The sequence below is a fragment of the Phoca vitulina genome, unplaced genomic scaffold (genome assembly GCF_004348235.1).
Source record: "Phoca vitulina isolate PV1807 unplaced genomic scaffold, GSC_HSeal_1.0 scaffold22, whole genome shotgun sequence".
NCBI lineage: Eukaryota > Metazoa > Chordata > Mammalia > Carnivora > Phocidae > Phoca > Phoca vitulina.
The window spans coordinates 11,409,726-11,551,539 of record NW_022589725.1 but is presented as its reverse complement, the minus strand read 5'-3'; the positions used below and the strand labels follow the sequence as shown (position 1 = coordinate 11,551,539).

The window sequence follows — 141,814 nt, the reverse complement described above, 5'->3', positions numbered from 1 at the left end:
AGAGAGAGACAGTGAGAGAGGGAACACAAGCAGGCAGAGTGGGAGAGGGAGAAGCAGGCTCCCCGCCGAGCAGAGAGCCCGATGCGGGGCTCGATCCCAGGACCCTGGGATCATGACCTGAGCCGAAGGCAGACGCTTAACGACTGAGCCACCCAGGCGCCCCTACAATAAAAAGTTTTTTTAAAAGAGATTATTTTATAGACACAGATGTGAAGAGATATCCACATTATGGTTTTTTAAACTTACAGAATTGTATGTATACTGTTTTATCTGCATGCCGTGATACTTACATATTTATATATGTTGGTATATGTGGGGAAAAATCTGGAAGAATCAAGTAATAATAAGCAAAATTACTGAACACTTTAGAGTATGTCAGGCAGCATCTTAAGTATAGACACCTCTAATTTCTTTTAAAAAACGGTATCTTTAGGGGCACCTGGGTGGCTGAGTTGGTTAAGCATCAGACTCTTCATTTCAGCTCATGTCATAATCTCAGGGTCGTGAGATGGAGCCCTGCATCAGGCTCCATGCTCAGCATGGCAACTGCTTGAGACTCTTTCTCTCCCTCTGTCCTCCCCCTGCTTGTGCTCTCTCTCTCTCTCTCTAAATAAGTAATCTTTAACAAAAATAAAAATAGGGGCATCTGTGTGGCTCAGTCGGTTGAGCATCTGCCTTTGGCTCCAGTCATGATCCTGGGGTCATAGGGGTCATAGGATTAAGCCCCACATCGGGCTCTCTGTTCATTGGTTCTGCTTCTCCCTCTCCCTCTGCCACTCCCCTTGCTTGTATTCTCTCTCTCTGTTAAATGGATAAAATCTAAAGAAAAAAAAAACCCCAAAAACAAAAATAAAAAATAAAATAAAAATGATATATTTAAAGCCACCAGCTGCAGGTCTTTGGAATTTAAGTGTTTGCTAACTCTGTAAATTCTTGTAATTCTTTGACATACCCTCCATTAGGAGGTCATGTCTATGTCCTTTTTGAGCCTGGTGGGCTTGTGGCTGTTTTAAGCGTACAGCAGAGGGGTGCCTGGGTGGCTCAGTCAGTTGGGCGTCTGACTCTTAATTTCAGCTCAGGTCTTGGTCTCAGGGTCGTGGGATCGAGCCCTGTGTCAGGTTCTGTGCTTGGCTTGGGGTCTGCTTGGGCTTCTGTCTCTCCCTCTGCCCCTTCCCCCACTCTCTGTCTCTCTCTAAATAGATAAATAAAATCTTTAAAAAAAAGAAAGTACAGCAGAAGTGATTCAATGTGATTTTAGAGTCTGGATCACAAAAGACCATGTAGCTGCTGCCTTATTCCCTAGAACCCTTGCTCTTGACACCCTGAGCCACTATGTGAGAAGTTGACTGCCCTGAGTCTGCCACGCTATAAGGAAGCCCAAGCCGCATAGAGGAGCCACATGTAGGTCTGGGTTCGACAGCCCCTAATGAGTTCAGCCTTTGAGTCATGCCAGCCTAGGTGCCAAACACATGAGGAGAGGGGTCTTCAGATCATTCCGGTTTCTGCCAGTTGAGTCACCTCCAGCAGTTAGTCTTCCTTGATAAAGCCTTAAACATTGGGTTCTCCCTCTCTCTGAGAGAAGTCATCCCCTCTGTGCCCTGTCTGGATTCCTGATCCTCAAAATCTGTGAACATATGTCACTAAGTGGGAAGCTTTGTTATATAGCAGTAGAAAACTGGAACATCCAGACTTTCCATCATGTGAGATCAACACATTTGGTTCTTAGGGTTTAAGTCATTATAAAGATTATTTTTTTCTTAGTTCCAGTTAATCACATCTAACTTATCCACACTTGTAGTCTTGTTTAAGTACGTGTATATATATTTTAAAGATTTTATTTATTTATTTATTTGACAGAGAGAGAGCAGGAGCGAGGGGCAGAGGGAGAGAGAGAAGCAGGCTCCCTGCTGAGCAAGGAGTCCAATGTGGGACTTGATCCCAGGACCCTGAGATCATGACCTGAGCTGAAGGCAGACGCTTAACCAACTCAGCCACCCAGGCGTCCCCTGTTTAAGTATATTTTTAAGTTAGCCTATTCTTGTTCTTTAAATATGTCTTCAAAAAGGAAAACCTTTTTTCCTACACGTATTAGAAATAATTGCCACTAAAATTTGAAATCATGCTCTTCCACATATCATCTCAAATCCTCTTGTGACCCACCAGGGATACAGCCCACTTTCTAGGAACCACTGCACTAAGCTTTTCTTCTGATCACAAGGGTTCCTTCTAACCTTACCGTTCAGAATTTTATGAAGTTCCCTTTCCCAGGTTGGTGCTTCAGGTTGCTCCCAGGGGTCCCTGCTCTCTGGAGGAGTTCGCAGACTTCATTCCTGTGCAGTGCACAGGACAGTTAACATTCATGGGAGGTGACCCATGTCAGGAGCTGGGAAGGGACTGAGACTTTCCCCTACTTACAAGCTGAGAAGCTATTCTGCTTCATGGGGGCTGGCAGAAGACAGGCTCCCGGGGCAGAGACAGGGACAAGGTGTAGCCGGAATGTCAGGCTTCTACTGATTCCCCATGTCTCCTAGGTCCCCAGGAGGTGATGCAGATGGGCCTGCACACAACAGTGAGTTATGTTTATAAGACAACAATGAGCTTGGAGGATTTACCGCTTTTACGGTGAGCGGTAACAGGCCTGCCTTTTATTGGAGGGGAAAACGTTACTTTATCCTTCAAGGTTGCTTGTCTTAAACACAACCCTGAAAATGACCTGGATAAAGGGTAATCAGGGCCTACATTCTTGACATATCCAGTAAGAGCATTCATGAGTGCTCAGGGCTCATGGTGGATTGCCTCTTCCAAAAAATCGCACCCATGGATATCGCAGTTACAAGCCCCATGACCCAGATCAGATAGGTTAGGAAGTGTTGTGAGGTCCCACTTCCTAAAGCTGAAACTCCACCATTCTTTCTCCAATTTCTGAAACCATAGCATAAGGTCAGCAGGTAGCGGGGGCAGGGGCAGGTCATTATATTATAGTGCTCACCTTGAGTCCTGATCAGTAATAATAAAATCAGTTATAATAAAAGGTAAAAGGTTCACTGACTTCAGGATTTTAACTTATGTTAGTAAGATAACCCAAATGTTACCTGGGTTCACCAGTTTGCATGTTCAAGGGAAATCACATTAATGTCTTGTATCAGTTAGCTCTTGTTATAGTAACGCCACAGAACAATCAGCCTCAAACACTCAGTGGCATATGACATTTGGTTTTTAGTTTTGGGTTTCCTGATCAGCTGAATGGCTCCCTTTCACTCAACAAGTTGGCTTGGGTGGCTCTACTCCCATGTGTCTCTCATCCTTCCCCTAAATCCAGGGGGCTAACCAGAACATATTTCCTTCCTTCTGAGTTGTAAGAGAGCATGCCCAACTACACAAGTATATTTTAAGCCTATTAGCCGAAGGAAGTTTAACGGCCAAGCACAAAGTCAGGAGGTGAGGAGGTAGAGGGCAAGGGAGGAGATGTTCTGACAACAATCTAATCTATCATCTGTCAAAAGCCCATGGTTCCTCTTGTTGTTTTTTACTCACACAGGACCTCAAGCCCCCTTTGCAAAGCCTTCCCCATATTTTCCCTTCAATCCCAAAGTATCAGCATACAATTAAGCCTCAGACAATAAACATCCACACAGTGGCTTCCTCCCCCACCTTCCTGAATGGGGCTTTAAAAACACTTACATTCACTTTTCTCAATTAACCAACATTTCTTCCCAATAATAAAAAAGAAATAAAACATTGGTGCCACGTTTATGCTTCTAAGTGCCCTCCTCTGCCCACCAGGCTGGGGCCTGCTCCTGAAGGAATTGACAGATAACCCCAGTGCTTTATGTTCAAGCTTTCACATGCACACAAGGCCTTCTGTTTGAGAGGAGATACATACACATTGTGCAGTTCTTCATAAAGAATGGATCTGTTCTAGTTTTTAAGGCTATTTAAAGTTATAAAAGGGAATACATTAATTTAGAAATGCTTCAGAAAAGAGAGAGAGAATAAGAGTCAGAACAATAGCTAATGTGTCTAGTTTTTCTGCTGCCTTATATAGTTAGAACATACCTAGGAGCTGGGCTTTACAAGGGGGTGAGTAAGTACCTGACTCAGAGTATTCTGTTATGGCGGTACCTTTTCCTTAAAGCTCTTTTCCCCCTTTATCCCTGGTGTGTGTGCGCATGTGTGTGATGGTGTGTGTGTGAAAAGAATTATGTATATTCCCCAGCAGGTATTTCCTATATGCTTAAAGACTAGCCATTGGCAGTCATCTCTATCTGGCCCCTCCTCTGTGTCCTAGCCCCTGACTGTGAACCTCTGTTGCCTGGGAGGCCACCTGAAGGCTCCTCATCTTTTCCATTGCTAGGGATGTCTGTATTAGTCAAAGAGTCTTTGTTGGAAGTGGTAGGAACCCAACTCTAACTAGTTTGAGCACAAAAGGGGATTTATTGGCTCACATGACCAAACCATGGACAGCACAGGGTAGAGCTGATCTAGTGATGAGCGGATTCAGATATCCAAATGCTGTCAGGCTCTTCTCTCCCTCACTTTTCTCCGCTGCTCTATGCTTGTTGGGGCCATTGTTGCTTATCACAGATGGGCTTTCTCCCCAGGGAGGGGAATGTGGCCTCTAGCAACTCTAGAATCGCAGCCTTTCAGCTTCAGCAGCTCATGGAGGATAAAGTCTCTCCCTTAGCTCTGGTGTAAGCAATTCCAGGAGATGTCTCTAACTGGCCTGTTTTTTGTTTGTTTGTTTGTTTTAAGATATATTTATTTATTTTAGAAAGAGAGAGAGAGCACACAGGGGGAGGGGCAGGGAGAGGGAGAGAGAACTTGGGGCCCGATCTCACAACCTGAGCCAAAACCAAGAGTCGGATGCTTAACTGTGCCACCCAGGTGAACCCCCCCTTTTGTTTTTTTTAAACATTTATTTATTTTGGGGGGGGCGGAGGGAGAGAGAATCTCAAGCAGACTCCGTGCTAAGCGTGGGGCCCAACACGGGTTTGGATCTCAAGACCCTGAGATCACAACCCCAGCGGAAACCCAGAGTCCGGTGCCTAAATGACTGTGCCACCCAGGTGCCCCCTAACTGGCATGCTTTGAGTCACATGCTCATGGCCTGGACTAACCACCAGGACTTCATTTCCAGAATAAAGGTGGGGAGCACTGCATGGCCACTGGGGAAACCATTGGGAACCGTGAAACCACTTTAGTTTGCATGAACTATAGTGCTCCTTATGAGAACTGTAAAGTTGGTAACAAGCCCTTTCCTTAATCTGTACCTTAGGAAGCCCATCTATACACTGGCAGGGGGTGAGGTGATCTGGAAGACTTCCCATATGGATGTCCTGTGACCCTGTTATAAAATAACACACTATTCTGGGAGGCAGTTCCAGCTCACACTTTCTTTGAGGGCCCTCTGTATTTGATCTCTGTGGGTCACTGGCTGGGGCAGGTTAAACACCACCAGGGTAGCTGTCCTGGGATGTGAAACTGGACTGGACAGTAATTGCCCACCTCTTTGGGGTAGTGGTGCTGGGAAATATGGTTGCCCACTGTCCCTGGGCCCCTGGGAGGGCTCATTCCTGGCCAGCTTCCCTGTAATCGTGACTGCTTGAAGCTTGGGGTCATTTCGACCTTAACATGAGGGTTGGAACTCACAGCCTTGAGTCCTAGAGCTGGCTCTGCCATGCCGCCAGTTAATTCCTTTCTGTCATCCCCTTGCCTCTTCAGGTTCTCTCCAGGTATATCTCTACTCACCCCGAAGCCTTCGTGAGTAATGTTGAATTTTCTTTTTTAAAATTTTTTTATTAACATATAATGTATTATTTGTTTCAGGGGTACAGGTCTGTGGTTCATTAGTCTTACACAAAAATATGGAATGCTTCACGAATTTGTGTGTCATCCTTGTGCAGCGGCCATGCTAATCTTCTCTGTATCGTTCCAATTTTAGTATATGTGCTGCCGAAGCGAGCACTAATGCTGAATTTTCTGAAGATTGGTCCTCTGTCAAAAGATTGGCATCTGGGGCACCTGGATGGCTCAGTCGTTAAGCGTCTGCCTTCGGCTCAGGTCAAGCCCCGCATCAGGCTCCCTGCTCAGCAGGAGTCTGCTTCTCCCTCTCCTGCTCCCCCTGCTTGTGTTCTTGCTCTCGCTGTCTCTCTCTCTGTCAAATAAATAAATAAAATCTTTAAAAAAAAAAAGATTGTCATCTGTACATTTATTTATTTTAGACCAAATGAAAATGTTTGAGGTATATATGTATCATATGTTATAATTAATCCACATTTGGACTAATATTTTTGATGCACTGATCAAATATCTGTCTTGACAGCATGAGATAAAGGGGCTTCTGCTATATTGGCTTATTATCTATCATCACCTAATATGACATTTAAAAGCAATTAAATGGATGGTGCCTTAAGGTTTGCTCATTGTAGACCTTGGGACAAGAATTTGAGACCAAGTAGTTAATTTGGGGAATGATCTCAAGAAACACTGTTGGTAGGGTGGGGAGCAAGACAGCGAAGGAAAGGCTGCCAATGAATTATGTGTGGTCATGTAATTTACCACTGTGGGCAACTGGAGCTAATCCCACTGGGGAACTCTGGGAGACAAGAACACCCTTCTGAGTTGTCCCACATGATGGGTGAGGATGCCGGTAGCCATCAACTTCTCATCTGTAATTGGTTGAAGGATATTGGGCATCATCACCAGTAATGCTGCGTTATCTGGTGCGTGGGCCAAGCATGCTCCTGTAACTGAGTCTTTTGGGTCATAGCTGTAGTAATCATCTTGGACTACGGAGGTGAATGCTGAGGAGATATGGGAGGGCTCTGGCTTTTGGCTGCGGATGGGTCTTCCTTCCTCTATGCCCTGGTATCCTGGGGTTTCCCACCCTCCCACTGAATCAGTGGGGAGGGGAGGATGGGCCACATATGGGTCCACATACTGTCTCCCGACCTCTTAGGTAACTGTCCCAGAGGATAGCACAAGGATCCATGTATGGACTGGCTGACACCCATATGCCACCTTGAGTTGAGGAAGGGGAGGCGTCAAAAGAAAGATGAGCCCTTAACTCAAAAGATACTAAATACTTACATGAGACTGTTTTCAACTGGCAGAGACTAAGGTACTGTTAATAACCAAGTTTCTATTTTTCTCTCTTAATAATAGGGGAGACACAAGAAAAAAATTAAGTCAGTTATAAAAAGCAACATATACTTTTTTTGTGTGTGTGCCTATGAGTTGTAGGGGGTAGATTTCAATCCTCCTACAAATATAATCTCCATGAAGGCAGGGCCTTTACCTGCTTTGGCCTTTGCCATACTTATAGTTTATGGCACTGTGGCTGGCACATAAAAATGCTAATTAAATATTTGTTGAATGAATAGATACTCTATATTTCCCTACCAGTGTCCCATTGCCTTCTGAGATCCAAGCCATTTAATTTCAATTAGTTTATGGCAGCTTTGCCCAGAGCTGGGCAGGACTGCTGGTATTTTCTCTCGGACAATTAAGCTCTTTAGTAGAGAGTCAGTGTGAGGGGCTGCTCTCTGTACCCCACGCAAGCATAGTTGGACTTACAGAGAAGAGTGAGGCTGTCAGAGCACCGGCTGGTAACTGAAGAGCTATGTGCGTCCCTTCAATTTAATGCCCTCTTAATTAATGTAAATAATGGCTGGGTTGTCACTTGCTGCCACTACATTTCTGTCTTCAAGGCTCATTATGATCAGGGATGAACAGCCTTCCTCCAGCCTCTATGTCCCCATAGTTATGGAGTAGAGCTCCATGGATCCCAGGCCCAGCCCTGCCCCTTTCTAGTTGGATGACCTTGGGTGAGTCGTGTTCCCTCTCTGAGCCTTGGGTTCTTCATCTGGATGGGGCAGCAACCTTGAGGATGGTTCAAGGCTTTTTTCTTTGCATAGCCTCTCATCATGATGCAAATATATGTGACTCTTCAACATTACAGGCCACACACCTCTTCACCCACAGGGATCCCCTTAATGATGTGGGTCTGGAGTCATCCAGACATGGGTCCAAATCCTGGATTCAAATTTACCACCTCCTCCTAGCTGTGTGGCTTGAGACAAGTCACAACTTGTATGAGCTACATTCTTTTTTTCTAATTAAAACACACACACACACACATGCATACACACACACCCCCCACACACACATCCCCAGATGCCAGGCACTGCCCTAAAACTGCTGAGTTCAAGTCCTGGATCTGCTACTTGCTAGCTGTATGACCTTGGGCAAGTCTCTTAACCTCTTTGCTCTCAGTTTCCTCATCTGTTAGGTGGGAATAATAATAACATTTTCCTCCAGGGATGCTGTAAGGAGTAAGTGAGTTAATACTTGTGAAGCACTTAGAACTGTGCCAGGAACATAGCAAATGCTGATAAATGTTTGCTGTTATTATGGCTACCCATTTCATTGAGACTTTATAACCCACTCTGGGAAGAGGTCTGACTTTCTCCCTTCTAAAGTGAGGGTAATAATACTCACAGCATAGAGGTGACTGGATGGCTCAGTTGCTTGAGCATCCGACTGTTGGTTTTGGCTCAGGTCATGATCTCAGGGTTGTGAGATTGAGCTCTGCATTGGGCTCTGCGCTCAGGGCGGAGTCTGCTTTAGAGTCTGTGTCCCTCCCACTCGCACTCTCTCTCTCTCAAAAAAATAAATAAAATCTTAAAAAATAATACAGCATAGGTGGTTATGATTATGAAAAGTAACATAGGCAAAATAACAAAGGTAGTGTTTATTGAGTACTACAATGAACCAGATATGCTGTGAGTCAGAAGTGCTTGGTGGCAAGAAGCAAAAATCAAAAGTAACAGTGGCATGAATATATCAGGCTTCATTTATCTCGCATAAGAAGTCTGGAGGAACCCAGGCTCTTTCTGTTTTTCTGCTTTATCATTCTTATCAAGTCAGTCTTTGTTCTCAAGATTTCAGGATACCTTCTTACCTCTGCATCACACTTGTGTTCTAGGCAGAACACAGGGTAAGGACGAAAGGCTGAAGAGTGCCAGTTGTCTGGCTCTAAAAAAAACCCCACAACTTTTCTGGAAGTACACTTTTCGTGATGAGCACTGACTAATGTATAGATCTGTTGAATCATTATATTGTGCACTTGAAACTAATATAACGCTGTATGTTAATTATCCTTGAATTAAAAAAATACTTATCAGATAAGTAACACCAAGCAACTTTCACTTACATATCACTAGCCAGAACTCTGTCACCTAGGTTGTATGGGCAACCCTACCTCCTAGGGACCCTAGGAAATCAAGGCAGCCTTCCTGGCAAGGGAGGCTGTAAACAATTTGGGGGTAGCCAGCTCACGATATATGCCACATATAATTTTTCTGTTTAATTCGCACCAAAGCCTTGAGAGACTGGAAACGTTAAGATTTCTGTTGTAAAAAAAGAGTAAACTGAGGCCAGGAGAGGCAAGGGATAAGCCCAAGGATACATAATTCACAAGTGGCAGAGTCAGGATTCAAACCCAGGTCTGTTTGGGTGTGAAGGTCTGGGCTCGTCACCATTTTTGACGCTGCCGAGCGTCTACTGTAATGCCTAGCACACAGTTAAGTACTGAGGAGATGTTATTTCCCTTCTACTCCTAGCCCTCTACTGAGGTTCTACCCATTTTAGGCTTTGAAGGCTAGGCCTTTGCACCTCTTTCCCTGCAGCAGAAGTATGGGCAGGCTGGACTCCATGGAAGAACATGGTGGCCACACCCAAGGCTTTCTTGCTCTTCAGGCTCTATGACGCAAGCAGGAGAGATGGAAATGTTATGTGTGTAGGGCAGAAGTAGGACAGGTAGGCATCTTTATTTGATGATAGTGTAAACTCTGGCAGGGCATTTTGGGTTGGTTTTTTTTTTAAGATTTTATTTATTTATTTGAGAGAGAGCGAGAGAGAGATGAGTAGGGGAGAGGGGCAAAGGGAGACTGAGAAGCACACTCTCTGCTGAGCAGGGAGCCTGCCGTGGGGCTTGATCCCAGGACCCTGGGATCATGACCTGAGCTGAAGGCAGACATTTAACTGACTGAGCCACCCAGGTGCCCCTGGCAGGGCATTTTGAAGTAAAGTGGTCAAAAGGTTTCAAAAGAACAGCCCAAAGACTAAATGAATATAATTTTTTTGTTGTTGTTCCACATATTTTTTTTTAATTCAAATGAATTCGTAATATTTTAACATTGGGAAACTTCACATTATAACCTGTATTTCCTATCTCTCCAAGGGGAAAAAAAATCAGGCAGTCTGCCACACCGGGCCCAGATTCCACATGGTAACACTGCTGGAGCTGGTATGTGTGCTCACCGACCACCACAGCCCCAGCCTGGCCTGCTTCCCTTGTCTGTGATTTGCCTGGTTCCTATGAGCTTCTGAGTTTTCCCCTTCACTGAAACATTGGAAAGACTGAAGCTTAGACAGGGAAGTGATTTGAGTTGTCTAAGCTCATACAGCCAAGCAATTGTCAACTTCAGACTGGGCCACTGTGACTCCCAGTCTTCTTCTATATGACACCTCCTTCTGCTGCTGTTGATACATTTATCCATTTGGATAGAAGTTATTGCAGTGGGAAATGCAGTGGAAGGAGCTGACTCAGAAGTGTATGAGTGGGGCAGCTCACTTTCTGCGTGGCTGGGGATATTATTTCCCTTTTTTGGGCCTCAGCTTTCCCATCTGTAAAATGAGGTTATTAACACTCCCACTCTCTTAGGTGTGGGAAGGTTTTGAGAATTTTGTGGAGCTAAGAAAGGTTATTGAACATTATTGCTGATTTGATTGTCTATTGCTATGTAAAAAAAGCACCCCAACTTAATAGTTAAAAACAACCATTTTATTTTTTCATGACTATGCAGTTTAGGTTTGGCTCAGGTAGGTGGTTTTTTCACTGATCTTGCTGGTGATCACTCTGGTGGTTGTAATCAGGGGGCAGATTGGTTAATGGCTAGGATTCTGACTCTCCTCATTTGGTCTCTCTAGTCATTCTTACATTGTTGTTCAGGGCGCAAAGGAACGAGCATTCCAAGAGGATAAGCCAGTGTGAAAGCATTTATTAAGTCTCTCCTTGCACCGTGCTTACTAATGTCCCATTGGCTAAAGTTTATCACATGGCCAAGCCCACTGTCAATATGGGAAAAGACTATATAAGAGTGACTATTGGGAAGTGTGGCTCATTGGGGACCATCAAAGTAATGGCCTAGCATAATTATTTCATGGTGTCTGACCAATGGCTAGAATAGGGAGAGTGCGCTTTTACCTGCAGCATGAAATTTGATGGTCCATGAATCTCCCCACTCAAAATTCTCCCTCCTGATAAATTGGCCTAGAATCTCTTTTTTATTCTTAATAAATCTTTTTTTAAAAAATACCTTCAAACCCAAAATCTTTATATAAGAGGATTGCCAGCTTTTTTACATTGTTTTAGAGCATGACTGGGTTTTTTGGTTTTGTTTTGTTTTTTTGGGTTTTTTAAATTTAAATTCAATTAATTAACATATAATGTATTATTTGTTTCAGGGGTACAGGTCTATGATTCATCAGTCTTATATAATACCTAGTGCTCATTACAACACATACCCTCCCCAATGTCCATCACCCATTTACCCCACCCCCTTATCCCTCTCTGTTCCAGCAACCCTGTTTGTTTCCTGAGATTAAGAGTCTCTTATGGTTTGTCTCCTTCTCTGGTTTCGTCTTGTTTCATTTTTTCCTCTCTTCCCCTATGATCCTCTGCCTTGTTTCTTAAATTCTACATATCAGTGAGATCATATGATACTTGTCTTTCTCTGATTGACTTATTTTGCTTAGCATAATACCCTCTAGTTCCAACCACATTGTTGCAAATGGCAAGATTTCATTTTTTTGATGGCTGAGTAATATTCCATTGTATATATATACCACATCTTCTTTATCCCTTCATCTGTCGATGGACATCTGGGCTCTTTCCATAGTTTGGCCACTGTGGACATTGCTGCTATAAACATTGGGGTGCAGGTGCCCCTTTGGATCACTACATTTGTATCTTTGGGGTACATACCCAGGAGTGCTATTGCTGGGTTGTAGAGTAGCTCTATTTTCTTTCTTTCTTTTTTTTTTTTTGGTGGGCAGCAAAGCAAGGTTTATTGAGCAATAGTAAAGTGATAGTACAAAGCTGCCGATGATGTGGGAGAGCGAGGTTCTTGTCTCATGGAGTCGAAGAATGAATCTCGCAAAGGAGAGTGAGTAAAGTGATAGAAGTTTATTAAGTAAGGATACTGAAAAAGCTCTCAGGAGTGAGAGGGGTCCCAATAGGGTTGCCTGGATAGCTCTATTTTCAACTTTTTGAGGAACCTCCATACTGTTTTCCAGAGTGGCTGCACCAGCTTGTGTTCCCACCAACAGTGTAGGAGGGTTCTCCTTTCTCCACATCCTCGCCAACATCTGTCATTTCCTGACTTGTTGATTGTAGCCATTCTGACTGGTGTGAGGTGGTATCTTATTGTGGTTTTGATTTGTATTTCCCTGATACCAAGTGATGTTGAGCACTTTTTCATGTGCCTGTTGGCCATTTGGATGACTTCTTTGGAGAAATGTCTGTTCATGTCTTCTGCCCATTTCTTGACTGGATTATTTGTTCTTTGGGTGTTGAGTTTGATAAATTCTTTATAGATTTTGGATACTAGCCCTTTATCTGATATGTCATTTGCAAATATCTTCTCCCATTTTGTCAGCTGTCTTTTGGTTTTGTCAACTGTTTCCTTTACCGTGCAAAAGCTTTTTATCTTGATGAAGTCCCAATAGCTCATTTTTGCCTTTGTTTCCCTTGCCTTTGGAGACGTGTCTAGCCAGAAGTTGCTGCAGCCGAGGTCACAGAGGTTGCTGCCTGTGTTCTTCTCTAGGATTTTGATGGATCCCTATCTCACATTTAGGTCTTTCATCCATTTTGAGTCTATTTTTGTGTGTGGTGTAAGGAAATGGTCCAGTTTCATTCTTCTGCATGTGACTGTCCAATTTTCCCAACACCATTTGTTGAAGAGACTGTCTTTTTTCCATTGGATATTCTTTCCTGCTTTGTCGAAGATTAGTTGACCATAGAGTTGAGGGTCCATTTCTGGGTTCTCTGTTCTGTTCCATTGATCTATGTATCTGTTTTTGTGCCAATACCATACTGCCTTGATGATTACAGCTTTGTAATAGAGCTTGAAGTCCGGAATTATGATGCCACCAGTTTTGGTTTTCTTTTTAACATTCCTTTGGCTATTCAGGGTCTTTTCTGGTTCCATACAAATTTTAGGATTATTTGTTCCAGTTCTGTGAAAAAAGTTGATGGTATTTTGATAGCGATTGCATTGAATGTGTAGGTTGCTCTAGGTAGCATAGACATTTTAACAATACTTGTTCTTCCAATCCATGAGCATGGAACATTTTTACATTTCTTTGTGTCTTTAATTTCTTTCATGAGTATTCTATAGTTTTCTGAGTACAGATCCTTTGCCTCTTTGGTTACGTTTATTCCTAGGTATCTTACGGTTTTGGGTACAATCGTAAATGAAATCGACTCCTTAATTTCTCTTTCTTCTGTCTCATTGTTGGTGTATAGAAATGCAACTGATTTCTGTGCATTGATTTTATATCCTGCCACTTTATTGAATTCCTGTACGAGTTCTAGCAATTTCTGGGTGGAGTCTTTTGGGTTTTCCACATAGAGTATCATGTCATCTGCAGAGTGAGAGTTTGACTTCTTCTTTGCCGATTTGGATGCCTTTTATTCCTTTTTGTTGTCTGATTGCTGAGGCTAGGACTTCTAGTACTATGTTGAACAGCAGTGGTAATAGTGGACATCCCTGCCATGTTCCTGACCTTAGGGGGAAAGCTCTCAGTTTTTCCCCACTGAGAATGACATTCGCTGCGGGTTTTTCTTTTTTTTTTTTAATATATATTTTTAAAGATTTTATTTATTTATTTGAGAGAGAGAGAGAGAGAGAGAGGGGACACAAGCAGGGGGAGTGGGAGAGGGAGAAGCAGGCCTCCCGCCTAGTAGAGAGCCCAATGCAGGGCTCAATCCCAGGACCCTGGGATCACGACCTGAGCCGAAGGCATATGCTTAACTGCTGAGCACCCGGGTGCCCCTTCGCTGTGGGTTTTTCATAGATGGCTTTTATGATATTGAGGTATGTACCCTCTATCCCTACACTGTGAAGAGTTTTAATCAAGAAAGGATGCTGTACTTTGTTAAATGCTTTTTCTGCATCTATTGAGAGGATCATATGGTTCTTGTCCTTTCTTTTATTTATGTAGTGTATCACACTGATTGATTTGTTGGATGTTCAACCAACCTTGCAGCCCAGGAATAAATCCCACTTGGTCATGGTGAATAATCCTTTTAATGTACTGTTGGATCCTATTGGCTAGTATTTTGGTGAGAATATTTGCATCCATGTTCATCAGGGATATTGGTAATTCTCCTTTTTGGTGAGGTCTTTGGTTTGGGGATCAAGGTAATGCTGGCTTCATAAAAAGAGTTTGGAAGTTTTCCTTCCATTTTGATTTTTTGAAACAGCTTCAGAAGAATAGATATTAATTCTTCTTTAAATGTTTGGTAGAATTCCTCTGGGAAGCCATCTGGCCCTGGGCTCTTGTTTGTTGGGAGATTTTTGATTATTGCTTCAATTTCCTTGCTGGTTATGGGTCTGTTCAAGTTTTCTATTTCTTCCTGGTTCAGTTTTGGTCATTTATACGTCTCTAGGAATGCATCCATTTCTTCCAGATTGTCTACTTTGTTGGCATATAGTTGCTCATAATATGTTCTTATAATTGTTTATATTTCTTTGGTGTTGGTTGTTATCTCTCCTCTTTCATTCATGATTTTATTTATTTGGGTCATTTCTCTTTTCTTTTTGATAAGTCTGGCCAGGGGTTAATTAATCTTATTAGTTCTTTCAAAGAACCAGCTCCTAGTTTCGTTGATCTGTTCTACTGTTCTTTTGGTTTCTATTTCATTGATTTCTGCTCTAATCTTTATTATAATCTCTCTTCTCCTTCTGGGTTTAGGCTTTATTTGCTGTTCTTTCTCCAGCTCCTTGAGGTGTAGGGTTAGGTTGTGTATTTGAGAACTTTCTTGTTTCTTGAGAAAGGCTTGTAGTGCTATATACTTCCCTCTTAGGACCGACATTGGCCTAGAATCTGATGTTACCTTTGCTTTGCAGCTTTGGCCTGGCAAGACTAGGCTTTCAGAAACCAAATTAGTTTTCAACCCATGGTACCAATTCAAATAATTGATATGGTTGCCATGTGTGGAGAAGGATTCCATAGTGAGCATGGGGACAGAATGTTCAGGCCAGGGTCAGGTGCCATCACCAGAGCCAGGGGAAGGGGTTAGCCCATTCTGAACTAATAATAGTAATATTAATGGGAGATGACATTTAGTGAGTGTTTACTGTGCGTCAAGTACTCTTCTAAATACTTTAAGTGAATTAACTCATATAATCCTCCCAAGAACTCTGTGAAGTAGATATTATTTTCTGTATTTCTTGTATGAGGCACAGAGACATTAAGGAACGTTCCCAGGTTTCACACAGCTAGTAAAGGGCAGAGCCAGGATTCAAATCCGGTCTGTCTGATTTTTTTTTTTTTAAAGATTTTTTATTTATTCATTTGAGACACAGAGATACAGAGAGAGAGAGCATGAGCAGGGGGAGAGGCAGAGGGAGAGGGAGAAGCAGGCTCCCCGCTGAGCAGAGAGCCTGATGTGGGGCTCAATCCCAGGACCCTGGGATCATGACCTGAGCCGAAGGCAGACGCTTAACCAACTGAACCACCCAGGCACCCCAAGATTTTATATAGTGAAGATCATACTTTAAAGATGCCAGCCTGTCTACTGTTTGATAAATTTGGAGACCTAGTAGTAAGGCAGAGAGGAGAGATAGGGCTCTAGGGCTGAGCCAGTGAGGAATGAGAGACAAACAACCTTCCATTAACCTATATGAGAGCTTCCCCATAACCTTGAGCCACCAGTAGCAGGGGTGGGGACCATATGCTCCAGCCCTGCTATCTGCTGTCATGGGGGGGCCTTCTGATTCTGCCACATGCACCTCCTACCTCCCAGCTAGGATGGCCCAAAGCTGGTGGTCTCACAACAGCATGGATGTGACCTGAGCTCAGCACTGCAGTGGGATGGAGCAGATGGGGTAGAGATGGCAGAACAAAGTTCAGGGGAAGGTGGACACTGTCACAGCTTGCCCACTTTCTCTCCTCCTCTTCCTTTCTAACAAAGGGAGTTCCTTTGTTCAGGAAAGATACGGATTTATGTTCTCCAAGAGAAGAGCCTCAGGAACAATTCTTTTTCCTTTGAAAAATCAGAGCTCTTTTTTTTTTTTTTTCCCAGAGCTCTTGTTTTTTTCATCCTCTTTATCATCAACAATCATTAGAAGAACTTACTATTTCTTGAGGACCTTCTATGTGTCAGGGACACTATACACATTATTGCTAGTCTTCCCAACTTTTAAGGTAAATATAATTTATACCCATTTTACAGAGAAGAAAAATGGGGGCTTAGAGAACCTGAGAAACTTGTCCAGTAAGAGGCAGTGTTGGGGTTGGAACCGAGGCCTGTTCATTTGATATCTGGCTCTATCTGGCTCTGATGTCATCAATTACTGAACACTAGGGAGGTTTGGGCTCCTGGCTAAGATTTGCCAATGGGTGCAGCCAAAATGAGATATCCCTTTTATTCTTTTCAGATGTCCCTATGGGCAAGGATTAAACACAGAGTTTAATCTGCCCTGGACTAGAAGTCAAGATGAGCAGTCTCCAGCCCTGGTTCTGCAACTCTTCTGATGGACAGCTTTCAGCGTTCATGACATGTGAGTTACCCTCTCTAGGTCTCATTTCTCTATCTGTAAAATGGGTGAGTTGGACTAAACACCTCCAAGGATCAGTTCAGTCCAATCCAATCTGACAGCACTTAGGGGGGGCTTCTTGTTTGACTGTGTTGCAAGGATACAAAGATTGACAAGACATGCCTCCATTCTCTAGGTAAGCTGGATGTGTGTTCTCTAATAGTTATAAAGGGCAACAAAGCTTGGAGAGTGGAACCTTTCATTTAAACTTAGCTAGTGGCAAGTGTGCATGGCCGGGGTGATGAGGTAAGCTTCACTGAGGAGAGAAATGCTCCTCCCCTTCTCTGACCATGTGGTTCTAATGGGGGCTGCCATCTTTTTATCCGTCTCACATCCCTATTGACAATGATTGGTTACAGAGTGGGCACCTTGCTCAAGCTGGGCCAGTCACAGTACCTGACCCCACCAGCAGTGGATAATTGGTCTCAGGATGAGCACCTACTCATGTTGGGCCAAAGTCCTTGCTTAAAATTCTGTCATTAAGACTGGAAGCAGAAAGCTTCAGGCTGTCTGGTGGAGCAGCTGAGAGTTGCAAGTGCTGAGAGCTATGGCAGCTGTGTCCAGCCTTGAGCAGAAAAGCTTACATGCAGAGAGAAGGAAAGACAAGGACTGGGGAGTTCTAGCAACATCTGTGTCCCTGGTCCTGGCACCTCTGCTCTCTGATCTCCCAGTACCCTCCAGATAAATTCCTTTTCTACTTCTGTAAGCCTGAGTTCATTCCCCACCCCCACTAGTTGGCCACCATCAACCCTGGCTATATCCTGGGGCTTTGGGTTAATGCTAGGGGGGCTACTTCTTACCCCAATCAGGGAATCACCAAAAGAGAGTTTATTCTCAACCTGGTGGACAGGAAGGAGGGAGCGCCATTCCTACTGGAAACTGCATTAGCACGGAAGGCAGGAATCGCTCCCTGTCACTGAAACTTAGGCAAATTTCTATGCCTTCCTGAGCCTTAGTTTCCATATTTGTAAAATGGGACCTGGAATATAATGATGATTCTCAAACTGTGTTCTGTAACACCCTGGAATTTTGTGGAGGGACTACAGCTTAAGGAGGGTGGTTTGTGGCTGGGGGGGTGGGAAGGCCTAGTAGGCCAGACTCTGGGTTTCCTTCCCGTACTCAGAGCCACCTCCCTCCCCCATCTGTTTTATTCACTGCCTTTCTGTGAAAGGTCTGGCTTAAAAGAGGGTTCTATAGCTTAATTGGTTTGAAACCCCCTGGATGAGATGTCTTCGAAGACCTTTCTAGTTTATCTAGTTCATGATTTCATGGGTTACAGGAAAAAAAATAACCTTCATACTGATGATAAAATTATTTTGAATGTTTGCTTGCCCTTGGTCAGGTACTGTGCTAAGTGGTTTACATACATTTATTTTTAAAAATCCTTACAGCAACCCTCTAATGTACGGAATTAATTATCCCCATTTTGCAGATAAGAACCTGGGACTTCCGGGGCACCGGGGTGGTTCAGTCGGTTTAGCGTCTGCCTTCGGCTCAGGTCATGATCCCGGGGTCCTGGGATTGAGCCCCACGTTGGGCTCCCTGCTCAGCAGGGAGTCTGCTTCTCCCTCTTCCTCTGCCACCCCCTAACCCCCTGCTTGTGCACGCATGCTCTCTGTCTCAAATAAATTAAGAAAAATCTCTCTTAAAAAAAAAAAAAGAACTTGGGACTTCAGAGGTGAAGCCATTTGCTCAAGAGCACACAGCTGGTAAGTAGTGAAGGGGGTTTGGACCAAAATTGATTAGCAGGCACAAACTAGCAGCTCACAGGCCAAACTCAGCCCTAAGGTGTGAGTCTTTTGGCCAGGACAGTACTCTTTTAATTTGAATTAGGTGCCAGCACTTAAAAATCAGATGATTTCATATAAAAATCTGGACTTGCAGGGTTTTTTAAAATTGTTTTTGTTTTTTTAACACCTGGCAACTGGCAATAATCCTGGGCATCTCTATCCCACATGACTTGTGTAGTAGTGGCCTCCTCTAGAAGGAGCATGAGCTCCCAGCTTACTACAGACCCCTTCACTCTTTATTATCTTACCCACTTTGCTCATTTATGGTCCCTGCCTGGCCCTGAGGCATCTGATTTTTCAACCCCTGTTCTAATGACAAGCCTGTGTCTTCCTCAATGACTTCTTATATCCCTCCATTTCCATTTGCTCCTTTTCCACATCCTGCTGATTCTCCCTTACCACCTTCTCCCTCATTTGTCCCTTCCTCCTTATTCACCTGCCTTCCTCATCTGCCTTCATTCCTTGCCTCCAATGAAGACACCTGTTGGGGCCTTCTACTCTCCTTTTTTTTTTTTTTTTTTAAAGATTTTATTTTATTTATTTGACAGAGAGAGAGACAGCTAGAGAGGGAACACAAGCAGGCGAAGTGGGAGAGGGAGAAGCAGGCTCCTGGCCGAGCAGGGAGCCCGATGCGGGGCTCGATCCCAGGATGCTGGGATCATGACCTGAGCCGAAGGCAGACGCTTAACAACTGAGCCACCCAGGCGCCCCCTACTCTCCTATCTTTCACATCCATCTTCCTCATCCTAGCGCAGGTAGCTCTACAAACCTCATGGTCAAATCTTTGAAGAGAGATTCACCCATTCAGGGTGGGCTCACAGGGCAGGATTAGTGGTGGGGAGAGGAAGAGGTTGAATGTATGCCTTGGGGCTCAGCTGGCCCTGGGTTCAAATCCTGATTCCTTTGCCTCCCATCTGTGGGGCACTGGCAGTGCCACATTGAAATGAAGACACAACAACTCAAAGTTGAATCAGATTACTTCTAAAGTTAGTTCTGACCTTGACACTTTATCATTTTAAAGCAACCTCTGCTCAAAACTTTTCAGTGATTCCCACTATCTACCAAGTTAAGTGTAGAAACCAGTTCCTCTAGATACTAGTTCTAGCCTATCTTTTATATCTCATCTTTCCCAACTCAGCTCATACCTTGTGCTAGTTCTTACATTCCTGCCTTTATACTTGCTATTCCGCCTATCTGGAATACCCTTCAGCATTCTGTAAACAAACTCCCCATAAAAATGTGAGGCATTATACCTCCACCTGTTGAACCCTACTCATCTGTTAGGAAATTTGTTTTCATTGCAAGTTACAAAAACCCCAACTAAAGCTACTCAAACCATAAAGACATATTGGTTCATGGAAAAGTCCAGAGGTGGGTCAAGCTTCAGGTATGGTTTTATCAGGTCTCTGGCTCATTTTTTCTATAATGTTTTCTTAGTCCTGCCCTCCTCCATGTGATGGCTTTATTTCTCTGGCTGGCTTTCCCTCGTGGTGGCTGTGATAGTCATTTTTATGTGTCAAGTTGACTGGGCTAAGGCATGCCCAGATAGGTGGTAAAACATTTCTGGGTGTTTCTGGAAGAGATTAGCATTTGAATTGGTACACTAAGATCACCCTCACCAATGCAGGTGGGTGTCATCCAATCTGTTGAAGACAGATTAGAATAAAAAGGCAAATTTGCTCTTTGCTTGAACTAACATCCGTCTTCTCTTGCCCAGGACATTGGACATCACTGCTCCTGGTTCTTGGGCTTTTGGACTTGGACTGAATTATACCACTAGCTTTGCTGGTTCTCTAGCTTGCAGATGGCAGATCATGGGACTTCTCGGCCTCTATAACCAGGTGAGCCAATTCCTATTGATCTATTCTTTTAAAAATTTTTTAAAGATTTTTTTTTTGAGAGAAAGAGAGAGAGAGAATGTGCACACAAGCGGGAGGGGCAGGGAGAGGGGGAGAGAATCCCAGGCCGACTCCACCCTGAGCATGGAGCCCAATGTGGGGCTTGATCTCAAGACCCCAGATCATCTTCCTTCATGCTTTAATCTTCAGGGATTCTTCTGGACAACACAGAATATTCCTAACACTTCTCTGTTTAATTCGTAGTCATTCATTCAACAAATATTCATTCTAGGGACAAGGAATGAGCAAAACAGACAAAATCCTGTCTTTGTGAAGATCACAAAAAGTGTAGTAGAAGGTGGGGACAGGAAAGAGACAACAAACAAATGAACAAATAGTATTTCAGGTGGTAATAAGTGCTATGGAGAAAAATCCAGCAGGAAAAGGTACAGAGAAGTAGGGTGTTGCTATTTTATTTTTTAAAGATTTATTTATTTTTAGGAGAGTGAGTGAGTGAGCAGGAGCGGCAGAGGGGGAGGGAGAGAATCTCAAGCAGACTCCGCCCTGAGCGCAGAGTGAGATATGGGGCTCAATCTCAGGATCCTGAGATCATGACCTGAGCTGAAACCAAGAGTCGGATGCTCAACCAACTAAGACACCCAGGCACTCCAGGGTGTTGCTGTTTTATTTATTTTTTAATTTTTAAAAAAGATTTTGTTTATTTGACAGAGAGAGAGCAAGCACAAGCAGGGGGAACAGCAGGCTGAGGGAGAGGGAGAAACAGGCTGAGCAAGGAGCCTGAGAAGGGCTCAATCCCTGGATCATGACCTGAGCTGAAGGCAGATGCTTAACCGACTGGGCCACCCAGGCGCCCCATGGTGTTGCTATTTTAAATGTGGGTCAGGGGAGGCCTCTCTGAGGAAGTGACATTTGAGTGGAAACCTGAAGGAGTGAGCCATGCCCACATCTGGGAGGAGAGCATTTGAGGCAGACACAACAGCAAATGCAGAGGCCCTGAAGTTAGCAGTATGCTTGGCATGTCAGAAGAACAGCAAGGCCAATGTGGCTGGAGCAGAGTAAGAGGAGGTGAAAGCAATACAATAGGGGATAAGGTCAGAACGGTAACGGAGGGCAGATCAGGACCTTTGAAGCTATGAATATAATCCTCAGTGCCAGCAGGAAGAGGATTATCACCTGCATAGGCAGGTTTTATAATCAAGGCTATGAACAGGGAGGGGTGAACACCTGGTGGTGGGGCCGATGGGAGGTCAGAGAAAGCCTTTCAGAGGAGGTAGTTCCTGAGCTGAGTTTTGAAGGATTAACAGGAGACATCTAGGCAGAAGGGGAGGAGCAGTCCAAGTAGAGAATGCTATAGCAGAGGGTGCTGAGAGACTGGGGTGTATTCAAGTACACATGGTTTTAAGGCTGGTACAAAGGGAGGGAGGCCAGTATCCAGGAGTGGCCAGAAATAGAGCAGAGGAGATTGGCAGGGACCTATTCCTTAATTGGTTGATTGACTGATTCATTCACTCAAGTGTTTACTGAACGTTAGGTCTATACCAGCCATTGCACCAGGTCTGGTAACAGTGATGGACTCACAACCAAAGATTTTCGGTCTCATGGAACTTACCTTCTAGTGGGGAGACAGACAAAAACACACAAACAGACCAAAAAATGACAAGACTAAGAAATGCCATGAAGGAAATGAACAAGAGGCCAAACTAGAGAACATCTTTAGGTGGGGTGTTCAGGAAAATCCTCTCTGAGGTGATATTTAAATAGAGACTTGAGGCATAAGAAGGAACCAGAGTTAGAAGAGGTAGGGGAAGAACGTTCCTGGCCTTGGTCTCAGTGTCACTATCTAATTTGATTTCTCGTCCTCTGAAGGGAGACACGGAGGTCATCAAACAACACAAGCAGAGTTGTAACTGTTGGTCTGGCAAGGCCAGGATTCCATTCAGACTCTGCGGTTTTTAGGACTCGCGTCTCTTAGGCAGGTTCTGGAGGTAGCAATGTGAAAAATACAATCATGAAATCACAGGTCGGCTGCATGGAGAATTTGGACAGTTCCCAGCCCTCAAGGAAGTGTATAGCTGAGGACTGAAGGGCAACGGTCTTTGAGTGCTCTTGGAAGACCCCTCCGGCTGTTCGTGGAGCCTGGAATACTGATTTGGGTGAGAGTTTCCGACAGGAGAAATATTCAGTAGAGAGGACCACCACCTAGATCGGGTTATAAAACATTTCCCGCACCCTAGAAAGGTAAAGGTACTTGAATTTAATCTCCTTTGTAGGTGGGAGTGCCACGTCCTCCGCAAACCCAACCCAACCGCGGCCTCTCCGCCCAGTCCTAGCCTAGGCTGCGAGGAGCTATCCTCGCCCAGTCCACGCACCTGTTTCCCTGAAAGTGAAAAGACCTGCAGCTCCTTCCTACTGCGTCCCTCACGCACTCCTCGGGCACCGCCCCCCGCCAACGTGTTTGGGTCCCATCTGCAGGCCCCGCCCACCTCAGCACCAGCCTCGCGACCCACCTTTGGGTCACGCCTCCTCCCGGCTCATCCCCAGAGTGGCCACCTTTGGGCCCCCTCCTCCCTGTTCTGCTTCCGGGCCCGCCTCCTTCTGTCCCGCTTCAATTTTTCCTCCCTTCTGGATCTCTCTTCGGCCCCATCTCCCGCCCCCTCCTCTAAGGGCTTCGCTTCTCCCAGTTTCGCCTCTGTCTCCCTCCACCTTTAACTCCTCCTACGGGCACGGCCTCCGTTTAGCCCCACCCACAGCCCCTCCTTTCAAGCGTAGCCCTGGCTCCTGGCTCCGCGCGGCCTCCACGGTCCTCCATACCTGCCTTGCGCTTCTCTCGTCTCTGGCATCACCACCCTGTCAGCCCTGCCCCGCCTTCGGCTCGCTTATTGGTGTAGGGGAGTCCCTCTCTCTCTCTCTCTCTTTTTCCCGACCTTAGCCCCGCCTCCCCAGGCTCCCTCCTCAGTCCCTCCTCCCTGTCAGGCCCCGCCTTGGCCCCGCCTTCCTCTTCCTCCCCGCCGAAGCTCTGGACCTTTCCAAAGCGAGGCTGAGGGGGTGGAGAGAACCCATGCGCTCGGGAAGTCGGACTGTGTCAGGGTGGGGCTGAGGACTCCTAGCGCTTGTGTCACTGTGTCCTTCTCTGGAGGCAGAGTCGGGGGTGTGGAGGGAGGGCCCGGGCCCGGGGCTGGAGCGGCGGGCGGGGCCAAGCTGAGGAAAGCCGTTCAGTGCGCCCCCACCCCCGCGCGCTTCAGTGGTGCCGGCCGAGGGAAGGACTCGGCGGCTGCGGGGCTCGCGCCGCTGTCAGTGCGGCGGGGCGCACGAGGGCGCGGGTTCAGGGCGGGCACAGCCGAGAGAAGCTGAGGGGGCGGCAGCGGCAGCGGCGGCGGGGGCGACTCCCGCGCGTGTGTTCAGCTCCTCACGCCGCGGCCGGGGCCGCCTTCCCCCTTCTCTCCCTCCCTTCCGCCCCCGAGTGCGGCGGCACCGCCTCTTTCTGCGCCGCGCGGCTTCCTCCAGACCTCTCGGCGCGGGTGAGTGGGGGCCACGGGCGTCTCCTTGGGTGTGCGGGGGAGTGTTCCTTGTTCCTTTTCGGCCGCCCACCTCTTCGCACGGGTTGCTGCCTATTTTTAGAAACTCTTTTTTCGGCCATTCTGGGCGTCCCGGGAGCGGGACTAACTCCCGGCCCCCTCACCCCGCACCTCCCCCCCCCAAACCCCGTGTCGCTGGCCCGGCCCATCCGCGCCTGCCCCCGGCCGTCTGGCGTTCCCTGGCCGCTTCCTCCTCGCGGGCCGGGCCTGGGCCAGGAGTTGGCGGGATGGGCCGGCGTCCGCTCGGAAGTTAGAGTCTTTGTGCTCGCGCCCCGCCCCGCCCAGCCCGGCGAGGGGAGGAGGGAGGGGAGTGGAGGCCGCGCCGGGAAGGCCTGGGCGGGCCCGTCCCGGGCTCTAGCCCCGGCCCGGGCTTCTTCCGGCTCTCCCTCCCGGGCTGGGTCTGCCGGCTCCCCGAGGCGCGCAGAACTGGCCCTGCCTCGCTCCCCGCGGGCCTGAATGCCGCCTCGGCCCCCACCGCTGCCGTTGCTGGGCTCGTTGCACTCCTTGGGGCTCGGAGAGGAGCAACAACGCGCCCTAGAGCTGGGGCGGTGTTCCGCACTTCACGCATCCCCCTGTGCGGCGGAGCTTCAGTTTGCCCCTCTGTAAAATGGGGGAAAGAAAGTCGTTTCGCAGGATGTTTGTAGATTTAGGGAACTAGTATGTGAGAGAAGTGTTTAATACCAACAGGTAACATTTAATGGACTTGACTAGGAACTTCGTAAGCTTTATTTCATTTAATTCTCAGGACGGCCTCCTGGGGATTATCCCCCTTTACAGAAGCAGAAGTCAAGGCGCAGAGAGGTAAAATAATTTGCTTCAAATCACAGTAGCCGCAGGAGTGTAAAGCCGTGGTACTAGTACTTGTTATTTATTTCTTAGTGTCAGCTTGTGTAATCTCTTAGTGCAGAGAGGATTTTGACTTATCCTTGGGTCACTCCGTTTTCCCTGATTCCTAGGCTAGTGTCCACTATACTATGGATGAAATCCCATTCTGTGGATAGGGGAGGTCCGAGGGGAAGGAAATTACTATGAATTTCTTGCTAGTATTGCCCGTTAGAATTTGATGAATGTAGTGGACTCCAGATCTCAAGCACAACTGAAGTTCTCTGGGGTTTTGGCTCATGGAAGGCTTAAGTCATTATAACAGTGAGGTCTCTCTTTTATTTACGGCATATTCTTTCCCCGCCCCCCCCCAACTTTGCGTGTCCTCTATAGTGTTTAGATTTATAGCTCCTACTTGGGGGAGGAGAAGCAGGAGTGGCTCAAGTCAACTGCTTCAACTCCCTGCCTTCAAATAGGGTTTTATTTTTCCCATTTTCAGATAAGATCAAGAGGGGTAAAAGTGAACTAAAATTAACTTTGGCAAGTTTCTAGTTTTCCAGTGTGTTTGATCCCTATTGTGGGGAGTGTCTAAAAATCAGAGTTCCTAGGCCGCATCTTGAAGGAGTCTCCTAATGTTTGCATTAGTTCTTTGGAGTCTGGAGGTCTGTTGTGCTCTCTTTCCAAAATTCTGGATTTAGGAGTTGTGGTAGGTAGGACCTGGAAGGGGTCTTACCATCTGGTCTAACTTTTTTATTTGCCTTGTTCCCCCTATCCTGTTAACACTGGAAAGGGGAAGTACGTTGTCTAAATTCACAGACTGCCTTAGTGACAGAATTAGAACTCCCAGTCTTCTGCTTGGCAGTCCAGTAATAGTTTTATTTCTGCCATCCCTTGCCACCTTTTGAAGGGGCACTAAATTACTTATTCAGGCCTTAACAGAACAGGAATCCTGAGTAAATTGAAATCTTGAGAAAGTTGTTTAGTTCCAGCCACTCTCCATGCCTTAGGTTTAGCATTAAAAGGTCAGATTTTGTGCACAGGTGTACCCAGTTCTCATTAGTCATTACTTTTATCGTATGGTACTTTATGGTTTATAGTACTCTTCTGGAATCCTCTGATTTCTAACCCAGTTCTGTGAGGGAGTTCTTAGAGTTTGCTTTACATCTCCTTTTTACAGCTGTAATTGAGAATTGAGACACAGCAAGGTTGGGGCACTTGCCTTACTTAGGTCACCAAGTTAACAAGTGGTGGGGACAGGACACCTTTCCTGGGCAGAGGATTTGATGTAGCATCATTAACTGAGCCACTCATTGTGGCTCTGTGAACCTGTTTGTGTGGGGACTGTGAGAAATGGCTGTGAAAGTCTATTGTAGTAGTAGAAATAATAACTAACATTTATTAAGTACTTACCGGGTACCAGTTCTTGGACTAAGGACTTTCTGTGGGGTGTCTCATTTATTCCTCAGAGCCGAATGTATGAATTAGGTATTATCCCTGTTTTACAGAGGAAGAAAGAAACAGGCTTACAGAGGATCAGGATCATGTAATTGATAACTGCAGACAATATAACTTTAAAGCCGGTGTGGGTTTGTTTTTTGGTAAAAATACACATGAGGTAAAATTCACCATTTTATTTTTTATTTATTTTATTTATTTATTTTTATTATTTTTTAAAGATTTTTATTTATTTATTTGACAGAGAGAGCACAAGTAGGCAGAGAGGCAGGGAGAGGGAGAAGCAGAAGATCAAGAGGGGCTGAGCGGGGAGCCCGACACGGGGCTTGATCCCAGGACCCTGGAATCATGACCTGAGCTGAAGGCAGCTGCTTAACCAACTGAGCCACCCAGACGCCCCAAAATTTGCCGTTTTAACCACTTTTAAATGGACAGTTCTCTCGCATTAAATACATTCACACTGTTGTCCAACCATCACCATTAACCATTGTTGTCAAGAACTTTTTCATTTTCCGCAGCTGAAACTCTCTTGCCCTTAAACACTAACTCCGTATTCCCCTCTCCCCCCAGCCCCTGACAACCACCATTTTATTTTCTGTCTCTGAATTTGACTACTTTAGGTACCTCATATAAGTGGAATCCTACATTCTTTTGTCCTTTAGGGACTGCCAAAGCTGGCACTTCTAGTGCCTCCCTTGAACTCAAGGTGCTTTGTAAGTGCAAAATGGTTAGTCCTCTGCAGTAGGGTGTGGCATGCAGCCCCACAGCAGGAACAGAGGCCTGGTTGTACCTCTGGCTAAGCTCTTTTCCCCCTTTTTCCTCTGCTCTGTGGATTGAAGTTCCTTATCACCGAAGCCTTTTCTGGAGATCTGTGCTGGCCCCTTTTGTGTCTTCGAAAGGGACCTCCCACCCTTGAAATAGAACCCAGAGGACTCTCCACCCTTGCTTCTTTGCACTTGCTTTTCCAACTATCCGGGGTTTGGGAATATCGGGCTGCAGTGATCAAGAATAGCAGTGCTATGACAGCAGCTCGGATCAAAACTACTCAGAGGATGATTAAATGGATTACCTTTATGAAATACATTCTCTCTGCCCTCCTCTTTCCATAAGTCACACAAGAAGGATTAGTTTTGGGTTCCTAGAGGGTGTTTATGAATACTCATTGCTTGCAGGTGGTTAAGATGGAGTTAAATGCATTTAGCCTTTCAAAACTCCTTTAGGTTTGACTGCTTCTGTTTCTGTATGTTTGGAAGGTGGTGGAATATGGTGTTTTTGAAGAGTAGTTGGAATTTTGTCCTGATACCAACAGGGGGTGGGAGGTGTTCCAGAGATGGATAATGGGGCAGCAAACAGATCTGAACATGTTGCACCTTCCTTAAAGATCTGATGGCCTAACATTGCCTAGGTATTAAGTCCAAACCCCTGAGTGCAAAGTGAGGTCTGAATGTGTTGAATTGTTTATTGGATAGAATCTTGTAGTTGAAGGGCTTTTAAAGCCCTGTCGACCAGCCAGCCATCTGGCCAACGTTTGAATTGGCTACTTGCTGAGATTCGGTTTCATTGGACACTTAATTATTAGAAAGTTTTCCGTTTACAGAGAAATTATTAAGCATCTGCCATGCACAGTCCTAAGCTTGGGGATTTGAGTCTGTACAGCCTCGTGGGGAAGGCAGGCAAGTAAACAGGCAATGTGAGAAGTGTTGTGAATAGGGATAAACAATATTACAGCATAGAGGAATGGTAACTAACCAAGCCTTGGAGGTTTCTTCAGAGAAGTTGGCTAAGCCCAGATCTCAAGAAAAACAGAGACATAAGGCAGGAGGAAAAGAAGAGATTTGGAGAGTTGAGGAGACAAAGATAAGACTAGGGAGAAGGAATAGCAAGTCTGTTGATGGTGGTGGTGATAGTTGAGACTTTCGGCCATTTCCTATATCAGGTGCTACTCTAAGCATTTAACATGTGTTAATTTTTTCCTATAACCATCCCGAAAAGTACATACTATTGTTATTCCCATCCTGTAGGTGAGGGGTTGCATTTAACCCAGAGGGGTTAAATACATCTCTCACGTTTCTCAAGATTTCTGGGTGGAGCATAAAGCAAAAGATGGGTGGATATGGCAAGAGATGAGATGAGACTGGTAAGGTAGGTAGAGCAGAAGCCAAGTCATGAAAGGGCCTTGTTGTCCCGGTTGACGAATTTGGACTTCATTTCGAGGTGAAGGGGGGCCCATGCTCCTATGGGCATTTTAGAAGGATATCTCTGGCTACCTGTTTGGGGAGTGGTTTGGAGGTCTAGAGCACCATGGGCAAAAAGACCAGTTAGAAGGAGGCTGTTGTGGTAATACAGGTAGGAGATGATGGTGTTTCCAATGAAGGATGTGTATGTGTAGAAGGACTTGAGCAGCGAGACACAAAGATTACTGGTGTGGAGAGTCATCAAGGATGACTTCTAGATTTCTACCTGGTGCAGTTATATAGATGGGGATGCTGATTATTGAGGTGAAGACATAAGAGAGGAGGTGGATTTCTCATGCAGGTTCATCTTACATCTGCTTTCATTTACCTTCTAGTTATTGATCCTAGTTCTCCAAGGGGAGGGTTGGGGGTGGGAAGCATGGGTGAGGGACAGTATTGCACAACACATCTGGTAACTATTCCTGGCTAAACTGGATGATGTAAACACTAGTTTAGAAAAGGAGGAAATATTAGATCCCAGACATTTAGGCCCTGCATAGCCCTGAAGACTGCTTATGTTAAGCCAAGGAAGGCTTACATTTTTTCTAGACAACGCCTTTGGTGCTGAGACTCTCCATCTGCTTATGTGGCCCTCTGTAAGTCACCTGTGTTTACTACCTGCTAGGCACTGGGAAAACAAAGGTAAGTAAGCTGTAGCTTCCGGAGCTTGCATCCAGAAAGGCAGCAGATCTCAGTAGCTTAGATAACAGTGGTGGAGGCAGAGGGTGGGGTGGGGAGGGACCATGAGGGATTTTTGTTGGGACAGGAGTCAGGAGACCCTGCTCTGTACTCCAGTCTTTTTGTCAGGTGGCAAAGGTCCTGGTTTATTCATCTGAATAATGATAGAAAATAATGACTAGATGACTATGAGGGTCCCTTCTAGCAATAACATTTTATGATTCTAGATGATGATTTAGATAGTATATCTCTTGGAGAGGCATTTTCTTTCCTCCTTTCTCTTCCCTTTTTTTTCTTAGGCAGTGGTAGGGGGAAGGGGTATATAAACATGAATGTCTATAAAAACCTAGTTTTTTGGTTTTTTTTTTCTCTTTTAGCTTCATGTATAAAATGTATAATTGGAAGGGGAGGTGACTAGTAATGTTAGCCTGCTGACCTACAACTTCCCACTAGGTTCTGTAAGGAAAGTTTTAGACCCGAGGTGGCGTACAGCTCCTAGACTCTCAGGATTAGAGAGAGGGGGTCAGTGGGATAAACTGGGAAACCCAGTTATGAGCCTGAGGATCATTCTGTCTGGTTCCTGCTACTAACTCAGTCTGTGGGCTTGGCCAACTCCTTTCCTTCTCTGGCCAGCCTCATTTCATCATAAAATAGTCTAAGACCTCCCTTAAATTTTGTAAAAGACCAAAAGGGTGGGAGCCAGAGAGAAAAAGGTTTGGAGGTCCTTCTCTACTCATTTTCGTCTCCCTGCTTACGTGAATAACTAGAGATAGGCATCTACCCAAGTATTAGTTATCTATTTATTTATTTTTAAAGATTTTTTTTAGTTTTTTTTTTTTTTTAAAGATTTTATTTATTTATTTATTAGAGAGCGAGCGAGCGAGAAACAGCATGAGAGAGGAGAGGGTCAGAGGGAGAAGCAGGCTCCCCGCTGAGCCGGGAGCCCGATGTGGGACTCGATCCCAGGACCATGGGATCATGACCTGAGCCGAAGGCAGTTGCTTAACCAACTGAGCCACCCAGGCGCCCTAGTTTTTTTTTTTTTAAGATTTTATTTATTTGACACAGAGAGAGCACAAGTAGGCAGAGCGGTAGACAGAGGGAGAGGGAGAAGCAGGCTTCCCGCTGAGGAGGGAGCCCAATGTGGGACTTCCATCCCAAGACCCTGGGGTCATGACCTGAGCCAAAGGCAGATGCTTAACCGACTGAGCCACTCAGACGCCCTATTATCTTTTCTGTTTCCACAGCCCCTTCTTTTTCTTTGGTTTTAGTGTCTCTTTTACTTCATAATGGACTTGATGTGAATAAGTGGGCTGTACCTCATCAGAGGAGGGGGGGAGGGTGGAATATTATCACTGGGTTCTAGTTTATATTCCCAAAAGGTCATTTAGGCTGTCCACTGCCCCCTGCTCTCCATGCAGGGGTAAGGGTAGGGAGATTGTGGTTAAATACGTAGATTTTTCTGAGGCTCAGACACATGTATTTGGAGTGCTCCACTGACTGAAGTGCAAGTCTGGCCATTCTCCCCACATGCCCAGTGTGGTTCTACTGGCGGAAACAGCAGGCATTTGATGCTTGCCAAAGACATGTAATTATAATTACCTGATATTCTCTGGGATCTCAGTCTTTCTGTCTAAAACAACAGGGTTGGACTAGATAATCTTGAATGATATTTTTACCTCTTAATAGTATGAATTACGGTTCTCAAGCTGTAAGTGGCTTGAGAATTCGTCTCTGGAAGGAGCATTGAGAGTATGTCAGAGGGCTAAATTCTGGGTTCACAGATACCTTTCGGTATATAAACAGATGGATATTGCTTTTTAGAGTGGACAGATTGCTGAAAAATTGCTTGTGAGATGAATTTATCAAATTGTCTGCCGAGTTCCATTATAAACTTGGAGCTGTTGTCCCATGGACAAACTTGGAGTCTAAGACTATAAAAAATTATATTTAAATATGTAGCAAACTGTTTAAAATCATAGAATAAAGAGAACATTAAAAAAAAATCAACAACACTATAAGATACCCAAACAGTACTAGGGCTGGAAAAAACACTAGACCAGAAATTTGCATTTCCTTAGAGCTTTAGCTTTATGAGGTAGATACCTCTGCTGAGGTTACCTGGCCCTTGAAATACCATCTGTAGAGAGTGAATAGTTCTGTTTATTTGTCAAGGTAAGAATCATTGCTTTATTCCAAGTAAGTATTCTCTTTTAGAAGGCCAGGCTTATAAGCTTAATATTACTGGCCAGGTTTTCTTCATTCCAGAGGCATTTATCTGGTATTAGCAGTCTCCTGTTTGTTTTATTAAGGATTTTACTAAGCCTAGTTAAAGGTATTATTTGCATGGTGTCTGTTGATCTGTTTGTCTAGTTTCTTTTGTAATTATTTGTGCCAGTGAAAGCAAGCTCAGCAGTAGATTTAAAAGAATCATTTCCATAACTCATTATTTCTCTAGGTCTGGGTTTCCTTTCTGGAAGTATGATCATGCTACACTGAGAAGTCAAATGTTGTTCCCTGCTTACACAGACCATTTTAAGGGTTTGGGACTTTGTTCTTCCAGATAGCTGTAAGCTGACACTGAATGACGGTTTTGTCAATATAATAATTATAGCTATGCCTGAATCAGTTGAACACAAGAATATCTTTTCTTCAGACCTTAAAGACTCACCCTAAATTGATTTTCACACCAATTAAAAGACTAAAATTAGGGTCTTGGTAGAGTTACCATGCTAAGTAGGTTACCTAGCTGCTGTAGCATGCTTGGGTAGCTGCTTTCCATCCCAAAGTTCAGTCATTCATTTCCAGGTATTTGGAGTACCTGCTGTATTCTCTCTATGGAGAACATAAAAACCAAGCAGGACATAATTCCTGCCCTCAAATTATTTTCAGTTTTGAGAGGGAGACAGAGAAGTACAGTAGATCCTAGCTGCTGCTTATTCCTGCTTCCTTGGCCCAGATATTTGGGTTGAGGGTTCAGACTAGAAATAGAATTGATGGATGTATCACTAGGCAAGGAGACCTATTTGAATGTGACTTCCAATGTTTAGAAAGAGTTAACTTATTTTAGAGAGAGCGCACGCACCCACACACACACAAGCTCACTCGAGCAGGGGGAGGGGCAGAGGGAGAGAAAGAATCTTGAAGCAGACTCCCCACTGAGCAGGAGCCCAACATGGGGCTCAGTCCCAGGACCCTGAGATCATGACCTGAGCCGAGATCATGACCTGAGCCAAAATCAAGAGCCCCCAAATCAAGAGCCGGGTGCTTAACCAACTGAGCCACCCAGGTGTGCCCTCCCCACCTTTTATTTTCCCTCCCTTTATCCTCTATTGCTGAGGTGTCCCACATGCAGTGTTTTGTTTTGTTTTGTTTTGTTTTGTTTTAAAGATTTTATTTATTTATTTGACAGACAGAGACAGCGAGAGAGGGAACACAAGCAGGGGAGTGGGAGAGGGAGAAGCAGGCTTCCCGCCGAGCAGGGAGCCCGATGCGGGGCTCGATCCCAGGACCCTGGGACCATGACCTGAGCCGAAGGCAGACGCTTAACGACTGAGCCACCCAGGCGCCCCCCACATGCAGTGTTTTGTAAAGTGAAGAATGCTAGTGTAGGGGACAACATTGTCCTTCAGGTTTGGGTGTCCAGACATCTGCCTAGTGCTTTCCCTGTTTTCCTCACATCAATTCTCTGGCTGGCTTCCAGAAAGATTTGATATTGTCTAGGTTCTTATTTAGGAAGGAAGAAAATTAAGTTTCATATTGAATTATTTTAAGTTTTATTATACTCAGTTTTGAAATAAGATAGTTCTCTGTTTTGCTTGCAAGTGAATTATTTTAGGTGTGGTTTCTGGCATTTGCTCAATTTGTGACTTACTAGTTGTGATTAAATTGTGGTTCTTGAAGCCCACTGCCACTGTCTGTACCAGCCGCCTTTGACTCTGCAGCACAGATCCCTTAGGAAATGGAGGGACTGTTGAACTTACCCTGATCTTGAAGGGGTCTTCCTCTTTCCTGGTCTCCACACTCAAAAAAGTTTTTTGGGATGCTGTGTTGTGTTCATAATTTCTTCCAGCAATTAATTTAGCATTGCCTATGAGGTCTAGAAGAAGAGGAGATATGTCTGTGCCTGTTCTTGAAGATTGTGAACAATATTGAAATCAGTCATCCAAACTGTATGGAGCCCACCTAGTGCCTTCTTGGTGCTGTGAGGGATGTAAACATGTATAGCATATTGTTGCCTTCAGGAAACCCATGGTCTCTTTGGGGAGATAAGATTATCATGAATATGTATCTGACAGTAAGGCAGTTTGGTGTAGATAGCTTGGTTTGGAAGACTAAGGTCTACTCTTGTTCCCTGGCACTAATTTGGCCAGGTAAACGGAAATAAGTCATTTTTCCTCTTGGAACCTCCTTTTTGTCGTCTATAAAAGGGGATTAATACTCCTTATCTTAACTTCCTCACAGTGTTATTGTGAGGAGCAAGTTAGATAATGTTACTAAAAGTAAAAAAGTACATTATAAAACCAGATGATGAAATTTATATGTGAAGAATACATGGGCCATTTGTCAGAGTTAATAGGTAAATGGCAGAGTTTTCCATAGAAGAGGAGATCTCTTTGGGCTGGAGTGACAGGAAGAGTGGTCTGAATCAGCCTCTAGGATTGGAGAAAAGAATGATGGAAGTATTTAGACAGGGGCAGTGATGAGGCAAAAGGCTAGGAAAAACTTCAGGGGGGAGCAGTTAGTGTTCTCCAACCTCAAGCCACAGGGTAGGCGTATGTTCAGCTTTAGTAGTTACTGCCAAACACTTTTCAGAGGCATCCCAGATCACACTGTCATCAGTGGTATATGAGAGAATTCCTGTTGCTCCATGTCCGTGTCAACACTTAGCATTGTCTGTATTTTTCATTTTAAGTCATGCTGATTGGTGCGTAGTTACAGAAGTGAATTTTAAGAACCATAATATGAATTCTCAGCAGTACCATAAAAAGGAAAAGAGATTGGGATTTCAGAGGAGGGAGAGATTGCTGCATTTTTGGGGGGGTGGTACCCAGGGAACATTTATGGAGGTGTGAGCATTTCACTGGGTTTTGTAGGATAAAGATAGTGACTGTATATTATCTGGGACCACTTCAGTTTCAAGTATTCTGTCTGTGCTTATAAATTGTGAACCGGTATTTCTTTTCTATAAATATATATAGAAATATATCTATAGAAATATATCTATATCTATATATATATATATATATTTGTGTGTGTGTGTGAACCAGTATTTCTGTGTTTGGACTATATCTCCCAGACTACTCAGAGGCAACACCCAGATATCCCTTCTCAGTTGCTATGCCCCTCTCCCTTCTCCTCCCTTTTTTCCCAGAAAGTATGGTCACAGGAGATTTTAGGCTGTAGAGATAGAGGACATTCTGTATGTGACGGGAACATCTTGAACAGAAACACACGAGTGACTAAATTGAGTGGCATCCCTATTCCTGCTAATGAGCTGAGGAGGGGGAGGATGTGTCTCATACTTTAAGGGTGGGTGATGCCTTCTCATAGCCTTCTGGAGCAGGTGGAAAAGGTCTGTTCCCAAGCCAATTTGTATTTAAACTGGATAGAAGGATGAGAATGACTCTGCCTATAATTACATCATTTCAGGGAATAAATTAATCCAGTGAACAGTCCTACTTGAAGTATGTTGAGAGTTTGTCTTCTCTTAAAAGAAGGGGGAGGGGGCAAGATGGGAATGCCAAAACCTAAAGAGCTTAGTCTCTCTGAGCTCATCTATTACTTGTATATTTGCTCAGGGAAAAATTGCCATTTCTTTGTCAGCTTTTATCCTGCTGGGTCGACCCTAGCTGGGTGTTTATTTTCTGTAGTTTTATCAGATCACTTTTGAAGGCTGGCATGAACATTGATCATTTCTTAGAGCCTTTCCTCTTCGTTCTGTCAGCAAATATTAGAAAATGTACCCTAAATTACCTGGTTGGGGGAAATAAGGTGGCCCTGCCTGCTCCCAGAGAGCAGCACTTCCATGTTAAACATTAGTCAGGTCCTGATCCTGTGTCAGGTCCTGGGGTATTTGTCAGGAGAGACTGGGGATGTTAGAGCTGCCACTGGGAATATTTTTGCCAGAGGGTATTTCGGCTTTCTGTCGAGGAGACTAGTTGAGTACTTGATTAAAAATCTCACCTAGGTTCTAAACCTAAGTCTGTGTTTCATATTAATAATTGCTGCCATGTATTGGGTGCCCACTGTGTTGAGATACCATGCCTGGTACCTTGTGTTCATACTAACAGGGCTGATGTTTATTGAAAGTTACTATGTGCTAAGTTCTTGGTGTATATAGAAATCTTTATAAATGATGTATTATAAGACTTATATGTGTAAATTTATATCATTTACGTGTTATATAATTTTATATGTCAAATATGGGTGGCTCAGTTGGTTAAGCGGCTGCCGTTGGCTCAGGTCATGATCCCAGAGTCCTGGGATTGAGCCCCACGTCGGGCTCCCTGCTCAGTGGAGAGCCTGCTTCTCTTTCTCCCTCTGCCTGCCTCTCTGCCTACTTGTGCTGTCTCTCTCTCTGTCAAATAAATAAAATCTTAAAAAAAAAGATTTCTTTAAAAAAAATAAATCTGTATATATAAAAATCATATTTATTCTCACCTCAACCCTGAGAAGTAGGTTCTGTTGATCCTCATAGATGGGAAACTGAGACACTAGGAGGTTAAGAAATACGCCTATAGTCAACACTGTAGTAAATGGAGTTGCCAGGATTTAAACCTAACCAATTATTTTTAATATGGAAAATTTTAAACATATACAAAGTAGACAGAGTAGGTTAATGAAGCATGATATACCTATCACTCAGCTTCAATTCACAATCATATTTTGTTTATACCCCTACCTACTTCTCCTTAGCCTGCGCTTTGAAGAAAATCTCTGCTGTTCTATTTTGCCCTTAACTATTCCACAATATATTTCTAAAGGATGACTTTAAAACAACCACAGGGGCAACTGGCTGGGTCAGTCAGGAGAGCATGTGACTCTTGATCTCAGGGTTGTGAGTTCCAACCCTATGTTGGGGTAAAGTTTATTTAAAAAACATGAAACACAACCACAATGCCATTTTCATACCTTATAAAATTTAACAATTACCTTAATACCATCAAAATCCAGATTGTGTTCAAATTTCCAATTATCTCATAAATGTCACAATCTTATTTTTACGGTTTGTTTGACTTAGGATTCATATAAGATCCACACATTCTTTTTTTTTTTTTTTTTTAAAGATTTTATTTATTTATTTGACAGAGAGAGACACAGCAAGAGAGGGAACACAAGCAGGGGGAATGGGAGAGGGAGAAGCAGGCCTCCCACAGAGCAGGGAGCCCGATGTGGGGCTCGATCCCAGGACCCTGGGATCATGACCTGAGCCGAAGGCAGACGCTTAACGACTGAGCCACCCAGGCGCCCCTAAGATCCACACATTCTAATTGGTTGTTACATATCTTGAGTCTCTTAATTTGTAATTTCACTTCTATTTTTGTTGTTGTTACCTTTATTTGTTGAAGTAACTGGGTTTTTCCTGTAGGGTGTTCTGAATTTCCTGTAAATTGGTGGTTGTATCTAGGGGACAGTGTATGTCTTAATCCTCATGGCAACTCTACAAAAAATAGGTATTCTTTTTTTTTTTTTTTAAAGATTTTATTTATTTATTTGACAGAGACACAGAGAGGGAACACAAGCAGGGGGAGTGGGAGAGGGAGAAGCAGGCTTCCCGCTGAGCAGGGAGCCCGATGCGGGGCTCGATCCCAGGACCCTGGGATCATGACCTGAGCCAAAGGCAGACGCTTAACGACTGAGCCACCCAGGCGCCCCCAAAAATAGGTATTCTTATTTTGCAGATGAGAAAACAGACAAAGGTTGAGTTGGGTGATTTGCCCAAGGCCTCACAGCAACCTTGGATGTGAACATAGACCTTCTTGCCTCCAAAGCCCTCGTTCTTTGCTTTTTACCACTCACCCATTCTGTGAGCTTGGGCAAATCACTTTAAGTTCTCTGGGCCTTAGTTTCTTTGATACGTACACTGAGAACTCCCACAGGAGTGGTGGTTTATGGGTCTATGACCATTTGAGTGCCTACCATGTAATGGCATGGTACTAGATGCTGGGTGATACTCAGATGAATGAGACTGTCTTCAGTGAGCAGGTAGTCAGCTAGGGACTGTAGGACCATACCCTCTTTCAGACATGGAGCCTGTTTTGGCCATGGCGGGACTATAGGAGCTTCCTAACTAGCCTCCCTGCATCCTTTCTTGCCCTCTTCCATGCCATGCTCCTCCCTGCTGCCAGATGCCTTTTTCTAAAAACCATTTTTGTTGTGTTCTCCCCTGTTCATAAATGTAGTTTGAAGGACTTGGTAAATAAGAAACAATTTTTCCGGCAATAAACCTTCCCTCCTTGGATTGAGTTACTGTTTCAAGGGCAAGCTAGTCTTCTTTTCTGTTTGGCAAAGATGTTACTGCTTTTAAGGAAATGCTGAGGAAATGTGGAGATGATAGAGTCATAATGGAGTAAAGCATGGGAATGCCATCTTGATTCAGGGGAGAGCATACATTTAATTTAGCATTGTACTGTTCACTCCCAAGGACATCTGACTAATGGGGCAGTTGTGCTCTTCTGCAAAGAAAAAGCTTTTAGTTGTTAGAGTTCAGGGACAGGAGTTTTAAAGATAACCCTTTTAGGGGGACCAAGCTGCTGAGCCTTCATTTTACTGGCTAGCCAAGCCATTAAAATCAATATGGTGTATAGGATTGAATGTGGTATATAGAGCAGTGGTTTGGATCTGTAGTAATTTGGGTGGCAGACAGCACTGGGTACAGGATGACATACAATTATAAGTAGTAAAGTCAAAAGTCCAGAGGAGTAAGGTTCAGGGCATTTGTATCCCTAGAGTGCCTTGCATGTAATAGGTACCTAATATCTTTAAATCTTTCTTTTAAAAAAATACTTTTGACAGTGGATTAAGCAAAAGAAGGAGGTGGAATCATGGGTTCTAAAGCTCAGGAGCCAAGTGGTGTAGGACCCTGGATAGCTCCTTGGAAAAGCAGTTCCTCTGGCAGAAGTTAGGCGTCCTTAGGGGACTCCTAAATCCTTCCTGTTTAGAACTAGTTAGAGGATCTTCTCCTCTAGATCAGGGATTGCAAACTGGCAGCCCCTTGGGGTGTTTCTGGCCTGCATACATATTTTGTTTGACTTGACCTGCAGTGTTTTTCTGTTTTGTTTTGAGTTGGACGCCAGCCTGGGGATATTGGGGCTGCCTTTCAGTGGAGATACTTTGTATGAGATCAGAGGTCCTGGCATGTGGGTTATGAGGGTGACTGATTTCTCCTGAAGAGGGAGGAGGATTTTTTGAGGAAGTTTCAGGGGCTGGAACAATTTTCCTATTCATAGACGTGGGAATAGCCCCCAGCGATTTTGTGGAAGGCTTCACTTCCTGAGCTCTCTACCAGGGACTCCCTGTATTGTGACTCCTTGTGCACTGGCATGTCCATGTTTAAGAAGCTTGTAGCTTGGCTTTTTTTTGGTCTTTGGCACAGGGATATGATTCTGATCTTTGGACAAGTCTGCATTACCAGCTTAGTTTGGCAAAATGCTTTTGTTTAAAGAATCACGTTCTTCATGTCTGTTCATTTCACATACTGTTTCCTTATTGGCTGGCTTCTTTAGATAGGGCATATTTGTTCTCAAGTTTGTCAAAGCCCTCACCATTTCCTGTTGTCTCTGTGATCCAGTGCCAGTTGCCATTTATCACCAGACTGGCACTTTTTTCTTCGAAACACTTGGTCAACTGTACTTATTTTTGCTACTTGCTTGGTCCTTTTGGGCCAACCCCGCTCTGGTTGGAACTCTAATATTGAAGGGACTTTGCCCAGTTACAGTGCTCTTAGTCCCCTGGGACTAGATGAATTATCTTCATTTTATTAGAAACTTTGGTGTCCCTGTTGGCTATTAAGTCTGTGTTTTGGCTTGTCTTAGGATTTCACAAGGACAACAACTAGTCAAGGCTCAGTGAACCTTGTCCTTATAAAATTAGCATTTTTCACAGTCTCTGACACAAGATTGGCGGCGGTGGGGGTATGGAAGGTGGGTCCCAATGCCTCATGAAAGAAACCATGACATCTAATACAAAACTATTTTACTTAGGAATTAGTCCCTGGTCTTTCTCCCCACCTAGCTGCAATGAGCAGCAGCTCCTATGTGTGGAAAGTAGGTGACTTTTTCTGAGTGACTCTTCTTGTTGCCTGTTCCCTTTGGCTTCTGTAATTACTGTAAAATCATCTTGTATGTGGAGCACCATGGTAATTTCCATGATAACTGATCATGATTTCCCAGATAAAGGGAGGAAGCTAATAAGTATTAGGAACTCGAAAAGGATATTGGGCTAAGTTCTTGTGATGCTGGTAGAATTTTGAGCTGGAAAGGACTTTTCAGCAACAAAGGCCTAATTAAACCTTTTCCTTTTACAGACAAGTCCCTATTTGAGATCCTTAGCTTAGTGTTTCTTTGTGCTCCCTACTCTCTATAGCTTTTTCCCCATTATATCCTACTGGACCATGAGCTCCACAAAGGTAGGAACCATGCCTGTCTTGTTAATTACTGTTTTCCCAGTGCTTACCATAGGACCTGAGTATGTTTTGAGTGAGTAGATAAACTATGTTGGAGTTTCTCGAACTGGGACACATGGCTGCATATATGAAATCACTGGATAAAACATACCTTCCTGAAGTGTCAGTGTACTCAGATTTTTTGGAGTTGAATTAGTTTAAATATTATAACTAGTAATTGAAAAGTTTACTCATATTAAATCATGTTAGTATGGATTTTTTTTTTAGATGAGAAGGTATCACATAAATTATAGGATTACAGTAGGCCCTTTGACCTTTACCCCACGGGGTCTAGGGTTGCCAGAACTCTTGATTTTTTTTTTTTTTTAAGATTTAATTTATTTGAGAGAGAGAGAGAGCACGCACATGTGGGGAGGGGCAGAGGGAGAGAAATCTCCAGCAGACTTCCCGCTGAGTGAGGAGCCTGATGCTGGGAGCCCAAGATCACGACCTGAGCCAAGACCAAGAGTCAGATGCTCAACTGCCAGAGCCACCCAGGTGCCCCGAGAGCTCATATTTTTGAGAAGCTGGAAAATTTTCTAAAAACATGAGATCTGATTTGAAATGTTAGCAGTTAATTCAGAGGTTTTTTTTACAGAGAACACAAGTAGGCAGAGAGGCAGGCAGAGAGAGAGGGAGAAGCTCAATCCCAGGACCCTGGGATCATGTGGGGCTCAATCCCAGGACCCTGGGATCATGACCTGAGCCGAAGGCAGACGATTAACTGACTGAACCACCCAGGTGCCCCAATTCAGAGGTTTTTAAACAAATTTATGTGGGTCAGACAAAACACATTCTTGGGCCTGAGCATCTGTTTGTGACCTAGGAGATAAACAGGTCTGGGCAAGGGACTAAATTTTGGACAGGGCCAAATGGATAATAGTGTCAGGGACAGCTGCCATTCTGGGTCTGACTTCTCCTTGGCTTCAAACTGGCCATAACTCAGAGTGGAAAGAATGAAGTTATGACTTGATAGGTTAGGAAAATTCCCACATTACATGTCACCCTCTGTGGGAAGCAGCTTCTATAAATTCATAGACTATGCAGCCTCTAAGAGAGCTTCACCTTTACTCCCCTTGTTTTGCAGATGAAATTGAGGTCCCGGGAAGGAAGCAGAGCTTTTCTGGGGTCCTGGGCAGGCCCCGCTTCAAACTCCAGACCTTTGTTTGATGCTCCTGCCTCACGCACTCTTAGGGCATGGGGCATGGGGCAAGGGGTTTTGGCTACTTTGGGGTGGTTGGTAGAGCTGGAGCAAACTCCATTTCTTGGCACAGCTCTATCATCTTGTGCAAAGGGAGGGTTGAGGTGGCAGTTAGTAAATGTGCTCAGTCTCAGCACAAAGGGTCTTTCTGTCGCTAGCATCAGATTGACCTTATTTTTTCTACCTAGAAAGATGTAGAGGACAGCTCAGCAACAAGGAACCTCAGTGCGAAGATCCGTCTCTCTGCTTCTTCGGTTTCCTCCCCTCCAGCTCCTTTCTCCTTGAGCCCTGCTGCCCTCCCTTGTGCATCACTTTCCCCCACCGCTAATCCCCACCCTTTTATTCCTTATTTTTCTGACTGTTGCCTGCCCTTCTCCTCCGTGGGAAATTCTTATAATGCTTCTGTAGTAGGCAGAGCCTGGGATTGGACCTGTTTCCAGGGTTTTTGAGGGGACTTGCTCTAAAGTAGGGCAACTAAATAAAGGAGATTAAACATTTTAAAATAGCGCCCTCTTCTCCACCTCACCCCAGGTTGGAAAGGATAAAATCTCAACTCTGGGCTTGGCTACAAGGCTCATACAGTCTGGTGCCACCTCACTATGCTGCCCTCTGTCAGCGGCATGGTAACAGCCCCTGTTTCCCTGTGCTCCCACTCAGTTCAGCATGACTTTGTTGTTTGACCGTTCCCCTGCGTAGAAAGCTCTCAGCTCCCTGCCCCCTTTACCAGACAAGCTCCTGTTCATTTTTTCGAAGCATTCCAAATGCCATCTTCTCAATGAAGCATTCCATGATCCCTCCATGAGCAGAATTCTTCTTTACACTTTGCTTCTACTTCTGTAGTTGTATTCTGCTGTTGTATTACACCCAAATCTGCTCTCATTCATGAAATTGAGATCTTATGGGTCAGGGAACAGTGTACTACTTATCTGTTTCCTTTGTGTCTCTGTAATGGCCCTGGCACAAATAGTACTTGCAGAATGAATAACAGAAATGTATGTGTACTGATACCCATGGTATAAAGTTGAATGTTAAATGCTTCAGGTCAAATATGACAAAGTGCTGTGGAAGTTTTATGGGAGTTCTTGAGAGCTAACTTCTAACTGGGAGAAATCTTGGAAGCTTCTAAAAGCTGGTAGCCTTTGAAAAAGTTCTTGAAGATTTAGAAGTTCAAATTGGCAAAGATGGTGGGAAGAACATACCTGATGGAGGGAATGGTTGTACTAAAAGCAATGAGGAAGTATAGAGATCAGGCCCTACCACCTACTCCACCCATCATCCCTTTGGCTAGAAATCCTGCTATAGAGCATGCTAAGTGCCAGCCTAAAGGAAATTCTCTCCTGTCTTTTCTACCTTTTTTCTTTCTTCTTTCCTTCCCTTCTCCCTATCTCTTGTAACCTACTTGCCTTTTATTTTTGTTTTTTTTCCCCAACCTTTTCTCTTTTTCATCTTCCCATTTCTCCAGTCCTCCCCCCCCTTTTTTAACTTTATTGTTTACCTTTCTCTACCTACTTTATTCTTTCTTGCCCTCTTTCCCAAGTTACCCAGGAAATCCAGTCCTTTGAGTTGAGATGTGAATCAGCTATACAATATTTAACTCCAAATAAACACCTCCCCTTCTGAAGCTGAGAAATAATCGTGGCATAATTGCTTCTTATATGTCTGTCGTGTTTTATTGGCATTGACTTTTTTTTAACCTGCCACGATGCTGGGGGGCGTGTTACCATTTTTCTTTTTTTTTTTTTAGTAGTTGTCATAATGTCATTTTTAATGAGAAATTTCTGCAGACAGGCCTGCCCTTGAGTGGTACGAGCCTTCAGGCAAAGCTAGGGCTGGATGAGTCAGATATGCTCATGGATCTGTTTTCTTACGCATACAAGTGTCTAGGCCACACACACTCCCTCCTGTCCCTACAAGTCCATATGTTTTGCAATACATAGACACAAAATTGAGTCACAAAGGTGCACACATTGCTTCCTTTCCATACAAATCCGTATTATCTCCCTTACATCTTCAAGTTATCTACTTCCTCCTCCTGCCACGTACCCACACATTTATCCTCCAGTACCCCCTGTCCACTCTTCTCTAACCAGGTGCTCAGAATTGTATGTGTTATGGAGGTACCTGCAAGCCTCAGACACCACAGTTTCCTTACATATCCACACAAGGCCTCCCCTGTACACAGACAACATCTTCCCACGCCCCATGTCTCACACTCAATACCACACCATTTCCCACAATTCCCTGCTATCCCCTCCTTGGGTATTTCTAATCTTCATAAGAGACATTTTAGTTTCAAACTAGTTTTGAAAGGAAATGTCTTTGCCAACAGCCACACTAGTGGACCGTTAGAAGTCTGAACCATTTATGACAGATACTTCTGAGTCCCCTAGAATAACCTTGTTATGGTTGGGTCAGACAACAGAGGGTTGCTTCTAAATGGCACTATTATGACCCAAGGTGGATTTGAACCTAGCTGCAAACTGGTCCTTTCAGGGTTCACTTTTATTGGAAGATGCTCATCTACTTAGCAAAAGAGACAGAGCCACTGCATATGTTCCATATCAGGTTCTCTGGGGTGGGGCCTAGAAAACTATATTTTTAACAAGTTCCCAGAGTCCTTCTGTTGTGTAGCCAGGTTGGGAAGCAATTATCAAGATCTTTTTTGTACCACATTGGACAGATTCTTTTCTGGACCTCAGCTTTCTCACCTATAATACAACAAAGCTCATGCTCGTAAAGGACCCTTTCAGCTCTAAAATTTTATGCTGCTTTATGATGAGTTCAGTCTGGTATTCTTTTCTACCACAGAAGTGGTGGTTCTCTGGGTCTACCCTGGGCAGAGCATTTCAGGCTTTGGCCAGAGGCCAGCAGAGGCAGCCTAGGCCCTGACTCTGTCAGAAGCACTGACACAGGTCCTAATTAGAAATGGATTGATAATGGGCCTGCAGCCAGGCCTGGGGAGCCTGGGAGGAGGCTATAGGCGTGCTCCTAGCTAAGGAGAATCTGATTCCCATGAAGTGGCTCTGGTTATACTGGTCAAAACAACAGTCCCTCTTCCCCTGAAATTGGCAGGCAGGGCTGCCCTGAGCAAACAGAAATGGTTAACTTGTATCCCCCTTTGATATCTTTTCCTCACCTCTGTAAACTTATAAACATAATATGATGCTAGGTATATAGTACAGGTGCCTTCTTCAGATGGAAAAATCATTTATTGAATACCTACTAAGTGTTAAATACTGGTTTAAAGCCCCTTTGTATGTTTCTCCTACTGTAACAACCTACTGGGATAGGTTTGAAAAGGAAGCTGAAGCTCAGAGAAGTGAAATGACTTGGCTGTTCTATGTCACATTGCATGTTCTTTATTGTACTACATTACAACATTTCTGAGCATTTGCAGCACAGATTCCAAGCTGATGAAGTGCTTTCTACCAGGGCCATCCTTTATCTTTCCGCAGATTGAACTGGAGCTCGGGCCCTCTCCCTGGAGCTCTTCAAAGACTGGAGGAAATTCTTTAAAATCATTGATGAAGAGGATGTGGGGAGATGCTCTGCTTGCTTTTGCTTTCTCATCTCCTTTCCAAGGTCCTTAAGGAATAAGCAGGCTCTAATGGGAGAGATCAATCATCATTTGGTATCAATGGGAGGACTTCCTCCTGCATGGAGTGCAAAGTCAGGTTTCTAAACTGGCCCTGTGCAAGGAGGGGGAAGGAACTCATGACTGGGTATTTGTAGGCATTGTAGTCCGTGAGGGCTTAACATGCTTAGCTACCAGTTGTGGTCAGACCCAATTCCCCCTATCGTTGGTCATTCAGCAAGTATTTATTGAGTATTTCCGACGTGTCAGGGCTTGTGCTAGTGCCTAAGGATTCCCATATGAAGACCCAGTCTCTGCCATGAAAGACTTCACAATCTAGCATCAAGAGTCAAACAAGGAGACAAACCACAGTATTCTGTGTATGCCTTAATGGAGGCATGTGCAAGGGAATCTGGGATTACAGGCACGAAGGAGAGCTTTCCTGGGGAAGATAACTTTGATTTGTGCTTTGAAGGAAGAGGAAAAGTTGAGGCAGGCAAAGCAAGGAGGGTCGCTCTAGACGAGGGAATTAGCACAAAGAAAAACATAAAAATGTGACCAGGAGCTCCTGACAAGGGGGTGGACATTAATGCATTCACTAACATGTAGCAAATCAGATTGTCAGCCCTAAGCTCGTGCCCCTTGCCAGACTTGGGGCTGTAACAGTAGCTGCTGAATGGCAGTAATACAGGAGCAGGAGTTGGGGAGAAGGAGGTACATTTATTAGCAGATGCTGACTGAAACTTAGTTTCAGGGAGGGAACTAAGGAAGAAAGCTGAAGAGCTTTCTCTGTCCTCCGGGCCAAGCCTGCACAGGTGTGTGCTCGGCGTTCTGGGCAGTGTTTTGAAAGCTCATCTGGCCCAGGCACATGGCTTCACTTCTCCCATGGCAAAATCCTTTGCTCCACTCAGCCTGCCCCTCCTTTCTGTGTTCTTTCAAAAAAAGAAATTAATGGAATCTGTTCAAAATACCCCTGAAATGAAATTACATTTTTAACTCTAATTACCCTAATTAAAATTTGACAGCAGTAATCCTGGAATGGCAGATATGCTAAGTACCCCATGCCTGTGACAAGCTCACTTACCCAGATGGAATGTTGTTCCGTTCTGGGCTTAGGAGAAAAATTCTTTGTGTATTTGTTTTTTTTTTTTTTTAAAGATTTTATTTATTTATTTGACAGAGAGAGACACAGCGAGAGAGGGAACACAAGCAGGGGGAGTGGGAGAGGGAGAAGCAGGCATCCCGCTGAGGAGGGAGCCCGATGCGGGGCTCGATCCCAGGACCCTGGGATCGTGACCTGAGCCGAAGGCAGACGCTTAACGACTGAGCCACCCAGGCGCCCCTGTTTTGTTTTTTTTCCCATCAGCAATTTAGTCTTTGGCCTCATAGCTTCCCCGAGCTAGGATAGCCATACTTGTGGGCTATAGGCTTGCCCAGGACCTTTAGTCTCAGTAGAGATCCCTTTGCAGAGGTGATGCTCCTGATGATTCTTACCACATATTTTGAGTTTCCTCTTCATTTGAGGTTGGACTGCATGCCCTGAGACTTTCCCTGGGTGAAATCCCCTGCCTTCAGGACCAGGGATCTGTGCTTGTTAGAAGGCTGTCTCCTGATCTAGGGCTAAATATGTGTCTGGGATCAGTTTATGGCTGATATTAAGGATACAGTTTGAGGTCAGGGGCAGAGGTTTGAAAATAAGATCCCTCTTTTCACATATCTGAGCACAGGCTAGAACCACCTAGTAAAATGCTTGGTCTTAACCAGTTACCTGGCCAATCCCGAGGATACAAAAGGGAGGTGGGGGGCAGCTCTTGAAGCCGACTGAAGGCTCTGTTGATGCTGTGAGTATTCTGTTAGAAACAAAGGTCCCCACGTTCTAGTGACCTTAAAAGGGCCTAGAAACCAAGCCTGTTCAGTCAGCAGAGACTGGGTGCTATGTTAGGTACTGCAAAGGATACAGAGTTGACTATGACACAGTGCTTGCCCCTATGAGGCTGACAATTGTGGGGGAGTGGGGAGGCGGTGGTGGGTGAGGGACAGCCATATATAGAGGGCTAATTAAGGCAAGCAAGGACTTTTCACAGGTGTTGCCGTTTGAACTTGTCCCTGAATAGGTATTGACAGAGGAATGGAGGGCATTGCGGGTGTCAGGGAATAGTAGGGGGGAAAGGTAGGAAATTGCCAGGTGATAGTCTGCTGTAATTGGAGTACAGTGTGCAGGGGAACGATATGGTAGAGGGTGGGGGTAGAGTTTAAACTTTATCTTGTAGGCAAAGGGGATCCATGAGGGTACAGGGCTTGTCATATGAGTGTGTATGATGGATTGGGAGACAGGTTGATGAGAGACAGTAGATTAGTTAGAACAGGTGTCAGCAAACCATGACCTGTGGGCTGAATCCAGTCTGCTACTTCTTTTCATAAAATTGTACTGAGGTACAGCACACTTGTTTGTTCCTCTCTGAGTGTTTTCATAGTACAGTGGCAAAGTTGAATACTACAGAGACTGCTATAGCCCACAAAACCTAAAATATTTACTATCTGGCCTGATACAGAAAAAGTTTGCTGGCCTCTGAGTTAGAAGGTAATTATGAAAGTTCTGTAAGAGACTAGGCCTGAAATGAATTGGAGGTTTCCCAAATGAGACTTTTCAGAAGGGACGGCATGATTTAGCAGAAGTCACTAGCCCTGCCCACCTCTCAAAACTTTATAAAGGTCAAATTTGCTGAAAGTTACCATGGTCACAAAAGGACACAGGATACCAACAAGTCCTGGTTTGCCCTTATTAGCTGTGTGACCTTGGACAAATCACTTAACTTGTCAGAAGTTCAGGTGAATATGGTAAATAGGACAAAGAATTCTTCCACTTGGTGCAGAGCTCTGCCACTTCTCTGTGCTTCACTTGCAGTTTATAAGTCTGAGCGCCCTCTAATGGAAAAGACACATATCCTCAAATCTGGAACATAGTTTGAGTTGAGAAGTTGGGGATGGGTGGGCAAGAGGGTTTTGATCACCCAGAGTAGCTGCTGTTGTGGGAGAGGGGCTCATGATTCTTTGAGGACACTGTTTACGCTTTTTCTTCCTTAACTACTCACGCTTGTTCTAGCCACATTGAACTTCTACCCTTCAGCTTCCAGAGCATATTAGGCCTCTGTAAAACCAAAGGCTAGATTTATTTCTCAGTTCCCTCTCCCAGCCAGAAACTGCATAAGTACCACTTGACATCCCTTACGAGTTGCATCCTGTCACTACACTGTATCCCCTATGCCTCCCCTTTTTCTAGAACATTGTGCATCTGCTCTATAGGATAGAAAAAAACACTAGATGGGGAGACTGCAGTGGTGGGTTCCAGACTTACTTCCCTTTAGCTTACTATGTGACCTCAGCCCCTTTGTTTCATGTCTCTGGACGTTCTGTAGGGTCCAGTACAAATGACTTTAGCCACTTCTTGGAATTGGAGATTTCTTCTCTAAGACCCCAACTTCAGAGCACACCTTCCCTCACCCCCCCCCCCATGTTCCCTCCCTCCTTGCAATCTAAAATATTAGTATATTCCCACACTTCATCTACTTGAAATTCATTGCCTTTGACTGTGAGGAGAGTAGTCCTATCTCTAGCTGTTTTTACTGGCAGGTCCCAGGACCTGGCACTCAGTCTAATTACCGGAGTGGAACAGGCTCTGGAGGTCAGGTCCATGTGGTCCTAGAGGTTCAGCAAGGCATGGTGTCTCTAGGATGGGCAGTCTAGTTCAGTACAGGCAAACACTTGGCCCTGGGCATCCATGATACAGTAGAGGAAGGTGCTGATCCAGGCAATTTATGGACTTTTTCCTATTTATCTCACAACTCTGAGATCGGCGATATTATCCCTATTTTACAGACAGTGGGAACTTAGTTTTAGAGGATCATTCAGTAGACAGTGACTGACTCATCGAGGTTATGGGGAAACAAATATTCCTTGTTCCCAAGTAGGGGAGAGTGATAGAGGACAGAGACAGGTAAACAGTGATGATAGCTCTAAGAGGATACACAAGAGCAGTTAAGGAACAGTGCCTAAGGATATGCAGTGTAGGTGACAGAGCCAGGGCTCAAACCCAGGTCTGTCTGCATGCTATTTCTACCGTACCATGCTGCCTTCCTTGCCGAAGGGTAGGGAGGGCAGCAAACTCAAGTGCAGGTTCAGGTTCCTAGGCAGTGTCTGGAGAATGGCAACTGATGGGGAAATCTGGGCTGGGATTCAGAGCTAGGCTTTAGTCCTTGGAGGGCCTGAGTTGTTAGGTGACTAAGGCAGGGGTTACCACATGGACTTAGGCCCATTTATAGAATAGTCACATGATTTTGTGACCTCTAGAAGGTGAAGTCTGGTGGTCAGCACTGGCAGTGGCCTGGAATAGCACAGGGAGCCCAGTGTCAACTCTGTGGTAGCAAATGGGGAGAAGGCGTTGATATCCAGGCCCTGTGGGTAGGGGATGGAGGTTGCAGCTAAGACTGATTTAAATATTTCCTGCCTGGAGTCAGAATTAGTTCAAGGACTGGATTGGAGTTGCTGATTCCTACTTGAAATGATAGAGCTAGGATAGACAGTGAGAGGGAAAGGAAAGAGGTTTTAGAGGCTGACAGGAGCTGGTTTTCAGGCTGAAAAAATAAGCCTTGTTAGATTCTACAAATTATTCCAGCTTAAAACCTTGAGCCATTTTCTTCTCAATGCAGCTGTTACAAGTGCTGGCTCCTTTTCCCAGAGACCCTGTCTTCCTTTTTTTTTGACCGGGGCTATCCAGGCAGGCCGTGGCTAGCTCTAGGCTGTAACATCCTTCACTCCTGCTGCTTCACCATGGGTCCTCTCCTCTGAAGCTTCCTAGATTCAGTTTCTTCATCTGTGACATATGAGGATTGGATTAGCAAGACTGAGGTCCAAGTGTACTATCCTCAGGACCTCCTTTAGCCACCAGACCAGAAGTTCATTTTTAAGGTTAACTTTTGGATCCCACCCTTGGTATTTGTAGTCTGCACGTAACTGAACTGAATCCCAGCTAAAATGTACAGATTCTTTTTCTTTTTTTTTTTAGATTTTAAAATTCTTTAAAATTTTTCGACAGCGAGAGAGGGAACGCAAGCAGGGGGCGTGGGAGAAGCAGGCTTCCCGCCGAGCAGGGAGCCCGATGTGGGACTTGATCCCAGGACCCTGGAATCATGACCTAAGTCGAAGGCAGACGCTTAATGACTGAGCCACCCAGGAGCCCCCAAATGTACAGATTCTTTTTTTGCCTGACCACCTACCTGAGATTTTAATTTTGGGGTAAAATTGGCATTATATCTGGAGTAAAATTGGCATTGGTGCTGGGATCCTGCCTTTCCATCCCAGAACTGAGATTCTTGGGGCTGAGTCCCTATCTACAGAACATTGTTGTTGCCTTTTTTTTTTAAAGATTTTATTTATTTGAGAGAGAATGAGAGACAGAGAGCATGAGAGGGAGGAGGGTCAGAGGGAGAAGCAGACTCCCTGCTGAGCAGGAAGCCTGATGTGGGACTCGATCCCGGGACTCCAGGATCATGACCTGAGCCGAAGGCAGTCGCTTAACCAACTGAGCCACCCAGGCGCCCTTTTTTTTTTTTAAAGATTTTATTTATTTATTTGTCAGGGAGAGAGAGCACAAGCAGGGGGAATGGCAGGCAGAGCAGGCAGAGGGAGAAGCAGACTCCCGCCAAGCAAGGAGCCCGATGCGGGACTCGATCCCAGGACCCTGGGATCACGATCTGAGACGAAGGCAGCCCCCTTTACCGACTGAGCCACCTAGGCGTCCCTGTTGTTGCTTTTTAAGTACGTATTCAAAACCATTATGTGTAGGGGTGCCTGGGTGGCTCAGTTGGATAAGCATCCGACTCTTGATTTCTGCTCAGGTCATGATGTCGGGGTCGTGAGATTGAGCCCTGTGTCTGGCTCCACACGGGCCTTGGAGCCTGCTTAAGATTCTCTCTTCCTCTCCCTGTGCTCCTCTCCACTGCCCTCACCCCCACTCAAATGCTTGCGTATGTTCTTTCTGTAAAAACAAAACAAAAAACAAAACCAGTATGTGAACTTGATACTTGGAGTTCCTGGCTCCACATTGAGGACACTTCCAAAGTCATTCTGTACTGTAGAAGTCTGGATGATGTGGGAAGTGTCCTGATTGGGAATAGGAATCTGGCCCTTTCATGGACTTCCTTCTGTGGCTTTGGACAGATCCTCTTGCCACTCTGGTCTGCCTTTTCTAAAATGGTGGGGACTTTTCCAGCTCTGGTCTCATCAGGGACAGAAAGCCATCGTCTACACAGTTCAGTTGCAGAGGCACTGTCTGGCCCAAGCTTTGGTGTGTGGGTTACAGATTATAAAGCCTTAGATTCTCCCTTCCAGCTAGGGAGGGGGGGAGGAGAACCATCCAACTGTCTCATTAGCATGGAGAAAAGAAAACAGTAATTACTGGTGCCTCCCTTGATGATTCCTGAAGGGTTGGTTCTTCTAGGGAAGGAGGAGGGGGAAACTGGAGACAGCTTCAGCTGAGGAAGGAGAAGTGCTGTTAGCTGTTAAGAAAATTCAGAGGCAAGAAATGATTGTCTTGCGCATGTGTTGTATTCTCTGGACATTCCTCCAGGCAGCCTAGAGACTGCCTGGATTGAGTTTCATCTATTTATGGCATAAATAATGTTCTCATACATGGACATGGACTAAGCTCAAGAGCCCTAATGTCACCTGTCAGTAAGAAACCAGCTGCCCTTGAGGGCCTCCTTTTGTGATATGCTGGGCATCCTGACACCTGTCTTTGTTGGGGAGTAGAGGAGGGTTTTACTGAGCTATTTTGTGACCTGGCTGCATTTTTATGATGTTGTGAGTCATCTTTTTAGCCCCAGTGGCAAACCACAGCCAGTTGGTTAATTATGCCTGGGCATAGGCAGCCACACAATAGAGTCAGTCACAAGAGTCAAGGTCAGGTATCCTTGTGAGTGGGAGGAGTCTGGTAGAACTGTAAGACCATGGGTTTGGTCAAGGCGGGTAAAAGCAGGCCTCACAAGGATTGAGGCAGTTCATTTTGAGGCCAAGAGGTTAGGGTGCAGCTGGAAAAGAACTAACAAATAAATTGACAAGCATGGCTCCTAGGACAAAGGCTTTTTGCTCAGTGGCTAATCTTATATTCCCTGCTGGATGTGGGCAGTTGTGCACCCTGAAGTGCTGATCAGAGCAGAAGTGGGTTTGAGGCCACCTGCAGGTGAGCCCTGTCTGATTGTACTTGGAGCTGTTATCCTATGATTATTTCCTGGCGCTGCTCATTCTTGCCTTGGTTGCCACCCCAGAGTCCTAGAGAACCCAACTTCTATTTTCCTTCCCCTCTCCAGAGGAAAATACCACTTTTTTTTTTCAGTCTTCCTGTAGGCCTTGGAGAGTCTTCTTTAAACAGCAAGGGTTCGATAGGGACATGCTATTTAAAAAAAAATTTTTTTTTTTTGCTTTACAAATGTAGGAGATGATTTCTTCTATCAAAATCTTTCCTTAGCCCCCTGCAGCACTCCCTTTTCTTGTCCCAGGCCTTTTGCTTGGTTCCCCACCCTCCCAAAAGCCTTTGATGTCTAGGACTCAGTTCTTCCCCAGATCTTCTCTTAATTCATTTCCTGGCTCCTTTCCCCTAGTTGCAAGCTGTAGTTCTTGGTTTCTGTGTACTCCTGTAGAACTTGTTCTGTATTATTATTATTGTGATGATGATGATGATGATGATGATGTTGGTGGGATGCTCGAAAATAATGGCCTGACCTAAGGGAATGAGTGCTTCTTTTCAGGCTGACTTGTGGTCATCTGGGCCATAATAAAGTGCTTCCCAGAAATAGAGACAATTTGCACATGCAGGACACAGTACATACTGAGTCTTGTAAAGGTGTTCCTAGCATTGTGTTCCCTCCCAGTATTAGGTGTTCTGATCAGGTATTTGAGTTCAGCGCAGGCTGAACCTCTCATGGCTTCTTGACTGTTTGTTATAGTCTTAGAACATTATCCTTTTGGGTGTGGTATCCAGTCTGGGAATAGTCCCTCTCTCCTCTCTTACTGCAACAACTGGCTGAGAGCCCCTTGGGAAGGTCTGGTAAGCCAAATCCTGCAAGTCTGGATCTTGATGGTATGCTTGCATTCGACCCCTGCCCATCTTTTTCCCAGGCATGCAAAACCAGTAGTTGCTTCATCAAGTACAAAATGGGAGAATTTGGTCAATTTCCTAAAATTTTATTATTGGTGCCTATATGTAGTGGTGGGGTCTTCTTATTTTTGAGCATGAGAAAGTACAAGGTATATAGTAGAAAGAACACAATCTTTGGAGTCAGACCTTGGTTCCAGTAAGTTCTGTTTCCTAGCTGTGTGGTATTAGACAAGTTATTTCTCCGAGGCTCAGTTTCCTCTTGTAAGATAGGGATCATTTTATTGACCTCAAAAGGTTATTAGGAATAAATGAAAATAATTAAGGCTTTGGGCATAGGACATGATACGTAATAGGTAATGGCAAATGTGCATTTCTTTTTTTTCCTCCTAGGCCTTTTTATTGCTTCTGATTCATCCTTTTGTGGTACTTACATGGAATAACAATGGAATAACAATACCTATCATTGAGTCACTTTTGCCAGGCTCTTAGGTGTGGGCTTTCCCATGCTGTCTCATTTATTTTTCCCAATAAAACATTTATGAAACAGGAACCATTTTTTAAAAAATTTATTTTATTTTATTTATTTGACAGAGAGGGAGAGCACAAGCAGGGGGAGCGGCAGGCAGAGGGAGAGGGAGAAGCAGGCTCCCTGCTGAGCAGAGAGCCCGACGTGGGGCTCTGATCCCAGGACCCTGGGATCATGACCTGAGCTGAAGGCACTTAACCGACTGAGCCACCCAGGCGCCCCAAAGCAGGAACCATTTTTAATAAATGAAGGAAACTGAGGCACAGAAGGTCAGTACCTTGCCTAAGGTCACAAAGGTAGTTAAGAGACAGAGTAGGATTCAAATCCAGGTGTCTGATTCTAGAGTCTGAGCTCTTCACCACTAAATTGATTATTACTACTTGTTCTTTTCCTGAGCAATGTGTGACTTCTAGTGGTTCTTGTTTTCTCTGTACTTGGACCTGTTGGGATTTGCATGTATGTGGTCCATGAGTTGTTTTAAGTCTTGGTTGGCGCCTCTCATTTGATGGAGGTACGGACAGTGGCCTGTCTGCCACAGTTCTTCCTAATCCTTTCACTCAGAGCAGGGCCTTCAACTGAAAGGTGGTATAGCCCTTTTTCTTTCTTTCTTAAGAGACCACCCCCTCATTCTTTCTTTACCATTCATATAAAACCAAATAAATTTACTGTTCTTGCCAGTCTTTTTTTTTTTTTTTTTTTTTAAAGATTTTATTTATTTATTTGAGAGAGAGAATGAGATAGAGTATGCGAGGGGGGAGGGTCAGAGGGAGAAGCAGGCTCCCCGCTGAGCAGGGAGCCCGATGCAGGACTCGATCCCGGGACTCCAGGATCATGACCTGAGCCGAAGGCAGTTGCTTAACCAACTGAGCCACCCAGGCGCCCTTGCCAGTCTTCTTGATCCCTCAAAAGATTCTTCAGAAGAGTAGATGCTGGCTCCCTCATTTTACAGATACGGAAACTAATGTCCAGGAAGGTGAAAGGACTTGTCCAAGGTCACACAGCGAATCAGAGGTAGAGCTGGAACTAGCTGTTAGGTTTTCTGACTCTCAGCCCAGTGCTTTCTCTACTAATTTAGGAAGAAGGGGAAGTATGAGTGTATAATTTGCAGATCAGACCTAAAGAAGGTTAAGCTGTATTAGGACTCAGGATGTAGAGTTCTGAAGGGACCTTGCCGCCTTCATCCACATCTTCACCCCAATTTTTTCACACACATTTGAGGAACTCAGCAGAAAGGGAGTAATTCTTTTTCCCTTAGGGTTCAACAAAACTTTCATGACAGGGAGCTGGGGCGAAGCATCCAGAGGATGTCAATGTCTCCTCATCCATAAGGAAGGTTGGATTCCCAAGGCTCACTAGCCTGGAATAACCCTTGGAGGAGGAGCAGAGGAGTATTCAGAAGAACTGGTATTTCTGAGCTCTGCAAGCTTTAGCCTAAACCAGGTGAAGGTTGAGCTGGGGCAGGATAGTGGTTAAGAACTGAGGATTGGAACCCTGAGGAGTTTCATTGTACCTCCTCCTGGTAGATTTAGTCTGGGGTTTTGGACAAGCAGGTTCCCTTCATTTGAAATTTATAAAGAGAAATTCTTCGGCTGCTCTTTAAAAAACAAATAAATCAATCCTTGGTTCTGGTACCAGAAAAGAAACCTTTCCCAAAGTCTGTGTCTCAGACAATTCCTTCCTTTTTGTCTCCTTCCTTACCTTCTCTCCTTTCACCGTTTTCCTCTCCCTCTCTTTTCTCTTATCCACCCAGCTTCCCTTCTTATCCTTTTCTCTCCTCACCTCTCCCCACCTCTCCCTTAACTCCTGAAAACAAGAATGGAAAAAGGGAACCTTCAGACAACAGATCAGTAGATAGCTGGTATTAAAGATACTGGGGCTGAGAGTCATAATGTGGAGCTTGAGATTTTGGACCTTACTTCTAGACCTCAGAACAAAGGTTCATGGGGAAGGTGCTTATTCACTCATTCATTCACTCACAGTGTCTCCTAAGTATAACCTGCCAGGCTCTGTGTCAGATACTTAGGCTATTCCAGTTAATAAGACCCTAAACCTGCCAATAAAATTACAGTCTTATGGGGAAGACATTAGCAGCAGTAGACCTCCTCCCCTATCCCCCCATTCAAATCATTGGATTTTTTTTTCTAAGTTGTACTTATTTAAGTAATCTCTATACCCAGCATGGGGCTCGAGCTCATGACCCTGAGATCAAGCGCTGAGCTCAAGAGTCTCATGCTCTTCTGACTGAGCCAGCTGGGTGCCCCAAATCATTGGATTTTTAAGGTAGAAAGAACTTTAGAGTTTATCTGGTCCTCTGGATCATAAAGTAAGTAAGTAAACGTATATAGGCTTTGGAGTAAAGTAAAGCAGGCTTGGGTTCAAATCCTAGCTCTGCTACTTACTGGCTGTGTGACCTTAAATGGTACAATTAACCTTGCCCATATTCAGTTACCTTGGATATCAAATGGGCACGCCATCACCTCTTCACAGGGTAGTGTGAGGGTTAACCTCATAACAGCTAGCCCAGTGCTTGGTGCATAGTAACATGTGTCTTTTTGGCTTAAGTCCTTGTTCCTGTGAAACTTCTGAGGCCACCTCCAGTCAGCCTGATTTCTTCATTTTTACAATATGTGGAGCACTCTTTGTACTGTTGGATCCAGCCTAATATTAGTAGTAGTCCTTTTGCAGGAAGTTCACATAGTCCCACACCCTGGAATGCAAGGAGCCTAAGGATAAGAACTGTTCTTATTCATCCCTGTGCCATCTGTAACCCCTAACTTAGAGCTGTGACCATGACCAACCACGCCCAGGAAGTATTTTTCGATTGATTGGCTAGAAGGCTTCTATAAATATGCTCAGTGTTTTGCAGTGAAAGAAAGAGCTATTAAAGACCTGGCCTGGAATCTCCCATCCTAACTCTTCGCCCACCTCCTCTTCTGTTACTGCAATGATTCTTACAAAATCCCTGTCCTATAATCAGGATGGGGATTGTATCTCCATTTTGTAGAAATCTGAGGCTCAGATTAGAACCAAGGTCCCTTGTTAGGTGATAGATCCCGAGTAAAGTAAGAGTAGCAAGAATGAGAAGAGAAATCTTAACTGAGTAGGTCTTCATTCTCTGGAACCAGCAGGAATCTTTACAAGAAGGAACAGAGGAACTGGTTTTGAGGCTTAAGCTGATGATGAGGCCAGAGCCAGGTGTAGTCACAGAGATGATTCAAGAATATGACAGAGGGTGGTGAGAAAAAGGGTTCAGGATAACTTTATAGATTTGCTAGGCCTTGGAAGATTAAGAAGGATTTGAATATGTACAAATAGACAGGCGTTCCAAGTGCAACAACAGCATGGACAAAAGGATGAGAGCTGGAAAGCCCATGATAGAGGTAAGGCAGATGATGGCCAGATGAAGGCATACTTAGCAAAGCTGAGGTGATTGGGAGCCATGACTTTTTTCATTTTTCTTTTCTGAGCAGGGGAGTGGCATTGGGAACATTAGTCTGGCAGTGTGGATGCAGTGGTTAGAGCAGGAAGGGATAGGGGTAGACTACTGAAAGACCAGAGAAGAGGCTACTGTAACAGTCTGTCCTTATAATGTCAATAAATTTTAAGAAATATTCCAGCCTTGCAGGCAAGAGATAGTGAGATCCTGAATCAAGAGGAAGTTGTCACAGTAGGGAATAAAGAAGAACTGTTTGGATGTAGAGCTCTTAGAACAATAACGAAAAAATGCATGAGGACTTGGCAGTTGTGGGAATGGGGCATGAGGAAAGGAGAGGTTGGAGAGTATGAACATTTAGAGTCACAGTACTTGGAAGAATGGTTATATCATTTGCTGAACTGTAGAGGAGGAGATGAGTTCAGTTTGTTGACATTGAATTGGAGGTGCTCATAGTCTATTCCCCTTACTGCTCACCTCCTAGTATCTCTGCCTTTGGCCTTTGACGTGGGCCTACAGAGATCCTTCAGTTCCATGTATTTGCTGCTTTGCCTCCAGGCCTGGAGCCCCACAGAGACCCCTTCACCCATGTCTTGGAACAACTGTCACTCTCTTGTCTGAAATAAGATAGTGCATGTAAGATTCTTAGCCTGGTACCTAGTCTGTTTCAAAGGGTACATTCATCGTTAGTGGCTATTAAATGGCGATTGTCATGGTTATCATCGCTTTCTGCTCACAGTAGCTAGAGATTAGAGAAGCGTGTGGAACCACCCGACTGAGGGACTCAAGAGCCATTCATTTGGTATTCGGTAGGAAGCCTGGACTGCAAGTAAATGGAGAGGATTTCAGGCTGGGGGTAATTGAGGCTCTGAGCCATATTGGCTATGACTAGAGAATGTTTCCTTTTTTTTCTTTTGTTTTTCAGAAGTTGATATAGTATGGTTAAGAGGGCAGGGCAAGCTCCAGAGGATGGACTTTCTGGGGTCAAGTCTCAGCTCTGCCTTCTGTTAGCTGTGTGACTTGGGCAAATTTACTTATCTGTGCCTCAATTTCTCTAGTAGTAAAATAGGGAAATAACACAGCAACCTTATAAGATTGTTGTGCAGATTAAATGAGTTAATATAAAAAAGGGTTTACAACAGTGCTTAGCATGTACTACTGTTCTCCTTAACCCTGGAGTCTCCTCTCTTCCACATTCCAGGTAAATATAGCCATTTCTGTTTTTCAACCATCCTCACCAACAGAGGAGGGGATGAGTAAAGAAACCTGAGACCAGTTTTAGAGTGCTTGAAAGTTTGTCCCAACTGGGGTCCGGGTTATCTAAGCTGGAGGAACCTGGCCCAAGATCGAGACAGAGTTGCCTAGATGACCTGAATTCCATTCCCAGTTCTTTTTTGTTAAGATTTTATTTTTAAGTAATCTCTACACCCAGTGTGGGGCTTGAACTCAAAACCCCGAGATGAAGAGTCGCATGCTCTATTAAGCCAGCCAACTGCCCCTCCATTCCCAGTTCTGCCACTGATTTACTTTGACCTTGGGCAAGTCACCTAACCTCTGAGCCTCAGTTTTCTCAGGTGTAAAATAGGGATCGTAATTAATTCCTCCATATATATTTAGTATCTCATTCTTTCTATCACCACATTCTAGTTATATTGACTTTCTTGTTCCTTTAAGCATAACAAGCTTATTCTTGCCTATGATTGCTGCGGGGTCTTTGTACTTGGTATTCTCCCTCTCTGAAACAGTCTTTCTTCAGATCTTTGCAGCTCTTACTCCCTCACTTCATTCAGGTCTCTTTCTGGTGGTTACCTCTTGGAGAAGGTTTCCCTGATCTTTTTTTTTTTTTTTTAATTTTATTTATTTGAGAGAGAGCACGAGCAGGGAGGAGGGGCAGAAGGAGAGGGAGAAGCAGACTCCCCGCTGAGTAGGGAGCCCCATGCGGGGCTTGATCCCAGAACCCTGAGATCATGACCTGAGCTGAAGACAGATGCTTAACCAACTGAGCCACCCAGGTGCCCCAGGTTTCCCTGATCATTTTATCTAAAATAGGCCTCATTCTCACTCCTTGTCATTCTTTCCTCTCTTACTCTGGTTTATTTTTCTTCATAGCACTTAGCATAACTTGAAATAATGTATTTAATTATCAACCTATCTTTTTTTTTTTTTTTAAGATTTTATTTATTTGACAGAGACACAGTGAGAGAGGGAACACAAGCAGGGGGGGTGGGAGAGGGAGAAGCAGGCTTCCTGCGGAGCAGGGAGCCCGATGCGGGGCTCGATCCCAGGACCCTGGGATCATGACCTGAGCCGAAGGCAGACGCTTAACGACCCAGGCACCCAGTCAACCTACCTTTTGCAAAGATGCGAGACATGTGAGAGCGGGAACTTGGAATGCCTGTGCTGACCTAAGTTCATGCCTGTCAGGACCCTAACTGACTTCTCTCTCTGTTTTAGGTGAGCCTTGTTCCCAGAGGCAGCTGGTACTGACCCTGTGACCCAAAAGAGAAAATTGTGGGCTGAGCTCAGCCTTGGTACTGGTGAGTGAGGGTCTTGGGCAAACTCTGGGCAAGCTTGGGCCAAGATACAGGGTAATTAGTTTGGGGCTTATTTTTATCTTTAGTACAGGTAACTTCTAGGCTGTTACTCTCCTACTCCATGTCTGAGAGACTAGCATAGGCAGGCTCCTGTACTGGGGGGAGAATTGAACTTGGCTTTCTTGGAACTGCTGTAAGATGGTTTGGGATCATTTGCGGTGAATAAGGCAAAGCAGGCTCAATTCCTTCTGGCTTCTGCCAGCTGCTTTGTCTTGGAAGTTATCTTGGACCTGGTAGCTAAGCCCATTCTCCTATAAGCTCTCTTAACATGACCTCATAGCCCTTAGAAACTTTCCTGATTGCAGTCTTGACTGTGACCTACCAAGCCCCTAGGTCAACTTCAGAAACCAGTTTTATCAGTCCTGGAAAATGTGGTTATGAATGGTGGTGAGGATGGGGTGAAAGAGCTGGGGCCGTGTGAAAGGGAAGTCAGGGGAAACTTAGAGGGAAAACCACAGATAGTAAGATGGGAAGGGAGATCAACACATTAAGAACCAATTGTGTTATGGGTCTCATTTAATCTAGACAAAACCCCATTTTATGGATGAGGGAATTGAGGCTCCGGAAGCTCCAATAATTTGCCTGAGGTTCGCATCTGAGAATCTTTAAAGCTGATGTTAGATCTGGTCAGTCTATTGTAAATACCATTGCTCTCCCTGACTTGGCAGGCTTTCCTTGGACTGCTAATCTCCCTGGAATCCTGATTTTTCTTAGAAGGTTCAAGAAGACAGACCTCCTTAGGGATTCAGGAAGGAGGTCTAGTTATTTGAGGGGCCCAGCAGGGCAGGCAGGAGTTGGGGGTCCTTTCTGAGGCAGTGGCATTTCTAGTGAGGGAGCCAAGAGGCTGATTGAGTTTTCTAGCAGTTAGAGGCCCAGGCTCAATATAACTAGAAGGAGAAGAAAACACCTGTAACACTTGAGATACTGTAAACACTTGGGCCAGCAGAGATAGGGACCTAGACAGCTGGACTGGGGTTGGGAAACCTGGATTTTTATCTTCTTTCTCAACATTTGTCCTTGGACAACCTCCCCTCCCCTATTTATAAAATTGGAATGCTTCCCCACACCCCCACATGTCTATTGTATGTATACCAGCCTGCAGGATGTTGTAGAGAATCAAATGAGAAATGCATGTTGGAAAGCTCTGTGAATTGTAAAGCACCATGACTGAAATGAGAGAAAGTGAGAAGAAAGCGTTATAAGTATCCCTGGCACCTTAGTCCCTGACCTATTTGCTACTCCACTCCCCAAAGGGAAAAGGGAAGGTTTGCTTTGGAAATTTGTGCTGTAAATCTTCTTCCATGCCCTTTTTTTCCTCCTCTTGTGCAGATTCTACCTGAAGCTCAATCTTTCCACAAGGGAAGGGATTCCAAGGCACAGAAACAAAGCCAGGCAGCATAGGCAGCGTGATTTGCAGCAGGTGGGTTGCAGAGTGCAGGTTTAAATGCACTCTCACTGCCTGGCTCCCAGGCCACTGCTAGCACAGATATTAAAGCACTTTTCAAGGGCCCATCCCCAGCATGTGTCTGCACTCACTGACTAATTCCACATAGATCTTGCCTTGTTTCCTACTGTCCTCTCAGAAGAGGAAGGCTGTTCTATTTTGGCCTTAAGTACCCTGCCCATCTCCACCCCTCACCCTCCCAACTACTAGTGGAAAAGGCACTTATACTATGGCCTCATAATCTTGTCAGAGGCCATGGTCATCCAGTTTTTCTACCATCTCTCTCTTGCCCTTGGCCAGTGATCTAGGCCACTCTCTTTACATTCTCTAACAGTGACATTTTGTTCTTCCTTCTTTGTGAAGGTGTACAGAGGGGTCTGTCCCCAACCTGGTGCTCTTGGAATCCACATTAGCCAACCTTCCCTCCTACTCTGAATCTCCAGGCTCTTGCTGCCACCTCTTATTGTCTGGTTAACCTAAGTTCTGTAGCTTCTGGCTTTCCCATGGCCTGGGTGCCCAGCTTGGACCTTACTGTTTTTGTACCAGCTGCCCTCTGAAGAAGTTCCATCATTGATCGTTTCAAAATATGAATGATTCCATGTAAAAAAGTATCTTGCTTATTTATCTAACATACTCAAGTTTCTACTAAAAACAAATTTCAACTAAAAAGAAGGAAGCAAAGCATTGTCATCCTTAAGCCCTTGCACAGCACTAATTTATTCCTATTTTTATATGTTGTTGTAACAGGTTTAGCAATCTGGTTTCTAAACCCCCATAAGATTCAAAGCAGCATATCAAAAAGGGAGGAGGAACTGCTATATTAACAGCAGCAAGAGGTGAGAACTGAGAGCTAACAGTAAGGGAAGGATGAAAGAAGAATGATAAGAAAGAGAAGTTAAAATGAGTGTGGAGGCCATTCAGTTTAGGGGCAGACATCTGTGTGCTTCAGTGAAGTGGAGTTGGTAATTTTGAAGGTAGTTCTAGGTTCCTCTTGAGACCGGGGGTATCAGAAAACGCTAAATTACTTATAATGTCTACTATATTATCAGATGCTCTACTGAATGCTCTACATAAGTTGATTTCATTTTCATAGCAGCTTGGGAGGTAGGTGGTGATATTCTCATTTTAGAAATTACTGAGGCTTTGAGAGAGACAAACAGGCAGTGATTGGAAGAGCTAAGCTTAGAACCCAGAAGAATCCAGCTCTAGACAACCGAGTTTTTTCTATTATCCTATATTGGCTCTTTCCTATATATAAAGACCTGAAACCCTGGTCTTTCTCAGCCTCTTGAGCCACTGGTTTCCCCCTGCCTTCTTTTTATTCATTCTCCTGTATAAAACTTTATTTATTTTTTAAAGATTTTATTTATTTATTTGACAGAGACATAGCGAGAGAGGGAACACAAGCAGGGGGAGTGAGAGAGGGAGAAGCAGGCTTCCTGCAGAGCAGGGAGCCCGATGCGTGGCTCGATCCTAGGACCCTGGGATCATGACCTGAGCCGAAGGCAGATGCTTAACCAACTGAGCCACCCAGGTGCCCCTATAAAACTTTATTTTTTAAGACATTCATTCAGTGAGTATTATTGTCAACCATGTGCCAGGCACAGCTTTGAAATATAGCAGCGAAGAAGATAGCTTTCTCTTTTGTAGTTTAGATTCTAGTGGAGGAAAACAGATAAACAAATGAATATGTATGAAGAAAAATAAAGCAGCAGGGTAAGGGAACAGAGCGGGACATCGCAATGAAAAAAGGCCTCTGTGAGAAAATAGATCTGTGCAGAAATATGCAGGATCTGAAGTAGTGAGCTCTGTGTGTATCTTGGGGAATAACATTCCAGGCATAGAGTTCAGCAAGTTCAGAGACCCTGAAACCGTTGCATGCTTACTGTGTTTGAGGAGCAAAAGGAAGCCAGGTGGCTGGAAGTGGAGTGAGCAAGAGGGAGTGTAGAGTATGGAGAAGTCATAAGGGTAGACAGGGACCCAGATCATGCAGGGCTTTATTCTGAGTGAAATAGGAAGCTGTTAAATTGTTGTGAGTAGAGGAGTGATATAATCTGACATCCAGTTAAAAAAGAAAAAAAAAATCCCTGTGCCTGATTGCACCAGTTAAGACCTCCAGCACAATGTTGAATAGAATTGGTGAGAGCAGACACTCTTACCTTGTTCCCAATTTTAGGAAGAAGGTGTTCAGTCTTTTACTATGAAGTATGGTATTAGCTATAGAGTTTTCTGTAGATGACTTTTATCAGGCTAAGTAAGTTCCCTTCTATTCCTAATTTACTGAGAGGTTTTACTATGGATGGATGTTGGGTTTTGTAGATGTATGTTTTTTGTTCTTTATTCTACTAACATGGCACTACATTGATTTTTGGATATCAAACCAACCTTGTACTCCAGAGTAAATCCCACTTGGTCAGAGTGTATGATTCTTTTTAAATGGCGTGGGATTTGCATTGCTATTTTGGTGAATATTTTTGCATCTATGTTCATGAGGAATATTGTTTTTTTTGTTGTTGTTTTTTTTTTTTTGTGATGTCTTTGATTTTGGTATCATAGTAATAACTGGCCTCATAGATTGAATTGGAGAGTGTTTCCCCCTCCTCTGTTTTCTGGAAGAGTTTGTGAAGGGTAGGTATTACTTCCTTTTTGATTGTGTGATACAATTTATCAGGGAGGCCAGTGTGGGCCTGGGCTTTTCTCTTTTGGAAGATTTTTAATTATTAATTTAATTTTTGTTTCTTGGGTTTTTTTTTTTTTTTTTGCTTGTAGGTCTGCTCAGATTTTCTGTTTCTTTCTGAGTCATGTTTGATAATTTGGGCCTTTCTTGAAATGTTTTCATTTCATCTAAATTGACTAGTTTCTAGGTTTAAAGTCGTTCATGGGGGTGCCTTGGTGGCTCAGATGGTTAAGTGTCAGCCTTTGGCTCAGGTCATGATCTCCAGATCCTGGGATTGAGCCCTGCATCTGGCTCCTGGCTCAGCAGGGAGTCTGCTTCTCCCTTTCCCTCTTCCTAACCCCCTGCTTGTGTTCTGTCTCTCTTTCAACTGAATAAATACAATCTTAAATACATACGTACGTACATACATACATATAAATATAAAAATAAAATAAAAGTTGCTCATAGTATTCCCTTATAATCCCTTTAACTTCTGTAAGATCAGTAGTGGTATCCCCTTTTTAATTCCTGGTTTTGGCAATTTGTATTTTCTCTCTTTTTTTCTTGGTCAGTCTTACTTAATGTTTGCCAATTTTGTTGATCTTTTCAAAGAACCAACTTTTGGTTCTGTTGTTTTTCTGTTCCACTGATTTCTTTCTGTAATCTTTATTATTTCCTAACTTCAACTTTCTTAGGGGCTGGTTTGCTCTTCTTTTTCTAATTTCTTAAGACTTAGGGTTTTTTGTTTTGTTTTGTTTTTTAAGGTGCTTTGCAGCCCAAACAAGTGGTCTTCAGTATGTAGAGCTTCTGAGAGGGCCTGTCTCAGAAACAGTAGGGTGGACAAGTTGTCTACATTGTATGTGTTACCCACTGGGAGGGAGGGGGCTAGGGCGAGACCCCTAGTGCTGGGCAGCCTCAGTCCTGCCCATCCCAAGTCAGGGTTTGGGTCAGGCCTGAACCTCATGTAGGAGGAGGGCAGGTGACACACAGAAAGCCAGAGCTCCCGCGGCTTCTGAGGAGATTTTGCCGATACACAGAGTTGGCGGAGATAGCTGCGCGCCTCACAGACTTCAGAGGCTTCAGGATGGCTTTCGAGACCTTGCAGAATACCTCTATTGCCAGTTAATGACTGAGATTCTAAGCAGAAATTTAATTCTACTAAAGAAATAAGGCTTAAATGCAGATCCCTTAGGTAACATTGAGGTGGAAGAGCTCTGAGCAGTGCCTGGGCTTGTTGGTTACTTATTTGTGGTCTTTAGTTCCCTCATCTATAAACAAAGAATAACAACTTCTGCCATCGAACTGTGTCAGGCACGTGTCAACTAAGTGCTGTATAAAACTGTTAAATACTGTACAAATGTAAGGGACTATTCATGTTAGTAATTCTGGCCATAGGGACCAGGGACAGAGTCTGAGAAGGTCCAGGGGCAGTAGCAGTGCATTATTATCCTTCAGAGTGTGGGATGAATGTCTGACCAAAGTGGACTTTGTAGCTTAGTAAGGCACAGGAGGTTCCTTGTCTGCCAGTGTAATAATCAGATGGCTCCTAGAGAATTATGTGGAGAAAATCTGAGGGAGGCCGCCAGAGCAACTCATATAAGAAGGAGCTGTACCTGTTCTTTCCCCACATTCTATTACTCTGGTTCCAGAAACAGCCGGCTTTCTTGAGGGTTGCTGTCACAGGAAAGCAATAAGGTCCAGCTCACTTGGGGGGGAAGGAATACTATGTAAAGGGCTCTGGGCTATATTGGGCCTGTGTCTCCCTCTTTCCTTCTCTAGTTTTCATTAAAACTAAAAAGGATCTTTCTGTCCCACTGGGGCAGCAGCCAGACAGCAGAGGGACTGACAGGTCCTATAGGTCAGATCAGCTAGAGGGCAGTTCTAAGGATGTGGCAGAGAGGCAGGGTCCTGAGCCTAAGAATAAGGCCAAGAGATCAGAAATCCAAGCTGTGAAACTGGGAAACAAGAGATCAGGAAACCAAGGTCTATAAGCAACTTGGTGTTAGAACCCTGAGATGAGTAGGGCATGAATTGAGGGGATTTACGATTTAATGGGGCAGATACAGAAAAATAACAAAACTATCCTACAAAAGACCCATGTTAACACCAAAGCAGAAATTGCTTCTTTTGAATTGTCATTTTGTATTGTCTGAATCTTCACTGCCCCCCTTCTCTCAGTGCCTCCCCCTCCCCCATCTTCCCAATTAGGATATGTCAAGAGTTACTGCACTAAGTGCATAGGGCAGGAGACAAAAGTTACCTACAGTATACACCTTTCTTGTGTACCTCGGAGCTGTAGTTTCCTCATCTGCAAAATGGGGAACAAAAATGCCTGTATGGTTATTGGGATGCTAATAGGAGATGATGAAAAACATGCCTGGGCTGGATTGGTGTGTTCAGTCACTAGTGATTGAAATAAATTCTGAAACCATGTGTTCAGTGTCAGATTATAATGGAAGGTGAATATCCTGACCCAGGCTCTTAACCCTGTTTTACTAACTCCATCTTGGGAAAGCATTTAATCTCTCAGGGCCTCAGTTTCTTCTGCCCTAAAAAGAAGGAATGAGGTAGAAAGTTGACCTATAATTGCTGATGTCCCTTCTAGTTCTGTGCCTCTAAAGGCACATGGGTCTGTGGTTCAAAGGCATCAAAGTCAAGATGAAACAAAAAGTCGAGGGGGTCAGAGAATCCTCACTTTCAGTCCTGTTCAAGGGTACAGCAAGGACAGTTAGAGAGAAAGCCATTATCTGCAATGAGCAGGTGTTGGAAGTGTCTGGGAGTCTGCTTCAGGGGCAGTGACCTGCTTGTCACCCAGCATTTGGAAAAGAAATAGCAGAGCGAATCAGAATGGCCCAGAAGGTTGGAGACTGAGTAGATACCTAGTATGAGAGAGACCATGAGGCATAGGACGCAGTTTGTGCTCCATTACCTAACTCTATCGTGGTGTTCCCAGTCAAGCTATTTCTGTTTCTGTAGCCTTCATATCCCCATCTATAAAACGAATTAGGTGATGTATTCTCCAAGGGCTTCTTTAGGGCTCTCTAAAATTTCATTTTTCACTTTCTTCTGGCTCTCTGTGGTGTTGAGGATTTCATTTATATGTGAAGCCTTAACAAGCCAAGCTTTGTCTAGCCCTAGAGTATTTAGAATGCTCTTTCAAAGCACTGTTTCAGGCCACTAAGAATCAGAAATTTTCAAGTTGAGGAATGCCTTGGTCCACCTGGTCTAACCCCTCATTTAACATTGGGAGGTAATGCAGGAGAGTAGAAAGACTACAGGCTTTGACAGCAGACTTTGAATTCAAATTCCTACCAGTACCAGCTTAATCTTACAGAGCCGTAGTATCATCATCTGAAAATGATGACAGAGTGACAATAGAGTAGGAGGCATAAGAGAATTACCTTTATTTGGAGGAGGAAAGAAAAAGCTGAGGACAGAGAGATAAAGTCACCTGCTCAGGGTTCAGCTCAGACCAGAACCTAGGTCTCTTGTGTCTCTGTCCAGAGTTTTCTTCTCTAGAGCCAAGGTCAGTTGTACTCATGTGTATGTTGTAGCGGAGATTAGAACTGAAAGCATGTCAGCTTTCTTAACATATTCGCCAACAGCCTTCTCAATTCCCCTGTGGCGTGTGTCAATAACACAGCCCGCACTTGTTTTAGAAACAAGCGCTCCATAAGCACTTCTCTTTGATTTGCTTTGGCTGGTACAGGATCCAGATGCTCTTAGAATAGCACATCAGACTCTCCAAATCAGCCCATTCCCATTCTGAGCAATTCGCAGCTCTGATCTGCTGCTGACTGGGGTTTGTCCCCAAGTCCTCCCTACCTGTCATGTGAATCACATTTAGTCATCTTTTGCTATTTGCCCTTTCCCTCTTGATGGGAGTAACATTTATTGAGGTGTCTACTATGTGCCAAATATTGTGATAGGTACTTTAAATTGATTATCTCCGTTAATCTTTATAATTCATTAAGTTATTAATAGCTCCAGAGGGAAAAGCTGAGGCTCAAGGAAGTACATGAATTTGCTTGAGGTCACATATTTAGTCTGTGAAAGAGCTGGGTTTAAACTCAGGTCCTCCTAACCCCATAGATCCTATAGTAAGTTCTTCCCTGAGTACCATACTGCCTCTCTGGCCTCAGCCTTCCCCGAAGGTAGAGTATTCAGGAGTGCCCAGGAATAGGCATTTAGTGGCTTTAGCATAATGGGAATATCTTCCATGCCTTCAGTGCCATTTTCCCATGAGTTTCTTCTCTGCCTGCGTCACACCAGCTTCTCCAGGACCCAGGTGTGTGGCCCAGAGATCCAAGCACTAAGCAAGAGGCCAGATTTCCATCTCCAACATGGAACACTAAATCCCTCATAAAGAATGTACTCTGAATCCCTCGTGAAGAGTGTACTTGTCATTTTCGGAATTGAATGAGGGGAATATTTCAAGCATTGAGGCTTCACAGAAGGTGATATTGGAGTTGGACTTCAAAGATGAGGTATTTGACAGTTGTGAAAGAAGTATTTGGTAATTGTGAAGGGGAGTCTGCAGCTTCTAAGCAGTGAGACAACAACTCTGAAATGCAGGGAAGGAAGAGAGAGGGTCTATATATCTCAAGTTTGATAGGCCTCCTTCAGGGGACCTGGCAGAAGAGACGTACACATGAGAGATTTAGGAAGAAGATTGTTCTAATAGGTCGTCCGACCTGTACTCACTTTTCAGTTACAAAGCACTTGACTTGCAGAGATCTTAATATGAGGAAACTGAAGGCACCTGCCTTTATGTCACAGAGCCAGTAGCTAGAATCCAAATCCTTAGTCTTGATAAGGCCAGTGAGTCTGAGCCCTTCCTGAAAGGGTTCTGTCCCTGGTCTTGGGTCCCACCCAGTCTTCAGTTGTAAAAGGGGCAGACCCTTAGTCTCTGCCCTTTTCTGAGCCTTTTGCTATTTGTCCCCTTCCTCACCCATTGCTACTCAACTGCTGGGGCTTCTTAATGAGACCCCCTTCTAATGATATATTTTTTAGGAATAGGGTAAGAGGATATATTTTTGGCTCTGCATTTTCTCCAGGATCATTTGCCATAAAATGATGGAATTTTAAGATGTCAGAGTGAGAAGAGACCTTAACTAACAGACATCAAGTTTACAGAGAAACCCTTTATAACTGTGAAATTGAGGACCAGTAAGGGGCAGTAAGTAATATGCCCAGGGTCACACAGTGGCAGGTCTCCTGACTTTCAGCCTGGTGCCCTTTCTACTACACTGAGCTTTATGTCCTTTCCTAAGTGACCACCTGTTGCACTTGACTAACATCCTGTGCCTGGATGTCAGGCTTCTTGTGCCTCCTTGCATCTGGTTCTTTTGAGATAGGCAGACCTATGGGAGTTTGTACTTTGTCAGGGCATAATTCTCATACATACGGTGAGCATGTGTCAAGTTTTGTTTGATTCATGAGTATGGAAACCAGAAAGAGAATAGCTGAGAAACTGGATTTCATGTTGTTAGTGGAAAAAAGGATTGCTGAGATTAGATTGCTAAATTAGATTCAAAATTGATTAATGTCCTAATGAAAATGTAAACCTTGGCCTTGTCTCCTCTGCTTACAAGTGCACCGTCTTCGTTTTCTACACATTAACCTCTAACTTTGCAGTTTTAGTTTTCAAAACATTTGGGCTCTAATGGTAAGTCAAACAAAATTCCATTCTCCAGAAATATCAGATGAGCATCAGATGACTCTGAGATGTATATTAAAAAATGTTCTAACATGACTTTAAAAGGTCACTCAGTCATCTTTTTGCCTTATTTCTAAGTTTTGGATAATTTTCCTTAACCTACCACCACTGAAAATTATCAGAGCCTCTTGTATGTATTAAAGCTAGCTAGAGCTGTCCCAACCCAGGAAGGCACCTTTCTGCTCAGGGCACAGAGGACTTTACTTGCTTGCTGAAGCTTCTGCAGTCATCAGCAAGATCTTGAGCTCTCTCCTACAATTCTACTCACTGGCTTGGAGCTTGGCCTTTGCTGTTCCTAGATTTGCTTCTTCCTCTGGCCAAGGAGGCTTTTTCCTTGCTTCTGGTTTCCCTCAGGGCCATCTTGGATGCAAAGAGGTTACATAGTTCCATCTGGAAGAAGTTAGTTTTGAGCACAGAGTTCTATTAGGGTGAAGTAAGTAACTGCTTTCATTATGTGGTTTTGTCTCTGAACATTCACTGCTACCACCCAAGGCCAAATTTTAATCCTCTCTCACTGGGACTATTTTAATTGTCAATTAACTCCTCTCCCCACCTCCAGTCTTTGCTCCTGAAGTGTAACCTCCTTTCTCTCTCCATAGGTTTTAAAATACATTTCTTATTCCTATTACTTCCTGCTCCTAAAACCTCTAGTAGAATAAATCCAATCTCCTTAGGCTGTCATTCAGGGCTCTGCAAAGACTCTTTCCAGCTGCTTCTCTATCCCCTTCTTCCTCAGGCTCTTTGTTCCAAAGGAGTTCATACTCCTTTGTGGGTAGAAATATTAGGGAAGCCAATTTGGACAGTATGAAGGAAGAACTGCCTGATGGAGTCTACCAAAGAAGGTTAGGAAGTGTTCTTAGTTGTGGTGCCATGTTAACACCCAATTTGATAAGTATTTGTGGCAGGCACAGGGATATAGGTCTTTAGGGATATGGAGAAGGCAAACGCATGGTCAAGGCCTTTGGAGCCCATAGTTGATTAAAGATGACAGGCAGGTAAAATAAGTAGACTACAGTGACGATCACTATAATGGAAGCATATACTTGTGGAGATCTTACTGTGGAGTGCTTTGGGAAGGTGGAGGAGGGGGACACTAAGGGAGGCTTCACAGAAGGTGATATTAGAGTTGGACTTCAAAGATGAGGTATTTGACAGTTGTGAAAGAAGTATTTGGTAATTGTGAAGGGGAGTCTGTAGCTTCTAAGCAGTGAGACCAGTGAGGACAAAGACACAGAAGCTTATGTGTATGTCTCAGAGAAGGGTATAAACAGTCCAGACTGTTTATATATAAACAGTCCAGCCAGAGTAGAGGATATCAGGAATGGAGTGTGGTTAGGGTTAAGGTTAACAGTAAGTTGGCTAAATTGTGTAAGGTCTGATATTCCAGGTTAAGGAAATACTGTGTGTGTGTGTTGTTTCATACATAGCATATGATAATTATCTTTGAATTAAGTGGTATGTATTTGTCTATTTGTGTATGTGTGTATGTGTGTTAGGGTGTGTGTATTACATTTGGAGATAATTTGTGAAGATCACTGAGGCAAAGTGAATGTTAAAAATGGAACCAGAAGGACAGGTTAGACCTAAGCTTACTTGGGCTTGAACTTCTGAGATGTTCTCCAGTTCACAGGCCCATATGTTAATCATTGCATGCTAGAATTGGAATGAACTTTCGAGGCGAGTTCATCCATTCATCCATTCAGTTCTCTATTCAGCAAATGCCTGATACTACTCATGGAGCTGGGATATGGTAGTGAACAAAACAGACTGCCTTCATGGAACTTGTTGTAGTGGGGGAGACAGAAACTGAGTAAATCATTAGTTATTCTATCATTTTGTATGTGTTATGAAGAAAGATAAGCAGGAGTAAAGGGTTAAAAAATGGCCAGGAACCCCTTTCTGAGGAAGATCATTTTCAGCTGATAGAAGAGCAAGTGAAAAGTCCCCAAGGTAAGAGCATGTTTGTAAAAAAACTAGAAGGCAGACAGTATGGCTGGAGCAGCACCCTGAGGGGGAAAGAAGCAGGAGATCAGGTTGGAGAGGGAGCAGCTGAGGCTAGAACATAGAGGGCCCTGTGGTGCATTTGGCCCGTGAGAAAATGAGGCTGAGTAATCAATAGCCAGGGCCATACAGCAAGTTATCAGCAAGGCCAGGATTGCTACCATCCTGGTTCAGCTTCCCTTCCTTTGCCTCCCTGCTATCTTCTGGCTTTGACCCAAGATTAACTTGAATCTCATTTAATCCCTTCTCCCCTCCCTCACTCACCTCTATTTCTCTCCTCTTGTGCCCGGGGCTCCTGTCACACCATTGTGGTGTTTCATTTCAGGCTACTTTTCTTTATCACATAATTAGCATTTCCCAGACCCACCTTTGCACACATGACCTGGTAATGGCTTGCTTCCTGGAAGGTCAAAGCTAGAGAGGTCCTTGGACACTCTTTTATTTCAACCCCCTGATATTAGAAACCCAGAGAAGGCAGGTGATTTGCCTAAGGCCACCTATCTAGTTAGTGGCAGAGCTTGATTTCCTTTGCCACCCAGTCTCTGGCTTTTTATTTTCTGCATGCTGCCTCCCTTTCTTAGTGTCCATCAAAAGGGAATCAAGTTGTGACCCATGTAGTTGGGAAGAGCAGCTAGCATTTAATGGCTCTCTGCTGTGTGCTCTTACCTTAGCTTTTTTATTTGGTCTTTGTCATGTGAATTTACTGTTCTGGCCAGTGTCTTTGAACTATCATGCTTTGCAAAGACAGCATGTTGCTAAATTCTGCACCCATGTTCATGATATCCCCACACTTGAATAAGCAGCCTGCTCTTATCCTCCAGTCTATATCCAGGCTTGTCTTTGAAGTCCAGCCCCAGTCTTATCTCCAGAGAAGCAATGTGGAAAGGGTATAGGGTTTGGAGTTGGCTATATCTGGATTTGAATCCCAGCTTTGGCACATACTGGGACAAAGTAATCTTGGATAAGTTACTTGACCCTTGAGAGCAATTTTCTTATCTATAAAATGGGGGATGTTAATACCTGCTTAATGGAGTCATTGGAAAGATTATTTATGGTATTATATGTGTACACCTCAAGGATTCTATAAAGAGAAACTTACTCTTCCTCTATGGTTCATCCTGGATGCTCTCCCTTTTTTCTAATTATCTAATAGCTAACACTTAGGGGTTTTCTGTGTGCCAAGCACTGTGCTAAGTCCTTTTAAAAAAATAATTATGGCACATGAGTCTACAATTCTCTCAAAGTTAAAAAATTGTAGAAAACATTAATTTCATTTTTTCTACTTGTGTTCTTTTTGTGTGTGTAGATAGATGTCAGGTTAGGATTCAGTGTGTACCTATGTTCTAGTGTTGCTGTTTTCTAGCTGTGTAAACTTAGATAAGACTCTTTTTTTTTTTTTTTAAAGATTTTATTTATTCATTTGAGACACAGAGATAGAGAGCATGAGCAGGGGGAGAGGCAGAGGGAGAGGGAGAAGCAGGCTCCCCGCTGAGCCAGGAGCCTGATGTGGGGCTTGATCCCAGGACCCCAGGATCACGACCTGAGCCAAAGGCAGACGCCTAACCATCTGAGCCACCCAGGTGTCCCTTAGATAAGATTCTTGACCTCACTCTTAAATGTTTTTCCCACCAGAGCCTTAATATTTCCTCCTGTAACCATTTGGAAACCTGACGTGCTTACCTGCTCACCTTGGAAAATGTGTTGATGACTGAGCAGTAGTAATTGGGCTGGCCCTATATGACTTATGACTTGGAGAGGACCAGATGGGGAGGCAGAGAACTGGGTGCCTGGGAGCCATTAGATCAGGGATTGCAACTCCTCTCAAATCAGATAAGTCAAAAGATTTCTAGGGTAAGAGCCTTGGTATAATGTTGATGGTGACTCTGCTTGGATTATGTTCTGAGAATAAGGGGATTGCCAGCTCCATTGAATGAGAGGACCAGCAGTGCCTAGCCACCCTTGCTTGTGCCTGGGCAAAAGACAGTGTGTTGGTGGCAAGTGTCCCAGCATGGCTGTGGCTGCCCACAGACCATTTCTGTCATTCATGACATCAGCCCCTGACCTTGTGTTAGCCCCCTGGAAAAGGCTGCTGTGGTTTGATAGAGCCCAGTCTCTGAAATCACATAGATGTGAGTTAAAATCCCTGTCTGCCAATTACTAATTGTGTTTTTTAGTCTAATTCTTAGTTTACCTCTCAGAGCCTCAGTTTCCCTGTCTGTAAGATAGTGCTATTGATAAAGTTTTGGGGTTGTTGTGAGGATTCAGAATACTTAGGTAAATAGGTGCCACGCAATACCTGATACTTACTGAGCAAACAGCAGGTTGATCTGTTGCGATTAGCTCTGTGAAGACCAGTATCTTTAGGAGGTGGCATTAAAGTCAGGGCTACTCTGATTCTCTGACCACCTCCCCACCCCCCATGCCCCCCAGAAATGCCCTGGATTCCTCCTTTCCTTCGTCAAGTTCTGGCCCCAGAAATGTTGGGCAAGAAGGAGCCTCTCAGGCTAGTCTCTGTCTCCCCAGGTGGTATATCTGAGTAAGCAGAATTGTTACATAGCAGACATAGAGGACCAGGGCAGGTAGCTCAGGTGGCAGCTGATGAACAAAAACGCTTCTCTCTGTTCCCAATAAATTGGTCCTTGGGGATCCTAGCTTTGAAATTCTAATTGACACAGGAAGGAAAAGATTCATTAGGCTCTGGACTCATTAAAATGCTCTGCTGCTCACCTACGATTTATTCTTGGCACTTCATCAGGAGGAATTAAGTAAACCAACGGGCTGGGAGGCTGCTGACAGCCTAGTCTGCTTGTGGAGTGGGTATGTTGGGCTTCCCATGTTATGGAGCACACAGTTGGCCTCTGAAGTTCCACACCCCTAGACTTAGCGTGTGTCTAAGACTGGATATGCTGTCGGTCCTGAAAGGACCTTTTGAGATGATTAATAGGTAATAATAGCTCATTGATGGATCATCCAAAGAAGGACTGGGGCTTACCCAAGATCACCGAGCACAGTAGTGGTAGAGCTAGAATTAAGAGTCATTTAGGCTTCCCGACTTCCAGGCCAGGAGTCTTTCCCTGCAACTCCTGTGGATTTCCAGATCCAGTATTTCATTCATTCAAGTATTTACTTTTAGGAGATATTTTTGACACATCTGTGTGCAGGATTCTGTGATAAACAAAACAGTCATGGGAGGAGAGGGGAAATACCTGACCCAGTATTAGATTAGAAAGGCCTCCAAATCTGAGGGGTGAATAGGAATTAGCTCAGCAAAGAAGCCAATGAGGAGTGTTTAAGGCCGGGAGACCAGCACACACAAAGGCCCAAAGACTCTCCAGGAATGGAAAGTTGAGTCTTGCTAGAGTGGGGGAATTGAGGAAGAGGGGAGAAGTTGAGTCAAATCTATGAGGTTTAGGCCACTTTCTCTTTGGTTATAAGAACCCTAGACTAGGCATCCTGGGTTCTGGATGTGTTTCTGCTACCAGTGTTGGTCATCATTCAGGTAACATTTACTTAACATCTTTTAGGTGTGCCACGCTGAGCATGGAGGTACGAAAATGCATAAGATGTATGTAGTTCCCTGCCTCAGAGATATGTCGGTTTAATGAGGCAAACAAACTAATGAACAACTCCTATAATAAATCAAAGGAATTTATTATAATATATTATAATATAATATTATAATAAATCAAAGGAATTTATTCCTCTGCTGGAGGAAGTTGGAGTAGAGCTGAATGTTACTGTCATATTTTCTTTGGGCTTTGATTATCTCACCTGTCACCTGGTGATAACCACTGTTCTGTGTGGCTCATGAGCTGACGGGAAGACAGCTTTGTAATAACTGGCATTTGTGTGGCATTTTGTGGGTTACAAAATACTTTTCCACCGTTAATTATCTTAACTATAGTCATCACTTAGGAAACTTCCTCCTGATTTGCAGATGAGGAAACTAAAATAGGTATTGAGGCCTGTTCGTGGTTTCACAGCTTTTGTTTAACAAAAGCTAGGATTATAAATCCAAGTACAGTAGATCCGAATGAACTTTTGAAAGTAGAAAGGTGGTAAACTTTTTATCCCCTACTTGTGTGGCACATTTCCCTCTTCCATCACTGGAAAGGCAAAGAACATCTCCAGTGTGAGAAAGGCAGACCTAAGTTGGTTGGGGAGAAAGAAAGGGAGCTTATTTCAGGTCTTTCCCAGATTGGGCTCTGAATTTTTAAGACCACATGTCCCAGTGCTCCTTCAGTTCCTGCCATTCCATGTCATGCCATTTACAGAGTGTGTCTCAACCATTATCTAATTGGCTACACATACCACCTTATGGGGGTAGACAGAGCCTTCTGTACAAATGGGTAAACTGAGGTCCACAGAAGTTAAGGGTTCACTGAATTATTCATGCCAGAACGAGGACTGGAATCCAGGGCTCCTGACACTAAACAGGTACTCTTAAATCATAGAAAATAGGCTCCTTTGATTCAGTTCATACAATTCTTTTTTTTTTTTTTTTTTTTTTTTTAAAGATTTTATTTATTTATTTGAGACAGAGAGAATGAGAGAGAGAGAGAGAGCACATGAGAGGGGGGAGGGTCAGAGGGAGAAGCAGACTCCCTGCCGAGCAGGGAGCCCGATGCGGGACTCGATCCAGGGACTCCAGGATCATGACCTGAGCCGAAGGCAGTCGCCCAACCAACTGAGCCACCCAGGCGCCCCAGTTCATACAATTCTTGAATATAACCCATGAACCAGAGACTTTGCTATACAAGAGAGCCTCTGGTTAGGCTCAAAACATCTTGGTCCAGTGCTTTCCTTAAGAGCAGGGACTTGTATTATTTACTTCTCTGTCCCTAGCCAAGGCCTAGTTTCAAGAATGCTTTGCTGTTGGTTTTGGCCTTAGTCTGCCAGAAGCTGGAGGGAGCAGATGGCCATAGCAATGTGGATCATGAGGGTGTTGTCCCAGGCAGGGCTAGAGGACGAGTTGAGAGCCCTACACCCGTATACTGCTCTTTCTGTGCCTAGGTCCCTGCCAAGGTATTTTTCTACCCTAGAACAAGGTGAAGCCGGCCAACCCAAAGTGAAAGTCCCATCTCCCTTCACCCCACCACCCCCCGCCCCCATACACCACATTTTTGGTCTCCTGGATATATTTCATACAAAGGCTTCTAGGACCTGCTGTCCCAAATGACCCTTTGGACCTATTTTTCCCAGGAATGTTCCAAAATGAGGTTAAGGAGTCTCATCCCACAGCCGTTCTGGCATCTCTTCTGTCTACAGGCCTCTTACCAGGCTCCTACCTACCCTGCTGTTTTTTACTCCTGACTCCTTACGCAGATTGGCTGCTTAATGTGACTTCGACAGACTAAATAGTAGTCGATGCTGAGAAATTAACATGTTTCCTATTTATCCAAAGTCCTTTTATTTTTCATTTTTAAATTTTATTGTTGTTGTTGTTGTTGTTATTATTATTATTATTACTATTTCTTTATCCAAAATCTTAACTGGAAAATTTTAAGGAGTGCTGTGGGGTGGTGAGTGACGGAGATTGGGACAGTTGACTTCCATGATAGAAAGCATATAATAACCTCAGGTACCTTATAAATCATGGAAGGAAATATCAACATTTATTCACAGTGTTTCACATGCCCCTCATATTCATATCTTTATACATTACAGAGCTCTTTCATGCATATTACTGCCTTTGAGTCTTAGAGAAACTTTGTGAGGGAAGCAGTGCAAGGATTAGCATTCCTAATGGCAGAGTCCTAAACAAACCAAGACTTGAGAGACCAATAGTCCTGGGTTTGAAATCCGGTGCTCACCACTTGCTAGCTGCATAACCAGGCAAGTTACTTAGCCTCTCCAAGCCTCGGTTTCCTTCTCTGTAAAAGGAGGATAACAATATTTATGTCTTATGGTTATCTAAGGATTAAATGGTATAATGAATGAAAAATGCCAACAGGATATAGAACAAGTATTAGAAGCTCAGTAACTGCAGGTTTTCCATTTCAGTGTTTTAAGTTCTTGTATTCTGAGTCTTTGAAAATTAGTACTCTCATTACCGTAAAATGAGCTATATGTAATACATTTCTATTAACCAAGGTATCATTTAAGTGCCTCCCTGGGTTGAGAGAACTGAATTAGTTGGAAGCAGGGGTGCTGGGGCACACTGGCTAAGTATTTCTGATACAAATCACAGTGGGTTAGAGTGGATAGGGACCCCAGGGGTAAGTCCTAGAGTGTCTTTCTCAGAGGAGATGTTAATAAGCTGGGAGAAGATAGACGGAACAATGCAAAGCACGTTTCTCTCCTGCTGACTTCTCAGGGCCTAGTGTGCACATGACTCTGGGTAGAGCGGTGTGTTGTGGGGAGAATGGAGTATGCCAACTTTCCTGTTTGTATTTGACCTCGGAGCCCCTTTTGTGAGGAACTCTTAACATCTTGAGGAACACTGATCTTCCATGGAATAGTTCATGCATCACTGAGCTGATCCAGTTCCTCTATTTTCTGGATGAGGTGATTGAGGTCTGTAACCAAGTTTCCAGAGCCACTCCACAGTAGAATCAAGTTTGAAGTTCAGGATGCCTGACTAGCTCTTGGGCCACACTACTATTTGTACTCCACCATTCTTCCTCTTCTGGCCAACAAATCATAAAATTACAGAGGATTCTGCAAACCACTAATCAGAGTATTGTTAGAGCATAAAGCTTTCGGTTTTGATGTGTTTATCCCAGTAAACAGAAAGATTAGGGAACAACAGGCTTAATAGCCAACAAATGTTTCCAAACAGTTGAAGGACAAGGGGTTGGGTCATTAGCTTAGTGTCTGGAAAGGTTCCTCTAATCCAAAAGGTTTTAAGTCTGTTCTTGCTTTAAGAAGTTCCCATTGTATCCAGGGGCTCGTTCGAGAGGCTCACAGTGGAGCTGTCAGTGACGAACACTCTGACACCAGTAACTATGGGGAGGATTCCGAGAGGGGTTTGAAGAGAATGTGTCAAATTTCTATTCCTCCATTGCAGTCTCCACCACAGAATTCAGCAGGTAGAAATATGCTGCTGGATTTCTATCTAGACCCTGGCAGAGGGAGTTGTCCTTGACATTTAGTGGGCGCTATGCTTGCATTTTGCTAAGTCTTCTAGTTCAGATCTAGTTAAAAACATCACCTTTGCATTTGCAAAGTTGTACAGTAGACTTTACAGACCACATCTGATACTCAAAACAATTCTATGACAGAGGTTATCTTCCACCTGTATATGAGGACGCTAAGATTCAGAGAAGGGATAGTGACTTGTCCAAGGTTTGACGGCAAATTAGTGATATATTCATGGTTGTATTACAGTGCAAGCCTGACATAGTAGATCCTCAAGAAATATTTATTAGATGAAAAGTTAGTATATTCTCAGGAATGAACTTCACGTCTTCAAACTCTTTGATCAGTGTTTTTTCCAGCAAGCCAGGATGGTGGGACCCAGTGGTTGGGCTTACTCAGGGTCACCAGACAATTCAGAGAGGGAGGGCTGGGTCTCCCTCGCTCTGTTGACTGCGGACAGGGATGGAGGTTTCTAGCCTTTGCTGCTCTCTGCTTGATGAGGACCTTGTACATCTTTCCCCACAGAAAGCCCAGATTCAGCAGTCTCTGGGCTGCAGCTTCAACCTCTCTCTCTTTCTTAAATTAATCTCTACACCTAATATGGGGCTCAGACTCTGGACCCTGAGATTAAGAGTTGCTTGCTCTACTGACTGAGTCAGCCAGGCGCCCCTCAACCTCTCTTCAGAGCCTCTGCTCTCTGTAGTCTACTGAACAAAGACACAGTGGCCCCCCGCTTCTTGCTCTGTCTCTCCTTTGTTTTCTCTCCCATCACTATCTTAACTGTTTTTCTGCCATACTGATGGGTGAGGAACTTGGGCTCATCTCATGAGCACCAACTGTACAGTTTACTTTTAAGGAGCTGCCGTGTCAGGAACACTGGGAAACCATTTACTGAAACAGCACTCACCTAGGATTCTTTCACCTGTTCATTAGCAGAAATTCTCCGAGCATCTACTGGCTTCCAGGGTAGCGCCAGAGGCTTGGATTGCGAAGATTAATGAAAGAGTCTGTGTCTTCAAGGAGTTCAGAGTCTCCTGGAGAGAGGCAGGTGTGTGAATACAAAAGTGCCGCAAATGTAGAGATCTGTAGAGGATACTGGGTTCCAGGGGAGGGGGTGACTGGATCTGCCTGGGGGATGGGAAACAAAGGCTTTTCTGAAGAGTTTTCATCAGGGCCATCACATCAGTGGATTTGTGCTCAGAGAACTCCTCCTTGCCCTAGCCTCCGTCACCAAATCAGAAATTGGCTCTGGTCCTGCTTTACTGATGAAGCAATCTCTTTCTTAACCTTACTCAACGATAAGAGTGTGATATTTGGAACAGTGGGGCCAATAGTACTTTAATTTAGGAAATTCCCGAGTGCTGAACTTTGTACATTATCTCATTGAATTCTCACAAAAACCTTATGGGGAAGATACTGTAATACTATTTCCATTTACAAATGAGAACGTCATTTATCCAGGATCATAGAGCTGATCTGTGGCAAAGCTGGGATGTGAACCCAGGTTGTCTGACTCCAGAGTCATTCTTCTGAAAGGGCCTCAGAAAGGGTTCTTGTGACCTTCCTATAATTCTTACCTTAAAGACTTGTAAGAATGAGAAGTAAAATACTTAGCAGTGCAGCATCACATAATTAATAAATCATAACGATCATTTATTACATTATAAAACAGACTTTCCTAAAGGCTGGGGTGAATTAGGCCCCTGCAGCAATGCCTCCTTTCTCTCTCTCCCGAGTCTCTTTTGGCTGTGTTCTCTGTACAGCCTGCTTCTTTAAGAGGCATGGATGGTGGCGGGGGCAGGGGCATTGGTACATGGAGTTCATTTCAGCAGATGCTCCCTGAGCTCCCACTCTGGGCCAGGGCCTATCCTAAAAGGCAGAGGGGATGCGGAGATGAAAAGAGTGTGGTCCCTGCCATCGGGAATTCACAGAAAGGAGATAACACAGAAACAGACCATTTTAATACAGTCTCGTAAGATGGATATTAGCCAGCACATCAGATCCCACTGCCCATGACTCATACCACAACTAGCAGGGTAAGAATGACTTACTGTTATATTAATTGTTGAAATAATCATCCTATTAATATCCTTGTCATTATTAAAGCAGCTGTTATTAATGTAGAAAGTAGGTAATACCTTAGAGAAAGGTCAGCAGCTACTCAAAGGAGACTTTTAACATGCTCAATTGGAAAAACCTATTTTATTTTTATGAGGGGGGTGGTGGTGGTGTTCCAAAACTGCCGGCAGAGCTGAGGGAGTCCTTGGCTTGAGGAATGTACAATGGGGAAGGATTTATGTCCTTCAGGCCCCCCCCCCCCCCCCCCCGCACCGGCCACCCTTTGTGCTCCTTAGTTATCACATACTTTATAGCTTCTTGTACCCGGGCACATTTTTTTACTGGCAGAATGAGCAAGAAGGGGGAGGTAGCTTTCTGAGGCAGGACAATTGCCAAGAGAGGCACTGACGGAGCATCTGCTGAGATTGGCAGGGGCTATGCCAGGGCAGCAAGGGCACTGTGAGTTGTGTGTATTATTGCATGAGGTAGCTCTAGTTAATTGATCCATGAGCATTATTGGAGTTCCTGCCATGTATCTAATTATATGCTAGGTGGTGTGAAAAGTACCCCAAAAGTTTTATGGTGCTTGGTGAGAGAAGACTGATAACAGACAAAAAGGAGTCAACACTGATGGGATGATCAGGGAGTTGGCTTGTGTGGTTCAGACTCTCAAGAGCTGTAGGGACTTAGGAGTGCCTCCTTACTGAGCACTGTCCTGCGTGTGACGTAGGAGTGGGTCATGGCTTCCATGAAGTCCAGGTTCTTCAGCGGCCCGCAAGGCTCTTTCTGATCTGGCCTCTGCCAGGCCCTCTGCTTTCCTTGCATTCCAGCCAAACCATAGTACATATTATTGTTCCCAGAATGTGGAAACTCTATTTAGCTTCCACAGCTTTGCTCATGTTCCTCTTTCCTAAATGTTCTCCCTCTCATTTGTGTGTGGACTAACTTCACCTCATCCCTCTGGACAGGATCAGAACTTCTGGATGAGTCCTTTCTGACTTCCTCCTCTCTTTTCTCTCCTGTCCTTTGAGTTTCTAAGTCTTCCTGTCATAGCCCTTATCAAGATGAAATAAAAGTTCTGTTTTTTTCTACCACTGGACTGTGAATTCCTCCAGGGCAGAGATGGTACTTTGTTCATGTCTATATTTTGTACAGTGTTTGGCAGTAATACGTGCTCAATAAATGATTTTCTTTCTTTCTTTTTTTTTAAAAGATTTTATTTATTTATTTGACAGAGACAGACACAGCGAGAGAGGGAACATAAGCAGGGGGAGTGGGAGAGGGAGAAGCAGGCTTCCCGCCAAGCAGGGAGCCCGATACGGGGCTCAATCCCAGGACCCTGGGATCATGACCTGAGCCAAAGGCAGACACTTAATGACTGAGCCACCCAGGTGCCCCAATAAATGATTTTCCGATAAATGAGCAGATAAATAACTTTTTCAGCATATTACCCGCTGCCTAGGAACCTATAATTTATTTGTAACATTTAAAACTCTGTAGACTCAAAAACTAATGAACACAGGACACTGTTATCTTCACATATACATGAAAACAACAATGAGGATTTGCCTTTTTCCTCCTAATTAACCCCCCACTCCCCCGGCATTGTAATACACAGTTCTGGTGAGGTTGCCCTGAAAGTGGCATTCACAGGGCACCTGGGTGGCTCAGTCGGTTAAGCGTCTGCCTTCGGCTCCGGTCCTGATCTCAGGGTCCTGGGATCGAGCCACAAGTCTGACTCCCTGCTCAGTGGGAAGTCTGCTTCTCCCTCTGCCCCTCACCCCCCTCATGCTCTCTTGCTCTTTCTCTCTCTCTCTCTCAAATAAATAAAATCTTAAGAGAAAAAGAAAGTGGCATTCATTGGTGATAGCAGTGTAAATTGGTACAGCACTTTCGGAAAGCAATTAGGCAGTGCCTTAAAGAGCCTTAAGAGCCTTAAAATGTTCATACATTTTGACACAGTAATTCTACTTCTGGGAATCTGTCCTAAGGAAATAATCAAATATATAGAATAAACTTTACCTTAGATGTTATTTATAATCATGAGAAATTGGGAGAAGCATAAATGACCACCTGACACCTAGTCTACACTATAATAAGTTCACTCAGGAGAAAACTGTGAGTTATTAAAAACGGTAGTTCTAAAAAATGGGGCTTATTGAATTTGGGGAGTGGTAGTAAGAGTGGAGACAGGGCTACATTCTAAAAATCTTTAGGAGGCCACATTAGCGGGCCTTGGTTTACTATGTGAATGAGGGAATGGATGATTCAGTACATGGGGCGAGTATATGCCTAGTAGAGAACATTGGCTCCGGGGAGTTTCATGACTTATCCAAGGTTACACGGCTAATAAGTGAATGATTGATCTGGATTTAAATCCTGGTCTTTCTGTTCCATTACCCATGCTTTTGCTCCCACAGCTGAGACCTCTATTAAAGTTTTGGGTAAACTTTTTTTTTTTTTTTTTTTTTTAAACCGGCTATTGGAGTGTAGAAACTTGTTTAGTGTAGTGTCTCTTTTTTGAGGGGAAAAGGGACCAGAAAGGGTTAATTCTTTCTAGGATGATGATGGGGAAAAGACCGTAGCTGCTTCTGTCATGATCAGTTGAACTGACTAGAAGTTCCTTAGGTATTGATTATGCTTGCTTTGTTGGACTCCCCCTCGCCCCCGCCCCCCAAGTTGTTGTGGTTCGTTGGTTGGCTTTTATTTGATGCTCCTGGCATCAGCGCCTCTTGAGCTTAGGTATGCAAATGTGTGCCATATTACATGCAAATGAACACTTTGGTCATTATGCTAGGTTTATTGCTGCAGCTGTGAGGGTGGAAGAGGTCAGATTGGCAGGCTTCAGCAAGGGACAGTGTCTAGGCAGCTCCCTGAAAAGGAAGGGTTTATCTGAGCCAAATGATGCCCTGTCCCCACACCTGTCTCATACAGCCTTGTCCAAGAAAAGGTCTTTGGAATCTGATACGCAGCCCTTCAGAAGAACCCAGTTCATGTCGACTTGCTCACTGTATGACCATGGGCAACTGGCTTTGCCTGTCTGAACTGGGGTTTACTCATTTGTAAAGTGCGTCTGTGACTTACAACCCCTTAGAGTATTGTTGTGTATGGATTTGATAGCCTTAACTCATGAAGGGGCTTCTAAGCCACATTAAAGGAGTTGGACTCGAATCTTGGTGGTGGGAAGGCACTGAAGATCTTAAATAGGGGGTGGCAGGAACACACTTGATTTATCACTCAAGAGACAGATGCTTAGTAATGTTTGTGGAGTTAATTTGTTACCAGAGGGACAAAGGCAGAGTGGCTATGACTGTGACATCATTCTCAGTGGTCGTCCCGTTTGGGCCAAACATATGGCACTGTGGGGTCATGCTTAGAGTGAGCTCTAAGATGCGTTTAGATCGGCACCCTGGAGAGAGGTCAGCTTTCTTCCTTTCTGTCTGAATGTAGGAAATTAGAAAAACATACATATGTCAATGCATATGCTGTCTGCAGGATCAAGATTTTGTGGGGCCGTGAGGGGTGGCATTCAATATTTTCAAGGAGAAAGATTGTTGTAATGAGCAAAATATTGATTCCACATGCAAGGATTTTAATCAACTGTCCTTACACCCGAGGGGCACAGTGCTTGGCTGCAGTGCCAAGTTGTGCACCATGTACCCCCTGCTTCCAGCCAACTGGCTTCCTGCCCAGGTCCCTCTGTCTAGGAAGACCTGCAGCAGCAGTCCATCCAGGCAATATTCCTGCCCGTATTTATGAAGCACATCTCATGTAAAAGAGTACACTGCCATGTATTATCTCCTTTGACCCTCACAACAGCCTGCATTGCAAGTGGGCAGAGCAGGGATTTTTATCCCATTTTACAGATGGGGAGCCTTCAGCGAACTCAGGGAAGTGAAGTACCTTCCCAAGTTCACACAGCTAGTAGAGGTGGAATTCAGGACCCAGGGCTCCACAGGCAAGCAGAAATCCAAAGCTAGTAATTCCCTATTGCTGTTTTAACTTAGGGCAAGCCCTATCTTGAGAGGGGTTAGGCCTGCCTCTCTGTGTTCCTCAGAGTCCCTTACTTCTTCTAAGGTAGGCTGGAAAATGGGGATACATGCACTACCATGGCACAGCCTTCTGCAGCCTTATTCAGAATAGGGTAGCCACAGGATGTGGAGGTCACATCAGAGACACAGAACAGTGAGCAGTAAGTAGAGGTTTCTTGCAGTATTGGGCCCTGGGGCCCTGTTGCCCAGAAGAGAAACCTTAACCTGCCTTCTGGGGCCTTAAGGTACAGAGAGGCCTTTAGTTAGGGAGGGGCCTCTTCCTGACCCCCTTCTCAAGTTGTATTCTCTCGCAGGGGAGTGGGGGTAGGAGGGATGCTGCTTTACTCTAGATACTCATTTATTCATACAACACTTTTTTTTTTTTTTAAGATTTATTTGGGAAAAAAAAAGATTTATTTATTTGAAGAGAGAGAGACAGCATGAACGGGAGGGGCAGAGGGAGTGGGAGAGAGAATCTCAAGCAGACTCCACACTGAGCACGGAATCTGACTTGAGGCTTGATCCCAGGACCCTGAGATCATGACCTGAGCCGAAATCAGAGTCTGACGCTTAACCAGCTGCGCCACCCAAGCACCCCTCATTCAACACTTAATGAGTGCCTACTCCTGTGTTTCCTTTTATGTTCAAGACACATTTCCAAATACTAGAATTTTGGTGACACAGTTGAAGAAATTATTGCATCCACAGTGCTAGTGTTCTTCATCACAATTCAGTTCTGGGTGACATTATCACAGAATTCACCACTTTCCCTTTGATACTCACAAGGAAGAGTGCTTGTAGGCTCCAACAATAACGATAGTGGCAGCAGTTGCTAATATTTGCATACTTTGTAATGTACCAGACACTGTTCTTTTTTTTTTTTTTTTTTTAAAGATTTTATTTATTTATTTGACAGAGAGAGACACAGCGAGAGAGGGAATACAAGCAGGGGGAGTGGGAGAGGGAGAAGCAGGCTTCCCGCGGAGCAGGGAGCCCGATGCGGGGCTCGATCCCAGGACCCTGGGATCATGACCTGAGCCGAAGGCAGACGCTTAACGACTGAGCCACCCAGGCGCCCCCAGACACTGTTCTTATAACACATTAAGTTTTATTTTCCAGCAACCCCAGAGATATTTATCGCTGCCCCCACTTTGCAGATGAGATACCTGAAACATTAAGAACTTAAGACACTACCCAAAGGTCATGTCACACAGCTAGTTCAGTGACAGAATGAAGGCATTTTGGCCTCAGAGGCTGCTCTCTTGACTAGATTACATGGCCTCTTATGTGGGAATAAACATGCAGGCTTTGGCTCCTGCTTGGTGACAGACCCCTCCTCACAGCAGCAGGTTATACGCCTCTCTACACTGTATCATATGATCCACTCTACTTTGGTTTATGCTGAAAGATAGCACGACATAGGCTCAGAACAGAAAGTTTTGTACGGTGGTTACAATTTGGCCGTGCACCTGGAAGATTTCAAGGTACACTGTTGTGTCTTGGCTGCTCATCTGCTTCAGCCAGTCATACTCTTGGGTATACGGTGGTATTGGAGAATGAATCTGTCCATATTACTTTTAAGAAACTCCCTAGGGGGGAGGGGGGTGGGGAGATAGGTTAGCCTGGTGATGGGTATTAAAGAGGGCATGTACTGAATGGAGCACTGGGTGTTATACGCAAACGATGAATCGTGGAACACTGTATCAAAAACTAATGATGTAATGTATGGTGATTAACATAACAAAAAAAAAAAACCTCCCTAGGATAGGGAAGACTACAGTGTAAGCAGCCATGATACAAGACTGTGAAAGGTACAACGTGCCTCCCCTTCCTGGCTAGTTTCCTAATGCCATGTAGTGTCAGGGAGAGGGGGTCCAGAAGTACCAGCCTCTTCAGGAATATACCCTCCTCTCAGATCCCAGGTCTCAGGAAGGTTGTGGCATTCTTGGACAGCCTAGATCATCCTCCCTTGCAGGATATAGCATGACCTAGAGTAGATGACCAAGATAAATCACCTCCTGAGGTGTTTGGTGGCAAGTCCTTGAACTTATAATCGTTGGCCTGCTTACCCTGTTCTCTCGTTCTTGAGAGAAGCAAAAGGGAAAAAGATTAGGATCGTTTTTGTAAATTGGCCTAACACCAAAGTCTAAAAAAATTGGGCTAAAAGGACTTGAAAGAAATGAAATAAACTGTTCTTTCTTTGCTTTGGTTTTCATAGAGGGTGACGGGTGGGTAAGAGTTGCCTAGAGCTGTGCTTCTCAGAGTATAGCCCACTGAATGGATGCTAGTCTGCAGCTGTTGCAGGGTCGTGATAAGTCTAGAAATTGAGAATAAGTGCCCAGAAACCAGTCATTTGACATTTTTATTGTATTTTACAGATGTATTTGTAATGATTGGAAGTTTAAAAAGCAAAACAAAAAAGTGGTTCTTCACCACACAGTTTTGAGAAGCGCTGGCTTATTTATCCATTGAGGAGCTTATTTATCCATTGAGGAGCTCCATGACCAGCTCAAACAGACTGATTGCAGCTCTGCCATTTCCTGGCTTGTGTAAGACTAAGCTCTAACCTTTAGGCTCCTCATCTGTGAAATGAGCACAATACACACCATCACCTATCCCATAGCAGAAGACTGAGTGCAGTAGTAAGTGAAAGTGAAAAAGAGCTTCAGTCTTCTTGTCTGTAAAATGAAATTAATAATACCTACCTCAAAGAGTTATTTCAGGAATTACTTGATGATAAATAATATTTTGGGATACTTAATATGTGCCTGTCACCATAACTTGTATTATCCTATTTAATCCTCACCACAACTCTGAATCCCCATTTTTCTGAGACTTTGTTAAGGGGCTTGCCAGAAGTCAAACCTCTAGTAAGTGTGTAGGTGGGACTTGAATAAGAGCTGGCACGCATTCTTTTTTTAAGTTTCTTTTTTTTAAGTAATCTCTACACCCATAGGAGGCTCAAACTCACAACCCCAAGATCAAGAGTCGCATGCTGCTCTGACTGAGCCAGCCGGGCGCCCCAGGAGCCGGCACTCTGAACTGTTGTGCCATGTTCTGCATGAAAAGCATGGCACATAAGGAGGCTCCCTGTCTCCACTTTTTCTGTTTCACAAGAGGTCTGGAGACCTACTTTCTCATTCCATTACTGACCCTAACTTATCTTTGTGACCTCGGGCAAGTCACTTCTTTAGACCTTAATTATCTCATCTACCTTCACTAGCAGGGACTATGTTTCATTCATCTTTGGTTCCTCAGCATTTGCTGGACGGGGCTTGGCATATAACAAGTATCGAGAACTGAGGCAATTGACCACACTAGATAAGGGCCCCTTCAGTCACTACTTTCTTTGAACATCCTCAGTGTCTTGTCTTCTGTCCCTCCTGAGCATCGTCGTATTCCCCACCTTCTCCACCTGGCAGCATGATCTTATTTCCTCATGTCTGTTTGTTTAGGCAGTCTTGATCCTGGGTACTTTGAGACAGCCCACATGGTACCCATGTTTTTACTCATTTGTGAAATATGTCTAGGGTAAACCCATCAGGGGTAACACAAGTAAGGGATAGTAAGGGCTGGCTCACAGAATCAGAAACATGCTCTTACTCCATCTTACCCAGTGGGGCCTGCGCCTAGGGTAACCCTGCTCGTAGCGCTGCCAGGCCTGAATAATGGCCGCAGCATGGAACAGGGTTTTTCCATGAGCTCCATCGGGGTCTCCAGTAATTGGAACATGGCACCTTCCGACTCATAATGGATGGCAGAACGAGAGGGGCATTTCTCACTGCCTGACTTCCCTGCGGGAAAGAGGCTCATAAGTCACAGCTGACAGACCCTTTGATGACTTTTAAACTTCATTTACAGAAAAGAATAGCTATAATCAACCAACAGCAAGCAGTGACTAATCTTGCCACATTGTCACTGTGAGGAGCCGGCCCCTTAAGGTGTAGGAAGGGGGAGGGGGACCACTCTCCAAGCTCACAGCAAGTGCTTATTGGCTCTTGGACATGAGAGTATGCCCTCAGCAAGACCCCACGCATTTATGCCCAAAGGATCAGAAAGTGTTAGAAGCTGACCTCCTGGCAGGTACAGGGTATGCTGAGCATGGAAGCCATTGAGGAGCTCCATGACCAGCTCAAACAGACTGATTGCAGCTCTGCCATTTCCTGGCTTGTGTAAGACTAAGCTCTAACCTTTAGGCTCCTCATCTGTGAAATGAGCACAATACACACCATCACCTATCCCATAGCAGAAGACTGAGTGCAGTAGTAAGTGCTCAGCAAGTGTTGGTAATGATTATCACAGTCACATGGTTAGCCCTGAAAGGGCCCTTTGTGGTCACATGCTCCAGAGCCTGAGGTCATGTAGCACATCAGCGGCAAAGCCAGGATCAGTCTTCCTATGGGAAGAGGGGAGGTCAGTGGGAGCAATCTAGTGGAGTAGGAAGAGCACAGGCTTTAGAACCAGATAAGCTTAGGGTCTTTTTATCCTAATCATGCATGCCACTTAATGTAACTGGGGACAAATTATTTAAGCTGTATCTGAGCTTCAGTTTCTTCATCTGAAGTGTGAGGAGGCTAGTACTTATCTCATTGGGTTGTGGTCAGGATTATGAGAGATTAGCCTGTAAAGCTTCTAACACAGTGCCTGGTATAAAGCTGCTGCATATTGAATTGTATATTCCCTTTTTGTTCTTCCTCAAGACAAGAATTAGTATGCAGCTGTCAAGGAAGAGGAGGCAGCACTGAAGAAATTCTTTTTTTTTAAAGATTTATTTATTTATTTGAGAGAGCGAGAATGAGAGAGAGAAAGAGTACATGAGTGGGGGGAGGGTTAGAGGGAGAAGCAGGCTCCTCGCCAAGCAGGGAGCCCGATGCGGGACTCGATCCAGGGACTCCAGGATCATGACCTGAGCCGAAGGCAGCTGCCCAACCAACTGAGCCACCCAGGCGCCCCTGAAGAAATTCTCTTATTTCAAACATTTATTTCCAGCCCTACCCTGCATATACTTACAGGGGGAAGGGCAGAGCAGGGAGCAGAGAGGAGAAAGGGGCATGGTTTGTGCATTGTTACTGCAGTTCCTCCGCCAGGCATAGCCTTTCCCCACATCACCACCCAGTTGGAATTCACCTTCTATAGTGCTCCTTTCCATTCTCTGATATCCTGGACTGCTTTGTTTGGGCAGCTTCTGGGGCAGTGGACTCCAGCCCAGGGCACATGTGCTTTGTGGTCATGGAGGATGTCCCCTTGATGTACTGGTAATTCCTTGAGATCAGGTACCAGACCAGTTGGTGGATGAATGAGTTGGCTCGATGAGTATTAGGATAGTTATAATTATGATTGAATGGGTAGGAAAGTGCGTGGATGACTTCCTTTGACAAAAATAAAGAGGTTGACAATTATTTTTAGATCCCTAATTGTAATTTAGTATTGGGGATTGTAGGCCCAGGGCTGTACCTACCCAGTCCTTGCTGCCTGTCCCCACATAGTTAGAAGGGCTGCTTGTCACAGATGCTAACTAAGCCTCAGCCTAAGGCCACAGTCGGGGTAGAGTTAGGGTGCAAGATACAGGGAAGATAGCGTATATACCCAGACTACACTGTGGGGAAAGGTGACTGAGGCCCCAGCCCTGCCTCTGCTTTAGGGTCTCCCCTCCGCTTATCAGATGCTGATACATCACAATGTTATAGTATAGGAATAGAAATCTCATGGTATAGCTGAGAAGTGAGTCACTGGCTCAGAAGGCCTGATACCCCACCCAGCTCCTTATAATAGTGCCTGTCAAATCAGGCATGAGTTGGGGGCACCTTTATGAAATTTCTAGGTTTGGTTCCAGACACTAGGACAAGGGAGAGAGTTTTTCCAGCCCTACCCTGCATATACATAGGCCGTCTACCCCCTGACTCCCCTTTCTCAGGCAGAGTATGGAGCACTGGGAGATGACGGGGTAAAGAACATAGGGCTGGAATGTGGATGATCTAGAGTTTCACAGGGCCCAGGGCATTTGAGTTTCTTCCGTAAATACCTACTGGTCCCAGCCATTATATCAGGCACTTTATACCCATTATCTCTGTGGGCGTTGGTATAATTCCCATTTTACAGTTGAAGAATCTGAGGCTAAGTGAGTTTAAGGGACATGTTCCAAGTTTACATCTCCTGTTTCTACTATTTTAGGTGCATTTTTCCCTTTGTTGTTAGGAAACAGTTAAGAAACAGGTTCCTGGAAGGAGGGCTTTGTTGAAAAGGAAGTAGAAGACAAGGCCCGTGAGCACTCTTGCCCACCATCTCCACGGGGCCAGCACAGAGGGGAATACTTAAGAAATGTTTGAGTGAGTGAAGGGGATAGGAGTTGGGTAATAATAGCTATATTCCTCTTATCTTTCGGAGTATGTTATAGATGCAACAGAGCACTTTCACATTGATTAACCTATTTGATTTTATATCAGATCTGAAAGGTAATCAGGACAAAGATTATTCCTGTTTTCAGAGTAAGGATGATAAGGCTCAGAGAAATTGTATGACTTGTTGCAGGTCACACAGCAGAGCAGGGGCCAAGTCTCCTGAACCTATAGCCTGTACCACCCCCCACCCCCGTTCTAGGTGCCCTCAGTATTCACATATCGGGAGCTGGGGTTTCTCATGGGAGTGGGAATTGTCAGGAACTAAAGAGCATTCCTTGGAAAATTAGTCCTGTCTGGTCAGTAATGATCATTTGGGCAATGCTAATGAGCTGGGGCCTGGTGAGTTTAATGAGATTAATAGACGTTCTGTCATCCTTGGCCGCTTGTTAACCAGGAGCCTCTGGACCAAGGAGGCCCTGGGCACTGATCAGTCTAATTGCTTGGCTTTCTCCAGAAATAGCCTCACCATCACTGACTGCTATTTTCCTTCAAAATCACCCAGTATCTCCAGGGTTATCTAAGGGCAGAGGTCTAGCCACAAGCTGGTGTGACCCTCATCTGTACACTGGAGAGGAGAATAAGGCCAGAGGTATTGAGCAATACTGGCCTAGACAGAGGCTCTAAATAGTCACTGGGGGGCATCAGGACCAAGAGCAGCAGCTCTTCTTTTGAAATTAGTGTTTGAAGAAGAAGAGATCCAGTGCCAGGGAGGAACTACAGAGTTGGGGCAGTGGGCATTCTGATGGCTAAGTACCTCAGAGGTCATGCTGAAGACTAGACTTGAACCTGATAGCCAGGATTGGGAGGGCATAAGGGCTGACATGGCAGAGTGGGAGGCCTGGGATGGTTCCTGAAACAGTGGTGTGTAGAGGCCTGGATTCAAGTCCCCTAGCTATTCCCTTTACTAGGCTGGATGGCCTTAAGTCACTACCTTGCTGATCCTCAGCTTTTCATCTGTAAGATGAGACTGACAATGTCTGGATCAAGGATATACACTGGTTTTGTTCACTAAAATCCTGTGCGAACATGAGATGTTGTAGTAGGAAGGGGAAGGGGTGAGGACCAAGGAGAGGCTGTCATTGACTCAGGGTGACACGTTCTCTCACCTTGGCAAGCAGTACCCAAGGCATCTCTATGAATAGGCTCTATGGAGTCAAACAGACTTGGGTTCCAGTTCTGGCTTTGCTGTATTAACCAATAACTTGGCCTCTCTCAGTCTTCCTTCCCCTATTTGAAATACCTCCTCACAGGGCTCTTGTGAGGATTAAATATGGTGGGGAATGTAAAGTCTGACACTGGTAATTAGAGGCTCTTCTTACCTTGATGGTTCGGTGGGGGAGGGGGGTGTCTCATTTACCCAGAGTTCAGAGTTGGTCGTACCTTTTAGGGTTTTTCTACCTGTACAAAGCCCTGTCACTTTACCACATGTTCAGGCTTGGCTCTTGGCTTCTAAAACACAGTTTCCATCTGAAATGTTTCAACTGGGAAAAACTTTGTTTTTGCCAAATTTCCTCTGTTCTTACTACCTTGGAGAAGTGAGCCCATCCTTCCAGCTGTAAATTGCATTTCAAAGCCTGTGTCTCTGGTGGGTTTTAATTAGCTTAAGGGCCCAGCTTTTATGCAGCAGTTGTTCCTCTAGCAGGTAAAGGTGAAGACACTTGGGAGCCAGTCCCTAGTTTTCCTTAAAAAATAACGTATCTGGATTGCCCCCTCCCAGCTCCTCACTGTCTGAGGGTTGTCTCTCACCGGCCCAAAAGGAAAAGTGGGATATAAGAATCCTAGACTTAGAGGACCCATGGGGTTCTTGGCCCTGCTCCTCATGGGCTGGGTCATTGTGGTCAAGTCCATTCCCCTGTGTTCCTCAGAGCGAGGGCCTTGTTCACTGAAGTCCCTGCTAATCTGACACTGCAGAAATCTCTGGAAGTAAGTCTGGTTCTTTCTTCCTCTCCCCACCACCATCAAGAACAGTCCCTCTACCCACCTCTCCTTGGCTCATTGCTAAGCATGGGGCCTCTAGGGGCTGCAGACACCTTGCTCTCAATTACACAGCTAATCTGTGAGGCAGAGCTTGGCCCAGGGGGAAATAGCTTATCAAGTCAAGCAGCTTCTGCTGAATAGGATGTCAATATTTTCTAGGGCTCCTACTCTAAGCTAGGGGGAAGCCTGGAAAAACCAAGAAAGAATTGTGTGAGGAAGATTGAATTGGGGTTGGTTGGTCTGTCGGGGGAAGGGGGGTGTTTGGGTCAGAGACTCTAGTCTTTTAATGAGATGCCTGGGACCTCAGCCCCCAGTGGTGCGTGCGCAATTATTCTTACTGTTCCCTCCCTAATATTTATTGGCCACTTACTGTGTCCCAGGCTTCGTCAGGCTTGCCTCTAACATTTGCAGGGCTGAACAAAGAGTACAGATGGAGACTTTACATACTATATGTCTAAATATTTGAAGGTTATAAGTGAAGCTAACAAATTTTAAGGTTCGTAACAACCTGGAAGACCATGTCTGAATTTAGAAATCTTGACTCTTTGGGATTCTGTACCTGAACCTAGCAGTTCCAGAAGAGCTAGTCTGGGCACACTTTTCATTTCCTACCCCCAACTTGATCCCTCACTTTCAGGAGTCTCATAAACATGTTTAAACACGGAAGCTTTTCTATATCTCCACAGATAGCTATCCCTTTGGGTTTAGGGAGTATGCACAAGAGCAGCACAGACTGCCCTTGGAGACTGCCATTGAAAGCAGATTAGGGCTGATTAGATAGGGAGTATAGGGCGGGGTTGGTGCCTGGAGCGCGCTTCAGGTGGACCTTTCTTGTGGCCTTGCAGATGCCTCACCCAGAATGGCCACAGGCATACATTTTCCCTGGTCTCTTCTCTGTTGTAGCCTTTTTGTGACATGGCTTCTGGCTGCCTTTTCTTGGCATTGTTCAGAAGGTGCTCCAGTCTGACTTTGACCCTCATTTAGAATGAGCCTCATCGATGGCAGTTTTACTAGAACAGAGAAGTTCAACTATGGATTTGTTGACCTTCTGGGAGTGGGCCAGGAAGTGGCTGGGCCAGGAAGTGTAAGTACCAGTACTTAATGTTAGGCCTTTCCTGTCCTTCTGGAGCGGTCCTCTGATGTAACCTGTCCAGGGTCAGGGGTAGGAGATATTTGTACAGTCCCTTGAGGTAAAAGACATCCCTACAATTACATGCAAATTTCTTAAGAAATTCGCAAAGTCCTTTTTATGTACATTGTCCCAAACCCCAAGTGACAAGAGAAAAGACTGAGTATGGCCAAACTTGAAGCTACTCACCAGCTAAGGAGTGAGCGCTGATCCTGCTGTATCACTAAACACAGGTGTTAGCAAGTGCTTCCTGCTCAGTTGGTGGTAGAGGCTCCTGCCAGAGGTCTGAGGGAACCCAGCACCTGTCATGTCCCTGCCAGGTCAGTGGCAGAGATAGTAGTCATCAACAGGTCTAAACCATCATCCCCCTCTCTTTCTCTCTTGGTCTACACCCCAGGCCAGTGGTTGGTTCCCTCCAGCCAAAGTAGGTGGCCCTTCCCTGAGCAAAAGCTTCATGGCTCTGAGCTGAACCAACCAGGAGAGTTATCTGATGGCCATGGAGGAGCCCCACAAACTTATTTCTTATATCCATGGATGGACAAGAAATTAACTTTTGAATGGCTTGTCATCCAGGTAGGAGAGGGATTATCAGAGAGGACTGTGAGGAATGGGGGGCCCTGGGGAACCCACATACATTGAGCATTTTCTACTGCACATGGACAGTATTAAGTGTTTTCATGGGTGATATCTTTTGTGTTCCTCACTGCTTAATAAATGATGATTGGATGCAAAAGTAAACTGAGTAACAAAAAAGAGTCTGTCCCTTCCAGACCCTTTCCAGAACTGGCACTAGTCCCTTCATCAATAGCAGTGCCTTCTTAGCCCCTGTCTTTTACCTCGGATGGCGCACACTGGACCCCAGTATATCCATGGAGCTACTGCAAGCCCACCATAGGAGTAGGTTTCTTCCTCAGAATTATTCTCAGGGCCAGCCTATGGTTTCCTTGCAGTCCATGCCATCTGCTGGTCAGAACATGCCAGCTTCCAGGCTGGAAGGATTGAAGAAGAAAAGGGTCTCTTATGCTAGTGGAACAAAAGATAAGGCTTTCCCAGTTTATGCTCTGCACTGCTCTAATTCTCTGACAAGAAGCTCCCTCTACCCTCAGATACTAGGTTAGTAGGCAGGTGTTTACCGTTAGCCTAGGCTGATGAGAATTTTTATACATACTGCTTGGGGTCTTTAGCACCTTCTCTAGTAGCTCTCAGCAGGGGTATTGAAATAGGAGTGTTCTAAAAAGGAGTTGTACAAATCCATGCCAGTGAGCAGAAGGCTGGGCCAGGAAGTGTAAGTACCAGTACTTAATGTTAGGCCTTTCCTACTGTCATCAAGCCTCCTTTCCTGTCCTTCTGGAGCTGTCCTCTGATGTAACCTGTCCAGGGTCAGGGGTAGGAGACATTTGTACAGTCCCTTGGGGTAAAAGACATTGCCAGAGTGTGGAGAGCAAAGAGTAGGTACAATATGATCTCTAAGCAAACAACAAAATTTGAATGAGTCAGTATTAAAAGTGGTACTAACTCAAAAAGTTAATTTATTAAAAACAGTTCTCAGGTAAATATGTTTACTTAACTGTAGTTTTTAAATTGGCTTTAGCTCTGGGAAGGAAAGTGATAGAGCTGGGGGGCGGGGTGGAAAAAGGGCTGTAGGGACCAACTGACATGGGTTTGAGTGCTCATTCCTGGCAAGTTAACATTTGGGGGCTGTTTTTTGGTAAAATATGAACAATAGTAATACTATTTATAGGGTCTTGTGATTACTCAATATTACATGCCACCCTTAGCCTACAGTGAGTGCTCAGTGAGGCTTGTTTAGCTCACCTTTTTAAAAATGGTACCGGGGCACCTGGGTGGCTCAGTCGGTTGAGCGTCTGCCTTCAGCTCAGGTCATGATCCCAGGGTCCTGGGATCAAGTCCCACATCAGGGTCCCTGCTCAGCAGGGAGCCTGCTTCTCCCTCTCCCTCTGTCTGCCGCTCCCCCTGCTTATGCGCTCTCTCTGTCAAATAAATAAATAAAAATCTTTAAAAATAAAAAAAATAAAAATGATTGTACCAGTAAAGATAGCCAAAGCTAGGTCAATGTCTGGATCAGACTGAGCAGTTTTCATAATGTGGTAGAGCAGGTATTACTTGGAATTTCCATGTGACTTCTTTGCCATGGTTCTACATTAAAGGAACAGAAGAAAAATGATGGAAGATCTTCAAATTTAGATTCTGCATGGGGTAACTTATTTCACATAAGCATTAAAGAAGGAATGGGTTTAAAAGAATTAGACTCAAGCAGACCAGGGTTCAAATCTTAGCCCTGTCGCTCACTAGCATCATGACCTCTGAATGTGCATTTTCTCCCTTGTGAAATGGCCTGGTTCTACTTGTCATGTCAGTACCAAATGAGGGAACATATATAAAGCACCTGGCCATGAGGTCAGCAATCCAGTAAGCTATAAAAAGGGGAGGCTGGATGCTGTAGGGATGTATGTATAGCAGGGCAGAAAGCCATCCAGTTTAGCCATGATGTGGGCCATGGGTAGCCCTTGAGCCCAACTGGGGGACCCAGCTTCATAGTGGCTTTCTCTCTGCAGGTGGCCATCATGTCCTTGAAGATCCAGACAAGCAATGTAACCAACAAGAATGACCCCAAGTCTATCAATTCTCGGGTCTTCATCGGAAACCTCAACACAGCTGTGGTGAAGAAGTCGGATGTGGAGACCATCTTCTCCAAGTATGGCCGCGTGGCCGGCTGTTCTGTGCACAAAGGCTATGCCTTTGTCCAGTATGCCAACGAGCGCCATGCCCGGGCAGCTGTGCTGGGAGAGAATGGGCGGGTGCTGGCCGGGCAGACCCTGGGTAAGCGTCTCTCCTTGGCCCTGCTCCTCGTACTCTCCTGAGCGGGTTCCAGCCTTCACTTTCTAGCTTCTCTCTTAGGCCCCTTTCTGTTTCCCTTGCTACTACCCACCACCCCTATCTGAAATGTTAATCACTATTAAGTAGTTATAAAATTTGCCTGTAGGGAGTATTTTAGGAGCTTCTCAAAATTGCTTCTGTCTTGTCTTTGCTTTCATGGTGACTCTTAATGATAAGCTTTATGGTTCCAGTTAAAATGCAGATTCCTAAGAGAAAAGAACAGTGGACTAGCATAGCCTAGAACATTGGGCTACGGATGGTTTAGGTTAGAACTCTTTATGAGAGCCAGGAAGAGGGGCTGGGAGCACAAGGTGAAGCAGGTGCCTTTGGCCATGGTGCTGTATATATATGACGTGACCATGTGGCAGTCTACCTTGGAGTGTGTACAATGCACCTACTTCTGTGTATATGTATGTTCGAGAAGGGATATTTATGTGAAATGTGGATGTAAGTAAGCATGTGGAGAACATGTGGCCAAATCTTTAGTACATATATATGAAAAATGTGTGTGTCGGAATATGCTAGTGTGTGTAAGCAGATATGCATATTTATTTACGAAATATTAATTGAGATCCTGTCATATGCTAAGCATCATTCTAGGTATAAAGATGTTCGGTAGAACATTTGTTTGAATGTGCCGTGGCTCATCTGTATGCGGGCAGTCCTGTATATGGACGTCGGCGTCAAGTACTTGGGAGTATATGTGTTATTTTTGTGTGTGACTTGATTACCTGGATACATGAACATGTGTGTGAAGATACGTATTTGAAGTATTTACGTACGTGAGTGTACTTGAGAATGCATGTATGTGATGTCCGTGGCATGTGTGTGTGAGTGATATGTCTGTGAACATGCATGCAGGTGTCTAAATGTACATGGATTTGTAAATAGGCCTGTCTCTGTGATGTGTGGGTATGAGTCTAATGTGTGGAGACCTCTGTTGGTTGTTTAAGTTAGGACAGTCCATGTGTACCTCACATAAGCAGGTAGAAGTCGCTGCTCACGTGCATGAGGGTGATGTGTGTTTGGGTACCCGCTGCGCTACCAGCGTCTCACTGTGCCTCCTCCCTCCACACAGATATCAACATGGCTGGAGAGCCCAAGCCCAACAGACCTAAGGGGCTAAAGAGAGCAGCATCTGCCATATACAGGTGGGGCGCTCTGTCTTGTCTGTCTCTCTCCATCTGGGTGGGATTGGTCCCTCTTTGCACAGAGGGAGAGAACACTGGTTGGTGACAGTGTGCCGAGCCTAGAATCTGGGGAGGCGTCTGGAGATGAGGGCCTGTGGAGAGTGGGCTGAGTGGCTGTCCCTAAGCCCCGGCCCTCTCCCCTTTGTTTCCCCAGTGGCTACAGCTTTGACTATGATTACTACCGGGACGACTTCTACGACAGGTGAGCAGGGGAGGGGCGTGCCCAGGCATGAAACAGCCAAGCTGGAAGGGTCCTGAGAGATTGCTGGTGCAGCCCACTTAGTCCTCCAACTGGGAACCAGAGCCCAGAGGTGTGGACAGGCATCTGCTCAAGGCTGCTCCACAGATGGCTGGCAGAGCTGGAACTAGGGTCTAGTTCTGCAGGTGCCCAGGTCAGAGCTTCCCCCAACCCACACTATCTCCTGCTCTCTGACTGCCCTTCCTCCTCCTAGGGTGGGACTCAACGGGACTGGTCAGCAAGGGACGTATAAACATAGCAAGTTGGATTACAGAACAGGTTACAGGAGTAGGTACAGGGAGTTTGAGCCCTCACACTCCTGCTCTTCAGTCTCCTTTCCTATTGGAGGTGCTCAGCCAGGTGGAAGGGACCTCAGAGCTCAGTATGAGCCCCTTGGCCTTTCATTTATAGCCGAGGCCAGCGGTCCTTTGGAGGTCTGAATTAGTCCCTGCTAGGCTATGGCCCACCCTTCATCAGACCCCAGCCTTGAGCTGTGGGCTCCATTCCATGGCACCAGCCACATTCTTGAGTGGAAATCATGATGGGGCTGTTCCAACCCCCCCCCCCCCCAGCCTGTGGGAAGGAGGAACAGAACCTCTCTGAGCCTCGGTTATCTCACCTCTGAATGGTTTCAGGAGACAGTGTGGTGTAGTGGAATGTGCCCTAGCCTGGGAGTCAGAAGACCTGGGTGCTAATCCCAGCTCTGCCACTGTGAGTGGATTGTGTGACTTTGGGCAGATCCCCTCCCAGTCTCTGAAATGGGCTTGCGCCAAGTCCTCAGGGCCCCTCCAGCTCTGGGATTCTGTGGTTCAGTGATTCTGACCAAGGCCAGAGCCACCCCCTCCCCTTAGGGGCAGAAATGCAGGGTCTAGGACTGGATCCATTCCCAGAGACTCTCCATCTCCAGCCATCACCACCCCAGGGCAGGGGCTCTCTGAACAAAGGAGTGCCAAGCCATGGGGCATTGAACTGCCCAGTGATGGCATGTTTCCTGGCTGTCACCAAAGTGAGCCCATAGTGAACCCCTAAGGCTCTGTTCCCTGTGGAAAGGTAATAGTAGCAGATGGGGTATGAGGGACCCCTACTCAGCCTACAAGTTTCTGCCTGATGAGCAGGAAAAGAAGCCCTCTTGGAGAGGGCTGCGTGTTGACATTGGGGCCAGTGCATAAACTGGGAGCCCAGGGTTCTGATTGAGCTGCCTAACCTTGATATGCTGCTGATCTCTTCCCCTCCATCTCTGAAGTGGACTAAGAGGGCTGGGATGATTAAAGGGGGCCCAGCCCCTGAAATCATAGGCTCCTGGTTTGAGAGTCTCAGTATCCTATCACACCTTTTAACATGTGTGTTTTTAACCAAGTTTTTTCATTCTCTGCCCTCACAGCAGCCTTGGGGTGGGGTGGGGGGTTGGCACAGAATTGGGGTAGTCGTCATCATGAAGCAGATAGGAAAACTGAGGCTCAGGCAGACAGGGATTCCAATCCATTCCCACATCTTTCTGTTCCCAGCTGGCGATTTGCGTTGCTTTAGGGACATTGGCAAACTGACCAGTGGTTGGGGTGGCAGTTGACTGAGCAGAAGCCAGGTCAGGTAATACAGCAGATCTAGGGAAGGCTTCTTTCTTGGGCTGGTCTCAGTTTGCTCCTTTCTTGAACTGGGGCTATAACCATTACCACCTGCCTTACCCAACCTGGCTGGTAGGAAAGGTGGATGGAATGAGGGTCCCAGGAGCTTTTAAGGTCAGAAAAGCCATTTCTCTTCACCCCCAGGGCTTGTTGGGAGCAGGCAGAGGTGTGTAGTACAGGCTGCCCACTAGCCACATGTTGGTCTAGAGTCACAGTGCCCTCTGGTGGCCACAGGCCATGCTGCAGCCTCTGGCCCATTTGCCCCTACAGGCTCTTCGACTATCGGGGCCGCCTGTCACCTGTGCCAGTGCCCAGGGCAGTCCCTGTGAAGCGACCCCGGGTCACAGTCCCCTTGGTCCGACGCGTCAAAACCACCATACCTGTCAAGCTCTTTGCCCGCTCCACAGCCACTCCCGCCGGCTCGGCCAAGATCAAGTGTGAGTGACTAGATCTTCCTAGATCATTTTTATTTTTCTCATTAGCAAAATAACAGAATCACATATTTTTACATTGGAAAATAGATGAAGGAACAAATCTCCCACAGTTCTGCAGCTCTAACACTACCAAGTGAGTATTTTTATTCATTTCTAAGAGGAAAAGGCTGACCTTTGAGGAGGAGGGGCTTGGGTTGGACACAAATGTCCAGTGCTGTGACATGGAACCCAGTGAGGAGAAGGTGTCATCTTTCCTGTAGTAAGGACAAGGCTGCACAGGCCCACTACTCCACATGCTCTCTGGTGTACACATGCTGCAGTCAGGCACCCAGGAAATCTGATGGTCAAACACCCACGTTTATACACCTGCAATCAGGGCATCATCCTATAACATGAGGAGAAACACATATGCTTGCTCAGGTGCACACCGCACCTGCATTTTTATCCATCTCCAGTGCATTTCAGGAGTTGAGAGGTCAGGGGAAAAGGTCCCAAGTTCAGAAAGGTGGGCTGGTTCCTGTAGGCATGGCCTCAGAAGTCTTGGGGGGAAGCCACGGACAGCTCCAGCCTTTTTCCTGGCCAAAGAACCGCAGATGAGGACAGTTCCGGCCATTGGCCTGCCTTTGTAGTTGACAGAATGGGGCTAGGGTCTTACGTTAGTGTCCGGCTCCTAGCCCCTGGGTGACAGCCCTGTACTCCCTTCACTCCCAGTAAAGAGCAGTGAGCTGCAGGCCATCAAGACAGAGCTGACACAGATCAAGTCCAACATCGACGCTCTGCTGGGCCGCTTGGAGCAGATTGCCGAGGAGCAGAAGGCCAACCCAGGTCAGTTTCCAAGGGTCCTCACCCAGCTCAGTGAGCAGGGGCACAGGGCAGAGTGTGGGGAGGACAGTGCACAAGGCAGAGAGGGGCTTAGCTTCTGCTACGGTGACTGCCCTGGGCAGCCTTCTTTATTCCCTTCTTCCCACTCCTTTCCCCTCAAGATGGCAAGAAGAAGGGCGACAGCAGCAGTGGCAGTGGTGGGGGCAGTAGTGGTGGCAGCAGCCGGCCGCCAGCCCCCCAAGAGGACACGGCTTCTGAGGCAGGCACGCCCCAGGGAGAAGCACAGGCTCGAGACGACGGCGATGAGGAGGGGCTGCTGACACACAGTGAGGAAGAGCTGGTGAGGGCCCCGCAGGGGAGGGGCTTGCAGGAGGGCAGCAGGGGAGGGGGAGCCTCTGAGCTGGTTGGTGGCCCTGTGAGCTCCCTCCTTCCTCTTTCGGAAGAGCACGGGAATGGCTATTTCAGCTGCCAGTCCGAAGTCCCACTGAGGACCGAGGTAGACCTCTCTTTAGTCCAGGGCCCATTCTAGATTCGGTTTCCACATGGGTTGGAGGAGAGAAGAGTCAGGGGCTCAAGGGAGCACACACGGTCTGCAGAGTTCCAGGGGGCAGGACTGGGGATTGCCTGGGGAAGCCACAGGGAGGTTGGGTATCCACCCTACCCGAGGACTTTCTAAAAGCCATTGCTGCCGAAGTACGCAAGAGGCTGTCTCATGAGGGAGGCATGGAGGGAGTTCTCTGTTACTGGAACTCTTCAGAGTGCCAGTGGGAAGCCATTGGCAAGGAGCTTATATTGAGTAGGAAGGTAGACCACACTCTTGAGTATGTAAGGTAACTGTTGTGTGCTTACTATCCATTTACCTAACAGGCACTCAGTGAGCACCAGGCCCTGTAGTTTCTAACTTCATTTAACCTTAACAACAGCCTTGCGCTGTGCAAAGTATTACTCTTCCCGACTTTTACCCAGTGAGGAAACGGTGGCTCAGAGGAGTAGAGTAACTTGCTCAGGGCCTTATAACTGATAGGGGCTGAGCCAGAATTAGAGCCCAGACTTCTTCACCAGGTTTGGAACTTTCTCCTTTTCATCAAAGCTGGGGTTCTGGCCCAAGGACAGATGGGCCCATGGCCACCATACTTATGAGGTCCTCCTCCTCATGCCCCCAGCTCCTCTCTCTTTTTTTGACCCAATTACTTTCTTAGGCATAGTAGTCTCCATAAAGACCCTAACCATGCCCCAAAGATGGGGAGCTCACCAGCCTACTAGGCTTTCAGCCTGCTACAGTCTGAGAAGGTCTTTCTATGCAGAAACGTGTCCCCTGCCAGACCTAGAACATCCTTGACTGGTCCCTTCTCTCTTCTGGAGGGCCCCCAGATCATCCTGTCAGGATTCCAAGCCAGCTGTGTTGAGACTGTTCCCATAACCATTCCCCTTGGCTGTCTATCCCTCTGTTGGAGTTTGGTCTCCAGATGTGCTCTGGGCCGCAGGGATGACTCAGAGTTGGTAGTGAGTGATGTGTGGTTTCTTGTTGCCTCCTCCCTATCAGGAGCACAGCCAGGACACAGACGTGGAGGATGGGGCCTTGCAGTAAGCAGGTACGGGGGTCCAGGTGGACGGGGTGAAGTGAAGCAGACCTGGCAGGGTCGTGCTATGCCCGGCGAGGAAGGCTCCCCCATCCTCAGCCGTTCTACTGTGCTCCTTTGTGGTGAGAGCTTGGTAGGCTATGGGAGCAGGAGCCGTGGATGGGCTAGCCAGGCCAGCCCTGCAGGGATTCCCTCGGCGCACTCCGAGCCATGTTGCCCATCTCCTCCACCCTTGAGGAGCTCTGAGTCTGATGGAAGAAGGCACAAACCATGACCAGTGTGAGCCTGATGATGGGCTGGAGAGCCGGGTGGTCAGAGAGGGGTGTGGTGGAAGAGCCGATAATACGTAGTTGAGCCTGTGGAGGGTTGAGGGAGAGGCATCTGAGGGAACAGCTTTAGCTCAGCACAGGGGGCTCTGATGGGCGTCGATATATGGGAGATGACTAGGAGCCTCCAGTAGCGGTAGTCGCAGCCCTGCGTGGGCAGGGAGAGTTCATCATCAGCGAGGGACAGTTGTGCCGGGCTTAGGGGCTGCAACTTGATCCTGCCCGGAGGAAACTGTCCCAGCCCTGCAAGGTTGTGATGGTGCCAGCCTAGCGGATGGGGGAACTGAGGCACGGGGGGGTGGGGGTGGGGCAGGGCGGTAGCATGTATCTCACCAGTCCCAAGGTGGCAATTGGTGGAACCTAGGTTTGAGTCCGGTGGTGTGTGGCCTCACAGCCCAGTGTTCACCACCCTGCTCTGCCCCATTCCTTTGGGGGCCATGTTCAGGGTAAGACAGGCTTGGGTGGAGGAAGGCCTCAAAACAGCACACGTGTCTTTACATAAGACACATCCATGCTGTGAGCTGTTCTACCAGCAAGATCTTCCCAGACAGTTTAGGAAATTCTAGATCTGTAGTCTGTCTCCTCTGGGAGCTTCCTGGTTGGTTTTACCAAGGAGGCTAAGTTTGACCTTGTGAAGCCAGTTCGCAGATGAGGTGCAGGGCTCAGGTGAGGAAATGGGAGGCTTAGGGAGAGGGAGAGACTCACCAGAGGTTGCATGGCCAGAAAATTAGAAGGCCAGAGCCAGAGTGCAGGCCTTTGTCTGTCTGCAAATGGCAAACACCTTTCTCCCCTTTGTCTTCCCAACCCCAGTTATCGAGAGTACCAGGGGCTCTTGCTCTCAGCCTCAGTCTTTCCTTTGTCTCTCTCTTTCTCAGCCTGACAGGAATGATGGCCACCGGCAGGAGAAGGGCGTGCACTGTACCAGGCCTAGAGCTGGGCACCCACCCCTGGAGACTACCCCCAGCGGGTCCCAGGAGAGCCGGCCGCAGGCATCTCCTCCCGCACACATCCCAGCCAGTGCTGCATCCTCTGCAGGTGGAGTTATTGGCCACCCTTCCCCTCACGCCCTCCCTGTTGGCACCGCCCAGGCCAGAGGGCAGCACACAGAGGTTTCCCCACACTCTACCTCCCCTCCCAGGACACTCCCAGGCTTGGGGTTTTTCTATAGGTTTGGAGAGGGGAGGGTCCCAGGGAGGGTACCCTGACAATAAAGAGATTGGATCCCAAGCTCTGAGATGGGATGGTTTGTGTTTTCTCAAGGTCCCCGGGCCCCCCTGCTGAGCCAGAGTCTGGTCTGGTCTGTTTCACTCCATTCTTCTTCCTCCCTTGCACTTTCCAGCCAGGGAGCATTGTCCAGGGTGCATAACACTGGTCTGTCTGGGCTTCCACAGCTAAAATGGGGATAAAAATGGCCAATAGGGTTGTTGGGGAGGGTCACATATCCTGGTCCCCAAGAGACTACTTCGGTGGCTAAAGTGTCAAGCAGTTGTGACCCACTTTGGTTAGACGGTGGTAGGTCCAGGTCTTAGCTTCTCACTCAGTCTCGTTTTTCCCAGCTCTGAGATGATTCTAGAATCCACCTCTTCCTCTCCTTCCCTGTCCTAGTTTGGGACACTGTGTTTTTTTCACTCGGGCTTTATCCTCTCACCAGCCTCACAGTGTCTAGCGTCTCCCTGCCCCATTTCCGACTAGACACCACAGTGCTTTATCTGAGTCATGTCTCTTCCCTGTAAAACCCTTACCTGACTGCTCACCATCAGGACAAAACCCCAACTCCTGTACACGATCCTATATGCCCTGGCCTCTCTCCCTTGTTACCACCTCTCTTTCCTGGCCCACTCAAAACAGGTCCTTCACTCTCCTAGGCGGCAAGGAATGGAGCTCCAGTCCATTTGACCTCAGGCAGTAGGAGGTTGGCATCAGAATATCTGTGCCTCCCTCTACCTGTCTTGGGCCACCTGTCTAGGTGTTTGCTCTGTTCTCTGACCACTGGCGACGTTCCTTCAAATTTCCACTTCTGTCCTAACTTCACCCCACAAGTTGAGCGATTTCCCTGTGTTCACATTCCCAGGAGAAATCACCTGCCACAGCGGATCTTTTTGAGTCACTCATAGGTTAAAAGTACCTTCCCCGGTCCTGTGAACTGGGTGATAAATGTGTGGCCACCTGGGCTGGTCTCTCTGGTGTGGGGCTTTGTTCCAAAATGTAGCACGTACTCTTCTTGCTCCTACTTTCTCCACCTGAGAAATACCCACTCACCCTTAAGCTGCTATTCTAGTGTTGGCAGCTCTGAGAAGTATCAGCTTACTGCTTTTCAGAAATTGTTCATTCTCTGCTAGGCAGCCTTCCCCAAGACAGGAAATTCGGTCCCATCATCACAAAGGGGTTTGGGCTCTCCCTCCATCTTTACGTGTTCCTCAGGGTCCCAGGCCTACTGGAATCCTTACTGAAAATCCCAGTTCACACTAGCAGTTCTCCAGCATAGCCTCCATCAAACCTCCACTGGGCTTTGGCTCCAGGTTTTGGTGGAGGATAGAGGCTGGGCTTGAGACAGTGCTGAGGCTAGTTTGCCCTGAGTATGGAATCACCCAGGGAAGTCTTTGTTGTCTCATGGCTCCCTCCCTGGGCAGCCCTCCTGACTGCCGGCTAGCAGTCTGAAGCCCGAGTGCAGCTCTACATTCCCAAGCTGTGCAGGGGCCTGACTAGCCAGCCCATTAGGGAGCCAGAGTTCTGGACCCACAGCTGGGCCAAATGCCCCCATCCCTGCTGGCCATTGCCTCTTAGTGTGATGTGGAGCAGTGTTTCTGCCTTTTTGGAGGTTTAGCTGCCCAGGGGGATCTCAGTCCCCATATGTGTGCCTGCCAGGGACCCTGGGCAGCAGAGGGAGAGAGGGTAGAGACTGAGGCTATCAGTCTCTGAGAGATTCAGACCCAGGGTGGAAAATAGTCGCTGGGAACTTACTCAAAACAAAAGGCTCAGTCTGGAGAGCTAAAGAAGGTGTCCAGCGGAAGGGGCTAGGTCCACTGGGAGTGTCCCATCTCTCCTGAAGAGCCCTCAGTGGAACATACCCCTCTAGTCCCTGAACTCACAGTCTGTCCTTGCTGCTCAGAAGGCCAGAGCCCAGTTCTAGCCGACCCACTTGCGTACGTGTACAGGTCTTCATGTCCCTACCTGGTACACCACCCTGGACTGGAACTTGGGCAGAGTGCAAAGAAGGGGTTTTGGACCTTGGTGGACTTCACACTGAGGGCTGGCACCGGGTTCCTGCGTCCCAAGAGCCTAGTGCTCTGTGCCCATTGCACTGTAATAACATTTTCAGACTCTACAAGGCCCTTACTCAGTAGTGCTTGACTGAGGCACTCACTTTTCAGTGCTTGGGAGACAGGTAGAACAGGAGGGGCTGTGGGCCTCTGTAGTATGCTAGGCAGAAGAGCATGGAAGACCCCTTCCAGGGTAGGAAGCATCTGCCCTATGCAGAGGCCCTGTGTAATCACCCTGCCATCAGGATATACCCTAGACAGATTGAGAATCCCCATCCTGGCACCCCAGAAAAGCTCCTGAACTACTTAGCCCATGGGAAAGCTTGAGTGGGAAATTCACATCCACAAAAACCCTGCACAGACCTGCCCATCCTCCCCATGTCTGGGGCAGGAAAGACCTCCCCCATTCCATTGCTCATCAGTTTTTGTTAATCTGTTCAACTTTTGAAAACCAAAAGGAGATGAAGAAATGTGATACCACATTCTGCCCAAAAGGACTAATATTCCCTAGGTGTTTTGAAGATCTGAAGCCTCATTTGTGATCCTGGCAGCTGTCTTGAAGGAATATTACAGCCAGTGGGTTTACTGGATTGTGAGCCAAGGCTTTCCTCCCTGTACTGCTGCCCATAAGGTTTGTGACCCTGGGCAAGTCTTGTTCCTTCCTAGGTCTCTTGTTTCCTCATCTATATGAGAGGTTGGCCTAGATCAGGGATAGTAAATGGGCCTTATTATCAGTTACTAACTTGTATAACAAACCCACTCCAAAATTTAGTACCTTTAATAAACATAAGCTTCTGATTGAGTGGCTTGGGAATTTGGGCTGTGCTCAGCTGGGCAGTTCTACTTCTCTCATCTGGGCTTTGATGTGGCTGAAGTGAGCTGGCAGATCGGCTGGGGGCCCATGGGTCCCAGATAACCTCACCCACTTGTCAAGTGGTTGGCGGGGCAACTGGGCCATATGTTCCCAGCATTTAGCAGGCAAGACCAAGTAAGCCCCGAGATGCAAGTGCTCTTCAAGTTCCTGCTTGTGTCGGGGCGCCTGGGTGGCTCAGTCGTTAAGCGTCTGCCTTCGGCTCAGGTCATGATCCCAGGGTCCTGGGATCGAGCCCCGCATCGGGCTCCCTGCTCGGCGGGAAGCCTGCTTCTCCCTCTCCCACTCCCCCTGCTTGTGTTCCCTCTCTCGCTGTGTCTCTCTCTGTCAAATAAATAAAATCTTTAAAAAAAAAAAAAAAAAAAAAGTTCCTGCTTGTGTCATGTTTGTCAGCTTCTATTGGCCAAAGCAAGTCACACGGCCAAGTCCGAACTCTTAATTTGAGGAGCTTCAGAACAGGGCCACGGTTTGTTTTTAATCCCTCTCAGACCTTATTTCATTTGCCATTCAGAATGTTTAGTAGTGGCTGCTGGAGTGCTTTTTGAGGATTTGGGAGTTTTTAATAGTTTTTAGACTCTTAAAGAAATAGTAACATGGTAATTTGATCATTTTTTTTTTATGGGTGAGGAGTTGAAAACGTGGGTATATGAGTGTCCAATATTAACCAACACTGGCCAGGTCATCTCTTGTCCCATTAGGACGTTATCTACTTTACAGTAGATACTTTACAGTTCTCACCATCTGGTGAGAACACAGAAATATAGAAGGTAGAGCGGGCAAAAGATTCTGATCAGGCATCCTGGGCTTGAATTCCAGTTGGGCCACTGATTAAACTTTGGGCAAATACAAATCCTTACAGCTGTGGCCACATAACAGTAAACCACTTCCTGAATATCTGCTGTGTAAAAGGCACATTGTATATTTAGTTAATCTCTGCAACCACCTTTTAGGTGTATGTAATACAAACTTTTGGTTACAAGTTGTAGAAACTGAACTCATATGTGCTTAAGCAGGAGGAAGTGTATTGTTACGCATATTTAAAGGTCCAGGGATAATCCTTCAGATCCAGTGGGACCCAGGGGTTCAGGAGTCATCAGGCATCTTCTTCCCTATTCCTCAGCTTTGCTTCCTCCGTGGGCCTTGTTCTCAGACAGGTCCTCAGTGGTGGCAGAGCATGGCCACAGGGCCTGAGTGTGGAGGGGGAGGGGAGAATCTCCAGAAGGAAGACAGGAGTTCTGTTGCTAGAAGAAGGGAGGTTTGGGCTGACAAAAACAACAGGTCTTCATCATGTAGTTGTGCCCATTTTGTAGATTTTATAGATGTGAAGGTTCTAAAACTTGGCCCTGTTGACAGCTGGTATCTATACCCTCTCCCCTTTATCTGGACTCTGGCTGTTTGGTCAGCAGAATACGGTGGTGGTGATGCTGTGCCAGTCTCACAGTTCTCAAGAACCAGCAGTTTCCACTTCTGTGTCTTAAGACCCAGCTACCATGCTATGAAGAAGCCCAGAGCACATGGCAAGGGCTGTCAGGCCCCATGTTCCAGCTGACAGCCAGCATCCGCTGTCAGACAGGAGTGAGGAAGCCTTCAAGATGAGTCCCGCCCAGCCACTGACCTGAGAACCCAAGTAGGAACTGCCTAGCTGACCCCAGTCAATAATCAGTGATTGTCATCCTTTTAAGGTACCAAATTTTGGACTGATTTGTTCTCTACCAGTAGATAACCAGAACACAAACTGAGGCTCAAAGAGGTTAAGGAGTTTGCTCTACTTTAGGGGGACTGGGTTAAGAGTATAGACTTTGTGTTGAACTGAGTTCCAATCCAGATTATATGTTGTGTGACCTTAGGCAAGTCAGTTAACCTCTCTGAGCCTTCATCTTCCTCATCTGAAAAGCAGAAGAGAGCACATTGTTGTTATGACAATACTTAATAAATTTTGAGTTCATTTATTACCACCTAATCAGATTCGGGTGATTTTCTCTTAAAAAATAAGACTATAATTTCTTTCCTCTTTTTTTCCCCTACTGACTTTATATTCACTTTGTTCCAAAATGTATTTCAGGCAGCTTACAAAGAGAAAGTCAACAGAGTATTATAAAATAGAATATAAAAAGAAGGCAAAGGAAAATATTAGCAAGTTTTTCCCCCTATATCTGAGTTATTGCAGTCAAGAGTAGTGTGTCCATCTGGTCACTAAGCCTGTGGAGCAAGCCCAGCTGGCCCTCCTGTGTATACGAATGAATGGACTCCTGCCTCCTCTGACTGGTGAGTGGGCCCCTGGTGCACATGCCCCCCTCCCTGCACCCCTGCCTCAGTCTACCTCCTGAGGGAGCCCAGATGATGAGGGTGTCCTTCTACAAAGGTGCAGGAGCCAAGTCTTGTTTGGGCAAGTGCATGGGTTTGGCTTTTCCAGGTGCACAAAACAGAAACTTGACAGGGTTACCCACTACCACTTTTTTTTTTTTTTTAAGATTTTATTTGACACCGAGAGACAGCGAGAGAGGGAACACAAGCAGGGGGAGGGAGAGGGAGAAGCAGGCTTCCCGCTGAGCAGGGAGCCCGATGTGGGGCTCGATCCTGGGACGCTGGGATCATAACCCGAGCCGAAGGCAGACGCCCAACGACTGAGCCACCCAGGCGCCCCCCATTCCCACTTTCTGACTTGGACCCCATTTCTTGCCCATCCTCCAGTCCCCTCTTACCTCTAAAAACGAGTGTTTCCTCTACCCCCTGCACAGTGTCCAGTTCCCTGACCACACTGGGAGCTAAGACCAGAGACTGTCTCATTCATTCTTGCCCATAAGGGTTTTAAAAAGGGATGTGTGACTTGGTCAGCTAAATAACTATGGAGATGCACAATTCAATCCAGCATCTACCCTGGTGGGTTGGGGTTTTTTCTTTTTTCTTTTTTCTTTTTTTTTAAGTAATCTCTACACCCAACATGGGGCTCGAACTCATGACCCCGAGATCAGGAGGCACATGCTCTTCCAACTGAACCAGGCAGGTACCCCTACCTTTGTGTTCTTAATTATACGCTCCCCACCTGCAGCATTTGACTCTGTAGAAAAAGGGATATAACACATATGTTAGCATTTCCTGTGTACTCTGCTAAGTTCTTTAACAGGGATTGCATTATTTTACTTAACTCTCACAATAATCCCCCAGAGTTGGAGATACTCATCCCAAGTTACAGGTTGGAAAATTGAGACCTTTGGTTGAACAGTTTGCCCAAGATCATGTCTTGGCAGTGAATCTTGTCTTTGAAGAGGTAGAGGCAGGATGCAAACCTGGGCAGTGCTTTCCCACGTGCCCGTCACAAACTGACGCTGAAATTCCTCTCCTGCTTCTTGGGACCAACGGTCTCTCCTGGCTCTTTCTCCTGTGTACACGGTTTCCTTTGCTGATTCTTCCTTGTATGCCACAGTACCTCTCCACCCTTTTTAATATTTCCGTACAGTTTCCTGGCTAACCGAATCTGTGGCTTCAGACTCCACAGTAATGCCTCCTCATCTCCACCTCTAACTCAGTACTCCCCAGGAGCACCAGGGAATACATATAATTGCCCACCTGATAGCTGCACTTGGATGTCCACAAGGACCTCAGTCAAGCCCTGCCCTGTCAGGCCACCAGTCTTTTTCTTCATGAGTCCTCATCTTGGGGAATGGCACCACTATCCACCTACTGCCCATGTCAGCATCTTCTCCTAATCATCAGGTCATGGTCATTTTCCATCCCACTGCCTTAGGTTAGGCCCTTCTTTATATCTTACTTGGACTTTTACAGTAACCTCCAGCCTAGTCTCCCTGATGCCTCCTTGCCGCGTAAGTCTACTGCCATCAGTTATTCACTGCCCAGTCGGTAGATTCTAGACCCCTTCCTTTCTCTTTGCAGCTCAACATCTCCCATCTCCCAATTTGACCCCTATTGTCAAGGCACAGGGAACTAATTGTGGAAAAGAATGATCTGGCTTTTGTGCCTTTACAGCTGCAGTGCTCGTTCAGACGCCTTCCTGACCTGAGTTTGCACTGGCCCTTCCAGTCATGCTAGTTCTATCACCACCCCTCTTACCAGATGATATTTACAACTGGTTTGCTCATCTGTCATCTTCACTAAACTTTAAGCTCCAGAAGGGTAGGGGACTGACTGCCTTTTGCTGTAGGCATTCAGGTAATACTTTAGAAAATATGACACCATCCGTGAGAGGCAGAGCACAGGCTTTGGAGCTGAAATGCCTGGACCTGCAACATGGCTCCCTGCTTACCAGCTGTGTAGCTCTTGGGCAAGTTGCTTATCCTTTCTGAGTCTATTTCCTCATCTCTAAGATGGGGAGAATAGTGTACCTTCCTCAAAGGGTTGCTGTGCTGATTGAATTAATGAAAAAGAAAAACACTAGAACAGGGCCTGGCACAAAGTTAGGACTTCGGTAGTACTAGCCACTTACCTAAAGGATTATTTAAGAATATTTAGGAATAGCTCAGAATTATTTAAGAATATTTGTTATTTAAGAATATAATAAATTAAAAAAGAATAGGGGTGCGTGGTTGGTAGAGCATGTGACTCTCAAGGACAGGAGTTCAAGGCCCATGTTGGGCATGGAGCCTACTTTAAAAATAAATGTTTAAAAAGTAAGAATACCCCCGATTCTGGGCCACAGTAGTCATAGTGAGTGCACAGATATATCTGGGACTGAAAAATCACTCATAACTGTTTTTGGCCTCAGAATTATGATACTGAAGTTGTTGCTCACTATGATAGGATTAGGTTTGGCCAGCTTCCCAAATAAGATTTTGGCTGTGATCTTGTTTCTGGTTCGTTTAAAAAGCTCATGAAAATCTGCAGCTGATGAGAATAATTTTAAAAGATGGCTATTAAAATGTTAGTGTTTAGGGCGCCTGGGTGGCTGTCATTAGACATCTGCCTTCGGCTCAGGTCATGGTCCCAGGGTCCTGGGATCAAGCCCCGCATCGGGCTCCCTGCTCCGCGGGAAGCCTGCTTCTCCCTCTCCCACTCCCCCTGCTTGTGTTCCCTCTCTCGCTGTCTCTGTCAAATAAATAAAATCTTTTTTAAAAAAAAAAGTGTTTAGTATGAAGAATATCCATTAGTACTTATCCTTTATAACAGCTTGTCCTCCAGTAACTTCCAGTGTTGTATTAATAAAACAGAACCCATGCTTAAATCAAGGGGCAGTGATGGGAAGGGTTCAGGAATATTTTATCAGGGAAGGTTTGAAAGGACAGGAGCCATAGCAGCCACGGGGCACCCAGCAAGTGTTTGGTCTTTTCTTCTCAAAAAGCACCATCAAGGCAACAAAGCTCCAAGGGCGATGCCTCTGTTGCACGTTGTTGGGAGGGTTTGATGCCCCTATGGCCAAGGGTGGCAGGGTTTATCAGGATCTGAGACAAACCATCATCCCTCCCAAGAGCAGTCTTCAATGGGAAGTCAGTAAACCCACCACCACCATAGAAATAGAAGTGATGGGGCGCCTGGGTGGCTTAGTTGGTTAAGCGACTGCCTTCGGCTCAGGTCATGATTCTGGAGTCCCGGGATCGAGTCCCGCATCGGGCTCCCTGCTCGGCGGGGAGTCTGCTTCTCCCTCTGACCCTCCTCCCTCTCATGCTCTGTCTCTCATTCTCTCTCTCTCAAATAAATAAATAAAATCTTTAAAAAAAAAAAAAAGAAATAGAAGTGATGGGGCGCCTGGGTGGTTCAGTCGTTAAGCATCTGCCTTCGGCTCAGGTCATGATCCCAGGGTCCTGGGATCGAGCCCCGCATCGGGCTCCCCGCTCGGCGGGAAGCCTGCTTCTCCCTCTCCCACTCCCCCTGCTTGTGTTCCTGCTCTCACTATCTCTCTCTGTCAAATAAATAAATAAAATCTTAAAAAAAAAAAAAAAAAAGAAATAGAAGTGATACCTACAGTTTTCACTTAGCTACCCTAAAGTCTCCTGCCCACTGACCCTGGAAATTCAGTCTAAGGGAAGTATTCCACAGAAGGAAAACAGTTCCAAGTGCCAGGCAGGGTTAAGCACTTTACATATACTATCTCACCATCTTTTTTTTTTAAAGATTTTTTTATTTATTCATCTGAGACACAGAGATAACAGCGCATGAGCAGGAAGAGAGGCAGAGGGAGAGGGAGAAGCAGGCTCCTTGCTGAGCCAGGAGCCCGATGTGGGGCTGGATCCCAGGACCCTGGGATCATGACCTGAGCCAAAGGCAGACGCTTAACCATCTGAGCCACCCAGGCGCCCCATATCTCACCATCTTTGAGGTAGACATTTTCCTATTTCATAGGTGAGAATACAGGATATAATCATTGGCAGAGGACTGCCACTCCAGACTGCTCAGAATCCATACTCCTAGCAGTCTTAAGAATTAGCAAATACTCATCCAAGCACTGATTTAATAAACTATGGTATAATATGGATGGACCTCTTTTCAGTTTAAAAAAATTATGAAAACTGTACTAACTTGGAAAAATGTTGATAGGATTATGGGAATTAAGTTTTTAATTATAAATCCATCTTTTCGGAAAAAGACCACATGCTACAAAGCCCAAATTCTAAAAACACATTGCAAAATCTAATGTTCTGTTGAAATGTGAAACCTTAGAATTGCCAAAGCAAAGGATCTGGGTGGGGGAAGGTCAGGTCAGAACTGGGGCCTCATATACCACAGCAGCATATTTTTCAAGATGTCCAGCCAAACGCTTTTTTTCCTGTAGAACACTTTACATTGCAAGATGTCTGTGGGGGAGGGGCGCCTGGGTGGCTCAGTTGGTTAAGCGACTGCCTTCAGCTCAGGTCATGATCCTGGAGTCCCTGGATCGAGTCCCGCATCGGGCTCCCTGCTCGGCAGGGAGTCTGCTTCTCCCTCTGACCCTCCCCCCTCTCATGTGCTGTCTCTCTCACTCTCTCTCTCTCAAATAAATAAATAAAATCTTTAAAAAAAAAAAAAAAAAGATGTCTGTGGGGGAGAAGGGGCTATAAAAGTCTACATATTTTGTGCCTCTTTTTTTATTTTTTTTTTTAAGTGCAAGAGAGAATAAGCATGAGCAGTGGTGTGGGGGTGAGGAGAGAATCTTAAGCAGGCTCCACGCCCTGCATGGAGGCTGACGCAGGGCTCAATCTCATGACTGAGATCATGACCTGAGCCGTAATCAAGAGTTGGACACTTAACCGACTGAGCCACCCAGGCACCCCCATTCTAAAGTGCTGCTTTTAAAGAAACTCATTCAAGGGGCACCTGGGTGGTTCATTTGGTTAGGTGTCTGGCTTTGGCTCAGGTTGTGATCTTGGGGTCCTGGGATCGAGCCCCACATTGGGCTCCACTCAGCGGGGAAGTCTGCTTGTCCTTCAAGCCCACCCGCCCATTTGCTCTCAAAAATCTTTAAAGAAACTCATTCAAGTCTTGGAACACCTACAACTTGCTAGGAACTGCTTGCTCTCAGTAGTTAGGGGTGCATGAGTGAACAAAAACCCTTGTTCTCGGTGCCTATGTTATGGTGGGCTGGGAAGGGAAACTATTTTACATGCAGTGGGAAGGTGGAAATGCGGGAGTGAGCCAGGATGGGGTCAGAAAAGGTTTTTCTGAAGACTAAAGATCTAACTGCACATTTATGTGCTCATGAACATGCACATCAGCATACTAAAGACTTACGCATTCATGGAACCTCTTTAGTCTCAGACTTTTTTTTTAAACCACCAATGGAACCCTTTTTTCCCCTTTGCATAATTAGAAACACTCTTCAAGATGGTTTCCTAAGACACTCTGGAAACGATCTTATTCCCTTCTCACAACCAAACCTGGCTCTTGATCAAAAACCCTCAGGGTGCCTTTTGTCACCCTGTAGAAGGTTCCTTGCAGCCGAGCTGGTTGGTGTGAGGTAGTAGAGACAGATGAAGCTGATGCTACTGTGAATGGGTAACGTAGGGCAGCCCAAAAGTGAGTGGGTTAATAGTTAATTCCATTTTAATCAGTCTTAAAGGGTTCTATCAGTCCAGAAACTGTTCTGAGAATTAAGTTAAAATTGGGTTGAAACTGCAACAACTGTGTGCCAACCTGTCACACAGGCAAAATGGTAAAATCCTGTCTTCCCTAAGGAGTCCCACTAAAGTAAAAAGAAACGAATGAAACACATAGATACACACAAAAGCAGTGGAGTGCTAATTACACAAGAGGCACTAATCCTTGCTTTATTCACGTAGTAACATCGGACACTGGGAATTGTGTGGGCGTAGATAAAAAAGGAAGACGGCATCATAAACAGTTGAGTTCATCAGGGCAGTGGTGGCAGCTCAGCCAGTGTGTGGTCTCCCTGGGACCCACTGGGTCGAGGGACTACTCTGCTCCCTCCAGCATTTCATGGCCAACACTTGGCCTGTACTTTAAGCGTCACAGTGATTAAAAAAAACATGGTTAAGACACTGAGGGCTGAGCGACTGCTCCTGGGGCCACTTAGCCATCGAGACTGTGAGGGGCAGCGTTATGCCCTTACCGTCATGTGCTAGGCAGATCACAGCAAACACATGAAATGATCTTTCTCCCTGTGCTGAATGGAGAAACAGCCTTTCAGCCAGATCATCAGGCGGCAGAACTCGAGGCAGCAAGAGCACCATCACCTCTTGGTTTCTCATGGTCACACTGAAGCTACTTTTAATACAGGAAACAGAAAAGCATTTGTAGTGGGTCTTTTCAAACCCAGAACCGAAGTTGGGGAAAAGAAAAGCTTTCTCTAGCATCATAGTTTGCTCAGTTCTGTGTGGTACGACATGCCGCACTGCTTCCTCACCAACAGACGCCCAACTAGGGTTTTTCTCAGTGTGCTGGTTACAAGACATACTTAAAGACTTTATTTCTAAGATTTTTTTTAGTGGCCAGTATAAGAAAGAAAAATTCGGAGGGAGGGAGGGAGGGAGGGAACCTAGCACCTTGTGTTCCCCTCACGTGGTAACAGCTGGAGGACTTGGCAGTGAGGTAGTAGCAACAATCCTCACATAAGTAAAGGAATTCAAATAATCTATGTAATCTTTCCCTGGACACTGAAAACAGGCTGTCCTCCCAGATCTCCTGTTCCAACCACCCTCTCACGTGAAGCTTTATCTCGAGACAAGCTGAGAAGAATAACAGCTGCCCAGCTGAAGCACCTGCCAATGGCCGGTTTCTCAGGATGAGGATAGAGAGACCTCACCAGAGGTCAGGCGCCAACTGTTTTTGCTGAATTCATTAAGCATAATTTTTATAGAAAACTGAAGGACAAAGCAAATTGAAAGGATCACTGTTATAATAACTTTAATTTATCTTGCATTTTACATAAGTCTATGAACGATTTTAAAAAAGCACCGCCTTACCCCATCACATTTTTCTGACAGTTGTTAAAGTAGGCAATGAGTATGTCAACAGCTTGAGCATTGGCATCCTGCAAGGATTTCAGACCAACCAGCCACACGCCAAAGAACCTGGCAGCTTTTCTATCTTGTTTTTTAATACAGTCGTATGTCCACTCTGATGGTAAACCTGTCCAGCCAAATCTCCACAACACACTTTGCAAAATCCGTGGTGGCAGCCAGTTAGTTAGCTTTGGCACGGAGCTGTGCTCGCTTGCCTGTGACAGCCTGGAAGCCGGTTTTGATGCTGGCAACAGAGCATCGAGAATGACAAGTTTCGCACTGTAAGAAATAGAGTCGGGTGTCCTTTTGCAGGATTGTGTCTGGTGATCGGCACGTGTGACAGGTAACGTACTCCTCTGCAGGAAAAGCAACATACAAAATTACCTGGCGGCTGCAGTGAGCCAGAGGTTTCTTCCCTCTGAAACATCTTCTACCATGAACTCCACAAGCCCAGGCTGGCACCGAGACCAGGGAAAGCTTTAGCTTAACTTAGATATTCTAGGGATAAAAAGACACAAGCTGTTTGCTGTGATGCTTCAGGTACTAAACCAAGGTTTGAAAAAAGACTCCAAATGTCCAAGGAGGCAGGGATGACTGCCAGATGCCATTCCTGGTTCTGTCCACAGGAGAGCCACTAAGAACTCATTAGCTTTCCTAGGTGGGAATACACCTGCCAATTTTAAGTGATTAGGAAGATGATAAAAGGCAGGCCAAGCCTGATTGCAAAGAGATTTCCCTGACTTGGCCTTCAGCCTAGAACCAAGCAGCATCCTTGATCTGCTGGGCCTTAAGAAATCAAAACCCTTCTTCTCTGTACCCGTAAGCAGCTACCAAGAGTAGCTGTCCCATCTTCCCATCATTTTCCCTCATCTTTGAAGGCGAAGGCCAGCCTTTCTAGCTTCATTAAAAAACCTGTAGATCTCCCCCAAAATATTACAGCCTGATTGAGAACATTTCAGAATGATGTAATTAAATTATACACTTACTGATATATCTTCTCAAAACATTTTCTATCTGTTTCTGTTGGAATCTTCCTTTGATTACAAGTTGATTATTACCATCTATAGAACCACTATGAGAGAAAAGAAAAGTATCTCCATTATTATTGTTTCCTGTAAGAAACCAAATTCCAGAGCCTATTTAAAATATATTCAATGGCATAGGACGAGTTCTAGGAGCAGTGCTATACTACCTGATTTTTCAAAATTTATTTTTAAGTAGTTGGTGCCTGATGACGTACTCCTGTTTCCTAACACTGAATCCAATTTCAACCAATTATATCTCCAGTGACACAATCAGATTTATGATTAAGTCTAACAAAATTGATTCCTAACTGTGTGTGATAGCTTATTCATCCAACAAAGGAAAAAGACACTTCTACTGAATGTATAGCATGTACAAGGCAGTGAGGGGGGTCTATAAATATAAAAACAGGAAGGGAACTATATCTTCAAAAATTCTAAGCACCAAATGTTTTGACTCAGTCATCGAGTTGATGAAAATATGCTAAAATGGGTTACGGTAATGGTTGTTCAACTATGTCAACACATTAAAAACCATTCGTACATTTAAATGTGTGAATTGTATTTCTATAAAGCTGTTACCAATAAAGAAGTACAGGTGAAATCACAGGTCACATGTTGTCAGTGGTGCTGACGAGCACTTTTGATAAGGTAAAGCTTTGCCCTAGACGTTATCATCTGTTACAAATCACAAAGTCAAACAACAAAATTCAGCCAGGTAGCATTAAATTTGTATTTGTTTTGCATCTCATAAAACTGACTTTTTAAAGAACCTCTCCTGTGATTCTCCTTTAACTATAAAGCTTTATCATCCTCCATGGACTGTAACCCTTAATCTCCAAGCTACGGTGATTCCTAATGCTTGATGTAGGAAAATTTTTTCCATTCACTGTCAAAAGATACTGAATTTTCTCAACAACCCCATAAGAGCCCACTGACCATAAGTTCACTGGTTACAACAATCCCACCTCTACAAAAACTGTAAATTATTCCGAGAAGTAGGACACCGCTAGTTTTTATTCCTTCATTAGTTTCTGCAAGTTAAGAATAGTGTAACAAGTTTACATTTAAAACATTCTTCTACAACAGTCTACGTATCTACCACTAGTCAAATAAATTACTCCTTAACCCCACAGTGAGTGTAGTCAGTTCCAACAAACTGAGTTTAAATAGGAAGACTTTTGAGTAGGAAGACAGCAAAACACCTTAGTTATCTCTACAAGCCTTTCAAGAGCTCCAGCTCTAGAGACAGGCAGAGCTGAGTTACTACCTTGACGATGCTGGCTATGTGACCAACTCACTGTTTCCAAACCTGTAAGACGGGTAGTAGTAATTTCCACTTACAGTTCATGGGACTATTATTAACGACTGAGACAGTACCCCTAAAAGTGCTTGGCACGGTACCTGGCATACAGCAGGCACTCAGTATGTGTTACTCACCATTATCATGCTCTAAGTCTAGGTTACTTATTTTTAAAGGGACTTTTGGATTCCTGGTACTTACGGTCATACTCATTAGGATGGGCTCCGTGGGATACTGGTCTCCCTGAATGGGGACGGACTGGCTTGGTGCCTTCAACACGTGAGCCCCGAAGACAGGGAACTAATTACAGATCTCTGTTTCAATGTTTTCAAATCCCATGCCACTTGTCAGCCTATTTCTTTGATAGCCTATTAACAATTTAGAAAATAAATTCTGACCTAAGAAAATGCTTTCCTCTGAAGTCTAATATTTGATCCATAAGAAGACCCAAGAATTCTAATGACAGGAACACCAGCAGGCCTGTATGGATGAGCCACTTTTAACTCTGTTCCCTATTCCTAAGCAGCTAAGCTCTCAAACGATTTCCCTCCCTCACTGGCCTAAAAGTTCCTCTAATTAGCATTATGTGAATGTTTTTTTTTCTTTTTTTTTTTTTGGTGAAAGTTTTTTCTAAGGTTGTTATGTTATGTACCCTTTTCAAGTTATAAGAAGTTCCTCTGAAACATCCAGTACTACTATCTATAATTATATATAAATGTGAATATAGCTTCTTACCTTGTACCCAATTCAGCCAATAAAAATGCAAGGAGATGTTTGGGCTGACGATGTAATCTAAAAAGAAAGTGAAATATATAAACTTTATCCTTCACTGGAAATCTTACCGAATATCTAAAAAAAAACCATCCTGCTCATTGTTTTTATCTGTAATTACTCAACTATTTGGTGATTTTTAGTGCCTAGCTCATCAAACCCTGAAATAAAGATACATAGATACCATTTATTTACATTTTACAGCCCATAAAGCAACATGTTATTTATAAATACATACATGTGAGTAAATGTCTAGAAACATGTTCAGGAAAGGTAAACACCAACTTTAGAGGTTAACCTCTTTCTCTGAGAAGGAAGGTGAAAGAATCAGAAAGAGATACATAGATGTCCTTGATTGTAACTGTAAAACCCTCTTTTTAAAGAAGAAAAAAATCTGGGGGTGCCTGGGTGGCTCAGGGTTAAGTGTCCGACTCTTGATTTCAGCTCAGGTCACGATCTCAGGGTTGTGAGACTGAGCCCCGCATCAGGCTCCCTGCTAGGCATGGAACCTGCTTGGGATTCTCCCTCTCCCTTTCTAAAAAAATAAATAAAAAATAAAACCTTTAAAGAAGAAAAAGATCTGATGCACATGTGTCAACAGGTCAAAATACAAGAAACCTAGGCAATGGGACACTTGGCTGTTTGTTCTGCTAATCCCTATGTATTTCCTTTTTGAAAATCTTCATTACCAAAAAAAGGGGAACAATATATAGAGAAATACCTCATGGTACCACAAGAGCAGAAAAACTGAAAACAGCTTAAATATTCACAAGTGAGGAGCAGTTAAATAAGTTTTGGTACATCTATTCTATCCTGCTTTTGGAACAAGGCAGGTCTCTAAATACCCTCCCCCCGCCAAAGTACACATAGGAAAAAGCAAATACAGAGCAATGCCATTCAGTATTTAAACTTTTTAATACTATTCACTTGGGGGGCATCTGGGTGGCTTAATCAATTAAGTCTCTTGCTTTCAGCTCACGTCATGATCTCAGGGTCCTGGGATCAAGCCCCGCATTGTCAAGGAGTCGGCTTCCCCTCTCCCTCTGCTTCTGCTCCTCCCCGCCACATGCACATTCTCTCTCTCTCTCTAAAACAAATCTTTTCTAAAAAATAATTCTATTTACTTGGCATTGTTTGAACTTGTTCCAATAACCAGGTACTACTACAATTTTAAAAGTTATTTTTTCCCAAAGTGTAGTAAGTGAGGGTTGGTGAAAATATAATAGAAAGGTAAACTCCTACATTGCTAGTGGGAGTATAAATTGGTAGGAGCTTTCTGGAAAGCAATTTGCCAACATCTGCCATGAAAATAACCCATTCCTTTTCACTTGGCAGTTCCATTTTGGGAATTTGCCCTAAGCTCTATTCTGAGTTACTGTCAAGATACGTCTATTAGGATGTTTCCTAAAGCTTTGCCACTGATCATGAAAACTTGGAAGCAACCATATCCAACAAAGGAACTGTTAAAACGTGTTGCTACTCAAAACATTTCTGAAGACCACTTAATGACATGGGTAAAAGTTTTGTGATATATTAAGAGAAAATTCTGTTGAAAACCAGTATGATACTAATTTATTTAAAAATATCTACATGCACAATACTAAACATAAAAGTATTATGATTATCTCTTAATGGTGGACTTATAGATGATTTTTCATTTTCTTTAGCATGTCTGTATTTTCTAGTTTTTCTACAATAAGAATATACTACTGTTGTCATCAGCCAAAAGTCTAAAACCTTTTAAGTAATGCCTATAATGAAAACAAGTGATTATCTCAGGGTGGTAGAATTTTTAGTGTTTATTCTCTTTTTTGTTCATCACTGTTTTGCCTTTTATCTGCAATAAGCATGTATCATTTATGAAACTGAGTAACAAACAGTAGATAAATAAGGTCAGTTGCCCTAAAGAGCCTGTCAGAAAAGATGCAGCTGAGCTATGAGAAGTGCCAGGCCCAGAACATGACCTGGGGATGAGATACACATGGGAGGTGATGATCATTAAGAAAGCTGAAATCTCATGGGGCGCCTGGGTGGCTCAGTTAAGTGTCTGCCTTTGGCTCAGGTCATGATCCCAGGGTCCCGGGATTGAGCCCCCAGTCAGTCTCCCTGCTCAGCGGGAAACCTGCTTCTCCCTCTCCCACTCACCCTGCTTGTGTTCCCTCTCTCGCGGTCTTTCTCTGTCAAATAAATAAATAAAATCTTTAAAAAAAAAAAAAAAAAAAGAAAGCTAAAATCTCATCGACCATGTCTTGGCAATGACCATTCAAAGAAGAGGCACACCAAATAAAGCTGCTGTCCCAGAGATCACTTTTGCAGTTTGGCAGGCCCACCCCAGCCAGCCTAATGAGTTTTTCCACCTCCCTGGGCTCCCCAGGCTCCTGTCTGAGGACTACATTCAACCTCCTCCCTCTTCCCTCCATCTGGTTAAGATCCACTCTCATGGGTCAGCATGAGTTGGCTTCTCTCACCTCTGGATGCCTGATAAAGCAAGCCCTGAGACCTAGAACAGGAAGAACTGACAGACTTAAACTGTGACCTCCCTCAAACCAACCCCGACACTTGTGCAATCTTTTTCCTTCTACCTGCAACAAAGTGCACAGTAAGGACATTTAACATAGCCCCCACGGAGTATCTGGTATTTGGGGTGGAGGACTCTCCATTAACCAACTTACAGTTTACAGATATCTGTAAAGTTGACAAAAGAAGTTTTCTTTGTTCCTACTCGGACAACCTGTGGAGGTTTCATGACAAATTTCCTTTTCTCTCCAGCAACCATATCTGGATTCTTTTCCCTCATAATGTTGAATACTCGATTCAGTAGCTATAGAGAAACAATTGGTATTCACATACATTCTTATTAATAGCAGCAGTATAAAATTCCCACTCACTCTGTTTTACCTTCAAGCAAAGCAAACATCACTTTTTGCTAAACACAGTGCTCGCTTTAGCAGCGCATATACACTTTTTGCTAAACACACACACTTATCACTACGTGTTCTGGCATTGCCTTAAGAGCAGGACTCAATCCTCAACCAGGATCTGGTCAATTAGGGATGCTCAGCAATACTCAGTTCAAAGTTGAATGAAGGAGCCCTACTAATTTTGCTGTTTCTAGGGAAAGTATGTGATACGTGGAAAAGTACAATTCAGGAAAGCCCAAATAAACTCGACTGGCCCTAAATTAGTCACCCCCTTCCTCTATACTGCTCTCTCAATTAAGGGGCTCCATGTCCTCAGAAGTTCATGGATTCAGATGGAACAGTGAATACCATAATGACTGCTGAACTCTGGGCATCTGAGGGTATCTGGCAACACTGCACTGATTGTGTGACCTCTCTGGGTCTGTTTCAGGATCTGTTCTTCGATGGCCCTTCCAATTCAGTATAAAGATCTTGCTCTTCAGGTGCGCCCGGGTGGCTCAGTCGGTTAAGCATCCGACTCTTGATTTTGACTCAGGTCATGATCTCAGGGTCATGAGATGGAGCCTGGGCTCCGCACTCAGAGGGGAGTCTGCTGGAGGCTCTCTTTCTCTCTGCCTCTCCGCCCCCCACACTGTGCATGCTCTCTCTCGTGCTCTCAAATATTAAAAAATAAGTAAATAAAGATCTTGCTCTTCTTTGAATTTGAGTGAACATCTTAGCCCTTTTTCATAACAGAATTTATCTTACCTCCTCATATGTGTAGTCTCTTTCTGAGCCCGCCCAAGCAGGACCTGTCTGGTTACTGAATGAGATACCATCATCTTTTTTGCTGTCTTCATCTTCTAAAGCTACAGATAATAAAGACCGTAGAATGAGGGGTAGGCAGTAACAAAGTGAGGGTGGGGGGCGGAGGCAGATCTAGAGAAATGAAAGCTTCAAAGACATTTGTCTTCCCTCCCGCATAAAAGCATCAAGGCTCACAACCAACCTATTACTTCTTCAAGACAGGGATGTTACAACTTTCATAAATAACCCTTAACAGAGACCTCTCTAATTAGGAATTTGTGGTAACAGACACACCGAATTATTTCTTGATTTAACAAACACAAGATAACATAATGCACTGGGATAATTAGACGAAAAAAGTCCAGATGTTTTGAAGCGCTTAAGAAACATCCACATCCATTAAAAAATCCATCTGCTAACTACACTAAAGTTCTCTAAAGAACTTTAGCACTTAGAATAAAACAGCACTGGGGAGGGTATGTGTTCTGGTAAGCGCTGTGAATTGTGCAAGACTGTTGAATCTCACATCTGTACCTCTGAAACAAATAATGCAATATATGTTAAGAAAGAAAAAAAGAAGAAGAAGAATGTAGCAGGAGGGGAAGAATGAAGGGGGGGAAATCGGAGGGGGAGAAGAACCATGAGAGACGATGGACTCTGAAAAACAAACTGAGGGTTCTAGAGGGGAGGGGGGTGGGAGGATGGGTTAGCCTGGTGATGGGTATTGAGGAGGGCACGTTCTGCATGGAGCACTGGGTGTTATGCACAAACAATGAATCATGGAACACTATATCTAAAACTAATGATGTAATGTATGGGGATTAACATAACAATAAAAAATTAAAAAAAAAAAAAGAAAAAAATAAATAAAACAGCACTTTTAACCAAAAAAAAAAAAGAAACATTTAAACAGTTACAGTTAGTGTAATCCCAACTGCCAAATTTTTCCCCATGAAATCTTGAACTGTCATTATCAAGTTAGATACCCTTTCCTTTCAGTTTCCATTATCAGGCACTGGAAATAAGGAGAAGGGAAAAATAAGAAAGGTCATCAAAGAGACCAGGCCAAAGTCTTGAGTAACCTAGAAATGAGCTGCTGAGCCCCAATATTACCTTCATCTTTCTCTAGTATTTCATCCTCATCTGGGAACTTAACATTCTTCTTTTTCTTCTTTTTATTGCCAAGCATAATGTCAAGGTCATCCTCTGGTTCAGCTGGTTCTTGGATATCACTTTCAATCTTAAGATCCTAAGAAATTGAGATAAGAATCAACATTTTGATACTAGGACTATTTTTTTTTAAATGACATGGGCTGACATCATTTTGGAGGAAAACATATTCACAACTGAAGTTATAGATAAGCAATGTCTCTCACAAGTGAACCAAACTGGCTCAGAAAGTCTGTCATTTAGGGGCACCTGGGTGGCTGAGTCAGTTAAGCATCTGACTTCAGCCCAGGTCATGATCTCGGGGTCCTAGTATCGAGCCCTGTGTCAGGCTCTGTGCTCAGTGTGGAGTCTGCCTGTCCCTCTCCCTCTGCCCCTCCCCCCACTTGTGCCCTCTCTCAAATAAATAAAATCTTTAAAAAACAAATAAATAAGGGCGCCTGGTTGGCTCAGTCATTAAGCGTCTGCCTTCGGCTCAGGTCATGATCCCAGGGTCCTGGAATCAAGCCCTGCATCGGGGTCTCAGCAGAAGGCCTACTTCTCCTCTCTCCCACTCCCCCTGCTTGTGTTCCCTCTCTCGCTGTCTGTCAAATAAATAAAATCTTTAAAAAAAATAAAAATAAAAACCAAATAAATAGGGGCGCCTGGGTGCATCAGTCAGTTAAGCGTCTGCCTTTGGCTCAGGTCATGATCTCAGGGTCCTGGGATGGAGCCTCGCATCTGGCTCCCTGCTCAGCGGGGACTCTGCTTCTCCTTCTCCCTCTATGCTCTCTCTCTTGCTCACTCTCAAGTAAATAAATAACATCTTAAAAAAAAAAAATTAAAAATAAAGTCTGTCATTTAAACTGGAAGTTCTTTAAGATACCTTGTTTTTTAAAGGAGGCTCCACACCCAATGTGAGGCTTGAACTCACAACCCTGAGATCAAGAGTCACATGTTCTCCTGAGTCAGCCAGGCACCCCTCTTTAAGACAATTTTGTGGCATCTTTTCCTTTATTTTATCCATCAGTCTTGAGATCTTGTAATTATTGCCCATGTTTCCAAACCAGGCCACTGTCATAATCACCTGGGAATCTTTAAAAGATTCCTGTATCAGGGCACCTCAGTGACACAGTTGGTTGAGCATCTGACTCTTGGTTTCGGCTCAGGTTGTGATCTTGGGGTCGTGAGATCGAGCTCTGCATTGGGATTTGCACTCAGTGCAGAGTCTGCTTGAGATTTTCTCTCTCTCTCCCTCTGTCCCTCCCGCTCATGTGGTCTCTCTCTTTCACTAAAATAAATAAAATCTTAAGGAAAAAAAAAAGATTCCTGTATCTTTTGGTTGACAATCTTTAAGCAGGAACAGGGTTTAGGAGTATTTTAAAGAAGTTTCGAAGTATTCTGATGCAATCAATGGGAGCCATTTTTCCTCCTGACACCAAATACGTGGTTTTTTCCCACAGCTATCGTCCAGCTCTCTGACACTAACTAGGTGGCCTACGATTCAATTCAACTCTGACACTACTCAGGCTCAGTGACAGATTCCACAGGTTTAATGGCTCAGTCTCACAAGACTGTCCCAAGCACAGGGTCCCCATGTCTTACCCACACTTAGTCTGACTTGACTACAAATTCAGAACACCCCCCCCATTTAATAATCTGCTAGAACGACTCAGACTCAGAAAAACACTTAACTATTACCAGTTTATGATAAAGGATACAATTCAGTAACAGTCAAAAGGAAGAGATGCATAGAGCAAAAAAAAAAGGGTGGGGAGGGAGGCAGGTGCAGAGCCTTCTCTGGTTATACCACTCGCCCAACAGTTAGTTAGTGTTCACTAACCGTGAAGCTCTCTAACCCCCGCCGTTGAAGGGTTTTTACGGAGGTTTCATTATGTAGGCAGGATTAAATCATTGCCCATTGGTGGCTGAACTCAATCTCCAGTCCCTTTCCCTGGAGGAGTGTGAATGTGAAAGTTCCAATCCTCTCATCACGGCTTAATCTGACAACCAGTCCCCCACCCTAAAGCTATCCAGGGGCTCCCAGCCACTAATCATCTCTCAAAATGATACTTTTATCACTCCAGAGATGCCAAGGGTTTTAGAAGCTGTGTGCCAGGAACTGGGGACAAAGACCAAATATTTATTTTTTATTATACCACAGTCAGCTGGCACCAGATTGTGAAGAGGTCTTTGGGCATCATTTCAATAGATGACATCATGAAAGAGGGAAAAGGCAGAATCCAGAGAATTACAGTCACCTGATGAATGGATGGAGACAAGGTACAGCTTGATCCTAAGATTGGCTGCTATAGTTATGGATGTAAACAGGGCACTAGAAATGAGTCATACACACCCCAGAAGATCAGAAAAGGCCAGTCTCAGTCTCTAGTCTTCTAATGTCTCCATCCTTTTCACCAGCTTATCCGGCTTCCTACCCTCAAGTATGCTGTCAATATTACCTTATCAACATCTATTTTTACATGCCTACATCCTGAAAAACTCTGACACTGGCCACTGTAATTTCATAAATCTTAGCAGAAAAACTGGAATAGCTGGGAGTAAATGACACTCAGCCTTGAGATCCCAAATCCAGCTATGTAGTCTCAATGCCACATCTGGCCATCAAAAACCAATCAGCTCATGTGTAGTAGCTGGATAACACATACACGAGAAAGCAGATATTCAGTCTCTAAAATGACAGTCATTAAATGAGAAACTTAGATATACTGATACAAATTAGCACACAACAGCTGATTTCTAGTCCTATACTATTTACTTCATTCCAGCCAGATCTACTTCCAAACTGAGGCAAAGACCCAGTGAAACACAGAAAATGGCAGAGTGTTTTTCAAGATTTTTCAAAAGCCCTGTGATGGTCTGAAAATTCAGGTGGACGAGTAACCCAACATCCAGTATCTTAAAAACACTTTAGTTTCGAGTTAAACTCCTTGCCCTGCCTGATGAAGATACTTGTAGTAACAAGCTATGTTATGCCTTCAATAGTAGAGAAAAAAATATTTAAACACTTAGTAGGAGCAGAGCTTATAAGTGACTCTTCAGGACAAAAGCTACTAGAGGAACTGACCAACAAAACCTTGTTAACCAAGACCTTCTGTAGCACATCTGGTATGTCACCTCGTTACCCAGGATATTTAAACCTCTTTTGTTCAGTATAATCTGAATATTTCTTTCACAGTTTCCCTACAACAGTAGGAAGAGAAGAGAATCCCCAAACAGGGAGGGAATAAAGTAAATCCAGGTAAAATCATCTTGTTCTAAAGGAGTCTAAATTATTCCTGAACTAAAATAATCTCTGAAAAGGAAAAATATCTTATTCATTTCAGTACCTTAGCAATTAGCACACAATGCCTGACTCACTGTAATTACCAATACATATTTGCTGAATTAACCAAGCTATCAAAATTGTGACATTGTTTCCAAAACTGAACAAATTACTGTATACATTTCCTATTACATGTGAGACACACCTTATTTACTTGAGTTTGAGCAAATAAACTACCAAAGAAAAATTGGGGTAGAAAGCATAAAATGGGACACTTAATACATGTGTATGTGTGTTCTCATGCTTGCTCCTTCTCACTTGTATATACATAAAATTGCTATTACCCTGGATTTTTGAAATAGATGTGTGGGCTCTGCTCAGGATTCCTGGACAGGGTCTTTAAAATAGTAGCTCTAAATAAGGGAATAACAGACTTTCAGCTCCTTCTTGATCCATCCTCCTACTATTTACCCACCTACCCACCTATTTATCCATCCTTGTTCAAAAGAATTTTGAGATATTTATATCGGAAACTGATCCAGTAACAAGATAATCACAGGGCCTCATGTCCCTAAAAGACGAGAGAACCCCAAAATACCAGCCTAAATGCTCCTGTTCTCCTACAGGCCATAAAATCATCAGCCACCAACCATCACAAGCTGGGGTTCATTTTTTGCTGCTCAAAGGAACATGCATAAGTTTGTATCTTCAACATGCTACCAAAAGTCTAACAGAAGAAACCATATGGGGCGCCTGGGTGGCTCAGTCGTTAAGCGTCTGCCTTTGGCTCAGGTCATGATCCCGGGGTCCTGGGATCGAGCCCCACATCGGGCTCCCTGCTCAGCCAGGAGCCTGCTTCTCCCTTTCCCACTCCCCCTGCTTGTGTTCCCTCTCTCACTGTGTCTCTGTCAAATAAATAAATAAAATCTTAAAAAAAAAAAAAAAGAAGAAGAAGAAACCATATGAACATATGCTCCACAGGATTTCTCACTTACAGAAATAGCTCTCCTCAGCCAATCTCAGTGTGGTTAATGACCAAGGTCATTTTGTAATCATCTTAATGGCACTGCAATACAATGTGTTAAACTCAATTTATATTCCTTTAAACTGTTTAATCCCTTTAAGATACCTAGTCAGACACCCTCCCAAGAAAATGACCTTAACACTGATCAAGTACTTAATACCAAAAGCAAAGCTGTTGAGACAAGACAAAAAGAAACATGAGCTATTAGCAACCTTTCGAGAGGTCAAATTTTACCTTCAATAAGAAAGCAATACTACCTTTACACCTTCTTCAGCTTCATCAATATCAAATAACTTTTTTGTTTTTTTCTTCTTTTTCTTCTGATTAAAGAAGTTCAAGTCATCTAAATCATCAGAAGCATCTAAAAAGACAGATAATTAAGAGTATTAACAACTAGCAGAAAGTACAGCACAAACCGAGTTAAACCAACATTTCAGCTATTGATGAGTCAAGTCACCAGAATAGAGAGACTGGATACTAGTTAGTACAGTGGTATCTCTACAACCTAAGGTTATGGTTCTGAAAAACTCAATGGCAGGTCAAGTCAAAGCTTTGTAGGAAAATCCTGGTTAGGGGACCATGTTGGGAATATTTGCTTAGTAATCTGACCATACCATGCCTCATTATTCTTATGGCAAAGTCAGAGTTCTAACACAATTTCTAAGGGTCTCTAGTTTTATCTCTCCATTTCTGCCTACCCTCTCATCTACCAACCCTTAATTCCTGGTTCCAGTCCAACTAAACTACTTCCACTTCTTAGTGTAGTGTGTGTGGTCTCTTACCTAAGCCTCCTGTCGGCCCTCTCATATTGCACTTATCTTCATCTCACTGGATCTTGGTTAGAAGTAACTACCACCAAGAAGCCTTCTCTAAGCCTATCCCCTAACTGGGTTTTAAGTGCCCCCCAGGTGTCTTGAAAGAACCTTCTGTTACTCCAACAGAGGTACTTACTGGCTTACCTATCTCCCTACTGGCTACTAAGGTGCTATACTTTTTTCATCTAAATCCTAGTGGTTAGCTCATTGTTACTAAAATCAATCAACAAAGGGCCTTATGAAGTATATGACATTTGTTAAAATAAGGCTACAATTTGAAACTTTATCCACCATTAGTAATAATGGGTTTATTCAATAAGTCTTCCATTTGTCCTGCCCTATTGTACACTAAGAATATTTAGGATCCCTCTGCTACAAAGTTTTTCAAGGAGCTGTTTATGAATTCATTTTGTCTTATTACAAGAATGTTTTACTTTTCACGTTTTTTTTAAAACATGTACAAGATGCTTAGCACATGCTAGATGCTCAACGAATGTCAGTTCTCCCCATCGCCAGCAGTGTCTTATGTTCACTAGACATGAATCATGTTTATTGCATCACTTATTTCTAGTAATCAAATGGTGTCTATGTTAGAGCACAAGAGGGAATAACTAACGCTGGTGTCTAAATCCAAACATTTTAGGCTATAATTTTAATCTCTTTTTATAGATTCTCAGGTTTGCTAAGATACAAAACTGCCTATTTTGCTGCAATGTCTTTCTGCCTACACTCAAATACAACTACAATTAAAACTGGAAGAGACCTGACAGGTTAGACTGGAAAAACCAGGCCTGGAATGATGAGGTTTTGTCATCTCTGCAACTTGTGGATTTGGTAGGAATTTCTCTGGAACAAGTCTATCAGAAATCTGGCAAGATCCAGTGCACACAACATACTGATAGCCTCAACTTCACTTACCAGGCTGAGAGGTCACTGTGCACAAAATCTAAAACACTCACAGAAGAGAATCAGGTCTCATAGGACATCACTGACTCTTTCATATCTACAACTCACCCTTTTTCCTACTGTCCTCTTCATCGGCTTCTACATCTTTATCCTCAGTTGGCTCTGGTTCTACTTCTTTTGTTTCTGAGGACTGGGTTTCTTCTGTCTGGGCATCCCCTTCCTCATCTAACATAAAAGGCTTCTTCTTCTTCTTTTTCTTCTTGCTCATAGTAGGATCAAAAATCATCTGTTTAAAAAAAGAAAAAGGATCCAAGTGATTGTTTTTAAAGACACTCACATTCCAAATGTTGTATACTCAAAAAGTATACGCTTGAAAGTACAATATATGGTGCATTAAAGTACCAAAAAGGATTTTACAAACACAAACAAAAAGTCCATCCAACAACCTTCCCTTATTAGTAAAGGGGTGGGGGAGGGGTCTGGTTCGGAAACACATGCACATGCCTTGAAATTTGTAAATTCTCACAAGATACTGCAACTTCACTTTTAAATTTCACAAGCAAATTTGGAAACTTTATTTACGGCTGGTAACCTGGGGTTGCTATGCCAGGAGACCTGACCTGATAAAAAATTAAAACAAGAACTGCCCCCCCTCCCTGGCCAAGTTCAGACAAATCTTTAAGAAAATCCATCAGCAACCCTTCCTATAGCAAATCTCTGAGTAAGAGAAACTTCCATACAACCTTTTATTTTGCTTTTTGTTTCTGGAACATTAAGTTTTCTTAGTTATTTTAAATCTAATGTCCACTAGAGAGTAAGTGAAAAACTAAACTAATTTATAAACAACTTGTGCACACTGATCTCTTGGAAAAAAATATCGATCATTATTTTAGACACAACAGTTTAACAACATATAGAATAGATGCCTGGTACAATGTAAAGAGGTCTTTGAAGTCAAGCAGAATTGGATTCAAGTCCCAAGTATTTTTCTCTAAGTCCTTACCAATCTTTGTCCAAATTCTACCATGCTTAAATTTAGGATTTTGCCCAATGATCTGAGTGACAGAGAAGTATTTGAAAGCACAAGCCTGGAGTCCAACTGACTGAATTCAAATCCACTCTGGCACTTACTTGTGTTACTCCAGATAAGTTCTTGCCTCATTTATAAAATGGAGATTAGTAGTGGAACCAAAAACAAACCTAATAATGTTATTGGGAGGATTAAATGAGTAATTAAATATAAAACACTTCGCACAGTGCCTGGCACAGAAGTACTCAATGAATGTTAGCAATTATTATAATTTATGTAATGCTTTAGAGTTCTGACAAAGCATGGTATCTCGATTCCTATCACTGAAATTTCATCAACTCAGGTTGATTAAATTTCCAAGACATATCATGAAACTCTCAAAAAAAATTCCCAAAATTGATTCCAATTTACTTACATTTCTTTATGACCCAAGTACATTAGAGAAATTGAGCTACACTGAAACCAAACTAGGGTCTGTAATAAGGTAGGGTAGATATCGTCCTCACCCAATAAAGAAGGCTCTGCAAAACATTCTGGAAATTGATACAGCCTCATTTCAAAGATTTCCTCTGCTACCTTCACAAAGATTTAATTGTGCAGCAAATTCTGAAATGCAGTCAGTCTGAAGAACATTACTGAGCAAACTTAAGATATAAAAAATAAATAAATAAAAAATAAAGAAAATAGGAGAAACAGGAGGAAGTTCCCCACAGCTAATCTATTAGGTCCTGGGTCACTGTACATGGAATGTTGCAATCTATTCCAGGGAGGTATCCAGTTTATCCTCATTTACTGAAAGCGGAGATTTGGCAAAAGGACAGCATACTAGGCACTAGAAATTTGGTTGTCTGGCAGGGCTTACAATTTATTGCATTCTTCCCCAAGTATCAAGTTCCCTGGAATATTAATTATTTTTTAACTATTATTCAGCAAGACAGACCAAAGATAGGAGGGATTCTTAAATCAGAGGACAGCACCACAGTTGTCGTCTTACCCTCTGAATATCATTTATACTTAAGTGTACAGGCAAACAGTTTGCTTATAGCCTTGTAAAGAGTAATAAACATGCAGGAATTATATACTGAAGTAATTACATCTCTCTCAATTACTGTCTCTGGATACTTAACACATAAAGTCAGTGCCTCATATACTCACACCACATAGGAAAGTAGAGTTTAAATATAAGGAAACCAGGGATCCCAAAGTGGTGCCCAGAGCAGGACTCCCCCAAAATACAAGGCCATGTCAGTCCTGAGTAAAAAAAAAAGTTTTTGCCTTTTTTTTTTTTTTAAAAGATTTTCATGTCTGACTTACAAATTATTACACTCAAAATGTTTTATGAGACTAGTATGGTTTGAGAAGCAAATAGTTGCTGACAGTACACTTAGGAAAAACCACAGACTCTCTTGAGCTTTTTTTTTTTTTTTTTTAAGTCCACAACAAAGCTTTCAAAAACAGCTTCCCACTTTCAACTTTCCAGGCTGGGTTGGGTTGGAGAATGCTAAAATGCTTCATGAAAGTGGTAACCTACTCTCATCCATCAGAATTTACCCGAGATAACTTTATGGCCACACCACACCCAGGAGGCAAGTGTTAGTTACAGAAGAACCTAGAGAAGCAAGGTGAGAACAAATGCTAAATATTGTCATCCGTGGGTGATGGGATCCTGGGAGATTTTTATTTCTTTGTATTCTTCTGTGCTTTGTAAACTCTGTACAACACACATTCCATTTTTTTTTTTTAAAGATTTTATTTATTTGAGAGAGAAAATGAGGGAGAGAGAGCATGGGAAAGGGGAGGGTCAGAGGGAGAAGCAGACTCCCTGCTGAGCAGGGAGCCCGATGTGGGACTCTGTGGGACTCAACCCCGTCCCCGGGACTCCAGGATCATGACCTGAGCTGAAGGCAGTCGTTTAACTAACTGAGCCACCCAGGTGCCCCACACACATTCCATTTTTAATCAGAAACTTTTTTTAAGTTTAAAGCTTCTTTTGTAAAACATCCTACCATGTTGTGTGAAAACCTAATGGTTCTGACACCCTGTAAATGGGGCCTAGTAATAAGCAGTAATCTTAGCTATTGACAGCACTAAAAAAAATGGTCTGAAAAATAATGAATGCCTGCAGATTAGGATATTTTTCCATAATTCTAGAACACTGCTTTTTAAAGGTCATGGTGTTCCACTAGGTTAAAGAAAGTTGTATTTTGGTGAGTTTCTGGCTTAAGAAATGTATACAGTTTATTTTATGTCAATTATACATCAATAAAGTGTTTAAAGAAAGAAGGAAATGTGAAGAAAATAGGAAAAAAAAAAAACAGGTTCTTTAACCCTCTATCCTAGCCCAGAACTTCTACTCTTGGGGAGACCCTGGCAGTTTATAAATCATTTCCATGTACAACTTTTCACTTGATCCTTACATGTCTGTAAAGTAGTCAGAAGTTAAAGACTGGCCTAAGAATACTAATCTAGTCAATAGTACTAGAGGAACCAGACCCTGCACATACCTCCAGGGTTGAAGCCAAAGGCTGAGTTTCTAGTCCCACTAACTTGCTGTGTGATCTTGGGCAAGTTAACCTCCCTAGGCCCTAGTTTCCTGCCTATAAAATGAAGTTGGACTGGTAGACCTGTGAAGCGTTAAGCTGCTTACTACTTTATTGGCTTCTAAAGCCCTCTGCTGGAATGCTGGTTCTGCCATTTTTTGCTGGCAAAATCTTGTTCACCCTTCAATAATTTATTCACATTGCACTTCCTTCAAAACTTGATCCCACTGCTAAAACTGAATCCTCCAGCTCCCCAAATCGCTATGTTGAAATGGCCCTATTTCTTCTCCTGTAGCTACTAGTAGATCTCTTCACTCCCTTACAACACTTGTACTTTACCATAAACCCCATACACAGAATAGTACCCCACAGACCTACATAAGCACTGTTAAAGATTATGAAAAGCTGAGAAAATGGGTAGAAAAGAAACAAGCATGAAACACTGCCACTCTCAGAACTTCTGAAATACAGTGGCCAGAGCAATGTCTTGGAGTTCAGAGCATGACCTCCAAGCAAGAACCACCTACTTCATTTAGACTCTGTTATCTCCTAACAGAGCAAGAGCTTCCCAGTTACCTAGATGGAGGCAATATTGCATAGATCTGGAATTCTACTACTGGCTCCGCCACTTACTATTTAATCATGGGCATCATACAACTCTCTAAGCCTCAGTTCTCTCATCTCTAAAATGGGCATAATAACAATGATACCAATTTTACACAGTTATTGTGAAAATCAAATGTGAGACTGGAGTTGCCTCCTCCAGAATAAAGTCCAAATTCCTTAATTTGGTCTTCAAATCCCTCCACGAATTAGCCACCACTACGTCTCAATGGAATTAACTCTAAGCAAATTGGTGAATATCCTTTCTGTGAGCACATGTACTTGCCTTCTTAACCACTCCCTTTACCCTGTGATCAGGCCTTTCCACTACTGTGGAAATTCTAAGCATCGTTCAGGGTCTACCTAAAAAAACCAACGCTCGAGGAAGCCTAGATTTTTTCCTCCTCCTCCTCTCCAAGGCGCTATAGGCCAAGCATCCCAATATTTACAAAGTGAATTATAAATTCAAGAGCTTTTTTTTTTTTTGGCGGGGAGACCTGGCCGGTAAGCTGTAGCTTTCCCTCAGTCAATACTTACAGTACTTAAATTAAATTTCATTTTAAGCCGTTTGATTTTACGTGAACGGGTACAAATCTGGCTAAAAAGGATTTGAGAAAATTTGCTGAAGTACAAGCACGACGGTGGAAAAAGATCCAGCCAGCTTCGCAGCCCGATCTTCCCGCTCACGTCGCTGTGAGCTCTCTGTTCAGGGAGGCTCAGGGACTCCCGCCCTAAAACTTTCCGAGGTGAGTCACTTTTTGAGGCTGAAGGGTCTTTTCCTCTGTCCTATCTCCCTCACCCCTATAATGCTCAAGATGAGAATAAGGGCGGATACCGGCCAGGACAAGCCAGCCTGCAAAGTTTAACGAGGGCGCTCCGCCGGAGCTGACGGAGGCTCCTTTCACCACTCCCGGCGCCCAGCGAGGAGAGTTGGAGCCGCACTGTCAAATCGAAAGGAATGCAGGGGTCGGCAGCCCCAATCTCGTTCTTTTGGGGCATTACCCGGGCATTCAAGCCCCCTTCTGGGAGGGCGGCTCAACGAGCTCAAAATTCCGGAAATGCCGGCCACAGGAGGACGTAGGCCTCGGCGCCGCCACCCTGAGGAGAGCCGGGCGCGACCAGGCCCGCGGCTCCGAAGTCCTCACCGGCTCTATCGCTCCCAGCCGCTTAGGCCCGGGGGCCCCACATGGCGGCGGCCGGCCGCTAGGCCGCAGGCCCGGTCTCCCACACCGGGGTGGGTTAGACTCTCCGCCTCAGTCCTTAGCCCTAGAACCAGGCTCAGGCCCTCACCTCGTCCCCGGACATGGCTGCGGCTCGAGTGGGCTCGGCACGGACGGGAAGTCGGACGGGTCAGCCCCAGGCCCCGCGGGCAGCACTGCTCCTACCGACACTGCTCCTACCACCGCACTAGGCTCTTGCATCAGCTAAAGGGAACAACACCCCGCCCTCTCCTCCCAGGCGTTGGAAATACGCCTGCGCAGAGCCTGCCAAGGCGCAGGCGCACGGAGGAACCGCTCTGGAGCGCTCCGTCTGGCGCGAGTTACCAGGGGACGGCGCGGCGCGGCGGCAGGCAAGCCGGGACTTGTAGTCCGCCTAGAAGAGGCGGGCACTTACAGGACGGCCGCCCAGCGTTGCGTGCGCGTGTGCGACGTCTAAGGAAGCCGGACGGAAGGTTGGGTTTTGCAGTTGGCGGCTGTTACCTCAGTCTGTTTCTGGGCAGAGGTTTCCACGCTGTTGGGCAGGGCTTGTGGAGTGAATTCGGGGCCATTTCTCCTGGGTTAGGTGGTGGGTGGGAGGCTCAGTAATATGAACCCGTTAGGGCTTTAGGTTCCTTGCTACTACCTACACTATGAGCCCTTGAGGTGTTCCAGTGTTCGAGGAACTCAGAAGTTGGAGCTAGGGGTGCGCACCTCACTAAGAGGTTTTACTTAATGAGAAATTTAATCTGACATGCTGGATTCCAGCTTGGGAGGTCGGAAGCCAAAAGTTTTGAGGAGAGATGTCCCCTGAGAAGAAATGGACTGCCAGTAGTCTGTCAGGAAGCCTGAAAATACTTGTTCATGAAATCTCTGCTTGAACGCTCTGGGTGCCTCATGCAATTCCCCTTGAGGCATAATAACAGCAGTTAACCTTTGAAGGGGCTCTCACGATTGTGGATGGCCTCCAGCTGAAGACCGCTGACAACACCACTAAAGTTGAACGAAGTTGGCCTTATTGTCTCCTTGCAAGGAGGGAGACACACCATGAAGGACGGAGGCATTTCAGGAAGAGGGTGCCTGAAAGAATTTACAGGATTTGGACTTGTGTTAGGTAACCTCTAGGTGTGTTCAAGGAAGCAGGCCTTCTGTCTAGACTGGATGCTTTTAGGAGGTGGAGGTAATTCTATGACGGGATATTTTAATAATTCTTATAAAAGATTTATTTTTTTTTTAAAGATTTTATTTATTTATTTGACAGAGAGAGAGGCAGGGAGAGAGGGAACACAAGCAGGGGGAGCAGCAGAGGGAGAAGCAGGCTTCCCACGGAGCAGGGAGCCCGACACAGGGCTCGATCCCAGGACTCTGGGATCATGACCTGAGCTGAAGGCAAATGCTTAACGACTGAGCCACCCAGGCGCCACCAAAAGATTTATTTATTTTAGAGAAAAAGAGTGAGAGGGTGAGCATGTGGGAGGGGCAGAGGGAGAGAAGCAGACTCCCACTGAGCGCAGAGCCTGATGCACGGCTCCATCTCGCTACTCTGAGATCATGACCTGAGCTGAAAACAAGAGTCAGGGCTTAACCGACTGAGCCATCCAGGTGCCCCTTTAATTCTTATCTAAAAAAGGGAGAAGAACCAAGAGAAGCTGAAGTTATGCTTGATTATGAAGCAGCAGTCCCTCATGTTGGCCAGGAGAGGGGCATATTTGTTTTGTGTGTGTGTGATCGGGACAATGTTTTTGTTTGTTTGTTTGTGTTCAGACGTGGTTTTGGAGTGGTTTTCATTTTGTCTTAATCTATCCTGGTCAGAGTGGCTTTGATAATTGGTGTTCCATGAAATTGTTTATATTCAACAGGGCAGCACATCCCAGTTTATGGTGCCAGCCTAATTCCCACTATCAGGGGCTGCTTTTCTCCTTTTCACTGTGTTTCATATCACCTAAAAATGTGCTATGCTTTAGGCCTCAAAAGAACTATGTGAGACAATCCACAGATAGTTAGTACTCCCCATTGGCTACTAGTCCCTAATCTAAGCATGGCAGGTAAAATTACGTCCCTGCCTCCAGGAAGCTTAGTTTATGAGAATACTTTATTAGCCCCTTTTTCCAAATGAGGAAACTGTGCTTTCATGGCATCGAGTAATTAGTCCAAAATCATACAGCCAGCAAAACAGGGAACCTGGGGATCCAAGTCCAAACAATCTGATGTCAGTGGCTGTCACTTTACCACCTTGAGAGTTTGCAGCCCTAAGGAGGCTGCAGTACCTCCTCAGTAATCTTCAGCTACTGATACCTCTTCATACCTGGGTTTCTCAATAGCAGCATTATTGACCTTTGGGGCCAGATAATTCTTTGTTGTTGGGAGCTGTTCTGTGCATTTTAGGATGTTTAGCAGCATCCCTGGCCTGTATCATGTCAGTGACACCCTGCCCTTCGTTGTGACAATCAAAAATGTCTCCAGACTTTACCAAATCACCCATGGTTGAGACCTACTGGTGTATACCATTTATCTCCTCCTGGGTGTTTGAGAGATAACAAACATTTGCAGCATGAGAATCCCCAAACCACTTTGAATGGGGAGATCTTGAAGAGAGAGAGACTGTGTGGCCTAAAGTTCTGAAAAACCTGTTCAAATAGAAAAATGAAGACTGAGGGGCGCCTGGGTGGCTCAGTCGTTAAGTGTCTGCCTTCGGCTCAGGTCATGATCCCAGGGTCCTGGGATCAAGCCCCGCATTGGGCTCCCTGCCCTACGGGAAGCCTGCTTGTCCCTCTCCCACTCCCCCTGCTTGTGTTCCCTCTCTCACTGTCTCTCTCTCTGTGTCAAATAAATAAATAAAATCTTAAAAAAGAAAAAAAGAAACATGAAGACTGAGACAAAGCATAGACAAATGAAATGGGAAGAAACAAAGGGAGAAGAGCAGTGATCAAAGTGGAGAGGAGCTCTTAGGAAATCACCCTTAAGTTATTCAGTTTATACTAACAAAGACACAAAAAGTCTTAATGAGGCCGCATAGTACCTCTGCTCCCTGTTTGGGAAATGGTATTATGCTTAGCAAATAGTCTTAGCCACTTTTCTGAAAAGACTTCTTTTCCTTTACAGCATGGTCCCAGGTCTGACCTCCCTGAACTGGCTACTTGCAAGAGACTCTTCAGAGATTTCAAGCATCCCCCAAGGTAGTAGTTTGTTTTCCAGGAAAGCCAAGATTCCTTGGGGAGCTGGCAAAAGTCACAAAGCAATGGTAGTTAAGCTTTTCCAGGTTTTCCAAGAGACGATCCTACTTAGACTAAGCTAATAAGAGCATCAACACAATCACTTGTATCTTCCTAACCTCTTTCATCTAGGAATCTCTGCAAAATATATAGTCATCTATTAATTTTCTTCTCATAACAGTGAGAGAAATCAATGTGATTTTTCTGTTTTTATAGATACAAAAGCCAAGTCATGGAGTCCACAAAAAATAGTAAGAAATCCAGAAATAGAATTGGAATCTTCACTTTGGGCCATTCTTTTTTTTTTTGAAGATTTTATTTATTTGACAGAGCACAAGCAGAGGGAGAGGGAGAAGCAGGCTCCCCACTGAGCAGGGAGCCTGATGCGGGACTCGATCCCAGGACCCTGAGATCACGACCTGAACCGAAGGCAGCCGCTCAACTAACTGAGCCACCCAGGCGTCTCTGGGCCATTCTTGATGCTCAGCACCACTCCAGGTCTCCCACTACTCAATAGTAAGGTAATGATAATCCTTCAAGTGTATACTAAATTTTATGTTTTCATAGGCTTTAAAATAACCCATAGCCTCTTAACTTGACCCATAAAATAGCAGGCCTATTTTAATAGAGGCTATGAATTAAATAAAATAATTAAAATAGAGGCCGTGAATTAAATAAAATTAAATAGTGATAGTATTTGAACTGGAACCCAGATCTCATGATTCTTAGTCCAGTACTCTTTCTGCTTGGTAAGCAAGCCCATACATATATGTAGTGATACTTAATTTATGAAGAACAGAAGATACTCTAATCCACATAGAAATCCAAACCTATGCAACCCTTTCATCTATTTGTACCTCATTATGTAGGGTCTTTTAAGAGTTAGCTTTGGTGAAGAAAGAGAAAAGTCACTGAGATATTAATGAAGCTTCTGGTAACTCTCAAATTAATCTTTGGATTGACATAATAGGCAGAAGGCATAGTGAGGCTCCCCCCAAAGAAGGTTTAAATAGAGCTAGCCTTTAGGAACTAAATTAGTAGGAATGAATTCTTAATTATTTAGCCATATGTAAAAATGACTTATGAGATAATGTGTCACTGAAGAGATCTAGGAATCACCAATTCTAAGCAATTTGACCAGGCTATAGTCTAATGAAAATACTATCTCTACATACTGTCATTATATTAATGATTCCCAAATTCATATTTACAACCCCAACCTCTCCACTGGGTTCCAGCCTCACATATCCAAGTACCTACTTCTCTACGTTTCCTTGTCTCATAGAGATCTCAAAGTCACTGTATTTAAAACAGAATTCTGGGTATTTCCTACTGCATGTCTTCCTCATCTCATAAATTAAGGGTACTGCTATCTACCCAGTTGCTTAAGTCAGAAACCTAGGATTCAACTCAATTCCTCCCTTTTTCTCACCTTCTTCATCCAATTCATTATCAAATCTTATTGATTCTATGTCCAAAATAAATTTCAAATCCAACCACTTCTCTCTATCTCCACTGCCACACTAGTTTGGTCCAGATGACTCTCATGTCTTTCTTGGCTACTACATTTTCCACTTGACCTTTTCCTTCATAACACTTAACACAATTTGTTTTATTTATTGGTCAGTTGTTTACTTGTGATTTTCATAGTCTGACTTCACTTCTAGAATGTATATAAATTCCTTGAGGATAATTTATTGAATTAATGGATAAAAATCTAATAGTGTTAAAATTTTAACATGATTGCTTATAGTGACATAGTTGAAGTTGGAGCCTTTATTTAATCATATATGGTAAAAAAAATTACTGGAGCTAACATAATGAAAATCAACTATATTACAACTCAAAATGGATGAAAGACCTAAATGTGAGACAGGAATCCATCAAAATCCTAGAGGATAACACAGGCAGCAACTTTGACCTCAGCCACAGCAACTTCTGGCTAGACACATCTCCAAAGGCCAGGGAAACAAAGGCAAAAATGAACTATTGGAACTTCATCAAGATAAAAAGCTTTTGCACAAGCAAAGGAAACAGTTGGCAAAACCAAAAGACAGCCTACGGAATGGGAGAAGATATTTGCAAATGTCTTATCAGATAAAGGGCTAGTATCCAAAATCTATAAAGAACTTATCAAACTTGGGATGCCTGGGTGGCTCAGTTGGTTAAGCGGCTGCCTTCGGCTCAGGTCGTGATTCCTGCTTCTCCTTCTGCCTGCCACTGCCCTGCTTGTCCTCTCTCTTTCTCTCTCTCTCTCTGACAAATAAATAAATAAAATCTTAAAAAAAAAAACTTATGAAACTCAACACCCAAAGAACAAATAATCCAGTCAAGAAATGGGCAGAAGACATGAACATACATTTCTCCAAAGAAGACATCCAAATGGCCAGTAGACCATGAAAAAATGCTCAACATAACTTGGCATCAGGGAAATACAAATCAAAACCACAATGAGGTACCACCTCATACCAGTCAGAATGGCTACAGTCAACAAGTCAGGAAATAACAGATGTTGGCGAAGATGTGGAGAAAGAGGAACCCTCCTACACTGTTGGTGGGAATGCAAGCTGGTGCAGCCACTCTGGAAAACAGTATGGAGGTTCTTCAAAGAGTTGAAAATAGAGCTACCCTGGGCACCTGGGTGGCTCAGTCATTAAGCGTCTGCCTTTGGCTCAGGTCATGATC

General features: G+C 44.7%; 2 protein-coding genes and 1 non-coding gene across 4 annotated transcripts; 1 reads left to right on the top strand and 2 right to left on the bottom strand.

The window, feature by feature from the left end:
- Positions 1-5,858: 5,858 nt before the first annotated feature.
- Positions 5,859-5,965, bottom strand: LOC116642096. The gene has a single exon (XR_004301286.1). It is a non-coding gene; the product is annotated as a U6 spliceosomal RNA (small nuclear RNA).
- Positions 5,966-23,542: 17,577 nt separating this feature from the next.
- RALY (RALY heterogeneous nuclear ribonucleoprotein) lies at positions 23,543-107,357 on the top strand. Of its 2 annotated transcripts, XM_032419402.1 has the most exons (10): positions 23,543-24,056; positions 59,309-59,391; positions 96,518-96,782; positions 97,918-97,990; positions 98,184-98,231; positions 100,160-100,326; positions 101,035-101,148; positions 101,307-101,485; positions 102,689-102,737; positions 103,927-107,357. In XM_032419402.1, the coding sequence occupies exons 3-9, from the start codon at positions 96,527-96,529 to the stop codon at positions 102,731-102,733; spliced, it is 882 nt and encodes a 293-aa protein (XP_032275293.1). In that variant the 5' UTR covers positions 23,543-24,056; positions 59,309-59,391; positions 96,518-96,526; the 3' UTR covers positions 102,734-102,737; positions 103,927-107,357. The 2 variants fall into 2 exon arrangements, with proteins under 2 accessions (XP_032275293.1, XP_032275294.1); XM_032419403.1 differs by lacking the exon at positions 98,184-98,231 and having other exon boundaries at positions 23,544-24,056; positions 103,927-107,356.
- Positions 107,358-116,444: 9,087 nt separating this feature from the next.
- On the bottom strand, positions 116,445-136,226 carry EIF2S2 (eukaryotic translation initiation factor 2 subunit beta). The gene is made up of 9 exons (XM_032419693.1): positions 136,012-136,226; positions 130,657-130,834; positions 129,085-129,188; positions 124,485-124,620; positions 123,333-123,433; positions 122,337-122,485; positions 119,629-119,685; positions 117,555-117,640; positions 116,445-116,924 (listed from the first exon to the last, which is right to left on the bottom strand). Exons 1-9 carry the CDS (start codon positions 136,024-136,026, stop codon positions 116,749-116,751), a joined length of 1,002 nt encoding a protein of 333 aa, XP_032275584.1. The 5' UTR covers positions 136,027-136,226; the 3' UTR covers positions 116,445-116,748.
- Between the last annotated feature and the right edge of the window lie 5,588 nt (positions 136,227-141,814).

What these genes read in the sequence shown, in the direction of transcription:
- RALY (XM_032419402.1), top strand. Translation starts at nt 96,527, where the DNA reads ATGTCCTTGAAGATCCAGACAAGCAATGTAACCAACAAGAATGACCCC. An exon ending in GCTGGCCGGGCAGACCCTGG is followed by an intron (nt 96,783 to 97,917) that starts GTAAGCGTCTCT and finishes CCCTCCACACAG; the next exon opens with ATATCAACATGGCTGGAGAG. An exon ending in GCAGCATCTGCCATATACAG is followed by an intron (nt 97,991 to 98,183) that starts GTGGGGCGCTCT and finishes TTGTTTCCCCAG; the next exon opens with TGGCTACAGCTTTGACTATG.
- EIF2S2 (XM_032419693.1), bottom strand. An exon ending in AATACTAGAGAAAGATGAAG is followed by an intron (nt 123,434 to 124,484) that starts GTAATATTGGGG and finishes TATTATCTGTAG; the next exon opens with CTTTAGAAGATGAAGACAGC. An exon ending in TTGGCTGAATTGGGTACAAG is followed by an intron (nt 117,641 to 119,628) that starts GTAAGAAGCTAT and finishes TTTCTCTCATAG; the next exon opens with TGGTTCTATAGATGGTAATA.